The sequence below is a fragment of the Microcebus murinus genome, chromosome 11 (genome assembly GCF_040939455.1).
Source record: "Microcebus murinus isolate Inina chromosome 11, M.murinus_Inina_mat1.0, whole genome shotgun sequence".
Lineage (NCBI taxonomy): Eukaryota > Metazoa > Chordata > Mammalia > Primates > Cheirogaleidae > Microcebus > Microcebus murinus.
This window is the reverse complement of record NC_134114.1, coordinates 70,971,877-71,116,055: the sequence shown is the minus strand read 5'-3', so window position 1 is coordinate 71,116,055 and position 144,179 is coordinate 70,971,877. Positions and strand designations below refer to the sequence as shown.

The following is a 144,179-nucleotide window of genomic DNA, read 5'->3' as shown; positions in this document are numbered from 1 at the left end:
TGAGCCCTGAGGCTCTTCCAGGACATCCCAAAGAAGTGTTGCAAGCGGTGCAGTCTCTGCAATGTGTCCACAGTCAAGTATGGCCGGGCCTCCGTGCTATCTACCGGCCTGAGGAGGAGGGTGCCGGACACTCGTTTCACCCACACCAGCCGGGGGACTGGGTGTGGGTGAAACGGCATAGCAGCAGAACCCTCGAGCCGAGGTGGAAGGGCCCCTATCAAATTATTCTTGTTACCTTCACTGCTCTTAAGGTCGATAGAATAGTAACAACCTGGATACACCACTCCCACGTGAGACCTGCTAATAAAAAAGACCAGGAGCGGTGCCAGGACTGGTGGAAAGCAACTGCAGACCCGAAGAATCCTCTGAAGACCAGACTGACCCGCGTGGTGGCGACTGCCCAGGACTGCTGACACAGACTTGGACTGGGGTTGTGGCATCTAAGGATTGACTGGGTGACAAACATGGACGGGTCGTGGTGGGGGTTGGTTGTTGTGTTTTTGGGATGTTGTGTTTTTGGTCTAATGTTTTTGGGATGGAGACCTACAGCTATACTTACCGCCCCGAACCCCCACCAACCCCATAACCTTACATGGGTCTAAAGATTACTGCATAATGGTGTTAGTGTTCCCAAAAATAATATACCACACTGAGGAGACAATGTATGAGGGCATAGTAGGGCAAAGAGTCACCAACCTAATTTTTGAAAGAAAAAGAGAGCCCTTCACAGCCATAACCCTGGCTACTGTTTTTGGCTTAGGGGCAATAGGAGCAGGAACTAGTATCTCTTCTCTGGCAATGTAGCAAAGAGGGTTTAATACTCTGAGGGCAGCTGTTGATGAAGATATTGCAAGGATAGAAGATTCAATCTCACACCTAGAAAAGTCACTAACCTCCCTATCCGAGGTAGTGCTCCAGAACCGGAGGGGGTTAGATCTAGTATTCCTCCAGTAAGGAGGACTGTGTGCTGGCCTCAAAGAAGAATGTTGTTTCTATGCAGACCATACGGGAGTTGTTAGAGAATCTATAGCTAAGGTCAGGGAAGGGCTTGCCCGCCGCAAACGGGAATATGAACATCAAGCAGGTTGGTTTGAGTCTTGGTTTAACAGTTCCCCCTGGTTAACAACGCTACTATCCACCCTACTAGGCCCACTCATTATGCTAATCTTAGTCCTTACTTTCACGCCATGTATAATTAATAGACTAGTAGCTTTTGTGAAAGAACGGATAAACACTGTCCAGCTACTAGTATTGCAACAACAATATCAGCAGCTATGGTCAAGTGCTATAGAACTAGAGCACCTAAGAGACCTTGAGGACGAGCAGGAGTGCTCGTCTGCTACCTAGAGAAAGGGGGGAATGTAGGGCAGAGGAATTTGTAGGACAGAGGAATTTTTCCAATTGTCGGGAATTTACTTGGGTGGGGCAATGAGCTAACCGCAAACTTTTGCTTCTGGTCGTTGCTTGCTTGCTACACCGCTGTATGGGGAATTATGGGATGAGGTCATTGAAGCACGGGCGACTGGCCCATCAGGCAATAGAGGGCAACCAACCCGCCAATTATTTCAAAAGGCAATAGTGGGCAACCAATCATTTTAAAGGTCAATGCATGATCCATGTGTAGTCAGCTTGTACGCAGCTTGTGCACCATGGGGATAAAAGGCATGCCATTGTTCCAGTCGGGGTCCTTGCCTGCGAGAGTGGCCACTGCGTTGGTGCTCTGGGGCTTGGACCCTGGCTAGCCAGAAAATAAACCTCCTCTTGTGTGATTGCAAAAAAAAAAAAAAAAAAAAAAAAAAATCCTGGGCTCAAATGATCCTCTTGCCTCAGCCTCCCGAGTATCTGGGACTATAGGCACATGCCACCATGCCAGGCTAATTTTTTTTTCATTTTTTTTTTTTTTTTTTGAGGCAGAGTCTCACTCTGTTGCCCGAGCTAGAGTGTCATGGCATCAGCCTAGCTAACTGCAACCTCAAACTCCTGGGCTCAAGTGATCCTTCTGCCTCAGCCTCCCGAGTAGCTGGGACTACAGGCATGCACCACCTTGCCTGGATAATTTTTTCTATATATATTTTAGCTGGCCAATTAATTTCTTTCAATTTTTAGTAGAGACGGGGGTCTTGCTCTTGCTCAGGCTGGTTTTGAACTTCTGACTTCGAGCAATCCTCCCAACTCGGCAAGGATCCCAGAGTGCTAGGATTATTGATGTGAGCCACCGCGCCCGGCCAAAAATGCTTTAGAATTTTGATTGGAATTGCAATGATTCTATATGTCAGTTGGGAGGAGAATTGCCATCTTGATAACATGGAGTATTCCAACCCATAAACATAGTATTCCTATCTACTTATGCAGGTCTTCTTTAATTTCTCTCACCTTCTCTAAGCATAGATTTCTCCTTAGGACCTTCACGCTTCTGCTCACTTCTCTTGTACCTTCAAGTAGCTGCTGCTGATTATTGGGATCAGCTCCCAGAGTGTATGGTTATCATATGGAGGAAGTTCATTCAGCGAGATATAACTAAGCCATTACTGGAAGTAGACCCCAAAATTGCCTCAAACTTTTTTTTTGTAATTGATACACAGTATTTGTATACATTTATGGGGTGCATGTGATATTTTGTCATATGCATAGAATGTGTAAATGATCAAGTCAGGGTATTTGAGGTATCCATCACCTTGAGTATTTATCATTTCTATGTGTTTGGAACATTTCGAGTCCTGGATTGTAGCTATTTTGGAACATACGACATTGTTGTTAACTACAGTCACCCTACTCTGCCATCAAACATTAGAACTTATTCCTTCTATATAAGTGTATGTACCATTAACCAATGTTTCCTCATTCCCCTCCCCCCAGGGAAAAATCAACGGACAAATTTAGATTATTATCCTTAAAACACCCTTAGAGTATGGTCATAATTACAATCTGTACCAAACCAACTTGCAAACTTAAAGTTCACTAACATTTGGCTACATACAGTCTGTGGTCATAAAACAAAGCTTTTCTCTGAGCAAAATGAATTGACTATATGGAATTGATGATTTAATGCTTGGTTAAAATTTCAAATCTTAACAGAACAAATATAAGAGAATCATATATTTAATTCTTGATAAAATCATTTAATGTTGTCCAGGTTGTGGTATAATGGGCATCTTCCTTTGGAGTAATACATTTTTTTTTTTTTTTTTTTTTTTTGAGACAGAGTCTCACTTTGTTGCCCAGGCTAGAGTGAGTGCCATGGCGTCAGCCTAGCTCACAGCAACCTCAAACTCCCTGGGCTCAAGCGATCCTACTGCCTCAGCCTCCCGAGTAGCTGAGACTACAGGCATGTGCCACCATGCCCGGCTAATTTTTTGTATATATATTAGTTGGCCAATTAATTTCTTTCTATTTAGAGTAGAGACGGGGTCTCGCTCTTGCTCAGGCTGGTTTCAAACTCCTGACCTTGAGCAATCCACCCGCCTCGGCCTCCCAGAGTACTAGGATTACAGGCGTGAGCCACCACGCCCGGCCAGAGTAATACATTTTTGACAGTTAACACAGTTTGGCTAATTTTTTATGGAAAGCAAATGCACAAGAACTTTATTATTATTCATATCTTTGACCTAGTAATTCCAAATCTGGGACTCAATCCTATGGAAATAATGCTAAATAGAATGATGTGGAAGAGTGATCCTTAAAGCACAAATATTTTCACAAAATTATTGTTTACAAATTTTCCAAAAATGATACTACATAAATGTCCAATAGGAAAATAAATGCTTATATTCACAGTCATTTTAAAATATTTATAAAAAGCTTTTAACATTATAATATTCAGCATACATATATATGCTATATGAATTCAATTCTAATTTTATAGAAATGACAGGGTATAACGTGACCTTGTTAAATTAGGACTTTCTGTTATCAATGGGTCTGTCTTTACTGTTCACTTTTCATGAGTTAAGATGACTAGAAGACTATAAGATAATATACCATAATTTTAGTGGTGGCTGATGAGACTGTAGTTATTTTCTTTTTCTTCTTCCTACTTGCTATTTTTCAATAGTAAACCATGAAAACAATAAGATATTTTTAAACTTATGAAAACTTACTTTTTATTAAATTTTTGAGCCAGGAAAAGAAAAAACTTTAGAATAAACTACTTCACCCCTGCACTTTATTGATTAAGAAATTTCCTCATCAATAAGAGGCACAGGGAGTTTAAAATATTTGTCTGAGATTACAACGCAAGTTGGCAGTAATCTAAAACTAACGTTTCCTGACTCTGCACATGACCCCATATTCTAGCTGTTTTTGCTGTGTTCCAACCTCCATTTCTAGGGTTAAGAAATGGATGGGCATTGTTCACATCGTCAATATTTCATTAAAGTAATTTTTACATTATTAAATAAAATACCTCAAACTTAATTTTAACACAAATGCTCGAGAACCTGGAAAATGGAAGGAATCTTGGAATTGTGTTTGCAATGAATATTTGAAAGGTTGAATAAAAGCAGAGTTTTATTCTAGAAAGTTTCTAGTTTTGAGATTTAACAGCCTAATAAAGAACTCACATTACATTTTATTTATTAAAAGCTCATTGTTCCCATGTCAGAGTTATTACTGTTTCTTTGCAGTTGCCCAAACAGAAATGACAGGGTACAACATGATCTTGTTAAATCAGGACTTTCTGTTATAAATGGGTCCATCTTTACCATTTACTTTTCATGAGCTAATGGTATTCACCAGCATTGTTGATACTTACCTACTAAATCATACACTGGACATAATAACTTTTAACTTAGCTTCAAATATTCCAAACAATTTTTCCTAAAGTCTTTTTAGATAGAAAAAAAAAATTTTTTTTTACCTTAACATTTCATACCACTGGAAGATAATCCAATGGGAATGTTTAAGGTTAACAGAGCGTTTATCTTATCAAAAATGGTCTGGTCTGTTTGAGTTACTGCTTGGATTCCAGCTAATCAGGCCTATTGACTAGTTTAAAAACGTTCAGCAATTAACAGTGTTCAAACAGCACCAATCTGCTATGTTATTTCAGCTGGGAAAGCAGCTATCCGAACCAATACAGCTTCCCTACTAAAAATAAATAATAGCACTTTTCACTCACTGGGGAGTTAGTTTTCAGTACTTTAGGTATGTCACACTGTCACACTGCATAACAAAACAAAAAAGTGTGAAACATTTAAATAATTTAAAACCCAAAAGATATACCATGTTTTCAGATTTAAAAAATAAATAAAGTAACCTTGCCAACAGAAACATCATTGCAGGAAGACAAAACAAATATAGAGTGAATTTAAGAGGTGGGTTGTGGTCTCTTTTTCATCAAGAACTACTGCCTTCCTTGTTTTTAAGACTGCTTAGTTACATTAGCGATTTTTAACACAGGGTAGCTCAAATCAACAATCCACTTGCTCTTCAGACTTTGACACTTCCCCAGCTGCTAGGCCTGTGCTTAACTAAACAAGTACAGTAGCGCAAATGGAACATTTATGTAACATAGGAACTATAAATGTTCTGTGAGAAACAGAACTACTCATTTTAAAATATGACACAGGGATAAGAGGATTACAGTTTTAAACAGCTTTAAGACTCCTGTGAGGAATACACACACACACACACACACACACACACACACACACACACACACACCTTATACTTGTTGAAGTTGAAAGCATCACATCATTGTTTACTGACAATAAAATATCCTTTCTAGATAATTTTTAAAATTTATTGAGCATATTTATCTGGTGTTAGGTTCTACTCTAAGAGCTTTACATATATTCTGTCATTTAATCCTTGCAATAATCTTATTGCAGGTGTAGAGACCAATATTTATTGCCATTTTGCAGATGGAGAAACTGAGACTTGGATGGAGAAACCTGCCCGAGTTCACTCAGCAAGTAAATACTACAGTGTGGTTTCAACTCAGGCCACCTGACCTCAGAGCCTGTGCTCTTACCCACTATTTGCAATTCAAAATACTAAAGATTTTTTAGAATAGAAGAGCTATCAAAAATATCTTAAATAAACATTACAGATAATAAAATCATAAAACATATCCTATGCATGGCCTTTCTCTTCCCACTGACAGATACCTATTTAGATAGATACCTAACTGCTCTTATCAATGCTAGCTCCTTCTTCCACTTTCTGCCCTTTCCTCTTCCACTCTTCAACCTCACCCACCCACTCATCTTGGCAGCTTCACTGTATAGTGCTTATGGTAGTAACAAATAGGGCAGAAAGAAGTTAATGTTCTACTTTAACAAACAGACAGAATGGTTAAGTGTAGCCCCAGAACTGGTGGGGTGGGGAGGGGGAGGAGAGATCATTATTTGCACAATCGATTAGATGTTCCCAGTTGCTTGTTTACTTCTAAGTAAATTCATTTATAGGTATATAGGTACAAGGAAAAAAAAGTCTCCTCACAAGTGATGATTCCTGGATTTCCTTCACTCCTCTGCCCAGGCCAAAAGTCCTGCTATTTACCAGACAGAAGCTAATGTAGTAGATTTTCCAGAACAGAGCTCTGGAAAAGTAAAATTTTCTCTGAATAACCTGGGGCATCAGTGAAGATCCTATTGACTAACACTTTCAATCTATAGAACTTTCTGCAACGAAGAAAACATTGGATGTCTCTCTGCCCAATATGGTAGCCCCTAGCTACATGTGGCTGCTGAGCACTTGAAATGTGGCTGGTGCAACTTGGGAACCAAATTTTTAACTTTATCTAATTTTAATTTAAATAGTCACATGTGGCTGATGACTATCCTATTGGACAGACCAGCAATATACTTACCTCAGCCACTATTCATCAAGTATCTACTAGGTGCTACATAGCTACCTTTGAGGAAGGTACAACTTTGTCCCCATCTTACAGATAAGGAAACTGAGGCACAGAGAGATTAAGTGACTAGCCCATGGATTAATAAATAATAAGTGGTAAATTCTGGATGTTATACCTACATCTGTCCCACTCAAGGTCTGATGCTTTCACTATCAGTGGTTCTCAACACTGGCATGTATGCTTTTCAAAAATACACATCCCCAGATCCTACTCCCCAGGATTTTTCATTGGTTTGGAGCAGAGCCCAGGCTGGTGTGTATCTCTACAACTCCCACTGTGCAACACTATTGGGGTGACTGAGGCCACCTTCTCTAGTAGTGGAAAATCATTTCCCAAAGGGAGCTGTGATGAAGTTCTACCTCTACCTCCTCTCTTAAGGGTAGTTAACAGTCTGGTGCCTAACAAAAGAAAAAGAGGTCCCACTCCTTCATTTTGCAGATGAGAGTATGAAGCCAAGAGCTGCTACTCTCAGCTAAGGTGAGGTCACAGAGCTGGTGTTTGTGATAGAGCTAAGACCAGGGCCCAGGTATTGGGTTGCAGATAAATGCTCCACTTTCTGGAGCTGTGGGGTCAGCAAGGGACCAAAGGTTGGAAAAGCTCAGCTGAGGGATTTAAAGCCCCAGGCAGCAATCAGAAGGCCAAAAGCAGCCATGGACTGTCACTGTAGAGCACTTCACTATTCTAAGGTAAGCACATTCAGCTGTCCCAGGCTTGTCAGCTTCTCCATCCCCTCTTTCTGCCATTCCAAGGGACCTTAGGAGTGGTCCATGGGCCTCTCTGAAGCATTTTTCACTCTGCCAAGGATGCTTTCAATGGGATGTAACCCTACCCTGGCACATAATAGCTTCTTAAAATTATGACTGTGAAATGAACGAAAGCAGATTTTGGAATTCAGAAGACTTGGATTACTCAGCTTCCACATGGGTTCAGATATCTAACTGTGTATTTGAAAAGTAACCCTTTAAGAAATCAAATTTTAAAAGTCCCTTCCCAGCCTTTGCACTTGTCTCGCAGAAGTGGTTGCAGAAGATGACAGTAGTCTCTAGGACAGGCTTGTTTTTTGTTTCAGGGACTGAAATGGCTTAAAAGTGATGAAGTAAGAAGAAAAATAAGAATATTGACAAAAAGTTGAACAGAAGAATTTATACCATATCCATACAGATTCCAAGAGTTCTGTTAAGTACAGGCAATTTGCATTTGGCCCTGTTAGGAGACAGGGTTTGGGGGTTGAGAAAGTCAATGCAAGGGCTTGAAGGAAACTGCCACAAAAATAGAAAATGCAGCTGTAAACATTATCCCTCAGACTAGCTAAGTATTTTTTTTCTCCTGTACAATAAAAAAGTAAAAATAAAGATAATTTGTGTTTTAGATTACCCTCAGGAATGATGTGTGGCTATAAAATGTTCTGTGGAAATCATCCCTCCATTCAGGAACTCAGCACAGCTGCTACTATAAGGAGCCTGCGTAGTTCTGAAGCGAATGAACCTGAGTTCTAAGAAGCTGCCTTTCGAAGTAACCGCTCTGAAAGTCATGAGCAAAAAAAATCTCCAGGCTGCTTGCAGCAAATAGCTTCAGATAGTAACATCTAGTCTGTTGGCAAGTGCCCTTTGGAAGGCAGGACTTGAATTCTCTTAAAATCACCAATTATTCTTACAGGCCTGCTGCTTACAAAAGTAGGGAAAACATAGGTTTTTCAAGCTACAGCTGCAGATTCAAAAATTTGTTTGTGCCAGTTGTTTGCTTTAGTAACGTAAAAAGTAAAAAACCCAAAGAGAGTGGAAAAAATTAGCTGAGGGTGTTTAGAGCTGTCAAAGAAGATTATGGTAGAAAAATCCACTTCAACTATCTCCGGATTTGCATTTCAAGCCATGATTTCTTTTGAATATAATCTATCTCCACCCCTCAAGGCCTCTTTTTTTCTTTAATGGTGATACACACCCAAGGTTTATTTATTTATTTTATTTTTTTTGAGGCAGAGTCTCACTCTGTTGCCCAGGCTAGAATGCCATGGCATCAACCTAGTTCACAGCAACCTTAAACTCCCGGGCTCAAGCAATCCTTCTGCCTCAGCCTCCTGAGTAGCTGGGACTACAGGCATGTGCCACCATGCCCGGCTAATTTTTTCTATGTATTTTTAGTTGGCCAATTAATTTCTTTCTATTTTTAGTAGAGACGGGGGTCTCACTCCTGCTCAGGCTGGTTTCGAACTCCTGACCTTGAGCAATCTACCTGCCCTGGCCTCCCAGAGTGCTAGGATTACAGGTGTGAGCCACCAGCCACACACCCAAGGTTTAAAAATAACACAGAGGTGTGTAAAATAGAACATTAAAGTCCCCAAACCCATCTACTCACAATCTTATTAAAAATCCCTAGAATTTTTTTTTTTTTAATCATTGAAACATGATGCCCAATGTGTAAATGTCCCAAGGAAGTCTATTTCTCTGGCCTCAAATTTTCCATTAGGGGCCAGCTATATAAGCCAGAGAACATGAGACAGAAACAAAGCTCCACTCCTCACTTCTTAACCAGGTTTGTCCCTTGAGCAACACATTTCCCTTCCTAGAATTCTTTTCCCTCTTCTGGAAAGTAAGGGAGGTGAAAATGCTGCTTATTGGTTTGCTTCTAATCCAAACCTTCCCTACTGGTGCTAACAGAAACATAAGTGAGCCGTAGATACAAGCCACGTAGGTAATTTTCAGTTTTTTAGTAACTTTCTTGAAATTATGATGGTTCAAATTAAAAAGGGTTTTTTTAGTAACCACTTTAAACAAATAAAAAGTAACAGGTAAAATTAATTTTAAGAATGCTTTTTTTTGAGACAGAGTCTCACTCTGTTGCCTGGGCTAGTGTCATGGCATCAGCCTAGCTCACAGTAACCTCAAACTCCTGGGCTCAAGTGATCCTCATGTCTCAGCCTCCTGAATAGCTGGGACTAAGGTGGGTACAACCACACCCCACTAGAGATGGGGTCTTGCTCTTGCTCAGGCTGACCTCAAGTGATCCTCCCTCCTGGGCCTCCCAGGGTGCTACAATTACAGGCATGAGCCACAGCGTCCAGCCTTTTAATAATGCTCTTTATCCCAGTATATTCAAAATATCATTTCAACATGTAATCAATATAAAAGCATTATTAATATTTTGATAATATTAACAGTTTACATTCTATTTTCAAGCTAGGTCTTCAAAATCTGGTGTGTACTTGCCAAAAGACATATCAATTCAGGCCGGACATCGTGGCTCACGCCTGTAATCCTAGCACTCTGGGAGGCTGAGGCAGGTGGATTGCTCAAGGTCAGGAGTTGGAAACCAGCCTGAGCGAGACCCTGTCTCTACTAAAAATAGAAAGAAATCAATTGACCAACTAAAAATATATATACAAAAAATTAGCCGGGCATGGTGGTGTGTGCCTGTAGTCCCAGCTACTCGGGAGGCTGAGGCAGGAGGATCACTTGAGCCCAGGATATTGAGGTTGCTGTGAGCTAGGCTGATGCCACGGCACTCACTCTAGCCTGGGCAACAAAGTGAGACTCTGTCTCAAAAAAAAAAAAAAAAGACATATCAATTCAGACTAGCCACATTTCAAGTGCTTAGTAGCCACTACTGTTTTGAGGCAGTGCAATTTTATACCAGTGCTGGCCATTGTCCCAAAGAAGCTCTATTTTGGTAAGAGGCTCGCTTCTGTGTCTCTATACTTGATTGCCTCTGCTGCCAAAATAAAACAAAAACAAAAAAATTACTATTGATTATTATTTGTTGGCAATGTTTAATTATCAGCAACAAAGTGTAGAATCTATTCAGATTTCTCAGAGAGTTTCAATATCAGACCTTTGATTAATACCAGTGCTGTTTCCCTCTAATAGGTTGGGTTTTCGAGTGAATTTTTCTTGTCTAGCTGAGTCATTCTTATTGAATTTTAGGTCATTTATTCTGAGCTTCATAGAACAATTAGGATATAGTATCACTGTTAATTAACAATTTGAAAAGTTTCCTATACTTTTAGAAAATAGACAAAAATATTGACTGACCTAAAACGCTAACATTTTACTTTTTCCCAGAAACCACCCACTTGCATCCCACCAATCATGTTCTTCCCCTCTCAAACCTCTTACTGAAACAAACAAATAAACAAACAAACAAACCTAAAGTATCAATAAGCAGTGAAAGTTTAGTAGTAGATCAAATATCATTTAAACACTGCTCTGTGCTCTGTTTTCTAATAAATCTAACAAATCACTCTTGAATACCTTCTACCAGCCAGGAGCTGTACTTAGTATTAAAGACTCCTGCTTTGATGGTTTAATTTCAAAGATTCCATCAGATTAGCCCATTATCAGAGGCTCTGGCATATGTGTGTTGGGGCAGGGGCAAAGGTTTGTATTCTAGGGTATCTTTTCCTACTGAGCCTTCCCCCCAAATCTGACACGTTTTTAAGTGGCCTTTTTCTATCCCTCCATATCAAATCTGCCTACAAAACAAAATATGCTGAAATATGTTATATACCACTATTGGTGTATGCTATAAATTAAAAAGTAGCATGTATTCACTGTAAAAGAAAATATATTCAAACAAATCATAAGTCTATAAAATAAAAAGTTCTCCCCTTTCTTAATGCATTATGCCCAGTGCACACCTTAGAGGTGACCACTGTTGAAGTATTATGCCAGAATTCTCCAAGCATAAATATGTATACACATGAATACAGGCGAAAATGTTGAGAGAATATTTTTAAAGTAACATGATTATGAAGAAAATTCAAATAAAAAAGAAGCACATAAAGATGGAGAAATCCATATTCACATATAATATTTGAGGGGTATTTTTAAATAAAGTAACATATGATTATGGAGAAAATGCCAACCGTAAAATGCAAAGTGAAATTTTCCCTACCCCACATTCCCACAACCCAAAGGTAATAACAAATGCCCATAGTTCTTTCTTTCTTTCTTTTTTTAAACACTTACTAGTTAATTATAAAGGATACTACAAATGATATAGATGCTCAGATACATGGGGTGAGGTATGGGGGAAGGGACATGGAGCTTCCATGCTCTCTCAGAGTGTGCCCACCCTACGGGAACCTCCACTGCCTCAGTTATCCAGAAGCTTCTCTGTGTGTGTGTGTGTGTGTGTGTGTGTGTGTGTGTGTGTGTGTGTGTGTGTGGATCTTTTGTGAAATTTTCTATGAATATACATAGAATGTGCCTAACACAGTTATGAAATATGCTTTCAAATAATATTGTGAAATCTAATATACACGTAGGTAAGTATACAAAACAACAAAGTGAACCGTCTTGCAATCGCCACCCAGATTAAAAAGTAAAGCATTGCCAGCCCTCTAGAAGTTTTCCTCATAACTCCTCCAAATCACTACCACCTACCACCCTCCCCTACAAAGGGTTCCACTACCCTGACTTTTAGAGTCATCAATTCCTTATTTTACTTTTTTATTTATTGCCTACGTACGTATCACTAAGCACTATAACTTTGCCTATTTTTAGATTTTAAATAGTCATATCATGCGTATTTTCTTGTGTCTGGCTTCCTTTATTTGCAATATTTGCTTATTTTTAATTTAATAGATCTTGAGTATCTTAGCCAACATATATAGAATTGCCTCATCCTTTTATTTTCATGGTATAGAATTTAACAAGTTCCTGAATAAATAACCAAATTATTTTCTCTCTTTTTGGTCATTATAATGTTACAAAGAACATCTTGGGCATTTATCTTTGTAAATTAATTTTTTAAAACTTAAAAAGTAATCCTACTACTAATATAAAATGAGGCAGCATATCCATTATTTCAGAATTCCTGAATGAAAGAAACTCTATCTTTAAAAATCTGTAAATATTCAAAGTAAAATTTGTTGAGATCCATAGTTTAGATATAAAGAAGGAAAATTTGACACAATTGGTAGTAGAAGGCACCCAAGGCCAGTCAAATCCTAACGTTAATGATACTATTAATTGATTATGAACACTCACACTCTGCAAGGGACCATTCTATGCACTTTACTTGCACAACCCAATGAGTTAGGCCCTATAATCACCTTCAATTTACAGATAAGAAAACACAAAGAGATGTTAAGTCACTTGGCCAAGGTCACACAGTTTGTAAGAGTAACATGCTTAACCCCTAGGCTTGTATATATACATCCTTGGGGGCTGTGAATAAAGGGATAGCACAAGGGAATTTCTCTGTGGTGATAGAACAGTTCTGTATCTTGATTGGGTGGCAGTTAAAAAAAATCTATACATGGGTTAAAATTGCATTTAACCACACACACACAAATGAATGCAAATAAAAAATGGTTAAAATGGAATCAGGTCCATAGTCTAGTTAACTGTGTTGGGCTGATGTCAATTTTTTGGTTTTGATATTGTGTTACAGTTAGTTGTGTTATATATTGTATTGTATTACATATAAGATGTCAGCATTAGAAGTTGGGCGAAGGGTACATGGGAACCTATGTAGATTTCTGCAACTTCCTGTGAGTCTATAATTATTTCAAAACAATACGTTTTTTAAAGGGGTAGGGGACAACGGTTTCAGCTTTGGAACACTCCCAGCTTTGGCATCAGCTGGGAACTTGGAAATGCAAAACCTCAAGCCCCACCTCAGACCTACTAAATTAGAATCTGCATTTTAACAAGAATACCAGATGATTCATATGCACATTAAAGTTTAGAAGCACCACTCTACAAGAAAGAAAAGTGATATTCAAGTATTTCTCATTCTGTTAAAACAAAAAACCAGTTTCTTCATTTCAGTGGCAGAAGGTTTATTCCAGAGGCCCAGGGCATGCTCACTGGTGTGCAACCAGTTTAGTAGCACAGAAGACTGTACACAGAAGACTCATGTCCCCCATGAGGTTTAATACTCCATCTTAAGATTCTTAATAATTTTATTTTTGAGTTTGTGTTTTGTAAGTGAAATCCAATGAAGCAGCATAGTATGCAGAGGGAGCCTACAGCCTCAGCTCACCCACCTGCTTGCTCCCCTGCCTTGCTGGGATGGGTTCTCAGCTGTCTATTTCCCTGTACCCTTGCCCTTTGGGACCCCCCAGGCCTCTCCCTCTGTCCTCACCCAGCAATTATTGCTGACCTCTGGCCCTGGTAGGAGCTTGCGTTGCTCCCTGCAACGTCTCAGGGTGAGGCATGGTGGCAGTCATCCCTGTTCCGGACTAGCAGTGCCATGGCACATTCATGGCTATTAGTGGGTAAGGGTCTCTTATCCATCTCTCATCTAGGTACCTAGCACATTTGGCCTGGAGGTCCCCAGGCACCATAGGTGTCTACAGGTGGCAGGCACAAGAGGAAGGGAGATGCCTGACATGCCTTCTCCATCACCTGCCAGGGCATGTGTTGGTCCAGTGGATGGCAGGAGGGGAACCCAACAGTCAATGTGTTTTGTGAGTGCTTAGTCACAGAGTAAAGCCCTATGTGAATTTGCATTCATCCAGCAGGTAACCCCATGCCCAAGCAAGTACAACATCAAATAACAAATAAAAACACTATGACAAGTTGAGGAAAAGACAGTGGAAGAATGAAAAAATGTTTATATTTTAGTTTTTTTGCTTTTAAACAAGGAGCTCCATATTTTCATTTTGCACTAGGCCCCTCAAATTATGTAGCCAGTGCTTCAAAGGCCACTGGGAATCAAAATATGAACTTCCAGCACAAACTTGGCAGATTTGTGGGCCCAATGGTGAACCCTAATGAGCACCAAAAACAGCGTTCATTACAAGATGTCTCCAAGAATCCTTCAGCAACTTCAGGTTTCTTTGTCCCTCTCTTTAAAGGAGAATTTCAACCATGGAAAATACAAGCCAGCACCAAGAAGTGTAAGCACAGATCTCCCAATTCCTTCTGTTTATACCTGGTAGTACCCAGGTGCACTTCCATATTTTCTACATATATCCACAAAGGAAGTAATCGGCAGTAACACTTCTACTTTTAAAAATTAAAATTCCTATGCAATAGAAAATATAGAAAAAAGGGAGACTTTGGAATAAATCTTAGAAGAGAGAATGAAAAAGGATTTAAGGTTTTAAGGACTATGTTTATATTCTTAAATGTTTAGATCTTCTTAAATTCATACATATAATAAGTACTCATTGAGCCATTCCTAAAAAGATCACTAGTGAACTTAAACTAATTTTCTCTGAAGCATTTTTGAGATCCTGTACTTTTTCCACAACTAATTTTAAATCCCTGCCTTTTTCAGCTCTTCCCCATAAATAATTTTTTGATGACTGAAAAAAGTGTATTAAAAAATAGCACATTATTTGTCTTTCATAATCCTGTTTCACTCCCCTGGGCAGTGTCAATCTTCCTTTTGCTTACATCCTTTAACTTGAAGTTATAATATTATTATTGAGCATATGTCATGTGTAACCAAAGAGAAGGCAAAAGCTTAAAAGTTATTTTGTCTTGAAAGATGCTCTCAGAGAGTTTGTTTAATAGGATAAATACAAATATTTATCTGTAGTATGACCCTAATTTTAATCTCATGCATTTATATATATACTTGTAGCTAGGAGGAATTGTTATACAAAGCTCTTACCAATAGTTGTTTCAGGGTGTAGAGGTTGAAGGTGACTTTAGTTTTCTGTTTTCTATTTCTCTGTATTTTCCAAGTTTATCTACAATGAATATAATGGGGAACATTAGCAACATTACAAGATAGGGCCCTAATTCCACTGATACCCATCCTTATTTAATATGAACTACTTGTATTTTTTTCAGAAATTTACTTTGCTGTTTTAGATACTCCCACCAATTCACCGACAGGAGTGATGAAGTTGAGTGTGAATTTCCCACATTTAAGGAGTGTTAATTCATTCAATAGCACAATTAAGTCACCACCTGATAACCCAGTTCATCAGGCTCCAAATACCCAATTAATTTTCTCTTCTGTTCTACATGAGCATTCCTATCCTGACTTTGTTAACTGAATCATGCAGTTGTGTTTGTTTTTGCTTTTAACATACTATGTTGTAGGACAGTGATTTCCCTATTAAATTGTAGGGGTTGAAGCAGCCTAAAAACTTCTTGTTATATTTTCAATTTAAAAATCGCTTATCATAGAATCATGGAAGATCTATCATGATAAAGTATATATAGTACGTACTTACTAAATAATTGTAACCATTAATGTGTCATACTTTGACCAGCTTTCAAATAACTTATGTTTTCCCACAGTGTTTTCTAGATAGAATATACAATGAAAGGGCAGGAAGTATAAACATGTAAGCCTGTAGCTCTGCTAATTAGGCTAGACTTTGAGAACCATCTAGTCCAGTGACTCTCAAACCTAGCTGCACATTAAAGTCATCTACAGAGTTTTTAAAATATACAGGTGCCTGAGTCCCAGCCCAAATCAATTTGATCAGAATCTCCCAGATGGAGTTTGGGCATGGTTATCTATTTTATGTGCTATTCACCATTTCAAGTGCTTTTACATATGTTCAGTCACTTAATGCTTCAACCTGTGTCATAGGTACTGTTATCAGTTCTACTCTACCTGTGACAAATTGAGGCTAATCAATATAAATTGTCTTGGCCCAGTCAAATAATGTGCTACCGTTTAAATATGGTTTGTTGGGCCCCACCAAGTCTCATGTTGAAATTTGATCCCCAATGTGGGGCCTGGTAGAAGGTATTTGGAGAGTATCCCTCATGAATAGCTCAGTGCCAGTCTTGTGGGAGTGACTGAGTTCTCACTCTTAGTTCCTACCAAGAACTAAGAACTGGTTGTTGAAAAGAGCCTAGCGCTTCTCTTCTCTCTTGCCTCCCCTCTTGCCATGTACCCGCCAGCTCCTTTTCCCCTCCTGCCATGAGTGGAAGCACCTTGAAGCCCTCACCAGAAGCAGACCCTGGCACCATGCTTCTTATATAGCTTGTAGAACTGCAAGTCAGATAAGCCCCTCTTCTTTGTGAATTATCCAGCCTCAGGTATTTCTTTATAGCAATACAAACTAAGACACAATGAAATAAGTGGCAGGTCCAGGGTCACCCACAGGCTCCACTACAGGCTGGCTTATGCCATCCATTCCTGCAACCCTTCAAACCATCCCCAGAACCTACAGCACACCATATAATTCTTGGTACTGCAGAACTCTACTTGATGAAATACAGTCAGAGATGAACAAATACAGAAAATACAGACTAATTTCAGAGAGAGCAAAAAGCACCAGAGCAAATAGGATGGATGACAGAAATCGTGGAAAAGACATTCTGAAATGATTAAAATCAAGACAGCATAGTCTGTCTGGTGGTGAGCAGGAAGGCATGCTCAGCTGAAACATAACTTCCTTCAGAGCACAATCCAAAAGACTCTGTCAAATGATGCAAACAAGTCAAATCCAGCTATTCCTCAGAGTGTTCTCATTTGGCCCACCCAATACTTCAAAATGTTTTTAAGTAACTGTCAACATAAAATATACACATACATATATTTATATTTTACAAATATAAATATGCTATAAATATAAATTATATAAGCATACATATATGTGTATATCTACTTATACATATATAAAACATTAAAATCTAGGTTGCCACACTTTCTTGAAAAATGGGAAAACCTGGAAACCCATGTTCCTACATGGTGGCAGTTCCTATCAGATGGAGCATAACCTTTCCAGTTTCCCACAGTCCTTTACTGTGCTTTTTGCACTAAATAACAAATGATAAGAAAATCTTTGTGGAGGGAGCAATGAAAGTAGAATAGACAAATTTGGATTACAATCAATGCTCTATTATCATTCTGGGAAACTGGATAGTTAGACTGTAAACTTTGCTTTCCCTCTCTGCCAAATGGGGATAACAACTACCTCACAGAGTTTTTATGAGTTTAAAGGAGATAGTTACAGAGCATGTGTTGTAGTTTTGGGCATATAAGTCCTTACTATGGTCTGAATGTCTCCCAAAATTCATGTATTGAAACTTAATTGACAATGTGATGGTATTAAGAGGTAGGGCCTTAGGAGATGACTAAGCCAGGAGGGAACAGCCCTCCTGGATGGGATTAGTACTCTTATAAAAGGGCTTGCAAAAGCGAGTTCTTTTCCCTTCTGCCGTCTGCCCTTTCCACCATGTGAGGACACTGAGAGAAAATGCCATCTATTGGAAAAGGCCCTCACCAGACACCGAATGTGCTGGGGCCATGACCTTGGACTTCCCAGCCTCCAGAACTATGAGAAATAAATTTCTATTATTTATAAATTGCCCAGTCTGTGATATTTTGTTATAGCGGCATGAACACACTAAAGAAAGTCCTCGAAATATGTTAGCTATTATTAGTGGTATCTACTTAATCCAGATGCATAAATATTAATCATGTTCTATAATATCATCCTCAAAGATGATAGTTATCATCATCATCATGCTACCATTATACAGAAAAGAAAAACTAAGGCACAAAGAAAATAAATAACTTGCCCAGGGTCATACATTAGTAAGTGATTAGGCAGGAATCTGAAATTTGGAAATGTGGCAGCCAAATTCATGCAACTGGAAAATAGGGAATGAGAAAAGAATCTGCCAACTTAATGATCAAATTAAAAAATATTTATTTAGTTCAGTTGTGCAAAATGAAGCCTTCTTCCTCAAGAAGCTGAACTTGATTATTAATGAAATCTCATGGTGATTAAAAACACATATGAGTAAGATAGAATTGTTTCCCTTAAAAAGCTAACAATTTAGTGGGAGAGTTAAAGTAAAAGCAAGATGAGATTCAAAAATTAGGTAAGAGATGGGATTGGATATTCTTTAGAGTACTTTCCATATCTAGAAGAGTCTATAAATCTCTTTGCTTTGTTTAATTTTGCCATGAAAAGTTAGAAAAGTTTCAAAAGCCAGCTACATATATGAACCACAAGCACAGGGATTCAGTCCAACAAGGGAGGAAAAACCTCTGGCTTGAGATTTTAATTCTGCAAACTGCAGTACTTTGTCTGAATATGAACACCAGGTCAGCAAATCTGACTCCCTTTGCTACAGACAGAAAGAACCAATTTGCATCGTATTCATTTGTGCAGTTGCTTTGAGTCCAGTCACCAGAAATGCTCTATTTTACCTAAGTATCAACAAAGGCAGGGAAAAATCCTATCCAAAATATATTTAAGCTATTGATGTGGGCAGATGAAAACAATGAAAGGCTAGGACTACAGAATAGCTGGTGGAGAATCTGGATTTTGATTGCTTGTGTTTGATGGGATTTTCAAATTACTTTTAAAAGTAGGTTATAAGTGCCAGCCTGAATTAGAGGAAGAGGACTCTCTAGGGACTCCTGCTGTGTTTTGAGAAATGTCCTTTGGAGCACAGTGGGCCTTATCACCAGAAAGGAAAGTGCCCTTGAAGATTACAAGCAACAATTTCTATCTTGTCTCCAACATGACCAGAACTGGGTGGAGCCTCAGGATTTGACTCCCCCTGGCTATTGTCAGGGGACCAATTACTATATTCACAGATAACTTAATGGGATCCTGAGTAACATCATTAAGGGCACAGTAGGCAATAAATGATTATAAAAGAACCTTATGAAATTCCCTAGGTATCTATGCCTAGTCTGTTTCCCTTATCTAATACCATCTGTGGATGCACAGATGCCCTAGAAATGGAAATTGTGTAACTAATAAATTGTAATTGAAAGAAATTTAACTTAAGTCTATGTATACTGCTCATTGCATGTTACAGCTTCGTTCACAACTAGGGATTCTAAACTATTAATAGTTATTGCTAACATCTTTGGAACTCTGAAGCTCAATCATCATTACATTGCATAGTATTTACTTGTGCTAAGTAAAATAGTATTTTAAAAATTCAGTTGAAGGGCAATAGTTTTTAGTAGGAGAATTTTGCAACCTTTTGGAAAATGACTCAGGGTACCAAAAGGAGTATGTTGTTAAAATGCAGATTCTTGGCCACTCCCCTGACCTACTATATCCAAACCTCTGAGGGCTTGGGCCCAGGGACCTAAATTTTAACAAGATCCCCAGATGATTTTTATGTACACTAAAGTTTGAGAACTTCTGCCCTAGGGTATCACTAATCCAAAGCTAAAAATCACTTGCTACCACCAAATATTATAAAATACTAAACTTCTAGCACAACTTTAACTGGTTATAGGAAACCAGTACTTAGAAAATTTCCAGCCACAACTTAACTTTCTTATACTTGGGGGTGTGATTCCCTATATAGCAAAGATTTCTACAACGATGCTGAAGAAATCTGGTCCATCCTGTAAAGGCTGTTGCTAACAGGCTCTCCTTCCCATACCAGACCATGATTGGTATGTCCCTAACTACCATCATTCCCCTTCCTGACATGCTGTCTCATTGTCTCTGAAGTAAGAACAATGTTAACTGTGTGTAACTCATAAAAATGAGTACACCTTTCCCTTATCAATGTTTACAATATTTTTGTTCTTATATTGTTTTTCATTGTATTTGTAACAGTTTGTCCCTATGATTATAAACTGCTTCAACCAGGTAACAAATCTTCTAGGTTTTTTGTTTGTTTGTTTGTTTTTGAGACAGTCTCACTCTGTTGCCTGGGCTAGAGTGTCATGGCGTCAGCCTAGCTCACAGCAACCTCAAACTCCTGGGCTCAAGCAATCCTGCTGCCTCAGCCTCCTGAGTAGCTGGGACTACAGGCATGTGCCACAATGCTTGCCTAATTTTTCCTATATATTTTTAGTTGGCCAATTAATTTCTTTCTATTTTTAGCAGAGACGGAGGTCTCGCTCTTGCTCAGGCTGGTTTCAAACTCCTAACCTTGGGCGATCCGCCTGCCTCAGTCTCCCAGAGTGCTAGGATTACAAGTGTCAGCCACCGGGCCCAGCCAAATATTATAGTTTTAAATAATATTTATAACCTTATCAGAGCTTAGAAAATGATAAAAAACAAAACAGGATGAAATTGGCTTCAGTAGCCCAGGAGAAAGTCTATGCCCTCAAAGTATGTGAAGCTATCCCCTCAGGCACTCACGAATTCTTTCACCAAATCCAAATGTAACAAGTCATATCTTAGACAGAGAATTTTTTGCCTTTTGGAGAATATCAGAAGCCAGAAAGCTTGTAAAACCATTAAAGAATTGGTAATGCAAAAATCTTTTTTTTTTTTTTTTCCAGAGAAGTTGCCATGCTTGTTTGTTTTTCAGGAAGAAATAACAGCCGGTACAAACACTTGAAGAAAACATTTATCTCTCTACTGAGCTCAAACAGAAACTAGAAATTGGAGCATACCTGTTAAGAAATAAAAAGTTCAATTGCTGAGGCACTAGAAATCAAACCGTTTTCATGAAGAAAATTCTCCCAATCAGACATCATTCAGCCTGGCTCGATTAGCGTCACTTCTCAAAGGGCAGAAATATTAAAAGGGATGAATCATAGCAGCTGGTTCCCACCAACTGCCACTCCACCAGACAGGAAGCTGGTTATCAATGGGTGGTAAGGTGTCACTACTGTCCAGGCAGCTCAGGCAGAGTAGTAGGGCTGGTAAGAAGTGGCTCCCTGGAAAACCCCCGCAAGGGAGCTTCTACAGATAGTAGCTTACTAGATGGGTTTTTTGGGTAAATTTTTACATTTTGGCTTTGATGCAGAGGAAGCTCAAGTTAAATGTCACAGTGCACAGGGGTCTTTTTCTATCCAGGGAAGGGATATAAGAAGTATGGCTATTGCTTCTCGGCCTTTTGGCTAAGATCAAGTGTAGAAGTATAGCTACAACATAGTCTGAGTTTATAATCAACATATAAACTGAATGAAGATTAAAGACATTAAAATTCTTGAGACAGAATCCATTTTCTTGGATAAGAAGATTGAAAAGGAAATTGACTATGGAGTGCTTGAGAGAACGTGTTTCTTTCTAGCAGAGATTTCCAAAAGTTAATTCTACTATAAAGCTACAATAATCATGACAATGTGGTATTGGTGAAAGCAGAGACACATAGATCAATAAAAAATAGAGTCCAGAAATAGACCCACACAAATACTATAGTCAACTGACTTTTTTATATAGGTGCAAAAGCAATTCAATGGAGAAAGATTATCTTTTTAACAGATGATGAAAATCCAAATGCCACAGAATGAACCTAGACACATACCTCACACCTTTTATATAAAGAACTCAGCTCAGGATGCTCTTCACCAGACCCTGCTCTGCCCCTGCCCCTGCCACCGCTCAGCAGCTGGAAAAACAATGCCCCCAGTGGACAGCAAAGGCTTTGACGAATATATGAAGGAAACAGCAGTGGAAATAGTTATGTGAAAAATGCATGCAATGGCCAGACCAAATTGCATTATCTCTTATGATGGCAAAAACCTCACCATAAAAACTGAGAGCACTTTGGAACCAATACAGTTCTCTTATACCCTGGGAGAGAAGTCTGAAGAAACTACAGCTGATAGTGGAAAAATTCAGATCGTCTATGACTTCACAAATGAAATATTGGTTCAACATTAGGAAAGAAAAAGAAAGGAAAGAACAATAACAAAAAATTTTAAAAGATGGGAAATGAGCAGTGGACTGTATCCTGAACAATGTCACCTATACTTGGGTCTACGAAAAAGTAGGAAAAAAAATTCTATCTATCACTTTGGACAGGAGTTAGCTGACAGAATGAACAAGTTCAGTTCAATGGGTAAATCTCCACAAACATCTTATATGTAACTATTTCAAAGTGTGGGTTTAATTAGGATAATCCCTTTTGTTGTAAATAAATGTGTTTGCTAATAAAAAAATTAACTCAAAATGGGCCATAGACTTACTATAAACATAAAACTGTAAAACACTTAGAGGAAAACATATGGGAAAAATCTTTGTGACCTTAAACTAGGCAGAGTTCTTAAATATAGCCCCAAAAGTACTATCCATAACAGAAAAAATTGATAAATTGGGCATCATCAAAATTCAAAACTTTTTTTTTCTCTGCAAAAAGACATTTTAAGAGAATGAAAATACAAGCCATAGATTGGGGAAATGTTTGTGAATCACATATCTGACAAAGAACTTACATATAGATTATATGAAGAATTATCAAACCTTAACAGCTTGAAAACAACCCAATTTTTTTAAAGGACAAAAGATCTGAAAAGATACTTCAATAAAGAAGATATACTGATGGCAAACAAGCACAGGAAAATATACTCTATATTATTAGTGATTAAGGAAATGCAAATTAAAACCACAATAAGATACTACTCTAGAATGATTAAAATTTTTAAAAAAACAACCTGATAATACCAAGTGCTGGCAAGTACCCCAGAGAAACTTGAACTCTCAAATGAAAAATGGCACAGCCACTTTGGAAAATAGTTTGGCAGTTTATTGTAAAGTTAAATATATACGTATTAACTTACTATGTATAGTAATCCCACTCTTAGGTATTTGCCCAGGAGAAATAAGATTTATTTATATTTACAGAAAAACCATTTGTGCATGTTTATAGCAAGTTTCTTCATAATCATTAAAAATTGTATACAATTAAATATCCTTTAATTGATGACTAAACTATGGAGCACTCACAAAATGGAATACTGTCTAATAATAAAAAAGGAACAAACTACAGGTACATGCAATGACATGGATGAATATTCACACATTATTCTAAGTGAAAGAAGCCAGACTTAAAAGGCTATGTAAGGCCGGCGCGGTGGCTCACGCCTGTAATCCTAGCACTTTGGGAGGCCGAGGCGGGCGGATTGCTCAAGGTCAGGAGTTCAAAACCAGCCTGAGCGAGACCCCGTCTCTACAAAAAATAGAAAGAAATTAATTGACCAACTAAAAATATATATCCAAAAAGAAATTAGCCGGGCATGGTGGCACATGCCTGTAGTCCCAGCTACTCGGGAGGCTGAGGCAGTAGGATCGCTGAGCCCAGGAGATTGAGGTTGCTGTGAGCCAGGCTGACACCACGGCACTCACTCTAGCCTGGGGCAACAAAGTGAGACTCTGTCTCAAAAAAAAAAAAAAAAAAGGCTATGTAAAGTATGATTCAATTTATATGATATCCTAGAAAAGGCAAAACTATAGTGATGGAGAACAGATCAGTGGTTGCCAGGGATTAAGGGTGGGAGGGAGAAGGGTCTGACTACAAAGGGATGGTATATTTTAAAGGAGGTTTTTTTTTTTTTTTTTGAGGGGGGAGGGTGATAGAACTATTCTGTTTGTCAAATGTATAAAACTATATACCAAAAAGAGTAAATTTTTCTGTGTGTAAATTTAAAGTACATTTTTAAAAGTTTTTTCTGAGCTCACACTTTAATATTTTATAGTAAGCTTTCTGGGATAATTGTCATTGCAAACTCAAACATGCCTTCAAATTTTCTATTTTTAAAGTAAATTTCCAATGCTATGTTTCTATTTTGGCAAATATTCAAAAATTACATTCAACCAATCTGTTCAAATCTATATGCTTACAGGAGTGTGTAAAAAATAGGCTAATTTTAAAAAGACAAGATAGAAACTTTTTTAAATAAAAGATTCAGGAAAGTAAAATGAGGCAAATATGCTTACCAAGTCAAAATTTACTTAGGACAGACTCCTTCCTCTACGCAAAAACAAGATTTTTCAACATTTGACAAAGCTAAATCATGCTGCTTGGCTTTCTGCACTACTGAAGTTTAATACAATCTGCTGACTCCAGTCCCAGTGTGTTCACCAGGGGTCAAAGTCATAACAAATCATCTACATTATGGATTGTTGTTGTTTTTAAGAAATATGGATATCCCTGTTAGAGACTAATACTCTTTTTGCAGGTAAATCAAATCATACCATATACTTCTAATGTTTTTTATGTTGGTTCAGTCTAGAAATATTGAAAAGAAATGCCACGATTCAAATATTTAGAGCTTTAAATCACCCAGATTCATTTTATACATAAGAAAAGAGATTTTATTCAAGACAAGGATTAGAGGGACAGAATCAGAAACAGAGAGCAGTTCTTTTTATTCTCAGTTAATGGCCCTGCTTCCAAGATCAGATTACAGATAATCAAACACACTTCTGTTCATTTGTTACCATTAAAATGAATTTGCTATAACAATTTGAAGGTGGCCTTATCTCCATTAGCACTATGCAACAATACCAGCTCTTAGAGATAAATGTATTCCTTTTCTAGTTGTATATTTCCTAGAACTAAACTGAAATTTTTATCCATTTAGGACAGCCAGTATTCAGTAAGTATATGGCTACTACCAATAACAATGATCTTTTACTAAATGCTTTTTGCAAATTATCATTTAAGCTTCACATTGCCCACTATTTCCACCGATGATACTACAGTATTTCAAACTCACAAATGAAAAAGAGCCTCCTCTGATCACTGGTCTCCCTGCTTATTCTCTCCCCAAGAATCTCTTTTGTCCTCCATACTTTCCAGATCAAAGTACCTTCAGGCTCCCCAGCAACTGCCTACAACAATGAATGGCCACCTACTTTCTGCCTTTCCCAATGAGTGAGGTGTGTGTGCAAGGTCAACACATTTCCATGGGTGTGCATTGAATAAGTATAATACTTAAGGAGTAGATATTAATTCCACCCCTTTTACCTTTACTCCAAAACACATGTCTGAATGCAAGTGACTGAAAGTGATGTTACTACTGGGAAAATCTTGGAAACATACACAGGGACACACATACCCCTCAAGCATCCGATACCAGTGTCAGTAAGGGTGGCCCACCATAGTCATAATTGTAAAAAGGAAGGAGGTACCCAGCCCTTAGGGTGGGCATGGGATTTGGGAATATTCCCCAGTTCTTTCCATTCTCATGCTCTTTCCTCATAACCTCCCTCGGAAAATGTGTCCAATTCCACAACTCCTACTATTACTTAATGGGGTTGACTCTGAGGCTTAAGACCTACATTTTCAGATGCCTGCCAAACATTTAATCCATGAGTACCTCTCACCTAAACAAGGTCCTTCTCCTGATTTCCTTATTGCTTGTCATATATTATCTTCTAGTGAATCAAACTTGTAGCTAGTATTTAGCTACTTTTGATTCCTCATGTTCATTCACCTCTCATACCCAAATAAAAAAATCAGCTAACTCTACCTTTGTAGAGCCATTGATATCCCTCACCTTTTCTCCATTCCCATTATCAATACCCTAGCATGGGGCCTCATTACTTTCTGCCTCTTAACCCAGCTCCCTTTTGCCAGTATCCCCCCCATTCTAATCTATTACTCATATTGCTGTCACCTGGGCAGTCCTATGGATTATGGATTAGATCATGCCACATCTCGGTCAGAAGCCTCCAACAGTTCCCCATTTCTCACAGATAAAAGTCCACACTCCTTGGCAATCTGCCCCCAACCAAAAGGCAAAGACTAGAAAAGGCAAATCTATAGTGATGGAGAACAGATCAGTGGTTGCCAGGGATTAAGGGTGGGAGTGAGGAGGGTCTAACTACAAAAGGACAGTATATTTTCAAGGAGCTTTTTTTGTTTGAGGGGGGAGGGTGATAGAACAGTTTTGTTCGTCAAATGTATAAAACTATATGCCAGAAGAGAGTAAATTTTGCTTTGTGTAAATTTAAAGTAAATTTTTAGAAGTTTTTCTGAGCTCACATTTTAATATTTTATAGTAAGCTTTCTGGGATAATTATCATTGCAAACTCAAAAATGCCTTCAAATTTTCTATTTTTAAAGTAAATTTCCAATGCCATGTTTTCGGCTCCGTGTGTCACAACCACTTTCATGTGCCCCATATGCCAGTTAAAACAGACTACTGTCTTTCCCCCAAAACACCTTATGATAGCTTATAAGATCCTTAAACTTAGAATATTTTAATACTCCCATTATCATAACTTCAAACCTTTGACATTTCAATGCTAACTCTTCCATGAATCTTTTCCCAATACTCTGAGCTATGTTCTAGCCATCCTGAATTCCTACATCACTGAATTAGTGCCTGCACAGTGCTTCTTACCTAATTAATATGCTTCATCTTCATATCATATACTCTCTACCAGACTATACTGCCTTATTTCTAATTCTGTAAATATTCTAACATATAAGGATCATATTGGTTCTTAATTTTCTAAAATCCAAATCAATAGCAAAAGCTTGGGAAATGTAGGCCATAACAGATGCAAAGATCAAAGATGATAAATATGATAACTGAATAAATGACTGATTGAAAACAAAATGGGATCAGCCATGGCTACAATTCTAACTCTATAATTCTAAACAGAAAAGTCTTGTGTGTTCGTATGTGTAACATATTTATTCTCTAATATATGTTCATATTATGTTGTGTCCATATATATGTTCATAAATGTTGTGTCCAATATATGTCCATAATATGTTGTGGAAACCATGTCATAAAGTACATGGCATTTTCCTATGGGAACAAGTCATATTACTGGGGATTGTGCTTTTGACCAAAGACTCATTATCAAATAAATCAGATATGAACAACATGTAATAAAAGCAAAGATATGACAACTATAAATTTTTACAATAATTTAAAATTATAATCTGAGCTTTTCCAAATGGGCACTTATAACTGTGCATATTCGTTATGCCAAAGGTTTCAAAATATCACAAATTATACATATATGTCACATATAAAAATAGAATTAACTTTCAAAAACCTCACTAAAGTCAATGTGCTAGCTATAATAAACCAAGCTGAATGGATCATTTTATTTGCCGTCTTGCTATTTAGAAGGATATTTCATGTGTGGAGAGGGTGTGTCAAGTGACTTAAGTCTTTCTTTCAAAACCAATAACAAAACCAACCCCAACCTGTCCACGGAAATAGAAACAATGATTTTCTCTTTATTAATTTCACTGTGACATCCTGACAAGTTCAGTATAACTCCTCAGACCTTAGAGCCATGTCCAAAAGTAGATGTGCAAGATTTGGAAAAGGAGTTTCTCTGGTTCTGGCCCAGCTCTGTCACTTATTAAGTCAATGATATACAGCCTCTCTGAGTCTCAGTTACGCCAAAGGTTACATGGGTAAAAAACAATGGCTACCTCACAGAGTTATAGAGAAAATTCAGAGATAATGTAACTTAATTGATTTTAAACTTCAAAGCCCCATCAAGAATTAGTTTTTATTAATTATCAAAATCATTTTTTTTTTTTTGGAGACAAATTTTCACTCCGTTGTCCAGGCTAGATAGAGTGTCATGGCATCAGCCTAGCTCACAGCAACCTCAAACTCTAGGGCTCAGGTGATCCTTCTGCCTCAGCCTCCCAAGTAGCTAGGACTACAGGCATGCACCACCATGCCCAGCTAATTTTTTCAATATATTTTAGTTGGCCAATTAATTTCTTTCTATTTTTAGTAGAGATGGGGTCTCACTCTTGCTCAGGCTGGTTTCGAACTCCTGACCTTGAGTGATCCACCCGCCTTGGCCTCCCAGTGTGCTAGGATGACAGGTGTGAGCCACCGCACCCGGCCCATGTTGATGGCATTTGGTCCACTATTAGCACATTTAAAGTTAAAAAGCTTTCTTCCCAATTCCTCAGTTTATTAAGAAATACATGTGCTCTTTTTTCTGTACAAAACAAGATAAATGGTAAGAGTTGTTAGGTCACCCTTTACCACTCTCCTTCTCAAAGCTGATTTGGTATCTTTCAGGACACCATGCACTACACTTAACAGCCATAAAACAATTATCATGTGAGAGAAAGAAACACTTTGGTTATTATATTGTGCAATTTGGCAAACAAGACATTTTCCTCAATCAAGAAAGAAAGAGTTTTCTTGGTGTGCAGGAGAATCAAATCTGTGTCTTTTTGCCTCCAAAGGACATACAAGTTCCCAGAGACTGCTCTTAAAGTGGGGAAAGGCAAGGAACAGACAGAGAAAAAAGTTCAAAAAGGTGTTAGTAAAGTACCTCTATCTTAGGAAGCTAAAGTTGTTGCTGTGTTTTCAATATATCTGAATGAAAGAGAGAAAGCCCTGCCCACCTAGTCTTCTACTCAGCCCCACCAAGAGTGAAGAAGGGCTTTGAACTGGAGGGGGGCATGGCAGTGGGAAAGGCAGACTTTCCTCACTCCCAGATCACAATTTTCAAGAAGAACCAGACTTTCCTAGAAAGAGGAAGGAACTTAGGAGACCAAGAGATCGTAGAGGTAGATGTTTAGAGATGGGAGAATAGCATCTCCCAGGACTGGGAAGAAGCAGAAGCTGCCAATCCCAGAGAGGGCACAGCCCACGTCCAGTGTCTTTTCAGCACCTCAGTGAAGTACACACCTGGAGAGAGAGGCTGAATCTGGTACCCCAAGGCTGCCACCCTCAGCAAAGTTACCCAAGCTAACCCGTTCAGTAAATCAGGTGGACTTGGTCCATCATCATATTACATGATTAGTGAGAGGTTCAGCTTCCCTCCTCATAATCCCTACCAATGTCAACCTTAACCTTATTCCCAAATAAATACACAATCTAGGTAAAAACAGTATGTTTGCTATGTAAATCCAGCTTTAATTCATGTCTCTTGGTTCCTTCCATCTAGATTGCAGTCCATCCCAAACCCTTTCTAAAGAGAAATCCTGGAGCCTGTAATAGATTATACCAACAGTGATGGACATAGACCAGAGAGCTCTCCACATATATTCTGGGACCTTTGTATGATCTGTGAATCTCTTGTTATACCATCTAGTGAGATGGGGAGACTCAGAGCCAGATGTAGTGATGATGATGGTGATGATGATGATAAACAATGCAACATGACATTTCTTATACTTGAATGGAGTAAAACAATATTCACACATGATACAATACTTGTTCAACTTAAAACCTGTGTTTACATGACAAATATTTATGCCCTGCCTATAAGTATTTTACTTTTATTCTCTATAAATTTTTAGTGAAGTTCTTTTAAACCCATCAAGCTCCTACTTCACTTGTGTCCAAGGAAAGGGGGAGATTTTATACAAGGATGGGCAAAGCCTTGAAAGGACAGCAGGGTAATGATGTGGGTCAAACACAATGGGTAGTGGGGAGGCATCGGGGGAGAGAATTCCAAGGGGAAAGAATTTCCACCTGGAAATTCTCCGTCTAGAGAGCTTCCATGCTATAACTCTATTAGGTTCTGTGCTCCCTTCTCTTAAGAGAAGCCATTGCCTATTAAGACATTAGTAAGCATTATCTTTTTGTATAGATGGGTTTATGGAATAACTTATAAAACTGCTAATACAGGTATAAGACAGAATGGCCTTCTGCATTGGTAATCACTAAAGTAGACTTTGAAAACTAGAAACCTGTGGGCTCTGCCCAAAGACTTTTTTTTTTTTCCTATTTTTTAGAGACAGGGTCTCATGTGTTGTCCAGGCTGGACTTGTACTGGGCTTAAGCAATCCTCCCACCTCAGCCTTCAGAGTGGGAAGACAGTAATGCCACTACATCCAGCTCCAAAGACTTTTTTGATATCCACAAAATGTTTATTAAAAATTTTAATTAGGTGCTAACAAATATCAGGAGATTCACAAAAGAATCTTTGTTTTCCAGCTTTGCTTGAAAAATTAGAAGATCTGCCAACACTGGGCTCCTGCATGTTCACCTGGCAACAATCAGCTGGACCAAGAAATCACTGAGCCATTTAAACACGCCCAGATCACCACATTCCAGCACCTTCAGTCCCTATGACCTGTGTCTGCCCTGTTTCACTCATTTTTGGTACCCAGTGGTCCCTGAAGGCATCTGAATTGGTGACCTTAGCATGAAAGATATGAGAAATGGTCATTAAATATGCCGCAATCAGGAATGAGGGGTGGTCCAGGAGAAGAAGGCCAGAGAGAGCCTTGATGTTCACACATCCTCTGCCTGCATTGTATACTAGGCATCAGCAATAGAGCAGGCCCTGTGTCAGATTCCTCTCTGGCCTCTCCCTGTGCCGAACTATCTTATAAGACAGATTTATTCTCAGTTATTAAACCCAAACCACGGCCACTCAGTACATATAGGGACTAGAGGGACACTTAAGAAGCTGATTCAGACCCTCCTTGTCCTGGTTATAATAGGTTAGGTGGTTGCTTTTAAGTTAATAGGGTCTTAGTTCCTCATTCATAAAAGTAATGGGTTCAGCTAGAATGATCATTAAGATCATTTTTAGTTGGCCTCTCTCCATCTATACCACCTTCACTTATCTAGAATCTACTCAGCCCTTGAGAGGTGTTCAAGTTCCACTGCCTCCACAAAAAAAGTCCTCAGACTTCTCCTTTCTTTGAATTTTTGAGCTTATCACTGACACCATCCAAGTTAGCATTTACTAATTCTTTAATTGCTTTGCTTTGAGTATGTTGGTTCGTTTGCAACATTCAAACAGAAAATTCCTTTAGAGACTATACAGTTTAATTTTTAAATCCTCCATAGCATGTTACATTTAGTTGGCATTTAATGTTTATTTGATAATTAAACTGAATAAAGATACAGAAAATATCTTGCTGACATGTCTAAGCTAAGAAAAAAAAAGATACAAAAAATATGCATAAAATGGCAATCTTCCCCCAAAGCAACTTTCATCAGCCCTCTCAAAACTAATTACCCTTATAAGCATCATAACTGAACCATGCGATTCAGGCAGGCATAATGTGTACAGCGCCTGTGTGACATCAATGAAGGCATTGCTAGATTACCATATTACTTTGCACTTGATCATTGCCTTCTTCCTTAGTTGAAAAGCTCGAAAGGGGAAAACTATAAACATTAACCCATTATAATATTATGTTACCCTTCTGGTTTTATTTAAAAATACAAAAGAAAAATAAAATAAAGATATTACCTCCTGAAATATTTGTTACCCACTGAAATAGGACATAAGAATTAAGAAAAAAAAATCAATTATCAGTAAGAAGCTGCAGGTCACACATTTGAAAACTACACTGAAAACCACCTTTGCTCCTCCCCCACCCTGTTGGATGTCATCAAAGTTCTGAGTAAGAGGAGGCCAAGTTAGGATGTCATGTGGGTGGGGATTTACCCACCTTCACCGGAAAAGCAGAGGGATACAGGTTTTACTTGTTCTGGTCAAGCCTCCCCTCCCCCTCCCCCCACAATAATTAAGGCTTTAGATATGTAGTCAGTCCTTCCCTATCAAAGTAAAACAAACAAGAGAAAAGAATAATTCAAGTACGGAATTCTTTTTGGACTATAGTTCACTTAGATATGAACTATTTGAGTAAGGTTTCTACTTTTGAAAGACTGAGAAAATTAATTAATAAAGCCGCTATTTCCTTCTAATAGTAAAATTCCTAATCCAATTTCAATGGTGATTGCCTTCATTTCCCTATTCAATGAATTTAAGATCATTAACACTCTGCATTAACACTAAAGTAAACTTAAATTAACAAGTGTTAATCATGTCTTAACAAACGAGCCAATTCTAGTGGATTGAAATTAAGTCAATTTACAACCTGCTCGCCTGTGATGCAACAACGCTTAATACAGGTGTCTCCATTTAATACATAAACCATGCAAAGAGAATTCGCCCCGTAATTCACATTATATACCTACAATGTTTGAGGGTCTGAATCAAAAGGGAGTGCAGCTGTAGGGAATGGATTTATTCAGGGGTAGGGGGTGGAATCGTGGTAAATCCCAGCCCTAAACCTATTTAAAAGGATGGGCAATGTCCCTGGGGAACGGAACAAGGTTTTACAAGCTGAGTGTAAAACAAGCATCTCAAAATTTAAGGGGAAAAAGTAAACTTTTTAAAAACTGCCTTTCGACGGTCACAAACCTTTGAATGGTTTGTTTCTATCTGGTGTTTCTGAGCATCCAGTTAATCTGCCCTCCGAGGGGAAGCCTATCCTTCAATCTATTGACACGTGGCCTGCAAAGAACTCTAGATTAGGCTGCCTCCTCTCGCCACGGCCCCACGCCCACAGTCGCTAGGAAGGGAACGCCGCAGGCCCGCGCTCACCCCTCAGCTCCTGTCTCCCCACTTAGCCTCCATAGCTCCTCTCCTAGCCCTAAAAGCTGGCTAGGTTTCCACACAGCCCTATTAAATAAAATGGACAGAACTCAAACGGAATCAGAGAATGAGAGGTGTCGATGTTGTGTTTTGTTTTTGCCTGGGCTACAGTGCCCTTGGCGTCAACCTAAATAACTCACAGCTACCTCAAACTCCTAGGCTCAGCCTCCCGAGTAGCGGGGACTACAGGCATGCGCCGCCATGCCCGGCTAATTTTTTTTTTCCTAGATATTTTTAGTTGGCCAATTCCTTTCTATTTTTTGTAGAGCGGCGGGGGGGGGGGGTGTCTCACTCTTGCTCAAGGCTGGTTTCGAACTCCTGACCTTAAGCAATCCTCCCACCTCGGCGTCCCAGAGTGCGAGGATTATAGGCGTGAGCCACCGCGCCTGGCCTGAGGTTTCTTTTAATTCAGGTCAATGCCAGTTCTTCTTCTAGGGCCCTTGGAAAGGAGATACTCCTCAACCAGGGGACCAAACGGCACCAATACAGCAAACTCCAGAGGAAAGCGCTCCGAACGGAACTGGCCTTGGTGTGGGAGAGACCCTGAAGATCAATTCTCTATTACCCTGAGCCCACCGTACGAAAGGCATTTAAACTTTCGGCAGGGTTTTGTACTTAAGATGCTCCTCAAAGACTAACAACTCCTACAGCCTATGGTCGGCTGGCAAATTCCAAGTTTAGAGTGAAATGACGAAGAAGGGAGTCACCCAATCCCATTTGCTCAACATCAGAACTAAACGGAGTTTCGAGGCACTCTCCAGTGACTCCGCTTCCTGCATCTTCCCTCACACGCACACACCAAACTCCACAAGTTTCCTCAGCTGCCGGGGAACAAAGTCCTTACTTGGTCAGTCATACTCTCACACATTTGAGATGGGGACTTTCCCCTCCAAGAGCCCCCAGCACAGGAAGAGACTCCCGCGCTCTCCTAACTTTCCACTACTATCCCCTCCTAGGGGTCAGGCTGTGACACCAAGTTACCAGACCAAGTAAACTGGACACCAAACCCCAGGAGATCCCCAAGCCGGCCTGGCCAATCGGGGCCGGTGAGCCAAGACGACTAGACGTGACGTCAGAAACGATTAAGCTGGCGCGTCACCTGGACGTCAGCCTCTCACCTCTCGGACGTCCCGTCCCGGGAGCAAAACTCCTGCGAGTTTGGGCCCCGCCCAGTGAGAGGGGAGGGCGGCCAATGAGAGCGGTTCTGAAGGGAACGAGGCCAATGAGACGAGCCCGGGGCGGGGCGCGGGGCCGGAGGGTGGGGCGGGTGGCGGCGGCGGCAGTCCGAGGTCTGGCTGCGCGCAGTATATGACAGTACGTCAGCAGCGGGATGGCCGTAGCTGTGGCGGCGGCTGCAGAAGCCCGAGCAGCCGCGGCCGCAGTGGAGGCTAGAGCCCGAGCGGCGTCGGCGGCGGCACCCCGGGGAGTTTAAGATGGCGGCAGGGGGGGCAGCGGGCCTGCAGGAGGAGCAACGCTACGGACTGTCGTGCGGGCGGTTGGGGCAGGACAACATCACCGTACTGCATGTGAAGCTCACCGAGACGGCGATCCGGGCGCTCGAGACTTACCAGAGCCACAAGGTGAGCGGGCCAGCCGGCCGACTAGCCAGACTCGGGGAGGCAGAGGGCACTCCTCGTCGCCGGGCCGTGCCTCCCGGTGTCCGGGGACCCGGCGCGGGGCCAGCGGAGCCGTGGCTCGCCGCTGCTGCCGTCAGCGCCCGCGGCGGCTGGGCAGGGCCGGGCAGGGTCGCTGACGCCGCGGTCCCGGCCGGGCCGGGCGCCGGGCTGTGGAGAGGCGGGCGGGCGGGCGGCCCCTGGTGGCGGGGTCGAGGCAGCCGCAGCCCTGGCTTGGCTGCGCCGCCGCTGCGGGACTTTCCGACGGCGCCCGCGGATTTCCTGGCTGGTTCGGTCCCAAGGACTGAGAGAGGCCAGGGGAAGAGAAGTGAGAGGACCACTCTGCCCTCGGGCTGAGGCGAGGGCGAGCGCGCAGTGTACCGGTAAAGAACTAGGGAGGACCCGCGGGCACAATGTGTCCGCGTTTTCCGAGTGACACATAGGTACCGTGGCCCCGCAGAGACGGGACACAGGTGCTCCGCGTATGGCGTGGGGCACACTGCGTACTCCCAGGGACTTGGGGACTCAGGCGACCCGCGTACGAGGACACGCGATACTCGCAAGGATGGGGACTCACTCGCCTCGCGTATGGCGGGGCGGGGGGGACACAGGCACTCGGTGTATCGGGGGCGGCGCACACCGTGTACTGGCAAAGGCTGGAACACAGGCCCTTCGCGTTCAGGAGGAGGGGGACACTGCATTCCCTGGGACTCGAGGACACAGGCGCTTCGCTTTCCCAGAGACGCACAGCGTCCTGGGCAGACACAAACCAACACATCGTTCGGGAGAGAGACACCCGAGGACTCAACACTCTTAGCGCTCGCCCGGGAGCAAGACATCGGAAACTGGGGAACTCGGTTCGTGGACGCTCAGCATACCCGAAAGACGCACCGCGTCTCGCGCCCACTCGCACACACAGGGAAGGAGCCTGAAGGTGGGGGGAAGGACCCAGTGTATCCCGGACAGGGACCCCCCACCCCCACGCTGCGTTCCAGAGGGAAACCTATAGACATACACACATCCGAACTACAGAGAAGCTCAAATAGACACACAGACACCGCAACTGGAGTGCAATCCGGGAACGCTTTCCCGTTGAAAAACGTGGGGGTGGGGGGAGCTAAGAAGAGACACGGCAACCAGGGTGCTCCGGGAAACCGTTTATGGACTGTGTGTGGAAGAGCGAGACGGGAGTGGACACATTACATGAGGGAGGGATATACCATATGGGGGAGCGGGTAACGTTTTACTCCAAGAGGAGAGAGCAAGTTAGAGGGAGATGTAACCCACAGGGCATCCTGACAAATAGCCCAGTCCATACCAAAGAACACCCTCATAAAATAGAGGGGCTCCCAGACACAGACTCACAGTTATTCAGATAAAAGTGGAGAAAAGAATTAACATCTGTTGAGCTCCCACTAGTGACAGGCACTTTAAATGTATAGAGGGAAGACACGGACCCAGGCAGAGCAGCAGGAGAGGTGTGAATCCTTGGTTCACTAGGAGTGTGTTCAGAGAGGCCCCCCACATAAGTGTGCACACTTGGGGTAGTATATGAGTTCACATGATAAGGTACATGTAAACAGCAGTAGAAACTCAGAGAGGTGATTATTATTATCAGGAGTGCACTCACAGAATTGAGTGGACACATGGGTGTACACACCAGGATGCTTATGTTACCAACCAGGGAAACATATGGTGAAAAACACTCACAGACTTTGTGTGGTGGGGTAGGAGGGCATAAGGGAGGAGTGCGTGCACAGAGAGAAAAAGGTACCTTCCTACACAATGAAATCCCAGGGAGAAAGCCTCAAGTATGACTGGGAGGTCAGTATACACCCAGCAATAGGGATGTAGAGAGAGAGGAAAAATGCAAGACTGCATGTGCCAGCTACTCCCAGACAGGTGCACCTTCAGTGAAGAGACCAGCAGCAGCAAGGAGTGGGAGGCCCATATGGGGGAAGCCAGATATGCAGGCAGAGGGACAGGCAGATAGTGGAGAGAAACTCAGCCCTGCAAGATGAAGAGATAAGCTTGCCTGTTCCAAGGGAAGGACGTGGGAAGGAATGACAGTGGGGAGAAGGTAGGTCACGGGATGTGAAGAGAAAATACATAGAGGCCCAGAAGGAAAATTCAGCAAAAGGAAGCCAGCCCCCAGTCAGAAACAGACCCAGGGAGCAGAGAAAGACTGACACACAGTGGATGGGGAGAGGCATCTCTGGGGACAGCAGGTCAGCCAGCCACCTTGGGAAAACAACAGGCAAACTGTACAGATGATTACAGCGAGGTTGACAGGGTACAGGGTGGGCTGGGGTCAGGAGACCCACGTGGGGAAGGGAGACGGTAGTGTCCAGGGAAGGTTAAGTGACAGAGATGCCCCCAATGCCCACTGATCTACATGATCACTGGAGCTCAAAAAAGGGGTGCTGTTTGTTTGTTTTGTGTGGCCTTCATTTCTGCCTCCTACACTGTATCTAGTGTTTTCATGTTTGGGATTAAGGTTAGAGTGCTCTGACAGCCCCAACATTTATATACCCGTGTCTTCTAGGAGACAGAATATAAAAAATTCTTTCTCTCCCAACCCACCACTTAGTACTTTCTAAATTTTTTTTTAATTTGACTTTTTTAGTTAAAGGTACCAAAGTCAATGTCTTTGTTTTCTCCATATTGCTTCTATTGCCTGTTAAAACCATTACTGTCTTTTTCTATCACTGTGCATGCAAATTAATGGGTCTGGTCTATCTACACAGAGGCAGCAAAGGGAAGGGGGAAGACTTTTTTTAAATAGCTCTACCTTTCTAAGTGTAGAGCCAGGTACATTGTATTAGTCTTAGGATTTCTTGTCTCCTAAACTGGTGGTAGAGGGTTGGGAATAAGCTGACTTGGCCTTAACTAGCTCCTGTCCTCAGGTCTCACTGTCACTTCAGCCACAGAAACACTTTTTAAGGGGTTTAGAAAAGCAAGCAGGAATTGAGGTGAAACTGTCAACCTCAGTTGGATGAAAAGTAGAAAGGACTAAAAAAATAAGAGACTTTTCAGATATCTTTATGTATTGTTGGTACTTACTACAGGATCCTCCTGAGTGTTCAGCTAAGGCTCCCACAGATGTGGCCTCAGTGCCCCTCCTTCTGTCTCAGCCACCCCAGGCCTCCCCCATGGGCACAGCAACAGTTGCCAGCAGTAGGAATCTGGCTGAGCTTTTATCCTCCAGTAGAAGAATAATTTATTCGGTCTTTTTCACCTTTCATCACTATCAGAAGTAGGGCTCATGACTTTATATTGTATTTGTTGTTTAGGAATATGTTAGCATATGTTGGCTAATTGGGAAGAAGTTTCTAGTGGTCAAGCCTCTTCTCTCTGAGGAAAAAAGTGGCTTTAATTTCTCACATAAAACTGCCTCCACTAATCCTGTGCTCATATAGAAGGGGCTTGATGACTATTACTCCTCTTCTAATGACTTTCTATGACCCAGATGTTTCAACAGGCATTAATTGAGGCATCCTCTGATGCCTGAATTAAGCATCAGAGAATTCTTTTTTTGTCCAGATTATTTTGTCCATTGGATTTACTTTTCTAAATCCACTTTACCTAAGGCTTCAAAGAAGTGAATTTAGGAATTGTAGGAAGCTATGATTTAGGCAGAATAGAGAAGTTCTTTAGATACAATTGAGCAAATATATTGAGCTATTAGGGTTCAAAGAAACAGAACTTTAATGAAAATTCTGAGATCTTGGTTTTTCAAATCATAATTCCTCACTGTTTCAAAAGACAAATAAACCTAATTGGCCATCATTATTCAGCCTTATTTTTAGAGAAGAGATCTGGGAAGCTTTCTAAATAGGCAGGGGAACAAGGTAAGTCTAGGAATGGGAATTATAGTTGGATTAAATACCTCTTAAAAGGTGTTTTCCGCTAACTTTGAATGCATAAACAATTTCAAATTGTTTATATATAAAGCATTAACTAGAAAGTTATTTTCATGATTTGCAGAAAAATTTAGATATGCTAATACAGATATCTAGGATATTAAGCTTTTCTAATATAGATTATTTCAAATAAGGGGACAAGTTACTAAGTAACATCACAAATTACAACTTTATAGTCATTCTAAATTGTTTTCTATAATTATCTGGTCTACATATGTTCTACATATTTTAAATGAGCATATATTATTGCAATTACATATTTCTTCCAAATGTAAAACTATATTTTAAATTCCAATATTTAAAAATATATTTTGGCTAATTTCTTCAGTAATATAGCCGGGTTTATTTTGACATTTGAGTAATTCATTTGTATATCAAAATTCTTACTAGAATATTTTCAGATTTTGTCATTGCTGAACCTGCCAATTTAGTTTTTTTCTTTTTATGGTTTTTTCTCCTCAGTTTTTTGTGCCAATTTAGTTTTTAAAAAATGTTTATTCAAAGTGTCAAAGGTGGTGGCTCAAATAATATTACCATGTTTACCCGACTGTTACATAAAAAGTCTTACATAGTTATGTTTGGGGCAGGGACTCATTTTCTGTCCTAAAGATCAGAAAGCAGATGCCTTTAAGTAGGATTCTGTTAACCACATTCTCTTGTCAGCTCTATTGGCTTGAAATAAATTTTCCTGCCTTGATTAATGTCTTCTAGGAAAATCATAGTGTTTTTAAAATTTGTACAAATACACTTCCATTTAATTTTACATGAAGAACTCAGTCTCTCTGTGTTAACAGGTATTATTTCCAATCAAAGCATAAGGTCTTATTTAAGCCTCCAAAGTTACTGTCCTTCATAGTAGCACTCATAAATATGAGATCATTTTTTTAAGCACTGATTCTACAGTTCATGGGGTAGCTGATTTCCTCACTTTAGCATTTCTACCAGGTGAACTTTTCAGTGTTTGATTCATTATGGTTTAAGACACAGGAAAGACTCATACCCTGCTTTTTTCTTATCTCTTCCTTTTTCTGCCTGCCCCCAAACAATTTTGTGTGTGTGTTTTCAATAATCTGCTTATCAGTATAGAAGACCGTGTTCTTTTTAAGCCACCACTTGAGCATCCAGATCTGCCAGCACAGCACTGCCACCACGGTTGGACATATTTATTAAGTAAAACAATGAGGTTTGCTTTAGCACGTTCCATTTGTTCCACTTTAAAAATGTAGCTAGGTTTAATTTAAATAATTTAATCTTACTGACTTTTTTAACTTGGACCCATCTTCAGTTTGTACTTGATCTTAAAATGCTTTTTATCAAGTAAAGTCAAGTTTTTGCCTGTGCTGCAGTGTTTGAAAAGTTTATTCAAATGCTCAGTTGCTCAATGCAGAGGAGGGTGCTCCTCCCTGAGAAAAGTAGTAGCCAGATTGCCTAAAAAGATAGACAGGGAACCTTGGCACCGGAATTGGGAGGAGAAAGAAAGAACATATGTGAAGGATTGGAACTTGTTCAAGAAAAGAAAATTTAAAAGGAAAGGGGCGTAGAATTCTTGGAATGATTTACAGGAAAGCTTACCAAGGACAATCACCAGATTCAGCCTTTCCATTTGCACTTGTAAAAAATTACCGAAGCTGTGCTCATAGGGCTTATTAGGTAATGGATGATAAAGCCTGAAGAGAAAAGAAAATGAGAATTTCAGCCAAACTAAGGCTGGGTCATTTTTATCAACTTGTGGTGACCCTTTTCTCTGACACAGAGAAGCTTGGGAGCCTGGCCCTGGAGGCCAGCCAGATTGGGCCAAATATATTTTGAGTGTTTGAGAAGATATCTCTAAAATGTGATATGGGCATTGCTGCATTTGAGATGAGCTAAGTTTTACAATAAAGAAAACAGCATGTATATATTCCCACATTTGACTCTCTGCATACCTCAACTCCATACAACATTTCCTATGGCTTATGTAAAAAATCTTAAAAAGCTGATCTAGAGTAGAATACCATAAATTGATGACTATGTCTCCACAGCCAAGCTAAAGCTGAAAAACATGGTATAATTCAGGTCAGATGTACCAAGGAGGATTGCTGTCTTTTTCTTTTGTTTTTTTCTCCCCTCCCTTTGTTCCTGCCTTTTTTCCTTCCTTCCTATGTATCTACGTACAATTTCTGTGATGGCATTATGGCTTTTAAGAGCCATGTTAAATCTTCAGGAAGAACCAGTTTAAGGCTTTCCACTAATAACTTGCCAGCAAAGGCCAAACCTAGCATTTCCATGGCTGGCAGTTTAATATGGGATATAAGAAAAGACAATCTTATTAATTAAGCTGTAAGTCCCCCAAAGATTCATGAATTAAATTTGCATATTGAATTGACCTCTCCAGTTAGGGCATTTAGCTACTAGTTTCACAGTAAAGAGATTGTTAGACTAATGACATGAATTTCTTTTCTTTTGGGGATCATATATGTTATTGGTCTAAAAAAAGATCCTTGGGTATCAAAGGATTTTAGGAAGAATTTAGGAGACAAAGACTAGATGGAGACCATATCTCCAGGAGAGGGAATGGCATACGTAAGGAAAGAGCACTGGTACAAAAGTTAGTGCAGGTGTGGAGAATTGCTATAAAGACCCCGTTGTGCTTAACCTGGAGCGCAGGAGAAAAATATGGTTGGGTTTAAGAAAGGAAAAGCAAGTTGGAGCGGGATGATTACCTTACTAAGAAATTTGGCTTTTATTCTGTCAACACTGGCTAGAAATTTGAGGCGATTTGAGCTATGCTTTAGGATTATTCTGGCCTTGATGTGTAGGATGATTACAATGTGAATCTGTAAGGAAGACAAATTAGGAAGAAGTACATGGTCCAGGCCAGAAATGACTGGGATCTACACTAAGATATTTGTGAGAGATAGTAGAGATAAATAGAATCTATAGGATTTAACAGTAGATTTTGAAGGAGGAAGATTGAAGTTTCTAGCCATTGGCCCTAGGAGGAATACCCTTAGTAGAAAAAAAAAGGAAATTGGAAGCAGTTGGAAGAGTTGGCTGGGGCTGGCGGAGATAAAGATGATGAATACCATTTTGGTGAACATACACTCAGTCTTTTGATTGGTAATCAAGAGACTTAGGTTTGATTAGATATTTTACATTTGGGAAGTATATTTGGGAGTTTGAGGCAGACAGATGTATAGAACAATGCTATATTGCTTATGTGTCTTATATAAACTCTTCCATTTGAATGAAAATTTTGGAGATTGTTTTAGAAGAAGTTGAAACCAGAAGAAAATTTGGTTTTGAGCAGGGCTTTTTAAATTTTGTTTGTATTTTTATAGACTTCCTTTATTGAATAACCTCTGTAAATTGCACTTAAGGCCATCATAGAGCACTGATGATATGAAAATTTAACTTTAACAGGAAAATCAGACCTTCTGTGGTTCTGTCCCTAGTAAATACTGAATATTGAAACATAAGTAACTCTATATGTACAGTGTGCCTGGATTTACGTCTCAAGTTTTATTTTGAAATAGCATAATTCCTAAGAGTCTTGAAAGGATCAGTGTTTTTTCACTTCTTCCAGATTACCTCCATTTCTGCTTTGGTGTTTTGATTCTCTTATTTCTTTTTGGCTTGACAGTTCCTTATGAAAAACAAAACAAGAATCATGAATACATAAAGCTTTTGTTATACACACACATTGTAATGGATGATAGTGCTTGGTTCATGATCCTTGGAGGTAACCTTGGCTGGAAGACTTTCCCACTGAACAGTGAGATTATTCAAGAGTGGAACCAGGCTTGAACTTTCTTAGATTCATTGAGATACTTTAGGATCTAAATATGTTTATCTGGAACTTAAGTGTTAGCATAGTTTAAGATAACATTTACTTAGTATTGTTGCTTTTGGCTCCATTATTAGAAATCATGATGCTTCACAGGACCAGAAAAAAGTGTTCATGTAGTAAAAATTCAATTCAGTATCTTATGTTTTTTTCTTTAATAAAAGGTTAAAAGGTAGGAGTCAGAGTTAAAATTACCCAATATTCATTTGTTCACTCAGTAAACATTTAGCCATCTTCTGACATGTGCCACGCATAGAACTAGGCATTGGAGATACAAAGCTGAATAAGTCATGGATGGCCCCTGTCAAAAAAGCACTTGTCATTTAGTAGAAGCAGCCAAATATGAAAAAATAAATGCAGTAAAGTCTGTGTTCAAGGAGTACACCAAAAGAGAAAGGGCTGCATTTGAGGACCTGTCTGAGAAGTAGCACCTTCTTCACCCACCATCCTCCACTCAGCCCTCTGTTTCTACTACACCTCTGAGATTATACTGACAAGATCCCCTGTTGCCTAATCTGGTGGTCATCTCTCTGTTTCTCTCTTACCAGCCCTCAGCAGTTATTCTATTCTGTTGACCACTTCTTCCTATAAGAAACACTTTCCTGATTTTTTTTCCTACTTCCCAGCCAATTCTTTCTCAGCCTCCTTTGCTTACTATCCTCTGCTTGACTGGCCTCTGAATGTTGGAGATCCTGCCTCCCTTCTCTTTATCTGTTAACTCTCCCTAGGTGAGCTCATCTAGTCCCATGGATTTAAATGCCATCTCTGTGTTAATGATTCTCAAATATTTATCTCTAGATCTGTCTCTCCAACTCCAGACACTTATTTTTTTTAGCACATCATCTCCTCATCAAAGTTTAATACACATCTGAAACTTTATAAATCCAAATCTAACTCTTGATTTCACTTATTAAATCTACACCTACTTTAGTGTTCCCCATCTCTGTAAGTGGCAGCATTCTCCACCAGTTGCCTAGAAATTGACTAGTAACCCTTGATTTATCTCCTCTTTTCTTGACATATTTGATCCATCAGTAAGTTCTGTCAATCTTCAAACTATCTGGATTCTAACCCCAACCAATACCACTATTGCAGTCCAAGCTACCATCATCTCTCTTAAGGACCACTGCCATGGACTCCCAGATGGCCTCCAAGTTTCTCCTCTTCCCCAATAATCCATTTCACACAACAGCCAGACTGATCTTTTTAAAACATTAAGTATGATCATGCAGTGTCCTAGTTTCAAGCCCTCTAATGGGCCCTTTATAAAAAGTGTTTTAGATGTCACATTTAATCAATTTCTGGTTGTTGTTGTTTTTTAACAAAAATCTCCATCTTCCAATCAAAGCTTATTTTACCACTTGGCTTTATACTTCTGTTCTAGAGATCATGATCTCAGGGAACAAATCTTTATTTGCATTTACAGTCAGATTTGACATTAAGGTTATTTTAATTTTAAGGCTCGCATTAAGCTCTTCGGTAAAAATGGTGAGTTAACGCTTCAAGTGTTCTTGATTTTAAGGATATTTCATAGTAACTAACTTTTTGGTTGCTTCTTCAGTTTAGATTTTTGCCTTCCATGTTCCTTTAAGAGCTATTTGAAATTGTAAGATTTAAGACTCTAACCTATTTAACTCAGTATTTTTTTTTTAATTTGACCAGTATCAAATAGACAAAATTTTCAACAAGCTATCTTTCAAAACAAAGATTGTGTTAAATAGGTTAGAGTTTTGGTAATCCCTTTTATATTTCACTCTTTTCTGTGCTATAATGGCTAGAAAGAAATTATTCTTTACTCCATTTGCTCTTTAATCTGATGCTTTCAAATCTGCAGAAAAGGAGTTTCTCCTACATCTAAGGTTGGATTGACTCACAAAGCAAAATACTAGATTGGTTTTGGAAGGCTTAACAACTTTCTTTTTGGCATCTAATGAAAGGTTTGAGGCAAAGGAGATACCATTTATTAAAGTAGTTTTGGATTATCTTTAAATTTCACATCATGTATCATTCTGAGCATATTATCAGCTTTTGGCAAGAGTTGAGTATATTTGATTCTTTAGGATCAACTGTCTGATTTCCTATGCTATTTCCTGCCTTAGCTCCAGTTTTCTTCTTTCTCTCTCTGCCTAGAGTTTTATTACAGTGGTTAAAATATAAGTATTAAATAGCCTAGATTCTCTATCAGGTGATGTTATAAAGAACAAAGAATAAGATGACCCTTTAAATATAAAATCATAACCACAAGTTCTTTAATGGTATAGTGCCTCTTTTAGGAAAGAAAGATAATTTTATACAAGTTGCATCCCAGGAAAAATCATATCTACTTTTTACAATTTGCTTGCACAAGTGAAAACAAAGTCTTCAATTACCGGATATTTTCCTTAAGCCATAGTGCAAAACCAAGAGTGATTTGCTATCAGTTTTTAATGCTATGGTTTTCAAATGTTTCAAATTTTATAGAACTATTGTTGGAGAGGGGAGAAAAAGGCTAGCTATGTAAAATGGTGAATAATAGCACAGTTCTTAAGGCAAGACAGTGGTGGATAAGAGCACAGTTCTTAAAAGTATTTTTAGGTTTGAGTCTCTTATTAGCTATAGCCTTAGGTAATACATAGGACTTACCTGAGAAATGAGAATAATAGTATCTACCTTACTAGGGTATTTCTGAGAATTCTCAGAGGTATCGATAAAAATGGTTATTAGTATCTGACACCTTGTAAGCACTCAAATAGTAACTGGCTAGCTATAATTATTTCTTAAAACAATCCCACCGCATCACCTGAACCATCACCATTTATAGAAAATTTTTTGTTATGTGCAAAGTTACACAATTGTATTTGACTCTGGAATTTTTTTTTTTTTGCAATATCCTTATCATGGCTTATAATGCAGCTTTACATACCCAGATAAATACCTAGTATTTAATAAATGTTTTTTGGTTGATTTTAAATAATTAAAGAATAATTCAAAAGTTAACTTTGAGTTAACTCACAGTTCTCTGATGGGTTCAGAAGGGAAGCTAAAAATATTACAAATCTACCTCTAATCTTAGAAAATAAAGTGGGAAAGATCTCTATAATGTTTCTTAGAGAAGTTGCTCTTTTCTAGGCCCCGAATGTTATTTCTTATGTCTGCATATTCACAGAACTGATGATGTTTGATTAGATAAAAATAACCATTGATTTAATTTGTTTACATGGATAAGCAATATATAAATAATCAGGAAATGGTTGTAAACTACCTTTATAGGGTAATAGCTTTATTTTATTCAACTCCAAAGAAATGTGAACTGTGCTCCATCCACCCTAAAGGAATCATATCAGAAATTGTATTAGGAAAATTAATATTACTTAGTAAAATAACTTAGAAAATTATATATTACTTTTATATGTTGTGAGGAATAGTCCCTGGAAATAAGTAGACATAGATCTCTTTGATCTTAGAGCAATTTTTTTTTGCAGTAGCATTGGCTTATAATTGCAGACATCAAGAGTTACAACCACACAGTATTTTAGTATTGCCTATACTTCTATGCTTAGGAATACCCTGTATTTCATAAGAGATATAGGGGTTAAATTCAAGGAGCTCTAAAAACAGTGAAACTGCTAAGAGCTTAACAGAATCTTTTGACTGCAAACAATCAACCTTTATCAGGTTGTTGAAATATTTGTCAATAGGAACTAGCCAGTTCCAATCTGCTGTTGTGTTTTTTGGCTGGATGTAGATACCAGATCACTGTCTTACTTATATTATAGGTCAAATACTGTTCAATTAAACCCTAGAGTAACTTGATTTTCAAAAAAGTTACTTGGTGCAACTGTTTAATTAAAGCTAAAAGCAAAAGTTGAAGCCCTACCGAAACTCATTTCTAATGGGGATGTACTTAGTAAATTTTTAAAAATACAATGTGTTAAGATAATGTTTATGCAATTAAACTTAGGTTAAAAAACATTTCACCCAGAAGTGAATCCACAGATTGACAGCCAACTCATTTTCAACAAAGGCTCCAAGAACATACACTGGGGAAGGACAGTCTCTTCAATAAATGGTGCTGGGAAAACTGGATAGCCATATGCAGAAAAATGAAACTGGACCCCTATCTCTCTTTGTATACAAAAACTAAGTCAGAGACCCAAAACTATGAAACTACTAGAAGAAAACAGTGGGGAAACACTCCAGGACATTGATCTAGGCAAAGATTTCTTGAGTAAGACCTTAAAAGTACAGGTAACGGCCGGGTGGCTCACGCCTGTAAGCCTAGCACTCTGAGAGGCTGAGGTGGGTGGATCATTTGAGCTCAGGAGTTCAAGACCTGCCTGAGCAAGAGCAGGACCCTGTTTCTACTAAAAATAGAAAGAGATTAGCTAGACAACTAAAAATATATAGAAAAAATTAGCCAGGCTTGGTGGTACAGGCCTGTAGTCCCAGCTGCTTGGGAAGCTGAGGCAGAAGGATCGCTTGAGCCCAGGAATTTGAGGTTGCTGTGAGCTAGGCTAATGCCACGGCACTATAGCCTGGGGAAACAGAGAGAGACTGTCTAAAAAAAAAAAAAAAGTACAGTTAACCAATGCAAAAATGGACAGGTAGAATCACATCAAGCTAAAAAACTTCTGTATAGCAAAAGAAACAATCAACAAAATGAAGAGACATCTCACAGAATTGGAGAAATATTTGCAAACTACCCAAATTGACAAAAACAAACAATATATATATATATATAAATATATATATATAAACTCAATGAAAAAAAGCCAAATAATCTGATTTTAAAAAGGCACACAAGATCTGAATAGACATTTCTCAAAAGAAGACATACAAATGGCCAATATGTATATGAAAAAATGCTCAATAGCTCAATATCACTAATCATCCGAGAACTATAAACCAAAACTACAATGACTATCACCCCAGTTAAAAGGGCTTTTATCCAAAAGAAAGGCAATAACAACTGCTAGGGAGGATTCAGAGAAAGAGGAACCCTCATTAAATGTAAATTATTACAACCACTATGGAGAACATTATAGAAGTTCCTTAGAAAACTAAAAATAGAACTACCATGTGATCCAGCAATCCCACTGCTAGGTGTATATTTAAAAAAGATTAAATCAGTGTATCAAAGAGATACCTGCACTCCAGTGTTTTGCAGCACTATTCACAATAGCCAAGATATGGAATCAACCTAAGTGTCCAACAACAGATGAATGGATAAAGAAAATGTGATACATATACACAATGGAATATTATTCAGCCATAAAAAATAAAGAAATCAATCCTGTCATTTGCAATGACATGGATGGAACTGGTGGACATTATGTTAAGTGAGATAAGCCAAGCACAGAAAGACAAATATCTCATGTTCTCACTCTTATGTGGGAGCTAAAAAAATTGAACTCATGGAGATAGACAGTAGAATGATGGTTATTAAGAGGCTGGGAAGAGTAATGGGGAGTAAGGGATAGAGGGGGATATTTAATGGGTACAAAAATATAGTTAGATATAACGAATAAGATCTAGTATTCAGTAGCACAGTAGGGTGACTATAGTTAATAATTTATTGCATATTTTTAAATAAAAGAGTGGAATTGCAATGTTCCAAACACAAAGAAATGATAAATTCTTGATGTGATGGATAGCCCAATTACCATGATTTGATCATTACACATTACATGCCTGTATTAAAACCACCTGTGCTCTAAATATATGCAACTATTATGTACGCACAATAATTAACAAATTAATTTGAGAAACCAGAAAAAAAACATATTTATACAAAAAACTAAAATGTTTGAGACATTTTCTTGGATGGTGTTGACTTTTAAAACTTATTTTTCCTGGTAGCTACCCTATTAATACAGTGGTCAAATATATAATAAGTGGTATAAAGTACTACCTGTGGCATTTTTTTAAAACATTCAAGAGCTATAGCCTAGTAACATAATCTTGTCTAAAATTGAGATTAATATCAGTAAAGCATTTGAGATTCTTTTAAGTATTTTTCTAGATTGTCAGATATTGTAAAGGAGTTTTTTAGTAGCAGTGAGCTTAGTTTGCCCTGTTTGGATAAGAACTCATAGCTATTCCATAGATGAGAGTTTTATTAATATTATTTTTTAATAAAAATGATAACACAAGTGTTTATATATATTATTTTATTATACAGTGTCCTAAAAGCAAAAAAACCTAATTTTTAGTTTTTAGTTCATCAGAAACTGAACATTAGAAATGATAGTGATTTTATGAAATTCATTTTCCTTGGACAGAAACAAAATGACAGAACTGAATGAGCATTTATGGTCTTTTAAATGTTTAGCACTAGCAGGTAACCTATTTCAGAGGCAAGGGAAAGGAAGAATACTGTATTTGGAGTTCAGAGGACTGGATTTAAGTCAGTAGCTCTGTGACCCTGAGCAATGCGCTCTACTTCTTGATACTCATTATTCTACCCTGGAAAATAGGGATAATGATGCTTTCTTACCACCCAGTGCTGGTTTTAGGAGTCTCACTTGAGACAATGGATTTAAAATGTTCTGTACCATACATTAGAAAACTAAAAGTGTTCATTCTTATTGAGGAATCAAGCAATATAGGTAGAACTATAATATAAGCTTAACAAAGGGTTAAGTTCTAAATTCAGAGCATGAGGTAAAAAATTACATACAGTCAAAATAACTCTTACAAGTCTCTAAATTGATATAAAGAATAGTACGTATTATTTTGTCTATACAACCCTGAATAGTAATCTATATAAGTGCATAAGGTATATAGTAGTGTACTACATATATAAAGGGAACATATCCAAAATGATTTTACAATACTTATTTTTAGGTGAGAACAATACAGATACATACTTACAAGTTAAATATGCCTAAGACTCCTCTATATCATAACAATTAGGAGTAAGACAACCTATGAAAAAAATACACCCCAGTGTAGTGGGAACAGCAGACATTGGCATTGGAAAAAACAGCTAATAGGTGTTAACTCAAAGTGAGCATAGTTCAGAGTTAGCAAAATGTGGCAGCAGTGTTTGTTTGGTTAGAAAAGATTTAACATTTTAAAATTTGAATCCTTTCCTTTGGGCATTCATTCTCCAGATACTTACCACTCCTTGTTGCTTTATACCCATTTATTCCACATAAATCTGCTTGGGGTCCTTAAAGACACTTTAACCCTGCACCTTTGACTCCTTGTTTATCCAAAGAAAGGTGAAGCTGAGGAAATTAATCTCGAGATTGAATGTTAAATAAGTGATAAATATGGATTGGTAAATTAGTGTTTGGGAAGTTATGCCAGGTTGAAGGCACAGGAAGGAGATAGAAAGTGTTTGCAAAACAAACAAAAATGGTTAATAGCTGAGGCATTTTGAGGAGGTAGTAGAAGTTGAAATTGGTTGGTCCTATAATGGTGTGTTTTCTATTTAGGAGTTTGCTTTGTTTTGATAGATGGTGGGGAAGAACTCACCGAGAGTGGTGTAAAGAGAGGTTCTGCTAGCTATTTGAATGATTTGAAAGGATTTGATGGAAAGGAGGAAAGCCTTTATCTAGTTGCAAGGTGATAAGGGCCTGGCTTTCAAAGTAGAGATTAAGAGCTTAATTTGAGGAAGTCTGGGGCAGACAGGCCAGAGTGATGACTGGGAGCCCTGGAGCCACCCTGGCATCATTTTTCTTTGGCGCATGATATTCAAGCTTTCAGCACATCTTCTTATTCTTCCTAGGAATTGTTTGTTCTGTCCACCATCTTCAAGTGCAGCCATACTAACTTAGACCTTTGTCACCACTTCCAGAGTATTTCTAAAGCATCCTCTAGAGCTGTTCCCTAGTCCATTTCTTTAGCCCCAACATAACCAGATCCAAGTTCTCTTTATCTATCTTGCACATAACTGAAAGAGATGCCTTCCCCCAAAACACTTATTTCAGCAACTCACTTTCTCATTCAGGAAACTGGGAGAGCCTTTGTTTATCATACCAAAGGCAAGACTTAAAGGTCCATCAGTGAAGGGGTAAGGAGGGGATTAGGCCAAGATTATCTCACTGGGTGATAACTTTTTAAAATTATTTATTTGTTTTGAGACAGGGTATCTCTGTGTTGCCTAGGCTGATCTCTAACTCTTGGCCTCAAGCCATCCTCTCACCTCAGCATCTTGAGAGGCTAGGACTACAGGCATGAGCCCGCACCCAACTCAGATGATGAGCTTTTTGAATAGACATCCTTAGGTCTGAAATTTCAATTATTGTCCTATTTATTCCGTAGCAGATAGAAACTAAAAATGAAGACAAATTTTAAGGATAAGGAATCTCCAGGCCCAGTTCTTATCCTTTCCATTGTATTTCAAATATGAAAGAACTCTGTACACACCTGGACAGCCCTCTGCCCATTCTTTTCTTGCTTTTTCCCTCAGGGCACTTTCTTTCCCTGAAGTTTATCTTTTCTAAACTGCTACTTAAGGTCCACCTTTTTCATTAAACCCTTTCACTTTTCTAGTATCTATTCTAACCCATACTCTCCTCTCCTTTTTGAGAATTCTTACTCTACTTCCTAGTAGTACTTTGCCTAGCACTTACTCATTCTCAAATTTCCCCCTACCCAAATGTGAACTCCCTGGCATGAGGGATCAGACCCCCAAACTCTCAAATATCCTATAGCAGATGTGTGTGGAACATAAGGCAGTAGAAGACAAGCATTTGAACCTTTATCATCATGGCAAAATAGAAAGGTTGAGTCCTGGGTTCTGGTCCTAGCTTAGCTATTAATGGAATACAGGGCTTGTGGGAGTTGGGCATCAACTATATTATCTCTAACTATATTCCTCTTCTGGAATTAAAATTCTGTGATTCTAGTGACATATAATTGACAAATAGAATATGGTGGGGTGAGGAGAAAGAAGAGGCTATACATACATTAATTCTAAGGTGGTAAGCCTGGGGAACTAAAAAGATAGAAGTGCCATTACCAGAAAAGTAGGAAATAGGTACCAGTTTAGTTGAGTAGGCTGGGGGGGGGGGGGAGTTTAGTGTTTGCCAGTTATTGAGAGTTCCTTGTCATTTATGAGTTTCTAATGCAAAATGTCCTATAGGTAGTAGTAAGTAGCTGGCTGAGGAGAGATGCCAATTGAGGAATGGAGAAGAGATTCGTTCAGAGTTACTGTCCAACAGGTTCCATGAGCCTCCAGATGAAGTAGATCTAGAAGGAGGAAAGGAAGGGCACTAGCTTTTGAAATGAAATCAAAGAGCTGGGAGGACTTGTTTCTCTAAGTGCAGAGAAAAGGTTATATCCAGTAGAGAAGTCAGCAATTTGAAAACTGAGAAAAACTTTACATTTATTTGACCACAAAGAATTGATGAACTTGATGGAGAGAGAATTTCAACTTTAAGTGGTGAGCTGAAGACAGCCACCGGGTTGCAAGAAGTCAAGGAGGGAATTAGAACCAGTCTCCAAGGAGATGTTCAGTGTTTGTGATTTGAAAGGAGATTCAGGAGGCAGGGCTGATGGATGAAAATATTTTGAAAATTGGAGCCTGAACCTATATTACCTAAATTGTAAGGCCACTCTACTTTCACACAAAGAGGAGCTTGCCAGGTTTCTGTGGGCATGCTTTTATTACTTCAAGAAGAATAAGTTTAGTCATGGAAAGTAGTTTTAGGGTAGAGTTTTCCCCCTAGAGAAAGTTAATTTATATTTTATATTTTCATAAAAGGTCATGAGTTAGAATGAAATATCACTAAAAATTGGTTATTAAAATGTCAAGCACAACCTTTTTATTTTTCCTTTTTTTAAAAATCCACTTCTCCTACACCAACAAATTGAATTTGTTACCCAGTAGTATTTGATTCTGCTAGTAATCCTGAGGTTAAATGATCTTCTTATGGTGGTAGGACAATAATAACAGTGTCCATAATGTCTTCTCCAAGAAGATGTCTGTTTATTCATTTTTGTAAATAATAAGATGATTAATGTTACCACTTGATTTTATATTCAGGTAGTCTATCTTTTAAAGAATTATTTATCATCTCCTTGTTTCTCTTTAGTTTATTATAATCCTGATTAGTGAATTTTTACATCTGCAGAGAAGTTTTGGGAAGTAAGTGGAAGTAATAGGTGATACACCCTGACTGATAGAAGGGACATGAGAGTGCCTTTTTAATATTTGGGGTAGAGGTGACACCAGAAAGCACTGTTTTTATTTATATACATTGGATTTGGATATGAAAGTGTGAAGAATAGTTTATAGGCTGATGTTTTACTATTAAACATTATCCAAATCGGATTTCCTCCTGGATTTCTGTTAGCAATTTGTAAAAGCGTTCACATACACAAACATACTGGTGACTTTGATACTGAAAATCATGTCAGAGACTATGGCTGATATTTACAATTACAGCTTTTCTTCCAAATGTACAACTCTATGATAGAATATGGAAATTATGAAGAAAACAAAGCTCATAATAAAACAGAAATATTTCCTGGAAATTTTGTTCTCCTAGTAAGATTCTTATGAGAAAATTGTCAACTTGTTTGAACCTCAACAAAAAAACAGTCTCTGGTAAAATGTGAGAAAATGGAAAGCCACAGTTCATTCTCAAATATTTTAATTTTATATTTCTAGCATCCTGTTAGGGTTGTACAAAGTTCCTCCAATTATCTCTTCCCTCTCCCCACCCCTAGTACAAATATACCAGGAAACTAAGCACCAATATGCTTTTTTAAATGTAAAATTGAATTAGTATACTAATAAATTTTTTGCCAAATCATGTCGGTTTCAAATACATGATTAACTACACTGCCAAAAAATACCTTTTAGTTGTGTAGTTCAGAGAAATGTAAACAGTGTGATATTGTTCATCTCAGGCATCTTAATATAACGACATGTAAAAGCATATAATGAAAAGGGAGTTTCACACATTATGGTGCTGCAAATACAAAGATTTAAAGTTTAAATATTTAGTTCTGTATCATCGTAACCAACGTTTACCTGTTTCTCTCTCTCATTTCTTTTCATAGAATTTAATTCCTTTTCGACCTTCGATTCAGTTCCAAGGACTCCAAGGGGTGAGTACTCTTATTAATTTAGCAAGAAAATCTAATATTCCTAGATGCTATTAAACTTTAAAATTTGTTTTCACCTAAGCCTCTTAATATAGTCAGCCACTCATATTTTGTGAACTTTGTGACTAAAAATTTCTGACATCTTTAAGATGCTTGAATTATCTTCATTTAAAAATTAATTCAGATTTAGTTATTGATATTGAGAGTGTTTTTTTTTTCCAACACATGGATAATTGCCTGTTTAAACTTTTTTTATTGAATTATATCATACATCATGGTATTACGTGAATATGTTTTGTTTACAACTAAACATTCCTAAGGAATTACTGATTTCAGGCAAGTTATGATTGTGATTGTTTTTACACCAAAACAAAACAAAAATTTGCTGTCTGTACACTTAGTTTTTTAAATTGTATGTACTAGGAAATGAAATGTATAAATAGAAATAGTTTTTCTAGGGCTCAGAAAATACAAAGTATTCCTCTTGTTGCTTCTTACAAAAAAAAAAAAAAAAAAAAAAAAGAAAATACAAAGTATTCTGTCTATTTTTTTGCTGCATTTAAAAGCATAATAAATGATAACTCTTAATAAAATAGACCTATGAATTTTGTGTTTATAATAGATGATAAACTTTACAGGAATAGAATCAGTATTTTTTAAATTATTACTATTAATATTTAATATTCATTACATAGACACAATCATTCTTTTTTGTATTCTCACTTAAATTAATATGCATTTCTATATTTGTCTTTATATACTGGCTATAGTATAAAAATTTAGAATATCTGTATATGTATTTTAGGGCTATAAATAAAAGGCAGGCTGAGAGAGAAGGATTATATTCTTTTTTTTAAAATGAAGTAAATTTACCAAATATTCTTTTTTTTTTTTAATTTCAAAATATTATGGGGATATAGATGTTTTTGGTTACATGGCTCGCTTTTGTAATGCTCAAGTCAAAGTTAAAACTGTGCCCATCACGCAGATAGTGTTTATTTTAGGTAGGTTTTCATATATCCCATCCTCCCCCTTCTCCACTACTTGATTTCCTTTGAGAGTTACTTCCCTCTGTGCATATGCGTGCTTATCAGTTAGTTCCAGTTGAATAGCGAGTACATGTGGTATTGTTTTTCCATTCTTTAGATACTTCACTTAGGATAATGGTCTCCAGTTCCATCCAAATTGTTACAAAAGGCGTTAAGTCATTCTTCATGGCTGAATAGTACTCCATGATATACATATACCACATTTTGTCAATCCACTCATGAATTGATGGGCGTTTGGGTTGATTCTACATCTTTGCAATTGTGAATTGTGCTGTAGTAAACATTGGAGTGCAGGTGTCTTCTTGATAAAATGACTTCTTTTCTTTTGGGTAAATATGCAGTAGTGGGATTGCTGGATCAAATGGTACATCGATTTTTAGTTCTTTGAGGAATCTCCATACTGTTTTCCATAGAGCTTGTACTGATTTGCAGTCCCACCAACAGCATGCAAGCATTCCTTTCTCTGTATATTCACACCAGGATCTATTGTTTTTGGACTTTTTAATAAAAGCCATTCTTACTGGGGTAAGGTAATATCTCATCGTGGTTTTATTTATTTATTTTTTATTTTTTTATTTTATTTTTTTATTATTTTTTCATTTTTTTTTTCTTCTTCTTTCACTTCCAAAGACTTCTTCCATCACACTCATTGTAGTTTTGATTTGCATTTCCCCGATGATTAGTGACATTGAGCATTTTTTCCATATGTCTATCGGCCATTTGTCTATCTTCTTCTTTTTTTTTTTTTTTTTTTTTGAGACAGAATTTCACTCTTTTGCCCTGGCCCAGAGTGCCATGGCGCCAGCCTAGATCACAGCAACTTTAAACTCCTGGGCTCAAGCAATCCTTCTGCCTCAGCCTTCCAAGTAGCTGGGACTACAGGCCTGTGCCACCATGCCCGGCTAATTTTTTCTATTTTTGGTAGAGATGGGGTCTAGCTCTTGCTCAGGCTGGTCTCAAACTCCTGAGCTCAATAAATCCTCCTGCCTCAGCCTCCTAGAGTGCTAGGGTTATAGAGGTGAGCCACCATACCCAGCCTGTCTATCTTCTTTGAGAATCTTTTGTTCAGAGTCTTTTGCATACTTTTGAATGGGGTCATTTGATTTTTTTTCCTTGGTGATTTGCTTGAGTTCTTTGTAGATTCTAGTTATTTGTCCTTTATTGGATGTATAGCTTGTGAATATTTTCTCCCATCCTGTATGTCGTCTGTTTGTTCTGTTGATTATTTCCTTGGCTGTGCAGAAGCTTTTTAATTTAATCAAGTCCCATTTATTTTTGTTGTTGCTGTGATTATCATAGGGGTCTTCTTCATAAATTCTTTGCCTAGGCTGATATCTAGAAGAGTTTTTCTAACATTTTTTTCTAGAATTCTTATGGTTTTATGCCTTATATTTAAGTTCTTTATCCATCTTGAATTAATTGTTATGAGTGGTGAAAGAGAGGGATCCTGTTTCGTTTTTCTGAATGTGGCATCCAATTTTCCCAGCACCATTTATTGAATAGGGATTCTTTCCCCCAGTGTATATTGTTGTCTGCTTTGTCAAATATCAGTTGGTTGTATGTGGATGGTTTTCTCTTCTATTCCATTGGTCTATGTCTGTTTTTGTTCCAGTAACATGCCGTTCTGGTAACTACTGGCCTTGTGGCATAGTTTGAAGTCTGGTAATGTAATGCCTCCCAGTTTGTTCCTTTTGCCTAAGATTGCTTTGGCTTTTGGGGCTTTTTTCTACACAAAGTGTATAATTATTTTTTCTGTTAATAGATCTGTGAAATACGATGTTGGAATTTTAAAGGAGATTGCATTGAATCTGTAAATCACTTTGGGTAGTATGGACATTTTAACAGTGTTGATTCTACCAATCCATAATAAGCATGATGTTTTTCTACTTGTTTGTATCATTGGCAGTTTCTTTCCTCAGTGTTTCATAGTTCTCTTTGTAGAGATCTTTCACTTCCTTCATTGAGTGTATTCCTAGGTATTTTGTTTTCTTTGTAGCAATTGTGAATGGTATTAAGTCTTTGATTTGACTCTCAGTTTGACTGTTTTTGGTGTACAGAAATGCTACTGATTTGTGTACATTGATTTTGTAACCTGAGACCTTGCTGAATTTATTTATCAATTCCAGGAGTCTCTTGGTGGAATCTGTGTATAAGATCATATTATCTGCAAAAAGCCAGTTTGACATCCTCTTTCTGGATTTGGATACCCTTAATTTCTTTGTCGTGCCTGATTGCTCTAACTAGGATTTCCAGCACTATGTTGAATAGAAGTGGTGACAGTGGACATCCTTGTTTCAGTTCTTAGTGAGAATGCTTTCAACTTTTCCACCAAATAGTCTTAAAGCACCAAATTACATATTTATACCATAATCAACATGTTATGCTTATTTTAAATATATTTTTAATATTATACTTGTTTTAAATTTTAAAATACTTTAATTCTTTAGCATTTATTCTTATATAAAAGTTTTTATTTTTAATTAATATTGGTACATAATAGTTGCATGTATTTCTGTAATACGTGTGATATTTTGATACAAGCATACAATGTCTAATAATTGCACATTTAGAATTATATTCTTAACTTGTAAATCTGCATACTTGTGAATTTTTATTTAGTTATGTCACTATGCAAAAATGTCAATATAAATAAATACAATCTTTCTAAACTTTATAACATTGAAAACTTGAAAACATTTCAAGAGTCAGATTAATTACATCATTCAGCATGCACTAAGAGCACTTCTAAATCTGTTGTGTAATGCTAACTTGAAGGAGATGCTTGTGTGGATGTCAGAGCTTTGCTTCTACATGACAACTTTACAATGAAGTCTTTTTATCCCTCCTCAGTAACTGAGTGTTCTTGAATGGTATCCTAATTGGACTAAGTGTTCTTCTGAATGTTGTTGTATAGCTTTTTAGGTAGATATTAGCACATGCTGATTCTCTATTCAAGGAGTTAGTTCAGTTGTTTATTTAAAGTTTCTTGAGTTTTCCTGCCAATTTTAATGGCTTCAGTAATATCCAAAGGGATGTTCCAGAGGCAAAGCTGCCTTTCCAGAGGCAAAGCTGAGTCCATGAGCCTTGGAAAGCTCCATGGATTTTCACCACTGTGTTATCTGAGGGGAGAACACTGGGGAGGATGATAAAGTGTGAGCTGTTTCTCTCTCTCTAGGAGATAGAGGGTTATCTCCTTGTTCTGTATGTAGCTCTTGCTTTTCTCCTAATTCTATCTCCCATTTGGGACATCAAGGCCAGGGAAGTGCAAGTAAAGGGCATTTTCTTAGGAGGCACCAAGTTAGACTGAAAGACTAAATGATGGGGAACTAATCTGTGCAGGCTTCCCAGCTCTCCATTCTGACCCCTGTGGCTTTTAGCAAGTATGGTTTTCCCAAGTATACCAGTTGCCACCGAGTCCTAGGCATCTTTGCAAAGCAGGCAGTCTGTATTTGAGCCCTTGGGCTGCCTTTTTTGAATTCTACCTACCTCCCCTACAGGTTTCCTGTCCCCATGTGTCCAAGCTCCCCCGCTCATCTTTGCCTAGTCTAGTTTCTCTTCTTACTCTATTCCTTGCCATAATAGAGTTAACTGATGGAAGTAATTTAGATATAAATGGCTGATAGGTTTAAATCTTACTGAGTGTTTGAATTTTAACAGAGAAACTTTTTAACCCAAATGAATGGTGATTGAATTTGGTAGAGTAGCTGAGAGGTAGCAGTGCTGCAGACTGAGAACTATGGGATGCTTGGCCCTACCTTGCTTATTCCAGTCTGTCTCCTTAACCCCCTACGCTTTTTATTATTCTAACTGAGAACAAAATGTATGGACTCAGCATTGTTTTAGAGCCTGCAGCTGCATTCCAACCACCCCTCCCCCCTTGTCTTTGCCAGCTTTCCCCAGCCCTTTGGGACTTAGTAAAAACAAAGAGTCATTACAGGGGAGAGAGTGGGTTGGCACAGCCCACAGGGAATACTCAGAGCCACAAATGTGAGGGTCTTCTCTACAGTGCTCCTCTGTTTTTCTCATGATAATTTAACATTGCCTGTGCTGATTGCTTTAAAAACTCTCTGAAGGAGTGTGCTTGCAGAATTTTCCTACATGGAATATATTTAGGGCTTAAAATTGAAAGGTTTAAATTTAGATTTCCCACAAAAAAGTTACTTTTCCTTAATGAGAAATTTTGTCTTTTTACGTCAAATGTGATTGAAAATGTACCTTAACTATCATGATAGTGTTATACATAGGCATATTTGAAGTGTAACTGAAGTATTGTTAAAATATCATTTTAAAAATGAACATATACTGTTAAAATTTTTTCCTGCTTCCCTGACGAGTCTCATGCTAAGTACTGCCTGCTTATGCTATTCCTTATTACTAATTATAAGATTTTTTTTTCCTTCAGTACTGTCTTTAAGAAGCTAGAATTTGGGTCTTGGCAGGTTAGCTTTTAAGCATATTTACTTTTATGCCTGAACATGTTCTCTTAGGTTGAAATTTTCTTCTAACTGAGTACAGACTGAAACATTAAAGTATAGCAGTATGCTATTAAAGAGCAAAAATTCTGAGAATCATTGATTACCTGGATTTTTTTCCATCACATTGGATAGCAGCTTTTATAGCATAAAAAATATAAACTATGTCTTTCATAGTTCATTCCACCCTTTTCCCTTAGTGGTAAAAGGTGCTCAGGAAATTAGGTGGTCATTGAAGGCATTTTTCTGGGTTCAGAAAGATGAGGAAATATCTACGGGAGCAGTTGATTTGGATTTCTAAACTCATGAGTATCAGGAGCTGAATAAATCATCCCAAATTCTTTGTTGATTCTGAAGACTGTGAATCTCACAATTCTAATCTGTACTTACTATACTCATAACTAAAGTTTTACTAGTATTATAAATATCTGTAGACCAGCATATTTGAATGAAAAATGTAGTTGGCAAGATCTATATGGGCTGTGGTATTGTTTTAACATTCATAGGGTGGGTATGTTGGCACAATACACCCAATTTCCAAAAGCTACATCTTTATTGTCAAGTAAATTTTCTGAAAACCAGGATAGATAGTTCTGTCTCTTTATTTTAACCAGATACTGAAAATGTGGCAGGTGAAAAATTTCCAAAGATGTGTGTTCTAGTGGATTTTAAAAAACTAACCTGTATTTTTTTATCCTTGTTGAAAGTTTCTCATCTAAAGGCACACAGTTGATAGAGGCGGAGCTGTAACAACAGTCTTGCTTGGTCTTTACACCACTAGGGAAAAGTTCTTCTCACCGTACTGTATAGCTTTAAAAGAAGAGGTGCTGGAAGCAAGTTAACTCATTATTTTCATGTAATGGCAGTTGTTACTGATGCAGTTATCAACTAACATAATTATTCTAAATAATAAACTATGAACAGGTGCCACCAGTGAATGTGCTAATAGGTTAGTTTATTGTTCTGCTTGTTAGTTATTCATTGCACAAACATTCTTTCAGTCCTTACTGGTGCCAAGTACTTTGTTGAGTACTTAGTATGAAAAGATGCAGGGGTGGGTAAGACATGGGCTTCATCCTCAGAGAAGTCAGAGTCTGACAGACACATACAGGCTAGTACTCAGGAAAGAATTAATAATGTAGGATTTGTCCAGAAACCTCCATTTAGAACTTCTGTGAAACAAGAGACTATCAGGCATAAGGCTTATATGTGTATTTCTGATTGGTATGAATCAACCTTTTAAACAAAGGTTTTAGTAGATATAAAATGTTGGCAATAGGTATGCAAAGTTCCAGAAGGCCTGTTAAGAACACAGAACTGTGTGTGTATGCGTGCACATGTACACGCACACACAGAGGTATGTATCTGGTATATTATAATTGAGATAAAATCTGAAATAGCAAGGTTTCAACAGTAAACAAGGCCCACATCTGCTAGCATATGGTAGCCTTACAGAGTGGACTTGCCTGTGGCCTCAGGGACTCATGTCCAGGGAATGATTACCCCAGAGCATTGAGAAATAATGTTACCTTTGTCTCCGTATATGAAATTCTAGACCTCGGCATTAACTCAGTGTTTGTTATGAAAATGTGTGTTCCGAAATGCGTTCTAGTTTAATTGCAATTCTAGAGGCTTGTGAAAATAGAAGTTAGTTTTACATATATAATTTTTAGAAATTATTTTTAAGAAGATGACTAAAAATAGAAAATGTTTTCTATAAGTACTATGCAGTGTCTCCTGTGAAACACTGAATCACACATACTTTTCCAAGAATGAACAAGGAATAGCCAGCCAAACAAGTTCTAAAGGTATGCCTTCCAAAAAGGCACAGTGACCTTCTGAAGATTAAATCGGCATTTAACTGGTAACTTTAAAGGCTTGAATAGTGCAATAAAACTCTTGCAGTAGAGTCATTAACTCTAAAAAACAGAGGGTTGGATTTTTCTTTTTTTTTTTTTTTAAAGTCTTCATACTTAGCAAAGAATTCAGAGATACTTTGTTAATTATTTATTTTACTTTGTAGGGGCTGGGAAGAAAGAGGATTGGGTTTAAGAAACAAAATTATACAGTATTTGAAATTAGTAGGCAATTTCAACCCTCCTATACATTTCCCGCAGACTGCCCTTCCCCACCCTACTTGGTACCTGGGAAGCAAAGATAACTATCGGCTTGAAACAAGCAGCAAAGATAAAAATAAATCCCCAACACTGCCATTCCTTCTTAGATGATATATGCCTTCCCCCTGCCTTCTTTCCCCTGCCGTTTTTGGTTTGGCTAGCCCACTGGTTTTGCCAAGGGTTGTGTTTAGTCAGTCTGCTCAGAAGGTTGCTGACTAACAGCTACCTTTATACTCCAGCTCTGAATGTAAGTCATACTAGAAGAATGTTAAAATTATATCCTTTTGTAATGGCAGCTCTGTTTTAATTTTTAAAATAGTGCAGTAGTTGACAAAATGTAGATAGCATTTATTTTAATATTTACCTTGAAATGTTAATACAGCTCTTAGCCCACATGTTACTTTACTAAGGCATTAATAAAATAATAAATTATCTATTTTTTTAAAAAATTCAACATATATATACACACACATACACATTTTTTTAAATCTTATTTTAGCTGAGGAATGAGCTACCCCTAGAAACTCATATTGTCTCAAATAATAATTAAATCATAGTTAAAGGCTATTGTAAATTGACCAAAGAGGACCTGGCCTGGCTCCTGCCCTTGAAGAGTTTAGAATGGTGAAGGGTGGGAGGGAAGTTTTGACTGATGGGTTACCTGAGGAAACTGCCTCAAAGTACTTGCTGACCACAGCCTTACAAAGGTCTCAGTATGGGCGATATCAAAGCAAGCCTTCTAAAACATGAGCACAAAAGGGGTGCTCATCCTGCTTCTCCAAACTGCTGTGTCCTTCACCAAACTGCTCTGTCCTTCAAGCTGCATCACTTTGGAATTCCGCGACTGGAACTATAATTGAAATCTGAAGCTGCCACAAATACCATAAATTATATTCTTAGAAGTGAGTTAAGCTTAATGTCCTTCATTTAGCAAGCATTTATGTATACATGTTATGTACCCACCATGGTAGACTCTGTAGACAAAGGTAAATATGACCTTGAAATAGCTTTAATTCCAAACTGGCATTATCTGTTTGTCAATAAAATCTGCCACTGATGGCTTTGCTATTTTGTTTCCCACCAAAAACCAAAACTTGTGAAATTGAGTATAATCTATATTGCAGAAAATATCCCTTTAATAGCACTGAATTTTTAAGTTTAGAAAATAGCAATCTTTTACCATTCCATGAAACTTTGTGGTCCTTATAATTAAACCATCCTTTAAATTTTAACCATGAACACATTGTTTAAATATCTGCTGACCTCTTCTCTCTTACTGTGTGCAAGGCTCTGTCCTACCTCATAAGATGAGCTTATTCAAGCTTTGTTAAAAGAAAAGTCACAGTTTAAAGCAGGAAAAAATAAAAACCTTAGCAGAATATGTCCAAGCCCCAGATCTTGTTTCAAACAATATTTAATACAACGAAAAAACCTTTGTTATTGATTCTGAGCTGTGTGTGTGTGTTTTCTTTTTAACATTTAAGGTCTTGGAACTTAGAATGCATCTCTATCAGTGGCATCTTGGTATTGTGTGACAGTTTCTCAGTATTTTAGGTAGTGGTACATAAAATCATGAGTTGTCTCACAATTGCTGGCATCTTAGATTGCCATGGACTGTAGCCATACAGTGGAAATATTTAGAGAATTCCTGTTTGCTTTAATAAGATCTTACCTAAATAGAATCTTTTCAGAAGTTTTTTTTCCTGACCCACCGTCCATTTTTAGAGTTAATGACTCAATATTATTATTAGCTCAATATATTAGATAATCTGGAGAATTTACAGGGAAGGTATATTTTATATCTTTGGTTATTAATACCTTTGGTTTTATACCTTTGGTTATAATGGTTATTATAACCATTCTTGAATTGTAATTTAAACTGGAAGGGACAAGATTATGAAAAAAAAACTGTTTTCAACTTTGTTTTTGGTCCAAAAATGTTCACTTAAACTTTGCAAACAAGTTTAAAAGAAAAGAGTTTTACTGACTTGAGGACTTAAAAAGCCCACAGACATGCTTTGAGACCAATGAATTTGCCTTTATCAAGCCAAGAATTTTCAAATCCCTCTAATTAAAGTTTTATAATTTATGCTATATTTAGCATAAAATACACAATTATCCTGTTATTGTTTACAGATTACAATTATTTTTCAATAACTACAGCTAAAATTTACTATTACATGCTAAGAACCCTATATTAAATACTTTATACATATGTTTTTCTCATTTAATCCCCACAGCAATACTATGAAGCAGATAGTCCCATTTTGCTGATATATAAGCTGTGGCTCCAAGATTAAATTATTATTGAAGCTTATGCAAATAGTGAGTGAAGGAGCCTGCACTCAAATCTAGGCATATGATTCAAGAGCCTATTTTCATCACTACACAGAATCCATTTCCCTGTAATAAATGTTCAATATCATTTTTATTCATTCTCACAGAAACATTTATTGAGTACCTCCCTAACTAGCAAAGGGAGGAAAGAGAGTTAGGAATTCCTCAGAAGAAGTAATGTTTGAGCTTAAGGTTTGAAGGATTACCAGGAATTGGGTGATCAGAGAAGGGTGAAACTGCTTTTCAGGGCTGTAGTGCAGCATAAGCAAAGTGGTAAGCAAGTTTGGCAGTATTCGCATCTTCCTAAGGAGTTAGGGTTTCACCTTGGAAAGCAGTGCTTCTTATCTATAAAATCTCCCTGAAGGTCAATGAGGAGATCTGGAAACCTGGCCTCTTAAGAATTTCCCTCCAGGTTTTTTTATAATAACTCAATTCACTATCATAAGAAAGTGGTAAGAAAAAATATATGTATGTATATATTACACATAGGCATGTATACAGTCTCTTCCCAGAAGGTTAGCAACTTTCATCAATATCTGAGTGAAACCTCTGACCCCTCTAATGGCAGAAAACTACTTTGGTAGATGCGTGGCTTTCATTTATGGCCACTTGACAATAAGACAAAGCCATTTACATTTGGAGGCTTTTCACATGTAAGTGTGGACATTCACATAGCTGAAACAAAAGTTCCATCATACAGTATTTACCCTTCATCAATTTACTGTGATATTTTCTATTCTCTTTCATTTAAAAAGAATCCTGGTCACAATCCATTAAATAAATGTTGTGAGTTAATATGGGTCATAATCTATGGTTTTAAAAATACTGTAGGAGATTATCATATATTTAAAAAATTTTAGCCAGGAAGTCAAATGATCAGATTTGCATTTTAACATGCTTCTCCATTGGCTGTCTTGACTTAGTCCTTCCCTATAAACGGGAAGAATGGAGAAGGAAGAGTCAAAGATGGCTCTGTGTTTACTACTTGATCATTTGGTTGGATAGTGAGGCCATTATTCAAATCTGAGACAGGTAAGAGAGCAGGTTGAGGCAGGAGTCATGGGGCGTGTTTGGTTTAGAACATGCTGTACGTGAGGTGTTCAGGTAACACTCCAAGCCTCATTCTATCAAGATGGAGCTGCCCAGGAGACATTAGAATGGGATATTTGAAACAAAAAGATTTTCAAAAAGCAACTCCAAAGGACATTTCATTGGGTTTAATTATACCTGGAAGTCCAGTAGTGAGAAGAAAGAAAAGTTAGATGTACAGATGGAATTCTGGTATGAAGTTATATTTAAAGGGTTATTTTTTTCAGCTATAAAGAATACTAGTTTATGGCCTTGCGAGGTGGCTCATGCCTGTAATCCCAGCACTCTGGGAGGCCAAGGCCAGGAGGATTGCTTAAGCTCAGAAGTTGGAGAACAGCCTGAGTGAGACGACATCTCTACTAAAAATAGAAAAATTAGGCAAGGGTCATGGTATGTGCCTGTAGTCCCAACTACTCTGGAGACAGAGGTAGGAGGATTGCTTGAGCCCAAGAGTTTGAGGTTTCTGTGAGCTAAGCTGACGCCACTGCACTCTACCCAGGGCAACAGAGTGAGACTCTGTCTCAAAAAAAAAAAAAAAAAAAAGGGAAATAAAAGAATACCACTTTACATATGAATGCTTAAATTATGGGTGTTGTTACTTTTAATTACTAACATTTATGAAATTTGAAGCTCCTTTTGCAAATTTTGCTCATTCTATTAAGAACAATGGCAGACTAATAGAGATGAACTCTGGTATATTCATTCAGTGTAAAGCAGTGACTTATAACTATACAACATGGCAGTGAAAAATTCTAAGCTGGCAGAGGCTACATATGCTTTGACACTGTTTTTATAAAGTTTAATAACAGGCAAAATCAAACAATATATTGTGTACATTTAAATATGTGATATAATTATTAAAAACCAAAAAGGAATGATAATCATCAAAGTTAGCATAGTGGTTACCTCTGGTAGGGAAAGGTAGGCAGAGGGAAAAAGAGGAAAAGGAGAGGAGCAGATGGGTTGGATATGTTTTTGCTCACATTTTAGTTCTTGACTGGTGAGTTTACAGGTGCTTATTATCAAGCTTCATAACTATCAAGCTATATTTTGTAGCAACAAATATTACATAAGTTAAAGTTGGAGAAAAACCAGAACATGTTTCAATAGTTGCTAAAAAGGCATTTTTTATCTTTATTTCCTAATTGTTTTATAAACAAAAGAAATTTTTGAAGGTACAAGTTTAAATATGACAAGAATCATGGAAAAAAGCTGAATAATAAAGGTTTTAAAAACAGGTTGACAAGGAGAAAAGAGAAGTTATCTATAGCTAGACACCAGCTAAATATCTTGCTAGTCAACTACTTGATAGAGTTGCTTTGTCATCTATCGGTGGAGAAAGAAAGTTTTCTCCCTGTCTGTAATCTCTCTCCCCCGTGGAAAGAAGGTACAGGCAGAGTTGCTGGTGTTATCAAGGGTGTGGGGGAGAGGCCATTTTCCTTTCTGAGTTAACACTTGACATTTTGGAGCAATGGTATTATGAAGTGTCCTGGGAAAAAGTCAAATCTAGAAGGGACAGATTAGGGGAATGAAAAGTAGCAGTTCATTGAATTTTAAAAGATGAGGTTCTAATCACTCAGTAAATTACATTAGGGATATTTTATTTTAGAGTGAGAATAGAAGGCATAGCCATATTCATGAATGTACCGATACTCTACTAATCAACACTATTTTTTTCTTATAACTAATCTGAGTGCTTTTTAGTTTTCTCTTAATCTAGTCATATTGGTAATCCACTGGATTTATTTTTCAGTTAGGAATGAAGGTATTCGAGGGTGTTCCATTTCTACTAAACCAGTAAGGTGATGCTGTCTTATATTCCAACGGCTGTTTCAAACTTCTATGTTTGATTATAAAGGAAAACCTCCTGTTAGGGATGCTTAGTGTTTTGGTTTTGGGGTTTTAAGGAAGATAATATTATGTTCCCTTCTTCAAGAAGGTGAAGAATAGGATAATTATGAATTCAGGATTAATTTTGGATAAAGTCTTTCATTTCACAATTTTTTTTTTTTTTTTTTTGATACAGAGTCTCGCTTTGTTGCCCAGGCTAGAATGAGTACCCTGGCGTCAGCCTAGCTCACAGCAACCTTAAACTCCTGGGCTCAAGCAATCCTGCTATCTCAGCCTCTCGAGTAGCTGGGACTACAGGCATGCGCCACCATGCCCGGCTAATTTCTTCTATATATATTAGATGGCCAATTAATTTCTTTCTATTTATAGTAGAGATGGGGTCTCACTCTTGCTCAGGCTGGTTTCGAACTCCTGACCTCGAGCAATCTACCTGCCTCGGCCTCTCAGAGGATTTCACAATTTCTGATTTGGCAAAAAAAAATCTCTAACCTCTTTCAAAAATAGTTAGGTAATTGAGTCATGAAGGGCAAGTGTCATAATGATAATCTAATTATTATTTTTTATACAGTCTTTTATTATTTCTCTGAATGAAAAGCAAAGTGAATGAACACTTTAGAATTGTATAAAATATACACAAGAGTGGAGATGAATAAAAGTGTCCCTAATTGTGAAAAATAGTTAGCTTTGTTGGATTTCTTCTAGTCCTTTTTTCTTGTTTACATAATACATTTTAAAAATTGTAGTCTCAGTGTACTTAATCTTTTTTTATATTCTGCTTTTTTTATTTAGCATATATTCTGAGCATTTTCCTGTTATTAAATAGTAAAAGTTACTTTTAGCTGCCTGACATTTCATTTTATGAATATACTATCATTTATCCATTTTTAAAATATATAAGATTTATATATACATATACTTTTTTATATATTATATATAATTATATTTTATATATTACATATATATTTATATATGTAATATATATTACATATATATTACATATATATTTTATATATTACATATATAAATTATATATGTAATATATATTATTATATATATTATTTATATATACATATACACACACACACACACACATATATATACACACTTTTATATATATGGTTTCTTTTTTTTCCTCTCTTACCAAGTTGTGATTTGAATGTATAGTTTCCATGTAACAGTAATGGTATGAAGAACATCCTTGTATATAAATCATTATATCTATCTTTAATTATTTCCTCAGGATAGATTCCTAGATATGGAGTTTACTAGCTCAGAACACTTTTAAAGTTTCAGTAACTGTTGCCAAATCACTCACCCTACCTCCACCCTCACCCCAAGAAAGTTACTGCTTCATATTTCCACAGCCGTTTGAAAGTGCCTGTCAGGAGGTATTGCCCCTGGCCAATGTTGAATATGTGGGCTTTTTAAATTTCAAAATTATTTGATAATGTTTAAAAACTGTGTGGCAGTGTGATTTGTTTGATAATATCTGGAATGGGTAAAATATGGCAATGTTGTAAGATATCACGGAGTATTATCTGGTGTTATTTACTCTCACCATCTGGTATTACTAGAAGGAAAGGTTTTGAGTTTTTCATTTCTTTATATTCATGTTTCTCCCAATATAGTGAGTAGAATTTTTACTTTAGTAATTCATGGACTCCGTTTGACATAATTAATCTATTTCTCCAACTATTTAAAATAATAATACTATGTGTAACTTTATGTACTGCAATTTGCTATTTTGACATTACTCTTTACCACTGTTTGGAGTCCTGCTAATTTAGTGCTTTTGAATTTCCACCCTCATCTTTAGATGCCTGTCTTCTTTAAAAGAACATTACAAACTTCTCATGAAGCCTAGTGATATGGATCTGGTTTTTATGGGGCAATACTGTGAGTTACTGGAAAGGGGATAAAATGTTTTACTACTTCATATAGTTTCATTGTTTTAGAGGAACCCTGTGGTGTGTGATTATATCTCCCAGCAGAATTAAATAACTATTTAGAAGATAAGCAAAAGTTTTATGATACGAATTATTCAAATATAGGAATTGCCTTCACTGTCCATATGTAAACCATTGCCCTTTTTTTGCCAAAGTGTTCTTTTCTCTATGTGAAGGCATAGGTTTTGTGGCTTTGCCAATAGCTGAACCATACCATCCTTAGAAATCTTTTCAGTCTATATATTTTTTATACTTAAGAGACTTGACAGGCTCTCTTTATGTATATCAGACATGCCAGGCCTCTTAGAAATCAGAACTGTAGTCACAAATTTAGCTCTTGATACACTGTACGTATCAATAGTTTTGTATATGTGAAACCAGCAATACTTTTACTTCCTTTATAACCATGGTCTCCAACCCCAGGGCCACAGACCAGTACTGGTCAGTGGTCTGTTAGGAACCAGGCAGCACAGCAGGAGGTGAGCAGCGGCTAGCAAGCAAAGCTTCATCTATATTTACAGCTGCCCCCCATCACTGGCATCACCACCTGAGCTCTGCCTCCTGTCAGATCAGCAGTAGCATTAGATTCTCATAGGAGCATGATCCCTACTGTAAACTGTGCGTGCGAGGGATCTAGGTTCCGCGCTCCTTATGAAATTCTAATGCCTGGTGATCTGAGGTGGAGCTGAGTTGGTGATGCTAGAGCTGGGGAGCAACTCCAAATACAGATTATCATTAGCAGAGAGGTTTCACTGCACAGTGCACTTGAATCATCCTGAAACCATCTCCCCAACCCCCAGTCCATGCATAAAATTATCTTCCGTGAAACTGGTCCCTGGTGCCAAAAAGGTTGGGGACGACTGCTTTATAGGCTTAAATGAAATTAATAAGTGAATTTGATTAATGAAAACTGAATAGAAATAAATTTTATGGAACCCTACATTAGGAATGTATTTTCAGAGTAGAATGTATTTTCAGATGTTTGGAAAGAGATCGATAAAAATTAAAATTATTCATTTTTAGGGCTACCAATAGCGTTGATACAAATATTTTAAAGTGTTTTTCTTTGTATTTATGAAGATTGAATGTTTAAAAGTCACAAAGTTGTGGTTCTCATGAGAACCCTTAATTCTATTTTCTTTGTTTCTTTGTTGTGCTGTAGCTAGTATCTGGGGCTCTCTGGAGATCTAAAGGCAGCATTTTTTTTTTTATGGATAGGGCACTTGGGAAGCAGTGTTTGCTACCCTTCTAGAAGAGCACCAGGCCTCTCTAATTTTTTAGCCTTCCATGGACACCTGTTGTGGCTGATTTGTAGTTGGACCTTATCTCTCTGTACTTCGAGTTTGGGATAGTTAAAAATATTGCTAGTCATTTTCATTGTTTGTTTGTTTATTTTCACAGATAGCTTTTTTGGCTTCCATTTACACTAACACTTAAGCTTTGACCTAGAAGGCTTGTAGCCACTTACTTTTGTAAATACCAAGGATTCAGAGTGAGTATAGTCAACTTTTGATTACCCACAGGATGCTTGTTACCAGACCTTGACCACTTGAAAATTGCCTTAAAAATTAAACACATCACTATGCTAAGGACGCCATATGTGTGCTTAATCAAACAGGTCAAATCAGAGTGGGCGCTCCCTAATATTGTCTTTGTATCACCAGAGCAAACTTTTTTTTGGCACATACTATGTGCCAGACATTGTGCCAAGCAACTTAGGTGGGTTATCTCTAAACTTCACAATAGTCATATGAAGTAGGTGATTTTATTATCTACATTTTACAGATGAGGAAACCAGGGGTTACTGAGATTAAATTACTTGCCCAAGGTAATACAGATAGTCAATTCCAGAGCCAAAGTTGGAAACTAGGAAGTTTGCTCCAACGCTGGTGATCTAGCACACTAGAGAGGGTCTGTTGGGCTGCTTCCTTTTCATCTATATATAAAGATAAGTTCTCACTTTCTTCTCAAACACAAAGGGATCCAGTACTAAAGAAAGCATTTTATAAAGGGGAAAGAATCAGACAGGACACTATTTCCTACCTTTGATATCTTTCAAATAGTTGGCACTAATTCCCATCCAAAAGGGGCACATAAAGGTACATATTTTTGTACACATACTTTTGTAATTTTCAATTAAGATATGACTACAATTAATAAAATCATATTCCTTGAGTATTGTGTGTCTTTTTGCTATTTCTCCTTCCTTAGCATAGACTATGGTTTGGTCCTTTGGTCCCTGGGCGGTTATGTGATGTCACTGCAGCGGCTGCCTGAGCAGCCCCAAGCTCTCATCGTCCCTTTCCTAAACCAAAGAAGTTCTGACATTTATTTATTTTGGAAAAAAAACATTCTATAGCTTCACTAAAAATGAGCAGTCAAAAGATTTGGAAGCAATTGATGTTAAAAAACAGAGCATTAAGAGCTTAATAGACATCCAAATCTATATGGAAATATTCTTCAGATTTAACTATTGTTTATTTTGTTGAATTTACAAGTTTCATAGTGACATTGATTGGATTGGGGTAAAACAATGTATTTTGTAACATCTAGGGCCTGGGCCACTTTTCAAAACTTCTGCTATCTTGAGGACTCTGTCAAGTACCCAACTTTCCACTAGATTTAGTCCACTGCTGCTGACTGCTGCCAGGTACAAATTCTGGGCCCACCCACATTTGCCAGCAGCTCCTCCTAGCATCATGCAAAAAGGACTCTCCTCAAGATTCCAGGGGAGCAGAAGGAGAGAAGACTGGCAATGAATTGGAAGTTGTCATTCATAGTTAAGATTTTTTTTTTTCTTGTAGTATTCAGGTTTGGGCTTTGTTTCTGATAAATCATTTCTTAAAACAAAATTCTACTTCCTACTTGACCAAGAGAATTACTACATTTAGAATTATTTAGTGTGGTCTCCCTGAGTTCTTTAAAATGCAAATTGTTTTTATAGAGGTTGGATCATATTTTCAAATGGAATTTGATGAGGCCAGAGTATTTGGCAAATATTTTAATGAAGATGAAGATACTGTTTAAAATGAAAAATGTATAATATAAACCTAAGTCCCACAAACCCAGGAAGCCACTTGGCCTAGGTTTGAGGGCTAAACATAGCACTAGAGAGGTCAGAGACTTTCTCATGCGAATGTTTGTACCACACAGCAGGCAGCTGTTTGGGCTTTTTCCCCCCTCCTTCCTTTCATTTTGTTATTTAGTTTTGCCTGCTCTGGGGAGCCCTGGCTCTCCAAAGACTCTTGGGTGATCTATTTCAAATGCATTATAATTTTTTAGTATCCCCAGCATAAGGCACCTTCTCAGTGAATTTAATTTCAAGTTTTTCCAGATAAATCCAATAAATATTTTATTTGATATCCACTCACTGTGGTTCCAGATAAATATAAAGTGAGTAAGACCACAGTCCTTGCCTCCAAAGAACTCAGTTTGGTAGGAGAGAAAGACATAAACAAGTACTTATGGTACAGTGTAGTGAAGGCAGCAATAGAGGTGAGCCCCTAGTGGTGAGGGGACTGTGGAGGCTAGGAAAAGGGGCTTCTAACCCATCCTACTGGGAAGCAAAGTCTCCCTGAGGGAAGGGCTCCTGAACTGAGTCTTAAAGATAAATTAGCATGTACTAAGACAAGAAGTGGGGACAAGAGCAGTGTGTTCTGGAACCCAGTGACACAGTATTGCTACTGGAACTTAAAATCTAAGGTGGAGGGTGAGGCCCAGTTAAACTTGTTTAGCAACAACAGTGCTGGTCTATTAGGAAGGAACCTTATGTATCCTATTAAGGAGCTTAGACCTACTACTGATAAGTAGTAGGAAGTCATGAAAAATAAATGACTCTTGGCACTGACATGGTCAGATTGGCATTTTATAAGAATAGTTTTGATAAAAACCTGAATGATTAGAAGATGGGATCGAGAAGGGACCAAAAGTGGAGGCTGAACGTCAAGTTGTCCATGCAAGAGGTGATATTGAGCCAAAGTATATCATAGAGATGAGGTTATACATTTAAGGAATAATTTAGGATGGAAAAGCAGTAGGGCTTCATGGATGTTGAGAGGTGTGGGGTAGTGTGAGAGAGAAAAGTAAAGGTTGACTCCCCAGTAACTTCAGCAACTAACTGAATGGTGGCTTATTAACTAGAAGATAGTCAATGTGAGAGAGTAGGAGGTTTAGGATATGATGATAATTTAGTTTATATCAACATTGATTCTATGGAGTATATTTAGATTTTGGGAGGGACTGGGTAATAAAATAAAATAAATGCAGTTTTATAAGAATTGCTGAACTCAGTGGGAGTGGAGGTTTTAGTTTTCACCACCAAAGAGCTTATGGCTTAGTCCACTTGTGACTACGTTTTGAACAAATAATTCTCTTAATAGCTCTCTCACTTTTCTTCCAAAAGCCACTTTTGCATTTGGCCCAAATTTGCATTCATTTTTAAACACAAGTTTTCTGTACGCTCATGCTCCATAGTCTATATACCTTTTTCCTGATGCAATAACTCTGCTATCTGCTATTTCCATCTTTCCCTTTCTGTAACTGCCATCCCTTTTTGTTCCCTGGAAATACCCAGCAGCCACCAACCAACTCATACTCAGCCACCTGGTTTCTTCTAAATAATTTTTAGCCATAAAGCTACAAAATGAGTCATAACAAAACTCACTTTGAAACCCCTTTTTTGCTGGTGAAACTAACATTGGTCAGTTGTACAGTATTTAAAAATAAGAAGTACAATCATAGCTGGTTAATGAACTCAGTTACATTATGGTGCTCATCATCACATCCAAGATAGTATATAATATGTGTGTGTATTGGATGCCCACACATATTCAGATAATTCCACTCTTCCAGGCAACACACCTTGGAGTCATTCTCAATTTCTCTTGTTTCATTCGTCATACTCAATGTGTCTAGGAATCCTGCTGCCTGTACCTGCAAAATGTAACCCCACTCCATTTCTTATCTCCTAATCCTAGGCACCATCATCTCCCTCCTGCAGTTCTATACATATGTGCCACAATGGCAGGCATCATTGTCAGTTTTATTCACTAATATGCCACAGAAGCCTAAACAGTGCCTGGCACAGTGGCACCCAGTTAATATTTGTGAAATAAATGAATTAAATGAATGAATCAATTAACCAATGTCACATCAACATTTAGAAGGCACATTTCATATTAATAGAGAAACCATATTAAGAGAGCCAAAAACTACCCAAGGTACTTTTTTCAGTTTCAATTATATAGCAACTGAGTGTATAGGTGTATCTGATTTTTTAAAATTAATACTTCTCTAGATGTTATTCCTTGTAATTTCAATTAAAATTAGTCTTGAAATGTTGCTATCAATGATGTTCCCTCTAAAATGGTTATAAATGTAAAAGAATACATTAGAGATGAGGATGCAGTTCTCAGGAATGATTTTTCTAATAAAACTGTATCTTACAGAAGTAACGGTGAATAGGAAATCTCAGTATTGGGCTGCTCATCTCTTCAATTGAGAACTATTTGAGACATTCTAATATTGGATTTAGAGGAGCTACATAATAATAAGGAAAGCTATTCTGGCCGGGCATGGTGGCTCACACCTGTAATCCTAGCTCTTTGGGAGGCCGAGGCGGGCGGATCATTTGAGCTCAGGAGTTAGAAACCAACCTGAACAAGAGCGAGACCCTGTCTCTACTCTAAACAGAAAGAAATTAATTGGCCAACTAATATATATAGAAAAAATTAGCCGGGCATGGTGGCACAGGCCTGTAGTCCCAGCTACTCGGGAGGCTGAGGCAGGAGGATTGCTTGAGCCCAGGAGTTTGAGGTTGACATAAGCTAAGGCTGATGCCACGGTACTCTAGCCTGGGCAACAGAGTGAGACACTGTCTCAAAAAAAAAAAGAAAAGAAAAGCTATTCTACTTCACTTTTTTCCTTCCATCTTGCAAAGAGGATGTATGCAAAGGAAATAAATGGACTTACTTTGTCCTGAATTATTTATATTAATTGCTATATGACCTGAATTTTCTTGATAACTGTCAATATTTCTCTTTGTGCTAGAAAAATTTGGCACTTTGTGCTACTCATACTCGTCAGTAAAACATCTATCATATGGAAAACTCAAATGTTTCTAGTATGTGTTGGACCCTCTCTACCCCCTAGCCTTCTCTGTCAGTAGGAATAGTTAACTCTTACTGATCTCTCTAATACTTAAATTTTTCTGTTGCCAGTTAAGTAGTTAAGTGCCCGTTCCTATTCCTCCACCTGCCTGCATTGGTTTGCACATCTGGGCTGATCTGAGAGGCTTTTTTTTTTTCTTTCCCATCCCTAAACCCATAATGTTGGACCTAAAGTCATAACTGCAGCTCTAGTTTGAAAAACAGCATTTGTGGTTTTCAGGTTCTGGTTCCTATTTTCTGTTCTGATTCTAGATTATTCTGCCCTTAAACTGTAGAACCTGAATAGTATATGCAAATATATTTCTAGAGAATATATTTGCATGTATTTTCTATATTGTTAGGAAATCACAGAATCATCAAAAGCCTGGAAAGAATTTGAGAACGACAGAGAATTCTAATGTTTAAATGCCATTAGCAAGTTTTATCCATATCTAAGCTAAGATACACTGCCTATGTATAGTCAAATAATTGATATGTTAGTCAAATAATATTAAGAGACAGGCTGGCCTCCTAGGATATTGGAGAGATGGAGGAGGTGGGTTCTAATATCATACAAATTGGAAAACTACTACTCACTATGAAAGGACCTATGCAAAGAAAGTCATTTTGTTTAGCCTGGCATTTTCTAAATGTCTTTGAGGATAGAATCCCCTTTCCCCATAAGGAAACTTTTTGGCATGCTTTGGAAATGCTGGTGGAAAGAAAGCAAACATTTCAGTTCTAAGCGTGGCTCTGGCATTAATCAACATTTTCATTCATTCAACAAAAATATGTATTGAGTGACTACTTTGTGCCATGTACCATTCAAGGTACTGGTGATATATTCAGGGAACACAACAGACAAAAACCTCTGTCCTTGCAAAGTCTATATTATAGTGGAGGGAAAAAGACCATAAACATAGTATATAAAATATTACAAGATAACTGGTGTTTTAGACAACCAGGGAATAAGGCATGGGAGTTGGGAGTACAGGGATTGCAATTTTAAATATGGCGATAACCTTGAGCAAGTAACTGAGTCTCTTTGTCCCTAATCTATAAAAAGAAATTAAACTATATGATCTTGGTCCTCTGAGCACAGTACTTTAAGACCAGGAAATGTCATATCAGACTGTTGGTTCATGACTATCTTATTGAACATTTACAAATCACCTTAGCAAAAAAGGTTGGATATTAATGCCCATAGAATTACTATCAAAGAAGAGCTCTGTTAAGTTGAAATCATTTATAATACCCACAAAAGAACAAAGCATTTTAAAAAAGTAGAACTTACTGGTTCTATTTTTAATCTAGTATATACCTCAATCCAACATTGAGTAGAAAGTATTTGACTTAAGGGTAGGAAACCTCTGCGGTAAAGGTATCGACAGCTTTTAAGCAGATGTCAGTGTACTTTTATGAGAATGTTGCAGCAGTGTGCACATTGTGCTTCTGGCCTAGATCCTTATGTAAATAGGAGGGCCGTGACTTGATGTTGAAATGACCTTTCAGACAGTATTCTATTGCCACATGCCTGAGCTTGTATCTCAGAATAATTAGAAACTTTGACTTACACATCTTGGTGTACAGTATTTATGTTAATTATAAAGGTCTGAAAGTTTCCTGAAACTTTTTCTTTGTAGCTTTTTATCGAAGACAGACTGGAGTTTGGGAGGAGGGTTGTGGATTGTGGTCCTAAACCTTTGATTTTCAGTCTCTCATTTTTGGAATGAAAATTAAAATCTGCTTTTCCAGTTGCTGAGACGCGGTGGTATATTTTTATATCCTTCATCTTGAATAAGAAACTGTTTGGAATTACAGTCTTTTAATACTTTTAAAATAACATTTTATTCTTAAAGCATTTAGTTAAAAATTCATGATCATGAGTCCCTAAATAAAAAGTTATCTCCACTGACCTGTAGAACAAGCTTAAAATGCTATAATTAAAAAATTGAGAAGTGTCCATCTTACAAGGGGATGTTCTTCCAAGATTGTTTCTAAATCAAGCCTCAGCATTTCTTTCCCTAGGTGATTAGCCCAGTCCTCAAAAGCTGGCCCTGCCTGGCACACCAATAGCAGTCAGTACATTTTTACTTCCCCCTCCTTATATTCCATAAATTTGAAGGCTAGTTTTTAAGAAAATATTTCATAACCCTTTTGAAAGAAAGGATTAACTATCTAGATAAGATTGGAATAGGCTTCTATATATCGGAGAGAGAGAGAGATGTATATCCACAAGTTCTTCTGAAAATCTAGCTGTCTGAAATGGTTCTAGATTAGACCAGGTCTCGGACCCACCCTAGGTGTGGCATTCAACAGTCCCATAGGCTCTGGTCCACTCTGAGGTCCTTATAGTTTAGTTCTGAAGGTCCCTCTCTCCTGCCTACCCCAGTTGTCATACATCACCTGCTCTTTCCATTAAGTCTCCTGCTTTCCAGCACATGGGCTAAACTGTTACACAGCCTTACCAGCTATGAACCTAAATGCTACTTAGTATTCCTATTTCATTTTTAAGAGTATGCATGGATATTGACACAAATAAACTTTGTATCTAACTTGTACCATCTTTAGGAAATTAGATATACAAATCTATAGACCATGTAATTTAAGCTTTTGAAATTTTAAAGATATAAAAATTGTCAGGCAGCATCTTACTCTCACAAAGCCTGAGATTCTATCCTTATTACCGCTACTCCGAAAACCACTGTGAAAAGGCAATATAGAAACTCAGATTGACCTGGGCTCCATGTCTCCTCATTCCCTACCCTCCATCTTCCACCTTAGTTCCACAACTGGAAAAAAACACCATAATATGCATCAAGATTCACCCTTTGGTCCCAAAGTGAACACTATTTGCCCCAATGCTTGCCCCAACGAGTTGGCATGATGCTTATGTACACACACCCACGGTGTTACAAGTGGGAAGGAGAGATTGTTGTGAAGTATATTGCTATCTCATACTATCTTCCACAGAATTAAGGCCAGAGATGGTTTGTCACTGATAGTCAACAGCCTGGGAATCTTACTGTTTACATGTAAGAATAAGGAGGAATGGTAGGGATTAGAAGCACTCTCCAGATAAGAGTTACTCTGTATTTTTTTAAGCTGAAAACAATACTAGTTTTTTCTATAATTATTATTACCAATGAGGTTTTTAGAACTTAATAGGGGAGCAGAATTTTCAGAGACTGTCGCTGCACAAAGATTCACTTTCTTTATCCTCAAATGATCTTTTCTTATTTTGAGTTTGTTCATAGTAAGTTATAGTCTTTTCAAGACCTCTTTTTAAAAAAAAATTGATATCAAGAGTAAGTGTTCCAAAAAAGTATTTTTTATAACTCCCATTAAGCCATTTGTTTATTTATTGGCTTTATGATACTTAGGAGAATTTGCAAAAGTTAATCTGTAATAGGAACTTAATCTTCATATTCTCTCTATCACTAAATACTCTTTAAATACAGCCAATGTGTACTTATCTTATTTGCTTTATAATTTCTTCTGATTGGAAGTTATAAAACTAGAATATGTGTTTCAAATAAGTTAAAATGGCTCCTTTCATTTGAAATAAAATGGATACTCATATTTCTTTAAAGACACCACTTCTTCATTGACTTTTAGAAATCAATGAGGTTAGAGTTCCGACTTCTCTTGTTAGAGATTGACATACCTCTGTTTCAAATCCAAAATTTCTCAGCATTGACCTACTGACATTTCAGACTGGGTAATTCTTTGTTGTAGGAGCTGTTCTGTGCACTTGTGGGGTGTTTGGCAATATCTCTAGCCTCCCACTAGATGCCAATAGCACCCTCCCAGACCAAATATGTCCTTGGGGGGCAAAATTGCTGTTTGTTGAGAACCACTATTCCAATCTATGTGTAACATGACCTTTAGAATGCATCAGTGGGTACATAACATGGGTTATATATGATTTTTTAAACTTTATTTTTATTCAATCTGATTCTTTCCTGTTCTAGTCATGATCATATTTTTTAAATCTATGCCTTTTTTTCTATTCAAGAGTCTTTTAAAGAACAAGAATATAGGTTGGGAACAGTGCCTCATGCCTCTAATCCTAGCACTTTGGGAGACCACAGCAAGAGGATCGCCTGAGGCCAGGAGTGCAAGACTGGCCTGAACAGTATAGCGAGACCCCATCTCTATAAGAAATAGAAAAATTAGCTGGCCATGGTGGCTCATACCTATAGTCCCAGCTGCTTTGGAGGCTGAGATAGAAGGATTGCTTGAGCCTAGGAGTTTGAGGTTGCTGTGAGCTAAACTGACGCCACAGTACTGTAGCCCAAGCAATAGAACAAGACTGTGTCTCAGGAAAAAAAAAAAGTTATGAAAGTCTTCTGTGTCTACCATCAGGCCAGACCGTAATGCTTTGAGGGGTGTATGTAGTAATTAATTTACACAAGTATTTTTTTTAGTGAGCTATTCAAATTTAGACTAGACTCTAATTATATGTGTGCATGTTTTTTTAAAATAAAGTGGAAAAATGTATAGAAAGATAATTCTTTCACCTTAAAAAGCATAAATGTTACTTAAGTTTGGAGGATTGGACAATTTGGCAGTTTGGAGGATGAGAAGGAAAAACCTACATTTAAGTAATATAGAGGTTTGTTAAGAGCTTTCCTATAATACTCTGTTTAGTAGACATCTGAGCTAAATGACTCCAGTAATTAAGTTAACAATTTCCAATGAATAATGAACGTTTGCAGGATTTCAGTATAGACTTTAGTTACTCTTGAAAAATAGGAAAGAACTATATGGTTCTAGTTTTTAAAAATGCAATTTAGAATCTCCCAAATGGGATGATCTTTCACACTCTGATGATAAAGTGCTGCTGTATTCCCAAACTGAGCTGCACAGGAAGGAAAACTTTAGACCTAAACTGAAGCCAGAGCCCGAAATGGAGCCTCAACCACTATAAAAATCTCCCCAACCAGGTTCTGCAGATCTAGATGCAGGGTTAGGGGAAGATGGATGGAAGTTAAGTGAGTCATGGTTGGGGAGGGGATTTTATTCAGGTGTCCACACCTGTCTTACCTATCCACCTCCTCTGCTAGGCCTTAGGGAGGCTTTAGGCTGTATTGCACATCCCTTCTCTGTCAGCAGAATCCTACTGTTCTCCAAAAACCAAGAGTAGACGTTAGTGAGTGCTGTTATACCAGCATACAGCTGGACCTACGTTCTTTCGTTCTTTCGTGTCTGATGCAAGCATTCCTTTGGCTCCTGCTCTGTCTCCACTGCTGTAGGATTAAGAAGTCACCAGGATGTGTGTGCCAACTAGGCATTCAGTTTCCACCACCAGTAAGACAGCCTGATGAGTGCCTATCTCAAGAGTAAATTAAGACTTGTTCACAAAATTACAGCATTTTAGAACTGAGGAAAATTTGGGGAATTAAAGAATAACTTTAGAGCCCCCACAGATATTATTTATGGGATAGATTATAAAGGCAGAAACTTGTTATTCAAGGGATGGAGACTAATTTAAAATGGGATCAAAGATAGCTTAAATTCATGGATGATGGAGGCTCAATAGAATATTATCTAATACTCAGCATCTTTGGTGGAACTCAACATTTCAAGTTCTCCTTTATTCTGAATCTCCTTCGAAAAGATATTTTTCTTTGACTTCTTATTTCTTCTTGTTGTTCGTTCATCTCTTCAACAAATTATTACATGTTTACTATATGCCAGATACTGTACCAAATTGTCTTCTTGCTTAACTTTTTTTTTTTACTTTTTTCTGGGGGTGGGAGAAAAGGAGGAGTTGGAAATTGATAACTCCAGTTCTTTTCACTAACACATTCATGAATGTGTGTATGTGCATACACGTGAGCACAAACATACACTTAGAAGCCAGTTAGCTCTGAGTCATCATCTTCTAATAATGGAAAGCACAGATTTGGGGGAATATAAATGAGAATTATAAAAATGAGGAGGGGGCTCCTTACTTGTCTACTAAATTTCTAAGACTGTGTGTTTGGGGGGCTGGAGGGTGGGGAGTTGTATTTTATATTCTTACTAACAAATCCTTTTTAAATTATCACCTAACACTATGGCAGACCCAAGAAAAGAAAGGTTTCAGGTACTAGAAATGGTGAAGCAGTTGCAAGGCAGTGAGAAGATTCCAATTGTTCACATGCCTTTATCGAGCTCTTACCATGTGCCAGGAAATGTGGCTGATGCACGCCTCAGTCATCTCCAGCAACCCTGTCCCTTTGCTCTTGAAGCTTCCCATCTAGTAAGGACACCAGTCCTTGAGCAAGGCCTAGAAAACACAATTGCCTGTTCCATAGTGTTGCCTGGGACTCAGCCTGGGCGTGGCCTGCAGAATCATCTCTGTAGGCTGCTGACCTTGTTCCATAAACACGAGGATGGATAATGGACTCATCAGGCAGGGAGAAACACCCCAGCCACATTTTTCTCTCTGAATGTAATTATGGAATTAATCTTATGCTGCTAGTTATTCTTCTTCAGAAATGCTACTCAAAAAAGCAAGAATTAAAATGAAATGTGTTTAAGAGAGCAAAAGATTGGGATATGGAATGTATCTCAGAAACCACCTAAATAAATATCCAGAAGCTATTCAGCAGGGAGTCATGTCAGCCAAAAACAAAACATACATAGCTCAAAGGAAGAAGAGCTTTTTAGCAAATTCATTAATAACTCTTCCATATAAACAGTAGACACTTGCTAGCTTGAAACGAAGAGGGTTCCTCTTATAAATGAATAGAAACTACCGAGCAGAAGTGATTACTGACACTTATGGGTAGAAAATAGAAATAAGAATGTGGTGGGTTACAGGCATGCTCACCAGATTGCTTGAATTATTTTGGTCGATTAAGTGTTGTAAAGATGTATATCACGAGGGTTTGGGTATGAAATGATTGTCACTTGAAAAATCAGTCAGTCATAAGATCTTTGATTTATAACTTGAGGTGTTTCTCTCCCCTCCCCTTCAGCTTGTCAAAATTCCCAAAAATGATCCCCTCAATGAAGTCCATAACTTTAACTTCTATTTGTCAAATGTGGGCAAAGACAACCCACAGGGCAGCTTTGACTGCATCCAGCAAACGTTCTCCAGGTAAGTACTTTTCAAGGTATGCTGAAGGGAAAATAATTTTTAAAGAGGGTGTTTTTTAAAAAGTAAACAATAAAATATTAACATATAGTAACCATTCCATACATATTTCCTAAATTTAATTGTAGAGCTCATTTATTTATTTAAAAAATATCAAGCACCTAATATGTATTAGAAACTATATTTGTCACTGGGATACAACCACTAAAATTCTAAGATTTGTTTTGCTCTTGTGGGGCTTTAAGGTACAGAAGATATTTTACTTATGACATATGGAGTTTTTTAAATTAAAGACAATTTTGAAAATTTTAAAAAAGGTTTTATTAATTTCATTTAAATAAGAGTGTGTATGACATATTCAGGGCTCACACTCAAGGGTAAAGGAGGAAAAAATATGTGTCTCGCATATCCTCTTCCTTCTTCCCTGTTCAAGTCTTATTTTAAGATATATTGTTAAAAATTTTTTATTCCACAGCAGCATGGAAACTAGAATTAACCTCAATATAGCAGTCACTTCTCCTGATTTAAAGAAAAAAAAAGGGAGGAAGACAAGAATGCACACTCACACCCCAGTGTACCATGGATCCCTTATCTACTTAGATCCTCTATAAACAATAAGCTACTTGTTTTACTCTGCTTTGCTTTGGTTGTTTCTGATTAAAGAATGGGCCCTTGAGTAGGGGAGGAGTTGTTCTGCCCCTGCATAGAGACAAGGGAGGTTGGGGTCTCTCATTTCCTCAGTGTGTAGTAAGGCTTTGACATTAGCCCAAAGCACCCCAGCCCGATCCATCTCCATTGCCCATCTGTGCAGTACTTGAAACTTGCAAGCACTCGCTGGCCGTGGAAGAAAGAGGAAGGAAAGCTATGTTTCAAATAGACACAGGAGACAGAGATGCAAAATAAGACACTTCACTGAAAGAATGAGCTCTAAATTTATCTTCCCAGTTAAGGTGACTAAATAACTGTTCTGTTTGTTTTATCTTAATCTACCATTTTCCTTGAGTATATACTAATTTCGCTTTCTGAACATTACCCTCAAACTTATTTTTTGTCATGAATTACATATATTATAGATTACATACATAGACTTCTGTCCACTAGTAACCACTGGCCACATGTGGCTATTTACATTTCAATTGACAAAAAAATAAAATTTAAAATTTTATTACTCTTTCACACTAACTACATTTTATGTGGTCTCAGTAGCTACATGTTGCCATCATAGAAGACAGCACAGATACAGAACATTTCCTCTATTGCAGAAAGTTCTGTTGAACAGAACTGTGATAGATTACAGAATCACCAAGTAAAGGGTCCTTAGTGACTGTGTGAGTCAACTCCTTCATTTTACAGGTTACTTATCCACAGCTGCGCAGCTGGTTAGTTAGTGGCTGGGCTAAATGAGAAATGAGTTCTCCTAACTCCCAGCCCAGTATTCTTTACGTACCACAGGGCATGCTAATTTCTAAATGTGGTACTTGTCTTTAGCTAGTTATTTTATTATAGTGAGCACATTTTGACATCAAATGGAACTGTGTCCCCTTAGGAATTTTATTAAGGAACTTAATCCCCTCTTCAAAACTAGTCATATAATCATAAGTATTAATAATAAGGCTTCACTCTTACATCATAAATACACGGTATGTTTATTTCTATCCTACTGGCTTGGAGAAAGATTTAAGTCAATTACAAAACTATACATAATGTAACAAGAGAACAGAAACAATTATTGTGAGAAAATTGGTACAAATGTATTAGTATCCCATCAGTATGATACAAGGCGCTTTATAAAATGGTGTGGTAGGGGTGTGAATTGAAATTTGCTACTGTGAAAACAAAAGCACTCAAACTTCTAGTTCTCAGCCTGGCAAGCAAATGTGTCCTTAATCTGGCTCCACCTTTTCTATTCAATTTAATTTTTATGTTTCCCATGGATCTTGTCTCTCCAACAATAGTGCAAGCTCCTCAAGAGTAGGGGCTTTCTTATATGCTTTTTCTAGTGTCACAGTGCTGGCTGAGCTCAAAATGGGTGCTCAGTAAATAAATGTTCAACAAGTATGGATTAACTAGTCTCCTTAACTACATGTTAAAACCTTATAGAACCTTACTTTTCTCATATATAAAATGGAGGGAATCTCATAGTCAATATTACCTTTTAAAAATTCCTTAAATGTACCCATTCCCAGGCTTAGTGAAAATACAGTTCAGGGCATATAACCTATAGCAATGCACACTCAAATGTGGGAAACAGTGAGCTAGGCTAGAGAAAGACTAAGAGAACATTTATACATATATGTCCTAAATTTGGGAGTACCTTGTTGCCCTCAGGGTTTAGCTCCATTTTATTTTTGTATAAAGACCTGTTTCTAAACCTCCAGCAGTAGCTTCATCATAATTGGCAATAGGTTTAGCTTATTCTCACCATTTAAATTACTTAGTAAATGATAGGAACAGATGTTAAAATACAAACTGCCTGCCACCAGACCTTCTCTCTACTTCAGTCATTTCCTCCCACCCATCTCCCTCCATCCTGCTTCCCTAGGAATTAAACCCTTTTCTCCCTTTCCCTCTTTCACTGGTTTTTCAGCAAATATGCTTAATGCCTATCTCATTTAAAAAGAAAATAAAAAACAGAAACAACCACTCACGCTCACTTCCCAACCCAGAGTCTGGCTTCAGCTCCCACCACCACCCATATCACCACATTCCACTGAAACTGCTCCCCCACGGGGAACATGACCTCCTTGCCCCTAAATCAGTGGATGCTTATGGGTTCCCTGTTATTCTGGACTTGTTGCCAGTGTTCCATGCTGTTGCCCACTCTCTGCTGCTTGAAGCATTCTATTCCAGTGGCTTCCCTGAACAATACTCTTCCAGTTTCCCTGCTACCTCTTAGGCTGTGGCTTTTCAGTCTCATGTGGTCTCATTTTCTTCCTGTTGGTTAAATGTTAGTGTTCTTCACAGTTCGTTCCCTCCTGAGACCGCTTCTCTTCTCATTCCTTCAAGGTCACCATCTCTCACACTGAACTTAATTTCTTTCTCCCAACCCTATCCCTGACCTGCCCTGCATTTTGTATTCAGTGTTTCAATAAATGGCAGCCCATTTACCTAGCAACTTGGGCATAATCTTTAATATCCCTCCTCTTCTCTCCCCCATGGCTCACCACTGACTGAATCCTGTCAGCCTGCCTCCTCACTATCTCTGGAATCTGTCTCCTTGTCTGCATTCTCATTGTACTACTCTGGCTCATGTGGTCACTTCCCTCCTGTAATCCTCAGTAGCCTCCTAACCAGTCTCTTTGCTTTTCCTCTTGTGTCCCACTTCCTCCCAATCTATTCTCCATGCAGACTGAGTTTTCTACAATACAAATGAGATATTTTCTCTTCACTGTTTTCAACCACTGTTACTGTAGGGATAAAGTTCAAAATCTATAACATGACTCTCAGAGCCCTGTGTGACCTACTTCTTATTCCATCTTCAGCCTTATCTCTAATTGTCCTTTCCTGCTCTCTTTGGCCAATCTGAAAACCTTCTCCTTGCTCGTCCTGGGCCTGCACAGGTTAGTTATCATCCTAGAACCCTTTAGTCCTTACTCCCTCTTGTTCAGTCATCTTTTTATGTCAGCTCACACATCAGTTCCTCTAGGAAGTCCAGGTGAGCTACCCTTCCTGGGAGTTCCCTGCTCCCTGGCATTTGTCACACTATGTTGTAATTTCCAGTTTGCCCATCCTTGTCACCCATTAGACAGAGAGCTCTTTGAAGGAGGGACCATGTCTGTCTTAGTCCCTGTCACAGCCTCTATGCCACTCACATTGCCAAGCATGCAGTCCCTGCCCAATAAGTATTTGTGAAATAAGTGAACTGATTTTTAAATACTAGCATTTGTAAAGACGGTTATTAGAAATTTACAGAAGTTTCATCAACCTTTATTTCTTAGTATCATAACAAAGTTATTTCCAATTAAGTTTGGAAATAGAGGACGGGAGCTCTAGTGTCATTTTTATTACTTCTATATTCTACTTTATTTTAAGGCCATCATAATTTCTTTTTAAAACACCAATTATGACTATTACCATGATTGCCCTAATACTAACATATTACTTTGACTCATCTTCTGGGTCCATGTTATATTCATGACTGTTTCCATAAAAGTTTTTTATAAAAATATTTCTGCAAAAATCACTTGTATTTTCATCGAATGCTATATAAATAGGTCATCTTACAGACATTTAAGTGGTAAATGCAAATTCTACAAACTTTTAGGAACTTTGGAGCAATAATACTAAATTATGCTTGCATGTTTGTCAGTATTTTAGCCTTAAAATTAATACCTCATTAAAAGTAAAAAGAATTATGGCAGGCCCATTTCATCTAGTCAATTCTCAAGCATGCATATTGTGCTTCCACTAAAAGTAAACTTTTTAACATTTCTCATGTCAGTGGTAGGAAATTTTTTAAAATAGTTGACTTTTAAATGAAGGTAGAGCTACAATGTCTATTGGGCTTTGCCTTCAAGTACTGATTTTTGTTCCCTCAAAATTGTATAAATTTGGTCTCTGAAAGCTAATTTCATCCATTATATTCAGAATAGGAAAAAAATGTGATATGAAGAAGAGAAACTTAAATATATTAAATAATCTTTACATTTAAAAGTTAATATCGGTTTGCAAACTTATATCTGAGCTCCTGATTTTAGGATTTTGTACAATTTTTGCTTGCCTTTATTGTGCAAAATGAGGGTCATCTCTAACAAAGCCACTGTCTTACTTGACAGCTCCGGAGCCTCTCAGCTCAATTGCCTGGGATTTATACAAGATAAAATTACAGTGTGTGCAACAAATGACTCGTATCAGATGACACGAGAAAGAATGACCCAGGCAGAGGAGGAATCCCGCAACCGAAGCACAAAAGTTATCAAACCCGGGGGACCATATGTAGGTTTGTATAGATATCTTTCTCCCTCTTGATGATTGATTGGAGTAATTCAAGATCACTGTAGGTAAATACCGGTAATATTAACTGAATGAAAACATAGAAATTAGTTTTCAGAACATTTTGTATAACATGGTCCAAAAAAAGGTCATTTGTTCTCTTCAGACTGCTGGTAAGGAACAGACTGCTGCTTGAGGATCAGATTTTAAAGTATTACAACTTTCCTAAATCCTGAATCTTTTGTTGACTACTTATTATTTTATAATGCTGGGATCTGGTCATGTTACTGCACGAAGTTGTAATAGTGGCACCATTTTCTTCTTCACTGGATGATGTAATTGCAGTGATGGACAGTATGTTTCTTGTTTTGCCTTTTTGTAGGGCTATTTTTACAATAAAATCTAGTAAAATTAATGGATTGATAACTTCGTTGTTATAGGTTTTGCTTACATTTTCAGAGGATCTTTGTACAATATGTATTTTATATTGCAGAAGTACAAATGTGCTTATAGCAAAGCTTTAGCAGAGCATTAGAGTGATGCCTCTTTGGGACCTTGTTTGTGTTCCTCAACCTCTTCTGCCCATTAACTAAGAGCTTACCTCACACCCATCATTTTTATCATCAGCTCACTCAGATATCCATCAGATTGAAGGGAAGTAAGGCCAGACTGGCAAGATGAGTCTCTCTTTTAAGAATAGTGACCCCAACAACTTTAAGGAGTCAATTCACAGTGTTAACATTAAGAGAGAGGAATTATCAGGCATGAGGATGAGATCTTTGAGTCTTTAGTCAGTTTAATAACACAAGTCATTCTATAGTAAATGATGAAAGGATATTAATTTGGAAACTTAAAAGCTCACAAAAACAGTCTCTTGAAGAACCAGATCCCTTAAGCAACATCTTTCCAAGGTTTGATATAATTCTACTTCTGTATTTTCCCATTGCTGAACCAGCTATAATACATTTAGGTTTGAGAAACTCCACTAGTGTCTTTAATAATAGTGTCTTTCTTTGGAACAAAGCCAATGCTCCTGGGACTTCGTGCTTAGCTTAGATACATTTAGTTTGGTTTAACAACAATTCATGGCTTCCCCAGGTGTCTGTACCCACGGGGTTCCCTGCTCAGTAAGTTGTCAGCAGTGAGATTTTTCACCTTACCTTTCCTGCTGAGTGAGGTAACAACTTCTAACTTGCTTTCTTTCTCTGGGCCACTTGGCTCAATCTCAAATTGTTTTTAAAACACACAAGATCTGCTGCACTTACATTTTAATACAAACTGAATTATCTGTCCCTGTAGTTTTGAAAGTATTGCTTTACTCTGTCCAATACCACCATTTTATAAATTAGTGTGTTTGACAAAGGAATAGAAGACCCAAACCACCAATGATGGTGGTTTTTCCTATCCAGTATAGCTAGCTGAAAATCCTCACCTTAATTTACTGCAAAGCTTGAAAATCGGTGATGACGACTGCACTTTTCCATTGAATAATCTTTGGGTGTCCTGTGTTCATGTGTGTTTGCTTGTTTTGGTAGGGTCAGGTACAGTTCATTTGTAGCTTACACAACAGCCTTTTCAACACCCCAAATCCCACAGACCATAACTTCCTAATGGTACTGGGAATTTTAGAAATTGCAAGGTTCCTTATAGGCACTACAAATAATTTGTATACATTTTGGGGGTAACCACAGGAAATTTGAGGTTATCAAAGTTTACATGTGAACCAGATTACATCTTCACTGTTCTAAGAAGAGCTGGCCACCCTCTCTCCATGCACACCCTCCCTTCGGAGCCTTGCAGTGATCTCTGTTGGCCTGGACACTCTGTTTAGTCTTTTCCTCTCTGCTTTGTCTTCAGGGCTCCGCCACTCACTCACAACACAGCGTTCTTCTCTGCTCTTAAATCTTGTCATTAACTTCCTCAGCGTTTTATTCTCTAGGTCAAATAACCCCAGTTCCTTTTGACTTTTCTTAATATAGCCTGTATTCCAACCCTTTAATTATTTTATTACTCTCCTCTGGACTGCTTTCAGTTCTTCGCATCAGAGTTCAAAACGTAGCACGCTACTGTTAATAAAAGTCCAATCAATTCTGAATACAAGGGAGCAGAAGACTCTTGTATTCTGATGGGCTGTTGGCTGTTTTGATTTTTTACTATACTTTGTTGTATCCTATTTTGATCTTTTTTTTTAACCTTATCTGCTGCCAGCCCTTTCCCATATATTTCTTTTCTTCTAGGCACCTTCATTTGTATCTTCTTGATTCTTTTAGTATCTCAAAACTATCTATTTTTTTTTTTTGAGACAGAGTCTCGCTTTCTTGCCTAGGCTAGAGTGAGTGCCGTGGCGTCAGCCTAGCTCACAGCAACCTCAAACTCCTGGGCTCAAGCAATCCTACTGCCTCAGCCTCCCGAGTTGCTGGGACTACAGGCACGAGCCACCATGCCCGGCTAATTTTTTCTATATATATATTAGTTGGCCAATTGATTTCTTTCTATTTTTATAGTAGAGACGGGGTCTCGCTCAGGCTGGTTTTGAACTCCTGACCTTGAGCAATCCGCCCGCCTCGGCCTCCCAGAGTGCTAGGATTACAAGCGTGAGCCACCGCGCCCGGCCGTCAAAACTATCTATTTTATTCAGTTCTTTAAAATGGTAGTCAGTTACTCTTTAATACTATTATCACCCAGCACTTACTGAGTGCTTGCTTATACGCAAGGTACTGGTTAGCACTTTTGTAGTTACTCACCTTAATCTCATAATCACCCTATGAAGAGGGTTATGATTCTCTCTCCCTTTTACTTATCAAGTTGTTGATATCAGCAAATAGCAAATGATATAAGTATGGCCTCATTAACAAGTTGTGTGCTTTCCTCAAAACAGTAGGGGATAACTTTTTAGTTTATAATTGACCGTATCATATAAAATGACACCAAAAACTCACCTGTGTGTGGCAGTATGATCCCAGGCCTCTGCCAGCAGAATGAGGGCACAAGCCCATTTTAAGGGGAGGAAGACTGAGTCCCTATGGGTTACCTGGCCTAGTTACCCAGGAATATGAGCTTCTGCAACCCTCCTGTAGGCTGAAAAAAACAAAACCTCTTTGCCTGCACTGAAAAAGGAAAGGCTTTAACCTAGAAAACATTATTATTTCTGCAGTAATAGTTCCACTTCTAGTCACGACATTTTATATCAGTCGTGAACATTGTTGTATTGTTATAATCCTTCCCTTTTGTTTAGAAAAAAATCACTAATCACCACTACTTACAGTTTACCGGTATTTTAAATTTGCTCACTGACCTACCTAAATTCCAGATTTTATTGAATTGCAAATTTTTATATGTACTAACATACATACTTACATACATAGGTATATAAAATAATGCAACTAATCCAATTTCTATGATTCTGTTTCCAATTTCCTAAACTTCTACCCCCACCCTCCCTATTTTTTGATGAGTTAGCACGTTTGGATCATTTAACATCTTAATTTTCTCAAATGTTAAAGAAGGGTATTTGAACTGGATTAACATCTAAGGTGCCTTATAGTTCTAACATTTTGTGACTGTTGGGTGTATATATATTTTTGCAGTAAACCTTTTGAAAAAGTAATCACAAATGCCAAATGGTAGAGATGGATTTCATTGCAATGAATTACGTATTTAACCAAGACAGAGTCACCTCATTGTCACGGGCCTGCTGATGTTTTTAAATCCCTAGGTCTGTGTTGCCAGGGCTTCTGGTCAGGTTCCACAGAACAGAAAAACAACTGCAGAAGATGGCTGCAGTCCCTATGCTTTTTGAAGGGCTGTTTTAACACTTTGCCTTCAGATTGTTTACTCAGTGCCATTAGATTGAGGGATAAATAATTTTACCATCTCTTATTAAATGGAGAAACTAGAATTGGACTCCTTGTTATGAAACAATGATTCAGTTATAGTTCCAGATTACTCAACCCTGTTGGACCCACTGCTTCTGTTTATATAAAGAGCCCAGGGAATTGATTAGCAGTTGGGTCTGGGAAGAGAATTAGGTTCTCCCATAGGCTTTATTAAAAGGGCTTTTCTGAGGCAAATATAAAAAATAAAAATAAGCTTTTCTTTTGCCCTCTTTGAACCTGACATTTTCCTACTTTACTTTTTTTTCTTTCCTTACTATCTCAATTCTATAAATATTTATATCACTGATGTTTTCTTCCTCTGTACCCTCTCTTTCCTTAAGCCAAAAGACTCCTTCCTTGTTGAATAGGAACAAAAGGGATGGGGAGGTAGTGAGCAAGTAATCTTTGAGTATAATTCAGTGGCCCATGTGACTGTTCTTTCAAGCATTTGAATGAAATGGGTTCCCCTGTGACTGGCTTTCTAAAAGAAAGTGAGGTAAAGGGTGAACAGAGTATATTGGGGGTGAGGGATTCGTGGGGAGGTGATAGCCTAGCACTAGGCCTCAGGTAAGACTCCAACTCTGTCCTCTGCCTGCTCAGACTCTTAATTTCTTGTCAAACATAATACTTATACCCTTATGCTGAAGGTCAAAGTTAGCCTCCCTCATTTGTCTGCCCTATGCTTGCTCCTAGGAGGGATGGGGATAAGCCCAGTAGACTTGGAGACCTCCAGAGACAAGGATCAGAGGTGGATCAGAAGTACAGAGGAGCTAGAGCACTTGGAACATGGTGGCAATACTGTCACTTCTATTTTTATTTATTTATTTATTTTGCCTTTCTGGCTTGAATTCATTCTAAATAATAGTCCTAGTGTGTGACAGCTTAGCTAAAAGACATTCTCTATCCATGCCTCTTGCGGGAGTTGGAGAAGGTGGAGAGATTAAGACAGAGAGAGACAGCATCCACAGTCAGCTTGGTTTGGAAAAGAGTGAGTTATATCCATAGTCAGCTTGGTTTGGAAAAGAGTGAGTTATATCCACAGTTAGCTTGGTTTGGAAAAGAGTGAGTTTAAATGGGTTTCTTTTTTGCAAGACTTGGCAAAAAAGAAGGGAGTGTGAAATTTATACCATTATCTGAACATTTGTGACCTTGACCCTTATTTATTTATTTTTTTTACAAATTCCTATTAAAATTTCAAGGAATGGTAATATTTGTTAGCACCACTGCAACTGAGAAATGGAGGACTGGAAAGTTTGTGTTTGCCACATTAGAAATTTCAATGTATGTTCACACTCCTGCAACCTAGAAATGTGGGAAAATGTGGACATTGTTGATTCCTGCTTCTCTGCTTACTTTCTCTCTTGCTGTCACTTAGTCATCAAATAATGACTCAGAGTCTGCTGGTGAACAAAGCAGCCACAACCCTGCCCTCATCCAGCTTATAACCTAACATGAAGCAATGGCAAACATTAGATATTTGTTTATAAAACCTTTCTTGCAAAGAAGTACAAGCAAGAAAATTTGGGTATTAATCAAATCACAGAACCTCCCAAATGCTAAGTGAACATTTTTAGCATTTGAGTATATCCCATTAAAACCCTCAGTTTTCTTATCTATGAAATGGGGACATTTCAGGTTACTGTGAGACTTAATGAGATAATATATATGAAACTCTTAGCATAGTGCCCCCCACATAATTGGTGCATGATAAATATTAGTTTCTTTCCCATCTGACATCCAGCTATCTCTAAGAAAAATACAGAAACCAAATTTAAATCTATCTCTAAAACTCATAATTTAATAGTTTTCTTATCATTAGGCAGTATCCCCTTAATGTTGAGTTCCTTTGTTGTACAGTAGTTTGATTTGATATTTGTAATTGATTGTGCATATATTTATTTAAGGTTAAAGATTTAGGTTCTGTATAACATCTAAGTTCTGTAAATAGCATAAGTGAGCATGGAAATTATTTTATTTCCATTTAACATGAAATAACCTACAATTTAAAAATATCCAGTCTGTTGTTAACAGTTTGTGTCACTAATTATTACCCATATGTAGCTAAGTGACCAAATTACATCTATAATCCATATTTATTCCAAGAATGATTTTATCAAAAAAAGTCCTAATTCATATTTTAGGTCATTTATTTAAAATGATTTCTGTTTACATGTCTCTTTAAAGTAAAAATGAAATAAAGTGGCTATTATTCCCTCCAGGAATGAAGTGGTACCTAAATCCGAGTTGTGGAAACTGAGATGCTTGTTATATTCTAACTTGCAAGTGTGTAACAATGTCTTTTCCACCGGACTTTAGGGAAAAGAGTGCAGATTCGGAAAGCACCGCAAGCCGTTTCAGATGCAGTGCCTGAGAGGAAAAGGTCAACCCCTATGAACCCTGCAAATACAATTCGAAAGACACATGGCAGCAGCAGTGTCTCTCAGCGGCCATATAGGGACAGAGTGATTCACTTACTGGCCCTGAAGGCCTACAAGAAACCTGAACTGCTTGCTAGACTCCAAAAAGATGGCGTCAATCAAAAAGACAAGAACTCCCTGGGAGCAATTCTGCAACAGGTGAGGACAGCCGGAGAGAGGTCCTTCTGCTTACCTTCTTGTTGAAAAATTCATTTAAAAAGGCTGTGGTCATTATCATCATTGTTGAGATAGGGAAATTTCAGGATCATTTTGATTAGTAGCATGTGAAATATGCTAATAACTCCTGAAGATTAAGTTAAATTGTCTTGCTTTAAGCATTTAATTAAAAACTAGTTGAAATGTGGGCATTATCTTTATTCTAGACAAACCAAATTTTGCCCTGAAATTCCATTAAAAAATAGGCAAGAAATTTTGGTTGTTTATTTTTAGTCTTGAATCACCTAAACTGGTGCCTTAATTTTCATTGGTTTAATGGGTGAAGTTGTACAGTGTATTCTATTGATCTTTGGTTTGTATAAGCCAGAATATTTTTGCCTACTAAATAGTTTAGAATTTCCTTGCACTGTATACTTTTTGCTGCCCTTATTACTCTACCTTTTTCTGTCACTGGGTGTACCAAGATCAGTCACTTGTCTGCATTAAAAGATACGAAAGTGTAAAGTACTCACTGTGGTCAGTTACCTTATATTCACAAGCTTAAGTATAAAACTAGGCCATTATTTTTGTTACAGTCAGTGGTCTATCAGACTCCTATGTATTTTTTATTTTCTTTTTTTTTTAACTTCTTATAATTTTCATACTGACTTCAGGTCATAAATGTTGGTTCGCATTCAGATCCACCATAAATAGTGATCCATCTCTTTTCTTTATTTTTTCTAAAGCAATAACATTTTCAAAGTTATTCTTTAAATTTTTTCATTTGAAAAAATCTACAGGTTTTCATCTATCATTCAAGAAATAATACTTTCAAGTCCATTTTTTCATCCATTATCTCTTACATTCAAGGCATGATACTAAATGTTATAAAAGGATAAACACATCATCTCTAGTTTGGGGTTAGCCAGTCCTCTAGGTATGTTAGTCAGTCTTAAGGATTTTTATTAAATCTTTTGAGCACTTTTTGAAAACACTTAATTTAAATCCGTATGTCACATAGCAGTTTTAAAAACAAGTTCAAAAGACAAGATGAAAGAGTGAATGAGGATGTGAGTGTGTGTGTTAAGTTTTATATTTAGAAAAGTGGAATCATGTTATAAATCACAAAACATTTGATAACTGCATTTCCAGATAGGCTATGAATTACCTTCTGGGTTAGAGGATGGAGAGGGCAAAATGACTACAGAGGCAGTTCACACAGAGACTACTATTGATGTATGGCAGTAGTTACATGATTATTTATATGTGTATAGATATGCACATCTAAGAATGTAGGACATGAGAATTATTAGTGCTGGTCATTTGGTATTATAGAACCTAGAGCATAATCTCATCCTGGCTGCAGGCTAGAATCCCCTGAGGAGCTTTTAAAAAAATGCCAGTGCCCGAAACCCCATACCAACTAAAGCCAAGCATCTAAAGGTGGGGCCAAGGCACCAATATTATATAAGGCCCTAATGATTCTAATGTGTGATATGGGTGAAACTACTGGCCTAGTGAAAACATAGATAGAAGGGCTAATGACATCTACCAGTTTTTGTTTTGTTTTTTTGAGCGTGTACCAGGTGCCAGACACAGTCTCATTTAATCCTCATAGAGAAGATAACAGAGGCATATTCAGAACTTTGACTTAAACCAGTTGTAAGTTCCCTTTCCTGAACATTCCTAGTAGCTTGCAAGAAAAATAAAATGGCTATACTCCAATGAAACTGAAAAAGTAGATATGAAAGTAAAAGAAAAAGAGCAGCAAGATACACAAATCATCCAAAAATTGGTTATTCTGTCCCAGACAGACTAATTGACAAACAAGTTACCTAAAATAATCAATCCTGCTTTGCCTATGTCAATAGAGATATTTGCTAATTTGTTACTTATACAGTAGTTTTTGACACTCTGTGAACATTATTAATTCATCAAAATAGTATATTTTTAAAATAAACTAAGATGTTGGCTCCCACTGAAATTTGAAAGATTGTTTTAAATTTAAAAATGCTTACCATCCACCAGGAAATTTAGTTTAATACTATTTATTACCAAATTGATATATATTAATAAAACTTCTTTTTCTTAGAATGACTATTTTCCTGAAAAAAATAAATTTTCAAAATCAGGGAAACAACTAGATAAAGCTGAATAATGTTCTTCTCAAGCTTAACATTTGGATATTTGGCTCAAGCTCAGCATTCATTCATTCAATTCAGTGTATTAAGTTAGAATGTACCAGACACTGTTCTAAATGCTAGAATCCCAAAATGACCCCAGTAGACAATCCCTGCCCTTATGGAGCTTATTCATGAGACAATTTCAGGTGGAGTGGGGAGTCAAGAAGAGCTGGGAGAGGGATCAACTACTTTGAATGGGGAGCTTGGGAAATGTGTTTCTCAGATGGTTATATTTTAGCCCAAGTGATGAGGAAGAGACAAGATCAGTTAGCACTTCTGGAGGCCTGGAGGAAGAGAAGGTTGTGTGTTCAAGATAGAAAGGGCAGAACACAGAAGAGAGAAGCAGAGGTTGAATACTAGAGAATTGCTGCCATGGGTAAGAAGCTTAGATTTTATTTTGAGTGAGATGGGAAATCATTACAGAGTTTTAAGATATGCTGTAATTTGATTTATACTTTTTAATAAGATCACTCAGACTTCTGTGGCAAGAATGGCTTAGGAGGCAGAAGTAGAGGAGAGAGACTACTGAAAAGAGCCTACAACGGAAATCCAGGCATGAAGTGTTGGTGGTTTGACCTAGTGTGAACAGTGGAGATAGTTTATTTTGTGGTAAGACTTGCCAGTGGATTGGGTATAGGGAGTGGGTGAGGGAAAGAATGAAATCTGTGATTATTGACTATGTGTGTGTCCTGAGCAACTGAATGGATATTGGGCCATTGACTGAGAAGGAGAGAGATAGAACAGGAATAGGTAAAAGGGGCAAAGGAGGGTCAGGAATTCTGTTTGAAATGGATGTTGTTAGACATATCCAATTGGAGATGGATGTCAATGGGTAATTACATATAAGGGTCTGGTGTTCAGAGACTAGTTGGGGCTGGAGTTATAAATATAGGAATTAGTAGCTTATAGATTGGGTATTAAAAGTTGCAGAGATGAATGAATTCATCTTAGGAGGGAATGAGGAGATTGAAGAAAACAGGACAGAAGAGCACTCGAGCATATAGAGCAGTGAGCAAAGGAGACTTAAACAAAGGTCCTGAAAAAGGAGGAGGAAACCAGAAGAATGTCCTATTACCCAAACCTAGAGAAGGGATTGCTGTGGAGGCAAGGCATTAGTATGTGTAGTGCTGAGGGTAATAGAAAATTGAAGGATTGTTGCATTTATTCCACTTAAAGAAATCAGGTTGTATCCTATATTATTCACAAATTTGAATTTTAAGATAAGCCTACTATTTTCTACTTTATAACAATAATATTAGAGTTCAGCTAAACTTAGAGAAGCATAAACTATCATATTTAATACTACTTTAAAAAGACACAGAAAGAAAGACTATCCCAGTAGAACAGGTAGGAATACCTTTCTCCTAACCTTAAAAATTACTTTTGGTTTGGCACATGAACCCATGTATTTGAGAAGTTAATGTCTTCTAAGCCTAGACACTCTAGGAATTGTAGTTAAGGGATAAGAAAAGATTACACGTGAGAATAAACTGTCTGACTAATAATAGTAATTTGAGGCTTCTTTTGGTTTATGTTTCCATTTATTGGTTTTGGGAATTTCAAAGACTTTGAATAAGTAAGTGGTTGTTTGGGAGAATTGACATATATAAGGAGCAAGCTGGGTTGTCCAAAAAAAGGACAAACTTATCAGAATTGACACTGTTCATGATAACAATTTCTGTTGATGACTAAAGGAAAGTTTTAACCCAACATTCAGACATTGTTTGGTTTCTACTTGATACAAGCGATAAAGGATTTTTATTGTGACTGGAAAGTAATGAAGTTAATGACCAGAAGTAAATAATGATGTTGGTAATACAGTAATTCCCCCTTATCCATGGTTTCACTTTCTGGGGTTCTGGTTACATGAGGTCAATCATTGTCTAAAAGTATTAATAGGAAAATTTCAAAAATCAATAATTAATGAGTTTTAAATTGCATGCTGTTCTGAGTAGCATGATGAAATCTCATGCTGTCCTACTCTGTCCCGCCCTGGGCATGAATCATCCGTTTGTCCAGCATATCCACACTGTATATGTGCTACCCACTCATTAGTCACTTACTAGCCATCTCAATTATCAGATCAACTGTTGTGGTATTACAGTGCTTATGTTGAAATAACTTTTATTTTACTTAATAATGGCCCCAAAGTACAAGAGTAGTGATGCTGGTACATTGTTATAATTCTTATATTTTATTATTATCTATTGCTGTTTATCTCTTTGCCCAATTTATAAATTAAACTATCATAAGTATGTATATATAGGAAAAAATAGAGGGCTGGGTACTAGCCACAGTTACAGGCATCAACTGGGGGTCTTGGAATGTATCCCCTCTACCCCTTGAGGATAAAGAGGTACTACTGTATATGTATTTTGGATTCCTTTGACTAGAAAATATTGATTTAAAAAATATCTTCCTAGGCCGGGCGCTGTGGCTCACGCCTGTAATCCTAGCTCTTGGGAGGCCGAGGCGGGCGGATTGCTCAAGGTCAGGAGTTCAAAACCAGCCTGAGCAAGAGCGAGACCCCGTCTCTACTATAAATAGAAAGAAATTAATTGGCCAACTGATATATATATAAAAAAAAAAAAAATTAGCCGGGCATGGTGGCGCATGCCTGTAGTCCCAGCTACCCGGGAGGCTGAGGCAGAAGGATCACTGGAGCCCAGGAGTTTGAGGTTGCTGTGAGCTAGGCTGACGCCACGGCACTCACTCTAGCCTGGGCAACAAAGCGAGACTCTGTCTCAAAAAAAATTAAAAAATAAAAAAATAAAAATAAAAAAAAATATCTTCCTCTATTTTTTTCCTAATGTAGGCTCCTTATTAGATTAAAAATATGACAAATGCAATGGCCATTCAGGGAAAAAACATTTGGCATATATATAAAACTTTAATTCCCAAAATGAAGTTAAATGGCTTTTATTGAGATCTGGCATGTACAAAACCAGCAATCCCTTTGGGGCCAATTGGTGTAATTATTTTCAGTATAAATCCTTAAGGTCACCTGTTAGGTTAGGGGATAGCAAAAATATCTAATGCTCTGTTTTTATACCATGTACCAGGTAGCCAATCTAAATCCCAAGGACCTCTCGTATACCTTAAAGGATTATGTTTTTAAAGAGCTTCAAAGAGATTGGCCTGGATACAATGAAATAGACAGACGGTCATTGGAGTCGGTGCTTTCTAGGTAAGTTCTTTTTTTCCTTTTTCTTTTTTTTCTTTAAAAATGATGTAAATAAATAATTATTTCAATCATTGTTTTCTTAGTGTTAAGGTGGAAAAGACAATCAAGGGTGAACATTTTTAAATTCTCTCCATAACACATAATATATGTGTCCTTTACAGAAAACTAAATCCATCTCAGAATGCTGCCAGCACCAGCCGTTCAGAATCTCCAGTATGTTCTAATAGAGACGCTATATCTTCTCCTCAGGTATTTCATGAGGTTATAGAATCATAGACCTCAGGGGCCAGCTAGTTGGTTCCTCTGATGTATAAAGTGAAGCTTGCCTGCCCAAAGCTACACAGCTAGTTCACGGCCAAGCTCAGCCTAGGACTTAAGTCTCGACTTCCAGCCCCATACGCTTTCCACTACACAGCAGTGTTTGTCAGAGTACTCAATGTGTGCCTTGCTTTCCATTTTTAAAGTTCATGTTTTGTTTTAGATTTTCTACTTTTCACTGTGGTCACTAACTGGAAGACTTATCCAGCCCCATATAATTCTCACATTATATGGAAAACTGAAAATGTTTAATGTTGTCTAAAACATGTTCTAGAAAAATATTCTTAGGGGAAAAATGGATTTGCAGGAAGCAAATAAATGAACAGCGATAGCATTTTCATGTATTTTCTTAAAACGTTTTTCGATTGGATCCTTATCAGAATACTTCCAATCAGGTTCTTCTCCAGTTTAGAGTTTTCCATAAGAGATTCAGTCCATCCTGGAAAAAGGTGGGTGGTCCTAAGCAGTACTACAGTTCAAGTCTGCCTGGCTCTCAGCTGACTGGCCAGCCTCAAAACTCTCTCAGTGTCTCTCCCAGGTTCTTTGGATGGACTGTGGGACAGACCTTCCCACCATAGTACTGCTGCCATAATGTTATGTCCCTCTCTGGACCCTGCTCCCAAGAATTAGGGAAACGTAGACGATGTATGGGAAACAGTAAGTGTGCCCTGAGCAAAAGGCTGGTCACATATCAAAAAAGGTTAAAACTTATAGTGAGGAACAGAGGAGGAGCAAAAAAACAAAGCAAAGTTCTGTCCTTGCATGTACAATGTCTGTGGAAGCATCACTTTTGATGCCAATGACTATAAAACTACTTCTACTCTGATCAAATTATATACTGGGTGCCAAGTAAATGGTGTTAAATTCAAAACAGAATAAATTAATCCATTAATTATTTTCTTTCAAGCTAAAATGCAAGGCACAGTATTACATTTAAGCATAAATATGAATTTATGTTTTATACTAATTGGCTGTCTAAATTTCCCTTTTAACTTAATAAACAACTATTTGTTCTTGCTGGATTGGGCTAATATTAACATAATTTTCTTTGAAGTACTAACACATTATTTAAATAGACCAGTTATTAACACTTATCTTCCAATCTGGTGAAGAGATATGTAAGGGTAAAAATGTTAAATTGCATTTCAACAGTAATAGAGATACTTACAGAAACTACTCTGAAAATGTTGGCTATTCCACTCTAAGAAAGATGAAATGATAAATGACAGCCATAACTGTCATAAATGACAGTATTCATAACTGGAGCATTTTAGCACATTAGAGATTAAAATAAGTAGAGGCTTACTGCCCTTTACCTAGCTGTGTTAGTTCTCACAGAGTCAAATGGTACAAATTGCTTTCTCCTCTCATTTAATATAACCAGGTCAATCATGGCCAGCAGTGGAGGGCAGCTGCCTCTGTTTAATACTCTCCTGAGTGCTATAATCCACAGAAATCAGCATAGTCTCTCTAGGAACTTAGAGTGAGGCTGTATGATCAGAAAGAATTTAGTAAACACTACAGGAGACATATATTTGCCAGATTCTGCTTTTTGACATTAGACATGAAAATTTATTTCACTTTTGGGTGATTTTTTGTTGTTTTGTTTTGGTTTGGTTTTTGCATCAGAACAGAGAAAGGTTAACACAACCCTAGTAATAGACTTAAGTATGAGTAAGGTTACTCAGTTGTTTAACTAGTCATGTATGTATTGAATTTATTGAATTTCAGTGCAAACGGCTCACTTTTTTCCTTTTCCTTCCCCCAGAAACGGCCTTTGGATTCAGATTTTATTGATCCTTTAATGAATAAAAAAGCCCGAATATCTCATTTGACGAACAGAGTACCGCCAACACTAAATGGTCATTTGAATCCCACCAGTGAAAAATCTGCTGCAGGCCTCCCGCCGCCCCCTGCAGCTGCCGCCATCCCCACCCCTCCGCCGCTGCCTTCAACCCATCTGCCCGTCTCACATCCTCCCCAGATTGTAAATTCTAACTCCAATTCCCCTAGCACTCCAGAAGGCCGGGGGACTCAAGACCTACCTGTTGACAGTTTTAGTCAAAATGGTAGCATCTATGAGGACCAGCAAGACAAATATACCTCTAGGACTTCTCCGGAAACCTTACCCCCTGGTTCAGTTCTACTAAAGTGTCCAAAACCTATGGAAGAAAACCATTCAGTGTCTCACAAAAAGTCCAAAAAGAAGTCTAAAAAACACAAGGAAAAGGACCAAATAAAAAAGCACGACATTGAGACTGTTGAAGAAAAGGAAGAAGACCTTAAAAGAGAAGAGGAAATTGCCAACCCAAGTAACTCCAGTCCGAATCCCAGTGGAGGTATTATACCTTTGTAAAACAACTAACTACATGTGCTAGATGAACTGGAAGAGCCTGATAGAGGATATTACCATGAGTTTGAGATTATATGGTTTATAATTAGTAACGCTTTTTTATTTTTTATTGGTTTTTTTTTTTAGTAATGGTTTTTTGTCAAATGACCATTTAATTACTAAGTTTGTTACCATAGATTACTAAGATTATTTATCTTTTAGGATTGTGCTTTTGAGCAGATTTTTTTTCATTTTACAGCAGTCATTTTCAGTCTCCTTTTGGCCAACTATTAAACATAGTTTCTATATCTCTTAATAAATGGCATTTGAAATTGACCCTAGTATCCTCCAGAGACTCCCTTTTACAAAGTGGACTTTGATGCTTTTTTTCTGTATCTTTTATGATATCGTACAACCTTAACACGACCTATTGCCAGTTTTGAACTGATTTAACCAGACACACAATTAGCAATAAAAACATTCATTTCCTTCTCAAAGAAACAGGGTCTCCCCGGCTTTAATTTATATTAGCACAGGGGAAATGTCAAATTTTTTATAAAACAGGCAAGGTACAATTACATTTGCAGATCCATAACATCATCTTCATTTGGAGTGAAAGCAATTTGTCTTTTACAAGGCCATTAGCTATTATTAGCTTAATAGATCTTAAGTTTTTTGTGTTTGTTGTTTTTAAGAGTCCTGTTTTGGTGAACTAACATCAATTATTATTTGTAAAATTTACCATTTCAGGATTTAGAGTGCTTAAAATCCAACTAGAGACCTAAAGAAGCTTAAAATAATGCTTTATCTTTAAAGAAAAGCTAATCAGTAGAAAAACTGCTTAATTGCTTCATCATTAAAAGCTATGACAAATTAGATTTTCTTTCTTTCTTTCTTTTTTTTTTTTTCAAAGTTGTCCTCTAAAACTTAAGGTCTTACATGCCAGCACATAGAAGATCCAAGTTCATCATTTGGGATTGCTGCCAATTTTTAACACAGAATAACAAAGGCAAAATTCCCCAGAAAAATACAACTTTAGAAAAGTCACTTTGATGAACAGAGTTGTAAGGAGTGTTATCTTTCTGTATTTTAGTCATAACACTGAAAGTTTATAATCCTTAGATTTAACTGACTGTTTTTGCCATGCAAGAGAAACCCTGATTATTTTCTTTTAGTGGTACTTCCAAAGGAGTTGTAGAATATGATACAGTACATATTGACCTAGATTGGGTATATTGCATGTCAAAGTATATCTGTTGAAATATTTCAATCAGTGTAATACTACAATGGTCCAAGGATTAGGTGTAAGCTTTTTTCCTTCAACACTCTTATACTTGAGTTCGTCAGGTCTGAAAAAGACATGAAGGAAGAAGTAAAACTCTGTGTTCAGAGTTAATAAGCCAATGGGTATACCCCACTGTCTAAACTTCCCACCTTCAAATGGTGATGCTGAGTCAGAGGCTAGTGTTAGGAGGACTGGATTCCAGTGTGTTGAGACCTACAGCAGAGATTTCAGTGTTCTGAGAGTTGGAGACCTGGAGAAGCAGATCTACTACTGTCTTTGAGTCCTTTACTGAGGATAGTATCTTTTAGAGCCAATTGGGACTATTACAAACTGAGAACAGATCCAGACCCACATCTCCTGCATCTTTTGGCACTTATCTGGTGTCTGTGGCAGAGGGAAAGCCAGATGACTTGTACTTGATACCTTTTCTTTCAAGACTCAGGCTGTTATAAAAGGCATGCTTTTGCCTAAGCCTGAATCAAACATATATAGGTGAACAATGTGCCCACAGAGTCTATATAATTTGTTTAGTGTACTTTGTCCTTTAAAGTATTTAATAGTAAACTGACAAATAATGTTCACTTTTGTATTATATGTTTGTCAGCAGACATGGTTAGGGTTTGAGTTATCAGTTTAACTCTGCTTTGAGTGATAAAAAATTACCCTAATAAAAAGTCTAAACGTAGCCCCTGGGAATGGTATATGTAAGCAAATGGAATACTGAGGAATTTATACACTTTCATAACATAACCCTAAGTGACTGGCACTTTTTTGTCCCAAGGGGGAAAAAGTTCTACTTAGTATTATGAGAGCTAGAGATTAGAGGAATGTAAATCAATATTAAACAATACCTTATTTTAAATTACCTTAAACCAATGGGAAAACTTCCTACCCACTTCCACTGTCTGCATACAAAAAAGAAAAGCAATAAAAATACAGTGACTAAAGCAGTCTGCTACCTGACTTTATTGTCTCATCTGCCTTGTTTGAATCTCATGAAAAGTAGATGTTGATGTAAAATTTGTATCTCCCATTGTCTGGCTGCATCTGCCACCACAATCTTTGAATTGCTGGGCAGATGCCACAACTGTTGTTGAAAGAATAGAAGATTGACCTTGGGTTAAGATGGAATTCCTTTATTGTGCAGACACTGCAGTAGCCAGGGTGCTTTAAATGCCTGGCGTCGGTTCTGCTGGCGCTGGTCATAGGGCCTCTATTGTTCGTGTTCAATTGTATTCCTTGCTCACTGTTGCTTATTGAGATGGGAGAATAGAATTTGAGGAAAAGTGTTCCAGATGTTTCTAATCTATTTTAGAATTATAGGCATTTGATAACCTTACTGGTTGATGAACGCTTTGAATTATTATTTTTTTTTTCCATAGGAGTTAAAGAGGGTTGCATTGCCTCCACGGAACGTTCAACAATTGAACTCCCAGATTATTTGATGTAAGTTCATATGTCTGCCAATGGAGACAGCTGTTTAATTTTAGAAAGTTTACAAATTCTTTTCCCATAATTTGCAAATCAGAAAAGTAAGAAGTTCCAGATATAGAGTCCCAGAGCCACCCCTGCAATTGAAAGGCTGCCATTAAGTGGCCTTTCCCAAGACTTCTCAAGTCCACCCTTGTCAGCATGCACAGGTTTTGCCTCCCCCTGCTCTGAGCTGCATTCGTTGGCCTTTAAGTATAGAGAAGCCTGTCCTTTGTTCCAGGGCCAGGCAAGCATTTGATTATGGAAGATTTCAGGGATCCGACTGTTCAAAGCTGACAGTCTATCAACGCACAGTCATTCACTTGGGCCCCCCAAAGGGACAGTTTATTACTGACAAAGTGCTTGAACCACTGCACTTAATAGTACAAAGTAGAGATAGATTGATTTGTATTTAAATAAAGTTCTGCCTTGAAATTAATTTTCAAAGGAGCGACTAGTAGAAATCTCATTTTACTTTAGTACTGGTATAATGTTTTTCTTGTTATGACAACAAGTTGCTAAATGCTGAGCTGGGGACATTTTTGTAACTGGTTATCACAGAAATTATAACTTGGACACATAATTCTAGCTTTTTTTACAGGATAAAAGGCTTCTGTAAGAAGAAAATAATTAAGTTGCAAGAGCCTGAAAAAATTGAAAGTGATGGGGCAAACAGCTCTGACTGCACATAGCTTTGAAAATGAACAAATGTGCAAAATAACTTGAATGTAGAATGAAAATGGAATCTGGGCTGTATGAATTTTTTTTTCTGTTAGTAGTAGCTCACAGTGGGCAAAGTTAAGCTATGCTATTTAGCCGTGCTCATGTCCAGAGTAGAAAACATTTTAGATTTAAAACATGTCACTTCTTAATAGTAGTGGGAAAGCTATACTTTTTGGGGAATGATACAGCCTGAAACCATAATGCTGGTTATCATCTCTTAACTAATAGGAACCCAAGAAACCATGCTGTGTACTCTCTCATCTGAGGGTAGTATATGATTTTAGAGACCTGAGGGGGAGGCTTGAAAGGTAGCTACCATCAGGTTGGTAGGTTGTCAGCAGCCCGGCACCTAGGACCACCACTGGCTCTGCTGCTGAGCGAGTTCACTTCTCCAACTACAAATCACTTCTCCTGAAAAGTCTTCTGAAAGTCAGCCTCCTCAAATACCAACTGCCAGTACAGTGCTCTCATTCTCCTGTGGTGGATTTTGAATTCCTCTTTTTTATAATAGTGACGTATACTTGTTACATATGACAAAATCAGGTGGGGAGACTAAAATATAATGCCAAACTTTTCCCCATGGATCCTAGGCTGGTACTGCCAACTTAGTTAATTCTGTTATTTAAAAGGTTTTTTTAAGGTTACTGATTTAAGGGTGGTTGCTGGATTTGCCTTAATGCCTTTCTGTATATTTGTCTTATTTCTAGTGCTTTGTGATGGTTTGCTTAATTTATTTAAGTAAAAGCAATTTTTAAACAAAAATTAAGTCTTATATAAGTATAGCAAATATTTTAAAAATGGTGAGACAGCATGAATTTTCAGAAAAATTACCAATAATACAGAACTTAAATTGCCTCGTAAGAAAACTGAAAGGACATACTACAAAACCTAAATGATTGCATTTGAATAATTCTTACTTAACTATAATATTTCCAATTTTTATATAATGAGAACACTTTTGTGGCTTGTGGTTGTGAGTTGCCCTGTTTAAATTTGTTTGCATCACTGCATTAAGAGCCAACCATAGAACCATAACAATCTTTGTTAAAAATAGTGAAATGCTGTCTATTAAAATGCCAGTATAGTCTCTTTAATAGCAATACAATTATTGGCCAATTTGGTATTTTTCCCTAAGGAAATTATTAATATTAAATAAAATACTGGGGGGGGGTGATTTTGAGAAAGTGGGATAAATATATAATAAATTAAATCTGAGTTGCAGGATTGGTTTAGCTAGCCATTTTGTTGATACATGCTTATCCCCAGGGACCTCTTTTTACCCTGAGGCTCCCTCTGGTGTAGAGTCAGGACAACCGGTGTCTGGGAAGCACAGCTTCACTGCTTGGCTAGCCGTGTTCCTTTTATAGCTAAGACACCAGGAGGGCAGCTGCACATCAGCATACTATCGCTGTCTCAGTTACACTCAGAAAATTAAACCTCCACACTAACTCAGCATGAATAAAAATATTAATGAGGACACTAAGTTTGCTCACTGCATCACTTTTCTCACATTTCCTACTAGGCATCTGTGATATAGCAATTTAAATAAAACGGGCAAGATTATATAAAACCATTTGGAGAGGACTTAACCCCAAGATTTTAGCCCAGTTAAGAATATATGTGTCCCCCCAGGGGACATCCTGAAGCTCCTGTCACCTGCCCAAAATTGCTTTGAAATGTCAATTTTTAATGCAAAAAGTCAAGGGAATTTTGCATACTGTGGCAGGAGCACATAGTGCCAAGAACCAGACAATTCCCAGATCCACAAACAAATATTGCTATGTCTTTTAATGTTAAAATACTATTTTAATTCGCTTAGCACTGAATAAATTGACACTCTAGAAAAATGGCCTTAACTTACCATGACCCTTGGGGTATTCACACTCCAAAGTAAAATACAGATTTGTGACGTTTTATTAAGAATGTAAATTATTAGACTAACAGTACAACACTGGCTTTCTGTTCAACATAGTATGATGTTTAAGTGTTTGAAAAGAACTAGGGAAATGTACCATTTGGGTCTCTCATTTTAAAAAATGGTCAGTAATTTCCCTTATGTGTTTTATGTATTTGCCTAGTCATAAATATGAGGAAAGGGATAGAGGAAGCAAGCCTGAGGCACCTTGTTGAAGATTTCTGCTGGTAACATGTCTGAAAGACCAAAAGACAGACTGCCTCTCGTAAAGTAATGAGTCCAGAGAGAGCTTTGACTTCAGCACTTAGTGACTGCGTGACATTCTCCTGGTTTCACATTACCCACCGAGTCCTTCTGTCTCGATATAACTCATAACACATGGGTTGGCCTCTACTGTTAGTGTGGTAGTGAATTATTTTGGACAAAGGTTCAGGAAGCTAGATCTATGTCTATATTGTTTCTTCTTGCATAGTTGCACTTTAATTCTGTAACTAACATGTCTTTTACATTTACTCTCCTTCACTGAAGCTCTTAAGTTCTCCTGTGTGATAATTTCACCTGGAAAGTGTTTGAAGGAGGGATCTGGTAGCAAACCCATGGCAAAGCATTATTAAATACTAGTGATACATGCATGGATATAGTTTCTAAATATTAGGGTTTTTTTAAAGTAGGGCATTAAATATATACAACTATTATGTATTTATAATAATGAAAAATAAAAAATTTAAAACTAAGTAATAAAAACATCTAAATATTTGGTTTAAATCTCAGACTTGTGCAATCATGTTTATTATATAGTTTCTCTCCATTTGTCTTTTTCCTTTTTCTCTTATTAGAAAATATATCGCTATCGTCTCCTATGAACAACGCCAGAATTACAAGGATGACTTCAATGCTGAGTATGATGAGTACAGAGCTTTGCATGCCAGGATGGAGACTGTAGCTAGAAGATTTATAAAACTAGATGCGCAAAGAAAGCGCCTTTCTCCGGGCTCAAAAGAGTATCAGGTAAATGGATTTGCTCGTAGGTGGACTGACTTGTTTTTGCCTTCATATTTTGCCTTCTTTCTTTCCCTGCCCCTACCCAATCCCATCCATCCCACTGGCCTTTACAGCAAGTCCTCTGGTAGTTCAAACTAAATATTTGAAATAGCTCTTGAAAATAGGTTAGCACAGTAAACCTGTATTTCTACCAGTGGAAAAAATGTTGCGCACCTATAACATAGTATATGGTGTATTATGAAAAACACCAAACACAACTAAATAGGAAAAAAGTTGAATCTTGAAGTTCATTTAAATATTTGATTAAGACTATAGTGCCTAGGGCTAGTGCTGTCCCCCAGAACTGTGCTGTTTCCAAGTAAATTTTTTACAATTATTTTTTAAAGAAACCCCAGTCTGACACAGAATAGGGAAGATATAGACATAGGATATAAAGGGTACTTAATACCACAGCGGTGTGGGATTTAATTGAAAAAAAGTTTGGTACTTCTAGCTATTCCAGAGTCTGACCTTTGTTAGCTAGTGTTAGTCTGTTTCCACTTCCCTACTTTAAGTGTTAATATTACTGCAGGTGACAAAGAGCAATAGATGCCTGACCTGCCTCCTGGGTTTTTTTTTAATAGTTCTTAGCAAAAGGATTAACAGAAGTGAGTATTTCCTTCCTCGTGTAGGCCAGATAACTATGTGGTACTTCACAACTATGAATGGTATGGTGCCTCTAACCCTGCCTTCTACCACTAGTTCTGACTGGAACCCACAGATGACAATGGATGAGTTTTCCCATAATAGGAAAAAAACAGCCCAAGAACATTTGTGTCCTAGAGATTCACTAATGGGCATTAGTCTTTTCAGCAAGCTAGTGAAAGTTATAGAAGACTTTGCCAGAGTAATCAGTGTTTGGGTTGTAAGAGGTTGGTGATATGGTGTTTTGGGGTTTATTTTTTCTACATAATTATTTATGAGTGTACATGATTATATTCAACTAAAATGTAATTCCAAGGATTACTTAGTGCTAAGAGTGGGCTCTGGAGCCTCACTGCCTGGTTCAGATCCCCAGCTCTGCCATTTAATATTCGTATGGCGTTGGGCAAGTTACTTAATACCACTTTGCCTCAAATTCCCCACCCATAGAATGGGATAATCATAGAGTTGTTGTGAGGAATAAATGTAAGTAAACATTTTTAAATGGCTTATGTCCATGCCTGGTACTTGGTAAATGGTGCTAGCCAGGTAGTTTCCCCAGCCACCTGGTCCCTCCAGCAGCCCCAAGGCAATCATTATTACTAGTGCCCATTGTACCCTTTCAGAAGTGTGTTTATGTGTGGTGTGTGTGTATGTCATATATATATAAAAAATATGTATGTGTACATGCAAGTATATTCACATATGCACCATATTTAATCAAATCTGAGGTTTCTTCAATTGTAAGATGCACCCCGTGACTTACAGTATGATACGTTATTGTTTATCCTGGTTTCATCAAAATGGGAAGAAATTAGCATCTTATAAGTAATGAAATCCTTAGAATATAATACTATTCTCTTGCTCCCTTTTAACACATGGTATCAAACTGCCCATATTGTTTTGCACTTTGCTTTTTTCACTAAACAATATAATGCATCCTAGAGAATTTTTTATATCAGTACATAAAGCACTTCCCCATTTTTTAATGGTCTCTTAGTATCCTTTGTGTAGATTGATGGACATTCTGATTTTGTTTGCTGTCTTTTGCTGTACAAATAGTGCTGCAGTGAATAACCTTGTATATGCGTCATTTCACTCAGGGTCAAGTATATCTGTAGAATAAGTAAGGATTGCTGAGTCAATTTTGCATTTGCTATTATAGCTGTTGCCAAATTGCCTTCCATAAAGATTGTACCAAGTTACATTCCCACCATCAATATTTCCTACACCCTTGCTAAATGCATGTTACCTATTTGTATTGCCCTCCCACAAAAAACATTGTTCTCTTCATCTTCTACAGTTGTCTTAAAAAAAAAAAAAAAAAAACATTGTTCTCTTCTGATTTCTAATTTTTAATTTTGTAGAGTGTTCATGAAGAAGTTTTACAAGAATATCAGAAGATCAAGCAGGTAAATATTATCACTGTTGATTTTCTGACCGGTAGTTGAGAAATGTTATAAATTGTGCAATCTAATTCCTCACTGTTTTTTTCCTCTGCAGTCTAGTCCCAATTACCATGAAGAAAAATACAGATGCGAATATCTTCATAACAAGCTGGCTCACATCAAGAGACTAATAGGTGAATTTGACCAACAACAAGCAGAGTCATGGCACTAGACCTCTGCTTGGACCAGAAGATGTGAATAAACTTAATTAAGCTTATTTATTTAAAATTCCAAATGAGTTGCTCTAGATTCTAAAAAGATGAAACTTTGTCTGTTGAAAAGTTTCAGTATTAGTAAACATGAGTTTTTTTTTTTTGTTTTTTTTTTTTTCCATTTTACTTTGCTTCCCTGCATTTCAAAGCTGCTTTTTTCTGGTCCTCTTTCTCCCCCTCAAGACTTGTGTTTGTTAATAGAAATAATTTTATAGGTATTGGGGATCCAGTGTCTATACTTCAAATCAGTTTTTTTTCCTCAAAAACTTGTGTTTGTCATTAGAAATGATTTTTTAGATATTGGGGATCCAATGTTCACACTTAAAAGTTGTGTGTGTTTGAAAAAAAGAGTAACGTGCAAGGTGAAATGCTTTTGGATAAACATAAGCCTATTTTCTGACCTTTCTTAATGCGAACTCTTTGCCTTAAGTGGTAGAATATTTAGAAATTTGCACAAAATACAAAAAAAATTAAAACATTGTCTTGGAGGGTTAAAAAATAGAAAGGTATATGAGATATGTATATGTGTCTAGATTTACATACGCATATGTATTTACAGACTGACTCGATCTAGAACATTAAATCCACCCTGCAAGTTAACCCCCCATTGCAATGGTTGCCTTAAGGTGTTTGCTAGTTATGTACATAGTGTGGTTAATCATTAGCTACACTGCTTCCCACTTGATTAGAGCAACGGGAAGCATACTGTGGCCTACCAGCGTCTGGAAGTGTGTGCTCAACCTGTATGTGTGCAGAGGTGGTGTGGATGTGAGCGTGCATGAAGGAAAAAAAGCTGCTACTTTCAGTAGGCCAAACGCTCAGGTTAAACAACTGACGAGTGTTACTGTAGGGTTTGTTTTGTTTTTGTTTTTGTTTTCTGTCAAATTGCTACTTCTTTTGTGGAAGACAAAAGCATTTCCATTTCAACAGTTTGTCAGCTTTATTAATGTCGGGCAAAAATTGATATGTTATGAAAATGAAACAGATCTATAGTTTTGGGGCAAAATTATAAAATTAAATGTGTAGGTAACCTATTTATATACTGCTATAAAGTATTTTTTGAAGAGAGATATGCAAAGAAACTATTACCTACATGAGATGTATATTTAAAGATTTTTTTTTTCATCCTGGGTGCCAGGAATATAAAGAAGAGTGGATATATTTAACCATAACATACTGTGATTCATCAAACAGCACAAGCTTTCATTTCATGGAGTTTATCTGTTGACGTTGATTTAAACTATCACTTGTTTTATCATGTGGGAACATAAGTTATGTGGTCAAAAATATAAGGATTTTGAACTAATGTTGATTCAAGTTGTGTTGTCTTATTGTATTGTCTTTTCAAAGTGCTGCCAGTTGAAAAGGGAAGCATTATGTTTACAAATCTGTTTTGAAATGTTTGCCAAAATTTTGGTAGTGTCTTTAATAAAGATATTTGTCTCCAGCATCCAGAAAAATAAATAAGTAATGTTGTTGTGTATCACTGTAAACCAGAAAATGTTGGTATCTAAAAAACATGAGAGAGTGTGTGGATTAACTTTTCTCTTTAGAGTTTTTCTAAAACATTAAGTGGAAAGATGAGATACTATATTAAAAGTATACACAAGTGTACAGACTATACAAAGACTGAAACAAGATCCTTTTGCACTACAAGTCTATAACATTACTGCAGAAATTTTATTTCTATGTCGCATGGACCTCTAGGGAATTTCTATTTCTTTTAGCATTGAGATCCCTGGTGCTCTTCCTTTTACCTCAAAATTGGTACAATCATTATTAAATGTTAATTTATTTCAAACTTTCAATTGAAAAAAGAAAAGGGATAAATTTGGTCCTCATATTATTATGGTAGAGTCTCCTGAGGGGTGTGTCTATAGGTAATGACCTATTTCTTAGATATCTTAGCCTTTTAATCAAAGATTGTGTGCTATTTGCTATGAGCAATGTTTCTCAAAAGCAAGGTGCTCAGACCATTTGCATCACCCAAATTAGAATCTCCGGGAATAGGGCCCCCAAATATCTACATTTTCACAGATTTCCTGTAGGTGACTTTTACAAGCTAAAGTATGAGAACCACTGGCTTGGATGTAGCTCTTAGTTCTTGAAATCTTGAACTGAAGGTCAGCTGTTGACTTTTATTTTTAAGCCTATCACTATCAGCAGGTACAAATCACTTTTCCCCTGTGCATGATCTGAGGTGCCCCCTCAGTTGTTTCACTGCCAACTCTTATGTCAGAACTTGTTTACAAACAAGCCCTCCAGTTGGTTAATTGTTATGCAATTAACCTATCCTCTACATCAGCACGTCTTCTGGTTCACATGTTGGGTAACAGTGGAAGCTGGAGATGCTTAATGGAAATCCAGCATTAGACTTGACCACGTACCAGTGAAAGCCTTAATTTAGATTTTTGTTGTATACATTGGACAGATCTTACATAATGTTTATCTGTCTATTGCAAATTTGAGAGTTACAAATCTCTGGATCTGCTATCACCCAAGGTTGCATGTCTTTTGACAATGGGCATGAGCCTATTAAAATATTTATAATCATTTTTCATCACCTACTGCAAGATTTTGACACTCTTGCAAATGATTGCTGTAGGAATGGGTGGCCACTTGGTATCAGTCACTCTGATGGAAGATTTTATTTTGTTTTTTGGAAGAACAGTACGTGTGTGTAAAAATTGTGATTAGAGAATGAGTTGTGTTGTCTTTTCCATCACATTTCATCTAAAATAATTTGAAGGATTCTTTTTACCAACACCCTTAAATCAACTCCAGACTGAATGAGCAGCTAATTTAAAATAAACTGAAAGAATATATTAACTAGACGTGGAGTTTTTTAAAACATGGGTATTTCAACTCCTACCTTATTAGTTATTTTCCTCGGAATACTTTAGAGGGATTAACTTTCAACTCTCCAAGTAGTAAAGGATGTTTAATACTTGCTCTCACAAAAGTAATTGGTGTGGTGAGTTTGTATTCTATGCATTGCTTATAAAAATTCAGTATTAATTTTCTTTCTCTCTGATTGATCTTATCGCCTTTGTAGGAGTTTTTTTTAACAAATGCATACTCGCATGTTGGAAGCAAGATGTTGAAATGAGGTTTAGGCAAAAATGGTCCATCAGTTCAGACACTCTGCTTGGGTGCCTTACCCTTTCCATTACTGCGTGCTTTGCTTCTGGAACTTGGCTAAAACTCTCTAGCCAATTCGTCTTATTTCTAGCAACATGAGTGTCGAGTCACATATGCTTGGTATATGCCTTTACTACTTTTGAAGTTCTACAGTTTATTACTTGCCCAAGTGTTACTAAATCCTTATGTGTACTGGATGAGGAAAAAATTCTAGCCAGCACTTTGAAAGGAACATTTTGGGGAAGACTTTTGACTGGCACTACTAAATGAAGGCCGCAGAGGATGTTATCAATGTAATGTTATTTGTAACCTGAAAATTGAACAAGGGTGTGAGGCTCATTTCAAATGATTTTGAAGTGTTAAAATATATATATATATATCTATGCTGTTTCTCAGCTGTTCCACCCAAACCATGTTAGGACTCTCAAAGGTAAAATGTCACAGGGGCTTTTCAGTTGTTGCTGAGCTCAGTTATGGCGGTCCCTGTTGTTCTACACCAATTTCAGTTCAATAAAAATGTTAACTTTGCAATTCTGGTACTTGTTTTTCCTTTGTCTCATTTCAAGGCTCTTCTTTTGTTTTAAAAAACAAAAAACAACCCTATGACAAAGTGTTCTCTGATGCCCTAATGTAAATGTTCTACCCGGGACAGAGACATTGCTTGTCAATGACTCTAGGAAGTGGGTCAGGGTATTTGCCCTAGGACCTTGCCTGTTTTATTAGTGTAAGGCATGCCTTCTGGAGACATCTTCTGCTAGGGGAGCAATAATCTTACTTACCATTTATTGAGGGTTTTCCATTCCCTTTTTTTTTTTTTTTTTTTTTTTGCATGCACTGCAAAGTCTGTTTTTCCTCAGCACATGTTATCTCTGTTTTACAGGGGAGTAAACTGAGGCATGGAGAAGTTAAGAAACTTCTCTATCACACAGCTATCTTATGGCAGAGCCTGGGAAGCCTGACCCTAGCATCTGTGCTCTTTAACCACTTCTCCCTGCTGCCCCCCATCTGTTTATATGGGGTAAGACTACTATTCCCAAAGTGACAATTCAGTGACACCACACTTGATTCCAAAGAGCCTTGAATGTGGGGGTCACAGTGGTGCCTAGATTATTCTCAGTTGATTTGTCAGAAATGATAGAATATGTTTGAAGGGAGTTCAAAATATTTTTTGAGGAAAGGTCATTTCCCCTGTGTTCCCCTGACTTGTGAATGGATATAGTCTTAACAGTAGGCTATTTGAAAGTTGGCCAGTGCAGGTAGAGGTTAGAGGGAGGAGTCCAGCCTTGTAATCATATCATTTCCTCTTTATAGTAAAAGGCTATCAGGAACAGACTCCATCTGAATGAGACATAAGGACATCCTCCTTGCTAAATCCTTAACCTCCAATTTCTGAAAGTTTTCTGAAGAGATAATGGAGGAAAAGAAGAAAGCCTCAATTGAGCATTGATATTAAAAACCTAGAACAACTCATGCCAGTGGTGCCTCTGGCCAGGTTTCCAAGAAGCCTGAGAGTGAGTGAGGTCCTGGATGTTGTCATTGTGTGGGAAGCCCTCCCCTGCTAGACCTTGGACAGTGAACGTGCCTTTTAGCATGACTCCCTGCCCTTAGCTGGAAAGTGAAAATATGTCTCCTTACTGGGGTTGGAAGGAGGGTCATTATTGTTTGTAAAGCATTTGGGATTTCTGTGAAAAAGTAGCTAAATTACAGATTATCTGCCAAAGGCAATAAGAAATGTTTGTTGAAGCATTATTTTCCAAGTGAGAATGAATTGATTTTGACTGATTGCAAAGGGGGCCAAATTAGAGGCAGGAGGTTCCAAGGTGGGGTGATTGGGGTATGTTTTATTGAATCTAGATGTCCACATACTGTTGTTTTTACCTTTCTGAGATTTGGACAAGATACTGGCAGTGGCAGAAGGAGGCTCTGATGTTTTATAATTGCTTAAGTCTCAAGCTGGGGGTCGGATGATTCTGCCCGGGTGTTAGGGTAGAGATGTGTCATTTGCAACTCCTGCCTGCCTGATTCAGCTGACCAGCCAGGCTGGTTTCTCTCACTGTAATTAGATAGTTGGTACAATGTGGGCATTTGTAGATGAACAATAAGAACTCCATATCTAGGTCTATGAAATGTAGGAGAGTGTTTCCTACAGATGAGTTCACATAATTAGCAGGCATGGTTGAGTTCTAAAGCTGGGTTTCTAGAGGCATGGCTGACTGCCCTCCTACCCTTCATAAATTCCCAGCAGGGCTTACAGAATTCCACTGGGCAGCATGATCCGCCTCCAAGTCTGCTTGCCTGCGCCTCCCACTGTGCAACCAGTCTCACAGGCCAGCCTGCCGGTTCTCCTCTCCCAAGGCCTCACATGCGAAGTCACTTCTGCTCCACCAGCCCACCCTCCACCCCATCCTCACTTAGTTACATCTTCTGCATCCTTAAGATCTCCACTTAGACATCACCGCCTCCAGGAAGCCTTCCCTAACCTCCCAGACTAGCTGGGTTCACCCTGGTATATGCTCTTTCACTTTATACTACTCCTCCTTTGTGGCCTTTATCATAATTATAACTGGGCGCTAACTGCATTATTAAGTTCTGTGAGAATGGAGACGGTCTTATTCACTAGGATGTCCTCAATACCTAGCCTAGTGCCTGGCATTTAAAAGGTGCTCCATAATAATTTATTGAAAGCATGAGGCAGACTGTTCATATAGGTCATATTTAAAATTCATGCAGCCAGAGGATTTGGATTACTGCAAGAATCTGCTATATCATTCAGGTTTGTGTGCCTTGCCAAAGTCATGATTTATGAATTAATGATGGTAGACTGGTGCCCATGGCAGACTGACTTTGGGAGTCCTTTCGCCACACTCAACAAACTGGACATCTTCAAAAACAACATTTCTTTCTGATATTAACATTCACACTTCTAGTTACCTGTGGGATTTGAGCATCTAAACAGTCTATAATTATTCAGAATATGAAATGGAATGGTTCTCAAAGTTACGTTTATTATTTGCCATAACATACAGATAGGCAAGTTCTGATTTCATTTCCTAATACTATCTAGTTTTCCATGGCTTTCTCTCTCACTTCTCAAGGATATGGTAGAAGACAGCAGTCTAAAATTGGTGTTGCGTGTGCATTTTTCCATCTTCATTAAATCATCTCTAGCCTGATATTTCTTTAAATTTGGCATGTGTTTTTATTGACATTGATTTTATGCCTAGCACTTGTGTAATCTTTCAAGTGGTAGACATGCTGAGGATAATCAAAGGGCTTTGGGATTCCTGTAACGGTAGAGCTAACGGAGCCCATCAACAGTTTCCAGAACAACTGCCTTCATTTAATAGATGGTGAAATGAAGATGTCTAAGTAACAGCACGTGGCAGAGCAGGATGAGACCCCAGGAGCTTACACACCTCTAGGTAGGGCTGAGAACAGCCTAGCCGCCACTGCTGGAAAATGATACAAAGACAGCAAGTGGTAAAATGCCAGATGGGCGTAGCAGTTCAGAGCAGGGAGTCAAGCCAGACGGCCTGGCTTAGAGTCCTGCTCTGCCTTTCACAAGCTACAGACCCTAGGCAGATTTATAGAGCCCTCCCTCTACCCTCAGTTTCCCCCCGATGAATGAGATAGTACCTATCTCAGAAGTTGTTGTGATAACACGTGTTGAGAGGTGCCTTGCACCTAGTAAGCTTTTTTTTTCTGCCTCCCACTTTACCAAGTGGCATTTTTTTTTCTTTGAAACAGATTCTCACTCTGTTGTCCAGGCTAGAGTGCAGTGGCATCATCATTGCTCACTGCAACCTCAAGCTCCTGGGCTCAAGAGATCCTCCTGCCTCAGCCTCCTGAGTAGCCGGGACTAGAGGTGTGTGCCACCACGTCCAGCTAATTTTGCTATTTTTCTGTAGAGACAAGATCTTGCTATGTTGCCCAGGCTGGTCTCAAACTCCTGGCTTCACGCCATCCACCTGTCTCGGTCTCCCAAACTTCTATGATTACAGGTGTGAGCCACCACACTCGGCCAGTAAGTTTTCTATATATATTTTTGTTTTATATTTTTAAATTATTTCTTTCCATCTTTTACTTGGACGTGAAAAATTTCATAGCAATATACCTAACAAACAAAGCATCCAGCTGTACTGGGTTAATTTAGATTTTTGCATAGCAGTGTTTGAATTCCCGTGGTAAATAGATTCAACCCAACTCAACCCAATAGACTCAACATTTCAAAGGCTCTGCTCCTGATTTCTCTTTGAAATAAGTTTTTTCTGTGAATCTTTTCAAGTACCACATTATCTTCTCTTAGCATCACAGATACCACTAACTTAGACGTAGTGCTGATGCCTTTGTTCCAAACGTAAGCTTAACTTTGAATATTCTCTCAGTTCTCTTTTCCAGTTGTCTTTATAGAGAACAATTTTAATAGCATTTTTGTCCAGAAGCCTAAGTATTTCTTGCCACCTAGTTACTAGAGGGGGTTGTTCATTACACTATGATGCTTTAGATAAAAGGCTGCTGTGAAAATGATTTCCTCTTACACCTGGAAGCTTTTTCTTCTCCTCCCAAGGATAGAGTTCATTTAAATCAGCCTTGTCAAAGGAGTGCCAGGAGGATCTCCAGGGGTCTCGTGGCCACCTGAGCTATTACAGAACTCTGCAGCTGACAACAGCTGTAAGGGGACACCAGGGACTGTTGGCAAAGCCACCTTTCTCTTCACCCTCACCCTTCCTTCCTCTCTCTCTGCCCCTGTTGGCAAATCTTTGTTGCTAGGGCAGCCAATTATCACCACCCCACCTGCTCCTTCCTTCTCTCCCTATTTTTGCCCAGATGAACTAGCCTAGCTCCTCCCTTCTGTTAACATGTGCATCTTAACCATTTTTGCCTTATCTTGGGTTAAAGATGGCGTGGCCTATTGATGGCGATAAGACAAGTTCAGAAAGAGAGACCTGAAAGCAAAACACGAAAAGTTTGGAAAGTCAGATTGAAAATGCTTTGTGGTGTTGACAGGAATGAATGGAACCTACATGACCTCCTCCCTGGGTCTGAGTCCTAGATCTTGGATTTACCAACCTGTGACCCAGGGCAATTTGCCTAAACCCCTGGATCTTCCTCCCATCATCTGTGATAAATCAGGATACTTGCATACCATGGTTATTAAATAAAGACTGTTGCATTGAACAAGAGGGACTGGGTAGAGAAATCATATAAGCAACACTATTTCTTATCATATGTGCCCTTACAAATTTGGGGGGCTGTTTGCCTTCAGAGATAAAATTTCTGGCAGCTCCCATAATTTCTCTAGGACAGCTACTCGTAGTCCTGTGATCACATTTAACATGGGTCCCATTTGAGTACAGTCCAGTAGTATAATAGCCGAAATTCTGAAATGCATTTAAAGTTTCTCTCTCTTCCTGCTTAGGCCTGCTTTAGGCTGGAAGCCAAGTGTTTCTTGACATCCTTCCCAGGGTGGAAGAAGAGCGTAGGGAGGCGAGAGAAAGAGCAAGAGAGGGCTTATTGAAGGGCACCTTTGAAAATCCTTGGCCTTGAGGGCCTTGGTTTCCTTTGAGTATCGTCAGAACCTGTCCTGGATGGGACACCTTGGAGGCCTCTCTGGCCTCTTTGGATGCTGGCAGGCCCTCCAGTAGCTGCCTCTAGTAGCATACCCTTGGCTTCTTCAGGCAAGAAGCTAAGTGGCTTGGGCGGTTCTTTTTTTTTTATTGATACAAATATTTGTACATATGTATGGGTGCATATGATATTTTGTTACATGCACAGACTGTAACGATCAAGTTAGGGTATCTGGGAGGTTCATCACCTGGCGTATTTATCATTTCTATGTGTTCGGAACATTTCAAGTTCTCTTCTTTTGAAATATACAATACACTGTTGTTTAGTCACCCTGCTCTGCTAGAAACATTAGAACTTGTTCCTTCTATCTAAAAGTATGTTTGTGCCTATTAACCAGCCATTTAGTCTGCTCCCCCGTCCACTTCGCACACATACTCTTCCCAGACTTTGGTATCTAGCATTATTTTCTCTACCTTCATGAGATCCACTTTTTTTAGCTCCCATAGATGAGTGAGAACAAGTGGTATCTTTCTGTGCCTGGCTTATTTCACTTAATATAATGATTTCCAGTTCCCTCTATGTTACTGTCAATGACATGGCTTCACTCTTTTTATGGCTGAATAGTATTCCATAGTGTATGCATACCACATTGTCTTTATCCTTTCATCTGTTGATGGACACTTAGGTTGATTCCATTTGTTTGTCCTTTCATGCATTCTCATGATGGTAGATATCATTCTTTCACTTCCAGGTGTAAGATTCCCTTAAGCATTTCTTGTACAGCTGATCTAGGGGTGATAAATCCCCTCAGCTTTTGCTTGTCTGGAAAAGACTATTTCTCCTTCATTTATGAAGGATAACTTTGCTGGCCATAGTATAGTTTGATGGCATGTTTTTTTTTTTTTTTCTTTCAGCACTTTGAATATATCATCCCATTCTCCTAGTTCGTAAGGTTACTGCTGAGAAATTCACTGCTAGTGTCCGTGGGATTGTAGAGTCCTATAATTGACTCCATGCTTTTCTCCTGCTGTTTTTGGAATTCTCACTTTGTCTTTTACTCTTGACACTTTGACTGCTGTAATGTGCTATGGAGAAGACCTTTCTGCATTGTATTTCTTTGGGAATCTCTGAAATTTCTGTATCTGGATGTCTAAATCTCTTGCTAGCTTTGGGAAGGTTTCAGCTATGACTTTGTTAAACTGGTTTTCTATCCCTTTTATTTTCTCTTCACTGAAAGATTTTTTATTTTATTTTCTGGGACACTGAAAATCAAATATTTGGCAGCTTTATGGTGTCCTAGTCATGTAGGCTTTGTTAATTCTTTTTAATTCTTTTATCTTTATTTTGGTCTGACTAGGCTATTTCAAAAGACCTGTCTTTGAGTTTTGAAATTCTGTCTTCTGCTTGGTCTAGTCTTGTTGACCAAAATACAAATGTATTTTGTATTTTGTATTTCATTAGTAAATTCTTCAGTTCCAAGATTTATGTTTGGTTCTTTTTTATGATATCATTCTCTTTGGTAAATTTCACATTCATATCCTGAATTATTTTTCTGATTTCTTTTTACTGTTTTCCAGTATGCCCTTATATCTCACTGAGCTTCTTTATTATCATGATTTTGAATTCTTTTTCCATAATTTCATAAATTTCTTTTTGATTGGAGTCGGTCACTGGAGAATTACATTCCTTTGGAAGTGTCATATGTCCTCATTTTTTTTCATGTATCTTGTGTCCTTATGTTGATATCTGCACATCTGGTCTAACAGTCACTTCTTTCAACTTTCTGAGTTTGCTTTCATAGGTGAGGACATTTTTTCTGAAGGCGTATCTATGGTTTTGGTTGGGTAGGGCACTTTGGCATTGATTCTGGGTGGCTGCGTGCTGGAGTATAGTCTCCATATGGTATCTTCAGCTGTAAGCAGTACTTGTGATTTCCTCAGTGGCTTAGTGTGTAGTTATTAGTGGAGGCTGTGGTGAAGTTCTTCTGGGAATAAGGATGCCAGGTGGGCCTACCCTCAGACCCCAGTGGTCACAGGGGTGGGCCGAGAATACTTGTCCTTGGGCTCAAGGGTAGCATACACTGGCACCAGTGTTGGCATGTCCACATGGTCCAATTCTTGGGGCTCCAGGCAGCTTGCTCGGGTGCTGGCATGGCAGCAGCAGGCCAGGCAGGTGGGCAGGTTCTTGGGGCCCCAGGCAGTGAGTTTGGTGCAAGCCCTGGCAGTAGCAATGGTGGGATGACCCTCTGGGTCCTGACTGGTCCCTGCTGATGTTGGTGGTGGCTGTGATAAGCTGGGTGGGCCAGTCCTTGGGCCTGCAGATGACACTTGTTGATGGGTGCCAGCTGTGGTGGCAGCAGCAGGGTGGGTGGACCCAACCTCAGGCCCCCGGGAAGAGTGCTTAGGTGGCAACAGTGGTGGACTGGGCTTACGCAGTCCTAAGGCCCCTGGACTTCATGCTCACACGTTGAGGGAACAGAGATGGGCCAGGAAGACTTGTCCTCAAACCCAAGTGCTGGCTGTGGCAGGCAGAGGCAAGGTGATCCCAGGCCCAGGGTACATAATTCAAACTGTAATTATCTACTCACTGTTTTGGTTCTTCTTTGTGGAGGAAGTGAGTATCAGATGCCTCCAGCTAGCCATGTTGAAGCCCCTCCATTCAGGTCCCCTTTGGAACACCAACATGCCCACTAGAGGTGTCATGTCTGGTCTTCCACCTACCTGCGCCACACACAAACAGTGCTTTTGGCCTGGTATCTGGGAGAGAGTAGTGACTTCCCAAATGCATCCTCGACTCTGCCATAGACCTTTATTTTCAGGCATGAATCACATACCCGCCCTCTGTGTCCCCCACGCTTGAGGACTCACAAATCTGGTTTCCTAAGTGGTCTTCATGAAGCTGCTCTCCTTAGCCCTGCGGTAAGAGCAAGTACACCATCAACTATCTATACAACTTCTCTGATTTCTGACATCAGCTGACTTTTCAACTTCTACCCTTTATACCAGTGAGAGGAGCCAGAAGGCAAGAGAAGCAACATTGATTTCTTTGATTACTCTCTCTGCAAGTCCTGCACACGTGATTCAGAATCTGACTTTCTATTGTCAGGGTAAACGGCATTGATTGTCTTGTGACTTCAACCAAAGCTGTCAAAGAGTCCTGTGTGAAGTCCTGTTAGGTATGTTTGAGAGTTCCCCCATCACAGCATCCATGCATTCATCCAACAAATAGTTATGTGCCCCTAGGTTTTGTCCTAGGTGCTGGGAATACGGCATGGAACCAGACCAGTGTGAATTACACTAGTTGATTCCAATCGTGGTAAATGCTGCAAAATGTAAGGTTAGCTGCAAGAACGAGTAGAGAATGAATAACAAGGGGACTTAGCTCAGCGAGAGGATGGGGTAAGGCCTCCCTGGGGAAGTGGCTGAAGCTAATTCTGGTTGGATGAGAGGAGGGTGACAGGTGGAGGAGGAAAGGCCCTGAGGTGAGAGGGCCTGGAGCACTCTCCCTGCATGTATATTTATCCAAATTACTTCTCATCAACAAAAGCCATTTAGGGTCTTGCTTTTTCCTTGTTGAGCTTGTTCCCTCAATTGCTGGGTGGCCCTTATGGAGCATTCCTGGGCAGATGCAGCCCAGACATGCTTCCCTCCTGAGGACCAGGCATTCCAGGTTGGTGCCTTATCAGAGGCGTTTTGGAACTGGAGGTTATCTGGCGGCCTTCTCATGTTGCTAATTAGTTCTGGGGAAAGTTTCTAAAGCAGAGAGATATCATTTTAGTGGGCAGTGGACCTCAAACTGGTTTGTGAGATTTCACACGGGAAAGTATCAGCTGGGGACGAAAGGTGACTGACTGCCTTTCCCAGGAACAGCTGAGCCACCACCACCACCACCACCACTCCTTTTTCTGGAGGTCAGAGGTTGGAGTGTAACGAGTGCACAAAGGATCAAGATTGGCCTCCTTTGGTGGAGGTTTCTGGAGTTATAGCAAGAAGTCTAGGCTGCATTTAGAGAGCTCTATCACCCAGGGGAAGTTTCTCTGAGAAAAAGAGAAATAACATCTATACACTTAAAATGGCCAGTGAGCGCTCTCTGTCCCCAGCACCAGGCAAACCATCTGTGTGTGGTGTGACTCCAGCAAGCAAGAAACTGACTAAGAGGGATGGGAGACAGACACCAAAGGGTCAGAGAAGGCAAAAGGAACCCTTCTGGGAATGAAAATGAGCAGCGAGTACTTTCTTACAAGGCCACTTGACAACCTACAATGCTTTGTGCCTTTTCCAAACATTCTCACTAGTCTTCTCAATTGATCCTTCCTTTAAACCATTTTTTGTGTTAGGTGGGACAAGCCACCAAGAAGAAAAAGGCCCAGAAGGGTCACGTGGTATCAGCACTTGAGGCAAGAATGCAAGTCACGTCCCCACTGCACCCGACTTGCTGCCGGCCTGCCTTCGGGGCTAGTCCTCTCAAACTTGCTACTGATCCCTGAGGGCTCCCTGGTGACTTGGGAGAAAACCCAGCAAGATCTCACAGCCCACACAAGTCCTTCCCCCTTGAAATTTAGTTTTTCTCCTAAGAGGATTGCTGTAAACATAAAGCCCTGTATACAGGAGGTAAAAATGTTCATGGCCCTACCTGTGCTCCCTGGACCAGGTATTCCTCATTGCCCTGGCTTCTTCAACTAGGTGAACACCTCAATCTGCTGTCACGCCCTAGCTGAGGCCACTGCACAGATCACCGATAGCCCTGGAGACTCCTGTCCACCGCTGTGACCACTCTCTCCCCTGTATTCTGCCTGGAGGGGGATGCAATCCACCATGGCCAGACTGTTTCACTTCTCGGTGCAAAGTCTGGTCATTGCTGTTTGCATGCCTGACACCTGCAGCAGGTGGAGCTCCCTTTGAGTAATCTGCATCTTTGTCCCTTTACTCCGCATTATCAGCTAGAGCAGTGATTCTCAGAGTGTGTCCCCGACCACCGCCTGCAGCCCCGCACCTGGGAACCTGTTATTAATAGAAATGCAAATTCTCAGGCCCTGCTCCAACCCTCCTCCATCTGAAACTCACGGGGTGGGGCCCAGCAATCGGTGCTTTAAAAAGCAACCCCCCCCCAGGTGATTCTGATTGGAGGCTAAATTTGCATTTACAACTCTCTGGTCATTAGAATCTCCTGGGGAGTTTTAAAACCCTATTATCCCTGAGGCCCCCCACCAAGACCAAGTGATCAGAATCTCTTAGGGTGGGGCCTAGGCAGAGAATATTTGGAAAAGTTTCCCAGGTGATTCAATGAAGGATCACCGTCCTTGGTAAGACTTTGGCATCTCCCAAGTAAATGCTGGGGAATGTTTGTAGGCAGCACCTAAAAAGATTTCTGTTGCCTAACAAATTTAGAAAATTCTAGATTTAACCGAATTGACAGTTTTCTTTTTATAAAGGACGTTTCACAACTTTTTATATGCTGATATGTTCTCTCAGAGGGAGCAGAGGCCACAGTGTGCCCATTGTATCAGAGTCTATTCGAATCAGTATTCCAAGGAACACACACTTTGAAAGTGCTAATTTGGATTTTATGCTAAAAATTATCCCTGCAGCAAGTCGGGTCACCAGAATGCCATGTGCTTATGCTATAGTTCCCCACCTCGTAAGCCGTCTCTGTCAGAGCAAGGGTTCCAGTTCCTGTAAGAAATGGCCAGATAAGAACATTTTTTTTTGTACAGTCACTCTCAGCAACTCTTTTTTGTCTGCATCTTTTATAAAATCATGTAATAAAGTTTTCTTAAGAGTTTTATGCAGGGGAGGGGGGAAGTATATCTCTCCTGATGAACCAGTGTACTTCCTTAAATTAGATAATGAGAATGTTAGAGCCCACTATGTGTCTTTTTATTTTTATTTTTATTCTTTTTTTTGAGACAGAGTATCACTCTGTCACTCTGGCTAGAGTGCAGTGGAGTCATCATAGCTCACTGCAACTTCAAACTCCTGGACTCAAGTGATCCTTATGCCTCAGCCTCCCAAGTAGCTAGAACGACAGGCACATGCCACCATGCCTGGCTAATTTTTCTATTTTTTTTTTGTCACTCTTGCCCAGGCTGGTCTCGAACTCCTGACCTCAAGCGATCCTCCCACATTGGCCTCCCAGAGGGTTAGGATTACAGTCATGTTGTCTTGTTTGAGAAACTGAACACTAAGTCTTGTGCTTAATTGTGATTGATTGCATTAGTTTGGATACATTCTTACCTCCCCACAACTATAGCCAGTGGTGTCATTTCATCTTTGTTTTAGTAATTGTATTACTTGGTAGTATTCATTTTCACCTATTTCTTTTTTTTTTTTTTTTTTTTTTTTTTTTTGAGACAGAGTCTCGCTTGTTGACCAGGCTAGAGTGAATGCTGTGGCGTCAGCCTAGCTCACAGCAACCTCAAACTCCTGGGCTCAGGCGATCCTCCTGCCTCAGCCTCCCAAGTAGCTGGGACTACAGGCATGTGCCACCATGCCCGGCTAATTTTTTGTATATATATTAGTTGGGCAATTGATTTCTTTCTATTTATAGTAGAGACGGGGTCTCACTCTTGCTCAGGCTGGTTTTGAACTCCTGACCTCGAGCAATCCTCCCGCCTCGGCCTCCCAGAGTGCTAGGATTACAGGCGTGAGCCACCACGCCCGGCCCCACCTATTTCTAATACCTTTTAAGATATTAAAGATATATAGCTTTGGTATAATTTTTAAAAGAAAAAAAGAAACAATAAAGAGCTTTGGTACTTCTGCGAGTTTCTCTCTCTCTCAAAACCCCTTACACTATCTGTACTCAGGATAGTCGAGTTACAGAACTGTGAAGAAACACTCCCAAACTGCCCATTGTCTCAGTTCCTACCTCCTATAAAATCTAAGACAAGAAGCTCAATTTTGCAATGGCCATATATTTTAAAGATTAATATTGTATTTCTGAAAATATAACTATTATTTTTCCTGTTTGGTTTCCTTATGAGTAGTCTCTATAAATACCTAGTCACTGAAAAAATTCTGAAAAAGTAGACTAAATGTCCTAAACAACACTTTTCAAATGTATGTATATTACTGTGTAACAAAACACCCCATAATTTAGCAACTTAAAACAACAAACATTTATTATGAGGATTCAAGGAGCAGCTTGGCTGGGTGGCTTGCGTTTGGAGGAGTATTAACACCTCACAAGGTTGTAAGCAAGCTATCGACCGGGGCTGGAGAACCCACTTCCCAGCTTACTCACATGGATGTTGGCTGGATCTCTCTGTTTTTCACCATGTGGAACTTTCCATCCTCTGCCCAAATGTCCTCACACGTGGCACACACAGCCGGCTTCTCCCGAAGTGAGAGATGAAAGAGAGAGAGAGGACACAAGTGATCACACCTAAGTCACTATCTTTTATAACCTAATTTCAGCAGTACAGACTGTGATAGTTTTTTCTTTTTTTTCTTTTCTTTTTTTTTTTTTTTTTTGAGACAGAGTCTTGCTTTGGTGCCCAGGCTAGAGTGAGTGCCATGGCGTCAGCCTAGCTCACAGCAACCTCAAACTCCTGGGCTCAAGCGATCCTCCTGCCTCAGCCTCCCGAGTAGCTGGGATTACAGGCATGAGCCACCATGCCCGGCTAATTTTTTTTCTATATATATTAGTTGGCCAATAAATTTCTTTCTATTTATAGTAGAGACGGGGTGTTGCTCTTGCTCAGGCTGGTTTTGAACTGATCAAGCGATCCTCCCGCCTCGGCCTCGCAGAGTGCTAGGATTACAAGTGTGAGCCACTGCGCCCAGCCCAGACTGTGATGTTAAATAACATTTCTATTTTGAGTCCACAGCTTCCCTTTAGGACCCTAAACCTGTGTGTTTTTGTAAAAACATGGAACTGACATTCTTATCGCTGAAATGCTTTCTATTTATCAACCCTTGAGTATTAACTTAGCTGATTTCCAGCTGAGCGAGATACCACAGTCTATGACGCTACTAGTCAGGGTTTTGCCTCTGCTAGTCTGTCCCAGGCAGAGGCATACGATCTGAAAACATAAAGGAGGGAAAAATGTGAGTGAAGACAGTACTAATAAGTGATCAACCTGTCTGAGTGGTATGCCTTGCCTCCAGAACCCTTGTCTTATTGGGAAAAGTCATTCATTCTTTAAAACCAATAGTTATGGCACATCTCCAAGTGGTAATACAATTCTAGTCACTGAGGACAACTCAGTGAATGAAACAAAGTTCCTGTTCTCAAGGGGCTAACAGTCTGTGAAAGCCAGAGCCAAGCATTCCCAGGGGGCAAAAATGCAAAGGAAACAAATATTTTATATAACAAACACTTATATAGCTCTCACTCTACGTCTGGCACTGCTCTAAGCACTTTGAAAATAATTACATCATCTACTCCTCATAATATCTCATGGATATTATTGCCATTGTACAGATGGGCCACAGAAAGGTTGAGTAACTTTCTCAGGGAGACACAGCTAGCTAGTAAGTGGCAGAGCTGGACTTTGAATCCAGCAGTCTGGCTGGAGAGTCCACACTCTTTACCACCCTAAGCTAAAAAATGTTGATCTCTTTGACTTTGAGTAATTACTGATGCCAATTAGACACAAATCCACAAATAGTACATTTTGATTACTAAGTGCTTGTGTAGAAATTGACCAGTGACCTAAGGTTGTTAAGTTCCTCTTCTCAGGAATATTTGCTTTAGCCTTGTGCTTTTTGGGTGAGAGGTGAATCAGGGTCCACAGAAGAACATTCCAGAAGCAACCTGGCCACTAGGAGCGGAGAATCCGAAAGCTCTGCCAGGCACCGAGTCCAAACGATGAAGTAACCACTGGAACCAGAAACCAAAAGGTGAGGTCAGAGGCCCACATAGTTCAGGGCATGACAGCATGAGGCAGTAGGAACAGGCCAAGGCAGGAGAGTTGGGTTTGAGGCTGGACAATAGGTCCCGTGTGGTCCCCAGGAAGCGCTGCCAGGACAGGAATAGATTCTAAAGTTCCCCTAAGAAAAGCAGTTTCTCCAGGTTCTCTTCCTAACTCACGGACCATGACTGTTATGGCAACCCAATAAAAAACAAAAATGTGTCCTTTGTCTTTGTCCTAATCTGTTGTAAAAAGTTATTTCTATTCTTTGCAAAAATTTCAAATAATATATAGTGACTACAGTAAAAAGTAGAATCCCCCAGTCCTGACGCACCAATCCCAGGCTCCAGAAAAAACTACTAAGAGTATATATCCATGCACAGGTTTTTCTTTTGTTAGTCCCTGTTGATCCATTTGATTCTTTTTAATAGCTGCATGGTACTCCATCAGCTGTTCAAAGTAAAAATATCACTAGGGCCCCTTATATCACTTACTTTTGGAAAAATCTGTATCCTAATTGGAATCCAGAATGTGTGCCCAGCATTCTAGAGCCTCCCTTGACTTGGTCCAGATTCACCATATTTGGCAGATAATGTGATTTGATGTTGTAGCTATTTCCTGATTTCATTCTAGATGTACTTTTTGTACCAAAATTTCATATTTAAAAAAATCTTTTTGGTAGGTTTCCTGAAAGAGGGTAAGGAAAACATACTTTACATCAGCATCTTTTAACTAGAACATACATTTTAAAAATAACTCTAGTTTGTGAGCTCCTTGGGTTATGAGCATTTTGCTTCACTTAGTTTCATTCTAAAACACTTATTGAGGAGATAATAGATGCAGAACAGTATGTAAGATGCCGCTTAAAATATAAAAATGAGTAAGACTCGAGACCTACTTTCAAGGAACATATGGTGTAACATGAATAAGAAGAGAAATCTATAAGTAACCATAATAAGATGCATTAAATGAGGTCAATGAACGATCACCGTTATTATGACAGTGACAATGATGAAAAGAGCTACGAAGAGTGTGACAAGAACGTGATCCCATTCAGTTGAAGGGATGGCAAAAGTCAAAAGGAAAGAGAAGAAATGATAGGCAACGTTCACACTAAGGAATGGGCAATGGCAAGACATGGGCTCACCTCTCAGATTGTACAATAACTATGGTGAAACCTGTCCTGTCTGAACTTTAGGGCTTTTGTTCTTTTTCTTTGGTAAAATAGCTAATGCTACCAACCTGTTGCATGGATCGAGTGGAATAACACATGTCAAGATCCCTGCACATTGCCTGGCTCATAGTAGGTGTTTTATAAAAATTTATTTTCTTTCCAAATTAAGTCTATTCTCCTAACACCATTCATTTCTCAATTGCCATGTCTGTTGTATTAACTATCCAATACATATGGCGATTTTTTAAAAATGAAAGTTCTTTACCTATTGTTAATTATATCTGTTATGTAATTGTATAACTCATAACTATACCATTGTTCTATGAAACTTGTATCTAAAAAATCCAATGAGGTAATCACTGTGAAACTACTCTTCACACTGTGAAGTGATAACTGTGTAAGGAAATTTCATTATCATAATGTGCACCTTATCTTAGTTTCTCTCCTTTAAAAAGAAATCCTGGCTGGGCTCGGTGGCTCACGCCTGTAATCCTAGCACTCTGTGAAAGCCGAGGCAGGCGGATGGCTCAAGGTCAGGAGTTCGAAACCAGCCTGAGCAAGAGTGAGACCCCTGTCTCTACCAAAAATAGAAAGAAATTAATTAGCCAACTAAAAATATATAGAAAAAATTAGCCTGGCATGGTGGCACATGCCTGTAGTCCCAGCTACTTGAGAGGCTGAGGCAGAAGGATTGCTTGAGCCCAGGAGTTGGAGGTTGCTGTGAGCTAGGCTGACGACGCCATGGCACTCTAGCCGGGGCAACAGAGTGAGACTCTGTCTCAAAAAAAAAAAAAAAAAGAAAAGAAATCCCAGCCCCTTTTTGGATGGCAGACACCTTTAGCAGATTTGAACTGAGTTTTACCCTGGTGTATATTTAGACAAGTTTTCTGCTGATTGAAGGCCATTTCTCTGAGAATAGTTAGGGTCTGCTTGAGGCCAGCTTGGGACTTGGCCAGGGTTTTCCATAGAGGTGCAATACTATACACGTAAAAAGAAAACAGGTCAGAAGCTGCTGTGGTTGTGCTGCCTCATTCCCCAGCTAAAGGTCATTCTTAATCCTCCTACAGCTCCCAGAATGCCATGTGCAGTGGCTTTTTAAAAATGTTCCAGGAAAGAAATGGCTTCTATCAAGCACAGAAAGGGACAAGTCCTTCATGGGACCAAGAGAACCCAAATGTTTCACGAGTCCATTTAAAACCCTGCAAAGATGAGTTCTGGGGAAACTTCATGGTAACATTTTTTTCATGGTCAAATTTTGAAGCTATGTCGCTGGACAGAACTATGACTGGGACTTTAGTCACCAACCTTCTGTGAAAGGGAATGGAGAAAGAGACGATTCCACAGGCCAGTGTCACCACTGAGGACAGTAGTAAGCATGGCTGGGAAGTTTCCACTAAACCCAGTGGCCACGAGGCTGAGATCGAAATGAGATTACGCTGCTTCTCAGAAACATAGAAATCAAAAGACATTCTGAGAAAGTCATGAGACACACTCAGATTTCTAGGAAGCACGTAGCTTTGAACACAGTGCCCTGGATGACACCGGGCCTGACCTGAAACGCTGACTGCTTGCTACCTTGGCACCCTGTTGGAAGCAGCACCAGCCGCCCCCAAACTTCCACCTGCCGCAGAAGACAACCAAGCCCATGTCCCAGAGACACTGGCAGTCCCTTCATCTACCGGCCGGACTCCGTGTAACTTCCCCTTTCAGAGAAGAGGTTGATTTCAAAAGTAAATTTGTTCTCTGAGTATGATCTCATCATTTCCAAATTTCCTTTGAGTTTCCTTTTTGTCTATTCATAGCACTTCCCTCATCTAGCTTTGACTCACCCCTTTTCAAAGCATGTGTAGCCCCCTCAGACATTTATCTGGAAATATGTATGTGACTCAGGAACAAACAAGTAAGGAAGCATGAGCAGTCTAGTATCATCCCTTTGCTTTACTATCCTTTAATTTATTTTCTAAAAGTGATGCTTTTTTATCTGTCTTCCTTGTAACATATGCAAAGAAAAAAATCATGTACATAGATAACATATTTTACATGAATATTAATATGTATATACACATATATAAAATTTGGCCAATGCCAATACAATTTACCTAAAACTCTTTCTTTTTTTTTTTTTGAGACAGAGTTTCACTCTGTTGCCCAGGCTAGAGTGAGTGCCGTGGCACCAGCCTAGCTCACAGCAACCTCAAACTCCTGGGCTGAAGTGATCCAAGCCTCAAGCTCACGCCTCAGCCTACCAAGTAGCTGGGACTACAGGCATTCGCCACCATGCCTGGCTAACTTTTTCTGTATATTTTTAGTTGGCCAATTAATTTCTGTCTATTTTTAGTAGAGACGGGATTTCATTCTTGCTCAGGCTGGTTTTGAACTCCTGACCTTGAGTGATCCTCCTGCCTCGGCCTCCCAGACTGCTAGGATTACAGGCATGAGCCACTGCACCTGGCCATTTGTTTCTTTTTTTAAAAAATAATTTTAAAAAAATTTCAGTAGATTTAAGGTGTACAAGTGTTTTTTATCTTTATATATATATATATATATATATATTTTTTTTTTTTTTGAGACAGAGTCTTGCCTTTTCACCTGAACTAGAGTGCCTTGGCATCAGGCTAGCTCATAGCAACCTCAAACTCCTGGACTCAAGCAATCCTCTTGCCTCAGCCTCCCGGGTAGCTGGGACTACAGGCCTGTGCCACCATGCCCAGCTAATTTTTTGTATATATTTTTAGTTGTCTGGCTAATTTCTTTCTATTTTTAGTAGAGACGGGGTCTCACTCTTGCTCAGGCTAGTCTCGAACTCCAGAGCTCAAGCAATCCTCCTGCCTCGGGCCTCCCAGAGTGCTAGGATTACAGGCGTGAGCCACCGCGCCCGGCCACCGCAACACTCTTATACATTGAAAGAAAAACATTGATAGCAACATCTCACAAAAAATTATACCAAAATTTAAAACTATGCCACTGAAAGGTTAAAGCATATTATGTCTGAGGTCTACTTAAACCCTTTTGCTTTCTTGAACACATTCTGTACAGATATTGCCTAATTGTGGAAATCAATACACTCTTTGCCTATTTTTAGCCCCTAAAATAAAAACAATTCCCTCAAGCAAAAAAAAAAAAGGAGAGAGGGGTTCTGTTCTGCTTTCAACTCATGTGATATCTCAGTTCATGCTGGGAAATGGTTGCAAACATGTTCCCTGTGTCCATACTCTGGCTGCTGCAGTGCGAAGCTCTCTCGTTTCCATGCCTTAGGCCAAACATTTCTTGCCTCTTCCTGCCCCTACTCTGATAGCACATCTCCATGTGGGCCTTACTTACCTTTATCTGGCTGTCAGCCCTCATTTAGACTGGCCTTCTCAGCTTCCTTCAAGGGGCCTAGGAGCCCTCAAAATGAAGATGACTCTAAAAGTTTATTTTGGTCCGGGTGCGGTGGCTCACGCCTGTAATCCTCGCACTCTGGGAGGCCGAGGCGGGAGGATGGCTCAAGGTCAGGAGTTCGAAACCAGCCTGAGCAAGAATGAGAACCCATCTCTACTAAAAATAGAAAGAAATTAATTGGCCAACTAAAATATATAGAAAAAATTAGCCGGGCATGGTGACACACGCCTGTAGTCCCAGCTACTCGGGAGACTGAGGCAGGAGGATCTCTTGAGCCCAGGAGTTTGAGGTTGCTGTGAATTAGGCTGATGCCACCACACTCTAGCCTGGGCCACAGAGTGAGACTCTGTCTCAAAATAAATAAATAAATAAATAAATAAATAAATAAATAAATAAATAAATAAATAAAAAGTTTATTTTGATAAGTAGTCTAAAAGCTTGGCTCTCTGTGGTAGAAATATCCTGTCACCTTAGCAAAAACACAAAGCACATATATATTGACTATAGCTCCCAAATGAATTTTACCCTTTCTTACCATGAAACTTACACTGCAGAAGCCTGTCAGCTGATGAGCTGTGAAAGTTGGGTATTATAAGCAGATATACCAAGAAGATACAGAGATATATACCAAGATATACCAAGAAGATAATGCTGTTCCTTTTAGTCATTGTGACTGTCCTTTGGACTAGTAGTACAGAAGCCACTCAGACAGGGGTGCTTGTCTTAGGGTCTGCAGATACCCAAAGGACTCATGGATAGAATTCCAAGGGTCTATAAATGTAGATGGGGAAAAGACCCAGTTATTTATTTTCACTAACCTGTAACCAAAATTTAGCATTTCTTTCAATTATGAAGGCAGGTAACAAACCAAAATAGTTACCTGTGACTTTGTCACCAACAGTTGTTGCCAATGCCTTGAAATGTCATTTACATTCATCACTATTTTGAAGCTATAATATGTATTAAACCCATCAGTAGATCGTATTTATTGTACTAATCAAGAGGCATCTATATAACTATATCATAAGGTTGGGCTCGGTGGCTCACGCCTGTAATCCTAGCACTCTGGGAGGCCGAGGTGGAGGATCATTCAAGGTCAGGAGTTCGAGACCAGCCTGAGCAAGAGCGAGACCCCCGTCTCTACTATAAATAGAAAGAAATTAGCCAAACAACTAAAAATAGCAAAAAATTATCCGGGAATGGTAGCGCATGCCTGTAGTCCCAGCTACTCTGGAGGCTGAGGCAGGAGGATCACTTGAGCCCAGGAGTTTGAGGTTGCTATGAGCTAGGCTGATGCCATGGCACTCTAGCCCAGGCAACAGAGTGAGACTCTGTCTCAAAAAAAACCTATATCATATATTTTTTTTAAGTTTTGATAACTATTCTTCAATATAATTGGTTTCCTTGGCATCCTATGTATTTTGTTTTATGCTTTTAAAAACATCCTTCTTAGAAGGGGTGAAAGGCTCTACCAGACTTCTAATAGGGCCCATGTTTCAAAATCAAAGATTGAGATTCCCTGTGCTAGGTTTCACAGATGAACTTGAATTGTGGGTTATAAATTCTTCAATCATAATAGAAACATGGCAGATGACAATGACCCATGCTTAAGGAATTTAATTTAGGCATAGGCTTCTAATACGAGTTCAACCCTCCTGGGCCAAGACACTTCAATGAAAGGGTGGAGAGAAAGAGAACCTATTGTCAGCAAAGCTTTCAGACCTGCAAGGCAAACCATTGCTTAACCATGGGCTGGATTCACTGGTTGGCCTCTTTTATTCAGCTTGTGAGATTATGATATTCTTGTCTTCAAGGATGATTATAGGTTACTAAGCCTGCAGGTTCAAAATTGCCCTCCGGAGCTTTGGTAACTTCTTCTGACTCTTTATTTATTGTCCATTGAGTTCCCTGGTTCTTTGCCCTAGACGTTATAGCTTTTAACTTTGACTTAGGGTTTCATTTAGAACTTTACAATGAAAGAAGATTCTTTACCTCCAACAGAAATTGACTCCACAGTGTCAGATCCTCTTGGACTTGGGATTATTTTTCAACAAGTTTCAGCTGATTCATGGTCTCAATGGCTGACTCAGTCATGACTCAATAATGATGACATCCTTTTAAAGTTATAAAATTTAAAGAGATCCATGGACGGAAATAGAAGGGGAAAATATGTGAAATAAATGAATGCTAGGAATAAGAAGAAAACATACCAAACGAATGACCACCAATGTTCCTTTGTCTTGGTATAAAATAGAAATTTTACTAAAAATAACACGTGATTAACATTTGAGTAGTGCTTTTATTTCATTTGATGTCCATAACAACTCTGTGAGGTAAGCAGTTGCAAAAGCTGAATTACAGAGACCTAAAAGACCAGCTGGAGGCCACAGACTAGAAAGTGGGACATGAGTCAGGGGTGGCGGGGTCAGGCCTTCTGTTCTCTGGGCATGGTCTTCTCCTCACAACACAAAATCTGAAGAGCCTGGAGCCCTCGGGGTTGCTGCTCTAGTAAAACTAAGTCAACAAGACAAACAAAGAAGAACTGTGTGCTGTTTGAAAACTAAATGAGCCTCAGGAGCAAAGTAGTAAACATGGGCACGATTCCCAGGTTTTCTGAGAGAGACAGTTCTTCGTGTTTGTAACACTCACAAAGACAGCAAAGGGCACAGAAGGATCACTGGCCATTCTAAGAAAGAAGTGATCATATATGTGGAAGACAGGAACCGGCAAAAGAAACTGGAGGTCAGAAACCATTGAGAATCTGCTTTAAGTTATATTTTAATTTTCAACAAGTTTAGTGCTGATCAATCATAGGTTTGATTTGATTTGATATATATATATATTATATATATATAAAATACAGACTTATATAATACAGATATTTAATGAATTCCCTATGCTGCCACTAGGCAGTATGATCTATGATACCAACAATAATATGTATTAAATATGTATATTTACATATGTTATATTTACATTTACATATGTATTAAATATGTAAATATATAATAAAATGTATTTTATTTTTTTTAGGAGTTTATTTCTTTTTTTTTAGATTTTTTTTTATTTCGGCATATTATGGGGGTACAGATTTTAAGGTTTCAATAAATGCCCATTTCCCCCCCTCCCCCCACAAGTCTGAGTCTCCAGCATGACCATCCCCCAGATGGTGCACATCTCACTCATTATATATGTATATATCTGCCCCCCTCCCCCCTCCCACCTGCCCAATACCCTATTACTGTAGTACCTATGTGTCCACTTAGGTGCTGTACAGTTAATACCAATTTGCTGGTGAGTATATGTGGTGCTTGTTTTTCCATTCTTGGGATACTTCACTTAATAGTATGGGTTCCAGCTCTAACCAGGAAAATATAAGATGTGCTATATCACCATTGTTTCTTAGAGCTGAATAGTACTCCATGGTATACATATACCACATTTTATTAATCCATTCTTAGATTGATGGGCACTTGGGCTGTTTCCACAGCCTTGCAATTATGAATTGTGCTGCTATAAACATTCGAGTGCAGGTGTCTTTTTTGTAGAGTGTCATTGGATCTTTTGGGTAGATGCCCAGCAATGCTGGATTGCTGGATCAAATGGTAGATTCGCTTGTATCGCTTTAAGGTATCTCCATATTGCTTTCCACAGAGGCTTAACTAGTTTGCAGTCCCACCAGCAGTGTAGGAGTGTTCCTCTCTCTCCGCATCCATGCCAGCATTTATTGTTTGGAGACTTTTTGATAAAGGCCATTCTAACTGGAGTTAAGTGATATCTCATTATGGTTTTGATTTGCATTTCCCTGATGATTAGAGATGTTGAGCATTTTTTCCTATGTTTGTTGGCCATTCTTCTGTCTTCTTTAGAAAAGTTTCTGTTCAAGTCCTTTGCCCACTTTTTAATAGGGTTCTTTGATTTTTTCTTCCTGATTTTCGTGAGTTCTAAGTATATTCTAGTTATCAGTCCCTTATCGGATGCATAGGATGCAAAAATTTTCTCCCATTCTGTAGGTTGTCTGTTTACTTTCATGACTATTTCTTTGGCTGTGCAGAAGCTTTTTAGTTTGATCATGTCCCATTTATTTGTTTTTGTTGCTGCTGTGATTGCCTTTGGGGATTTCTTCATAAACTCTTGGCCTAGGCCGATGTCTAGGAGAGTGTTTCCAACTTTTTCCTCTAGAATTCTAATAGTTTCATACCTTAGGTTTAAGTCTGTTATCCAGCATGAGTTGATTTTTGTGAGAGGTGAAAGATGTGAGTCCTGTTTTAGCCTTCTACAGGTGGCTATCCAGTTTTCCCAGCACCATTTATTGAAAAGGGATTCTTTTCCCCAGCGTATGTTTTTGTCTGCTTTGTCAAAGATTAGATGGCTATATGAGGATGGTTTTATATCAGGATTCTCACATCTGTTCCACTGGTCAATATTCCTGTGCCAATACCATATTGATTTAATTACTACAGCTTTGTAGTATAGTTTGATATCTTGCTTCTATGATACCAACAATAATATGTATTAAATATGTAATATTTACATATGTAATATTTACATATGTATTAAATATGTAAATATGTGATAAAATGTATTTTAAAATACATTTTCTATATAGTGTGTTGGATAACATCCAACAAAAACTATTATCTAACTTGTTTAGTTCTATGTACAAATAAGTCAATAGCTTCACTTTTGGTTGTTTTATATTGCAGTTGGGACAGATTTTTGTTTAGTTTAGTTTTGCTTTTTAATGATCTCTTTCCTAACTATAGGGAAACCTGAGCTCTCATAAAAAGAAAAAGAGAAGGAAAAAGAAAAAGAAAAAAAGAGGCAGGAGGGCCCTGGCTGGTCTCTAAGCAATGTGCATGCAGGCGGTTGCTACACAAGTTTCCAGATCCTGATTTGAATCTCAGGGGCCAGAGCTGTGTGTGTTCCACAAAAGGCCCTTTGAAACTCCCTTCCCTTCCTGGTCTGACAAAGCCCTCAATGACTGACCTTTGAGGGACAGGCGCATTGGTTTGGCTTGGCCTCTGATCTCTCATGAAGGACTGTGAGCCACGTTCGTCTGTCCGGGATCTGCTGCCTACTTCCTCCATTATATTTAGCTCTCTGGTTATTTTCCTAATGAGCTGTCTGTTTGCCTCCAGCCTTCCAGCCAGAAGATGAATGTGTGCAAATCATAAACTAAGTTCCCCGGCACTCAGGACCTCAAAGGAGCCAGCCACTCCATACACGTTGAAATCGACCCACATGGAGCGTTTGCTGGGGCTGTCCCTTTTACTCTGTTTGGCCCTTGGCCAGGCAGGCCTGCCACCTCTATCAAGAGCTGTCCCCAGCCTTGCACTTACATTCTCTCAACTGACCACCCCATAGCTGCCCTCCCCACCTCCCCCTGCTTTGCCAGATGTGCCAAGGTAGCTACCAGGCAGACCGAGCACACGCTTAGGACAGTAGCAATTCACAGAGGGAAAGGGAAAATTAAAAATATTTTAACTAACCAGGTGGTTACCATGGGAGAATTTTTTATATTTACGTTGTGGCTTTGAATAGTCTTTAATTTGAGGGTGGGGCAGCAGAAAATGAATCTTAATATTTTGATTCATGGGGACTTTAAATGTACTGCTTTCTAGAGTCCTACAGATTGGTTTTTGTTCCTCCCTGTGCCCCAGTGAATCTTCCACTCAACGTTGATGTGACTCAGAGAGTTAAATCTTGCTGGAAATCTGGAACCTGTCAGGCCTCCATCTGCCTTAACACGAACTATTTAGCTCCTACCATTCCATCCTTGCATGGCCCCAATTAATTAAGGCAGTTGTAGAACCCAGTACTTTCAGGGTCTTTAAAGTCAAATTATAAAGCTTTATACCTTAGTCTGTTGCTAGCTTGGAATCTTCATCTTCACAGAGTTGATGGACACTAAATACATATGGTGACTCTTTACATACATAAAAAAAATTTCATGAGCCCAAACTTCTCATGTCTTCTAAAAAAACTTACATGCATATTTTAATTAGGTCCCATGTAGACCCACTATATAAAATGGGCGGGCATCGATATTATTATTTTATCACTTAGGAAGTGCTATATAACCAAATTCTCCCTAAATGGTCAGGAGTTTGCATAGCAAGGTGGAAGCACCTGTGGATCACATGCCCATGGGAGAGGTATACAGTTGCTGTGCAATGTGGTTGGACCATTTCTGCTCTAGGCCATACCAGATTGGAGAAGAAACCTTGGGAAGATGTGGGGTTGATTTAGCAGCCCTTAGGTATCACCAAATACTGTATGGGCACTTGATTTTAAAGAACTTTGATATTAAAAAATTATACATATATATATAAATCTGCACAAAAATAAACCAGGTGGAAAGTATATTATCTCTTAAAAGAATCACAACAGCACTTAAAAAACTTCATTGCCAAGAACATTTTATAATACAGTATAGGTTTTTTTTTTAGAGGTACAGGTATTTTTATGTATAGCTTTATGAATAGTTTTGAAAAGAATAAAACTATGTGCAGAAGACCAATTCATTTGGCTCACAGTAAGAAGTTTAAAATTATATTTTCAGAGTTCAAGGGGACAGAAGTTGCAAGATCAACTTGACATTCTGCACCTCCTCCTTTTCCTTCTGCCCTGGCAGGAAGAAATCACGGGGCCTGGAACTTCTGTAAACATGAGGTTCTTGCTCAATGCTCTGGGGAAGGCAAACCCCAAGCCCTGGCACAGAGGCAATCTCCTCCCAGTTTCTAAAACTGGACAGTCAGACCTAGTGTGAACCGTGGAAGCCGGCGGCACCAGGGCAAGCCTGGGTGGTCGCACTGTGGCCACATCAAATCAAAACACACACGAAATTTGGGTACATTCCCCCTGCAAGTTTTGGATGGAAATGAGAGTGGGTAGAAAGCCTGTGAGAGCCCCAACCTCTCACCCTTCAGGTCCCCTGTCACGGCCTTAGGACCTCCAGGATAAACTGCCCCACACAAGACAAAGAGCTTGTTTGGCCTCACGCATGAATGAAGCGCATATGGAGAAGCAAACCTCGCTGACCACCGCTTCCCCAAGCGACTGCTCTCCCACGCCCCCCATGGAAAGCCCGACAAAGGGAAAAATCAATCTTCTGGGCTTTAAACCTGCCTTCTGTCCCCGTCAGATGTTGCCAAGCACAAAGCTTTTCGGGGGCTCCTGTCACAAAGCAAACAGAGCCAGAGCGGCCGGAAGGAGGGAACTGCTCTTTAAAAGCTTTTAAATGCTGTTATATTTTTAAAACCACTTACAGAAGAGGGGAGTTATTTTCTACTCCTCCTTCCCCAGAAGCAGAGACATTAAGGTTACCTAGAAACCTGTCCAGGAAGCATCTGGCAAATAGCAACCATGCAATAGAAACATCCGGATTTGTCATCTAATAGGAGATGGTATCAGCAAGGTCATATTTGGGTAGAGGTGGAATACGAAACTTAATTAGTTTGCATGTGCTGGCTATTTTGGGGGCCATTCGTATGTGCTTTGGGGGAAGGAGGCTTTGTTCTTCTGCTTGGCTGGGAGGGCATTTGGTTGGTATAAGCTGGACTTAAGATCTGAGTTGGGAGCTGCTCACACGGAAGACCACCTGTGGGAAGGAACGAGCAGAAGGGGAAATTAAAAGACATTAGAGGGGATGGCCTCTACCCTGGGAGAGATTCCAATCTGTTTGAGACATGAAGTACACAGAGAATGACCTGAGAACAGCACTTTTTTTTTTTTGTAAGTTTCAGATGCAAAATAATATAGCATGAAGGACAAGAAGGGGACAAGAAGACTTCCCAGTAAAGGAGATTTTGAATAAGATCTTGAGAGACAGCAAGAGCTGCAAAGACTATGGCAGGGGTCCTCAAACTTTTTAAACAGGGGGCCAGTTCGCTGTCTCTCAGACCCTTGGAGAGTGCGCACTGTGGGCCCAGGACGAGTCAGCTGCTAAGCAGGACAGGTAGCGGCAGCAGAAACACCCGGAGGGCCGGATAAATGTGCTAGGCGGCCCGCATGTGGCCTGCGGGCTGTAGTTTGAGGACGCCTGGACTTTGGGATGGAGGTGCCTGGGGAGCATGCTAGCAAGTCACGTGTGCTGAGGACACAGAACAAAATAACTGGAAGACGCATTGATAGAACAAGAAATCTGTAATCTTGTTTACTTGATATTTTCATTTTCATTTTTGTAGGAGGGGGAAGGAGAGGGGACTCCTCTGTGTCTTTAGATTCCCAGTGCTAGACTCTTGAAAAACGCCTTCCTTTTATGAAAGCAGTTTTGCTGTTTCCAAAGAGCTTCTTCCTAATGCATATTTCATTTCCAACCACCACCCTTTCTATGTCAGATGAGGCGATAACATTTGTAATTGTAGAGCAGCAGCAAAGTTGTGACTCAGCTGTTTCCCCGTGAAGCCTTTGCTACAGATGTGGGGCTTTGGGAAATCCAGCTGGGCGTGAAAAAAAGTAGCAGGGAGCAACCGGCCACTGGAAAAAAATGACCTATGAAAGTTTGCTTCACCCAGTTTCCTTTGTCTCTACCCCAGAAGATATCCTTTTCCCAATTCAGCATGAAGGGGGTGACTAGTGAAACTAGAATTCTGTAAGTTAAGCTGTTACAAACTTATTGTGAAGAATCAGCACAAACCAACGGGGCAAGCTATGGGGCAATTCCTGGGCTTTCCACTGCTGACTTCTCTCCATTCAACAGTCATCAGTTCTGTCAGGGCACCAGGGCATCCGTGTGAGTCACTAAAACATGGCTGCAGGGACTTGAGCAACCAGGAAGAGTTAGAGTGTCCATCTGACTTTCTGGGTCCTTGAGGGTAGACTTTGGGCTAAATCTAAATTTCACAGAACAAATCATTTGATAAAGGGAAGTTTGGATTTGATCGAGGGGCCACACTTGGAGATCTGGAGGGCCACATGTGCCCCTAAGACTGCAGGTTCCCCACCCCCGAATTAGACACTAGAAATACAGACAGGAAGTTTCCATGTGTCAACCATCCTCAGGAAGGGAAGAGGGGTGCGTGATAAAAGTCTGGCTGAAATTCTACCCTCGCCTCAAATTACACATAACCAGTGCTGTCAGTCTGAGAATGCTGAGCAATATTCCAGCCATTCCTGTTGTGCAAGCTTCACGAATCCTGGATTTATCAGGCAGCAGCGCCCAGGCGTAGAACACTCGTCTGAGAGCTGGGCAACGCCGTCATGGCCTTTTGAACAAGACTTGGACTCGTAGGAGGCACCTGACCTCCTCGGATCCTGTGAAAATGGAATGAGGCACTTTTCAGACCTGTCCTGGTTTTCCCCAGGCACTCCTCAAAGGGTAAGAGGGAGGAGTTTAAAGGCATGAATTGGAAGCTGAAAGACTTGATAGCACTTTGGACATACTGTGGTCTCAGGAAATTCACTGAAGCCTTCTGTGAGTCACAGTTCTCCCATCTTTATTTTATTTTATTTTATTTTAATTTTATTTTATTTTATTTTTTGAGACAGAGTCTCACTCTGTTGCCTGGGCTAGAGTGCTGGGGCGTCAGCCTAGCTCACAGCAACCTCAAACTCCTAGGCTCAAGTGATCCTACTGCCTCAGCCTCCCAAGTAGCTGGGACTACAGGCATGTGCCACCATGCCCAGCTAATTTTTTTCTATACATATTTGTAGTTGTCCAGCTAATTTCTTTCTATTTTTAGTAGAGACAGGGTCTTGCTCTTGCTTGGGCTGGTCTCGAACTCCTGAGCTCAAGCAATCCTCCCGCCTCGGCCTCCCAGAGTGCTACGTTTACAGGCCTGAGCCACCACGCCTGCCATGTCCCATGTCTAAAATGATGTGAATCTGCCTTACCTGCTCTGCAAAGATCTGATATTAAAAAGTGGCCAACCAGAGCATGGCTCTCTGTGCCGGAGAGTGTGTGTGTGTGTGTGCACGCATGCGCTGATAACAGCGGCTTTCTTTTCTGGCCTTCCTGTTCTCTACCACCCCGACGTATCTAGATCAGGCATAATCTATTACTTAACAAAGTTTTAGGTTGCACTTGTCTCCTCTCTCTCACATAAAACACACAAAGGACCAGAAATCTTTCATTGTCTTCAACCCCAAAGTTGCACTGAGTGAGGAAGAAAGCGGTAAAATTTACATCACAATGCAAAAATTACTCATATTGCATGCATCCATGAGGACATTTTACACGTATGAGCATCATTTTCTCTGTGTGCTGGGGGCAGAGGGAGTGGTGGGGAGATTTAGTTGGACAAAGCTAAGTTTTGCTGGACTTGGTTTGAAAACTGGATATTCTGTTTCTGTGTGTGCTTGCTTACTCACCTGGGACGGGCGGATCCTCATGTCTGAAAGGTGCCCGGTGCGTACCTTTGCCTGCCTCCCCTCGGCCCTCACCCAATGCCACTACAGCCAGAGGTCAGCAAGGCGGCCGGAGAGCACACACCAGTGAGGCCGGGAAAGTAAAGAAAGCTCACAAGAGGCCACAAGAAGGTTTCCTACCTTATCCAGTCCCCAAAGATTTTTTTTTTTTCTGAGTAAAAACCTAAAAGAACCAAACAATAAACAAGCACAAAAAATTCAACCTGGCATAGAGACTTCTGTAGTAAAAACGGGGGGGGGGGGGGGGGGGGGGGGCGCGAGACAGTTTGATTTGAGATTTCACCAGGTAAGAAACAGGATTGAAAAACAGTAGGAAAATTCCTGGGGGACCAGTTAGCCAGAACTAGGAATGGGGTGCAGGGAACTTCTTGGGGATGTATTTGCCCCTGCGTATGAGCAGCAGAAGCAAGGTGTTGGAGAGAGGCACGTAAGAGAGTCTCCCTCCCACCCCCCGGGCAAGCTACCTGGTGCACCTTGGGAGTTCAGGCCAGCTCCTGTTCCTGTCCCCATCCCAGAGATGAAAAGGTTCCCCTGCCCCCTCTTCCTCCCAAGTTAATTCTCTCCAGGTGCCTCTCCTGATGTGAATCCAGGGTGTTATTACCCAGCCAGGCTCCTTCTTGTTCTCTTGGCCAAATCCTCTCCAGCCCTCCCAGCTCTGCTGTTTCTAATTTCTAACCCCCATCTTTTCTCTTTCCCCCCGATAATCTGCCGTAATCCTCAAATCAACTGCTGTCGTCTCCACTTTTTTTCTAGATGTCAGAAGCTTCTGGACTTTAGCTCCCTCCCCCTCACCAGCCACCTGCCCTCCTTGTCCTGCTAGCGCCCAGAACAATCCCCTCCAGGGCTCCCTGCCAGAGAGAGATTTTGCGAGTTTCACTTGAATTTCTACACAGCATACTTTTGAACGTGTAAATAATATATAAGGAGCTAAGAGTGACAACAATCACACACTATGGATCTGTCCCAAGTTGGTGTTGCCCTAAAAAAAAAAAAGAAAAAGAAAAAGAAAAAAGTTCTTATGAAATACTCACATCTCTTTGGTTAGCACAAAAACAAACGGTGACCTAAAAATGCGAGTCATAGCCCAAAGTGAGGGGAAGTGCAATGTTGACTCCGGTTTACAGAAAGTGAGTGTGAGTCACGGCCAGGTCCCCGAAGTTTCACATGAACTCATTCTGCCTGTAAATGCCCTGGCATCGGCGGTGAGCAAACGTGCGCTCTGGCCAGCCATGCAGAAGCACTTTGTTTTCCATTGTGCGGTGACGCCAGATCCCCATTGCGTCTGACAAAAGGCCCTCGTCAAGCCCCTGTGTCATCGTTTGCGTGCGCCGCAGCTGCGGCCGGGTGCGCAGACCGGCTCCCCGGCGGCGCGGCAGCTCCCGGGCCCGCGCGGGGCGAGGTGGCCGGTGCGCGCGGGGGACAGCGCCACCTGCTGGGCTCGGCGCGGAGGAGCCGCAGCCTTGAGCGCAAACGCGCTGGCAGAAACGTGCACCCTTTATCCAAACCGGTCCTGAAGGCCGCGGGCCACCCTTTGCACACCATATAGAATGTGCTGTGGCGTGTGTGTGTGTGCACAAGTATGTATGTGTGTGGAGTGTGTGTGTGTGTGTGTGTGTGTGTGTGTGTGTGTGTGTGTGTGTGTGTGTGTGCACGCACGTGTCAGGGGTATTGCATGGTGTATGCATGTGTGTGTGTCTGTACATGACCTCTCAAAGGTAAGGACGTGACGACATCATGGTCATCCTTGCCGGATTGGGGAGAAATTCTACAGTATGTTTGACAGAGACTTTTTTCCCACTTAATTCCTCACTACTCCGCACCAGTAGATAAAACAGTCTGAAGCGAATGAGTTGCCAGTTCCCTGGCTCTCCCAGTAGAATTACTCATGACCCAACCACGTTTGAGCATGACAGCTAACTAATGATCTTTCCCTCTTTTCAAAAGACTCCATCCACATGGGAACAAAGCCCGTCACGATCCCCCGGCCAGGCAGAGCTGGCCATTGGCGCCGGGGAGAAGAAGTAAGATCCAGCCAGCTCTGGGGAGAAGCCTGAGACCAGACCCCGACGGCTTCCACGAGGCTGGCATGGGTGTCTCAGGAAACGCAGACATGTCTCCTATTCAGGCTTTTGCCAGACACTCTGGCCCTTTGGAGATGTGCTCACGTGTCACGATCGTGGGGACACTTTCCCTGCCTAAACCCAGGGATGTGTCTTGAAGTAGGAGGTCTGAAAGGGTGTTCAGGGGCCCTGCTGTTTTGGCA

At 38.8% G+C, this 144,179-nt stretch overlaps 1 protein-coding gene across 1 annotated transcript; it reads left to right on the top strand.

Moving 5' to 3' along the window:
• The first annotated feature begins 34,033 nt into the window (after positions 1-34,033).
• ELL2 (elongation factor for RNA polymerase II 2) lies at positions 34,034-113,099 on the top strand. Its single transcript, XM_012773857.3, has 12 exons — positions 34,034-34,372; positions 53,153-53,200; positions 81,176-81,297; positions 86,070-86,233; positions 92,418-92,677; positions 97,920-98,044; positions 98,203-98,290; positions 100,128-100,698; positions 103,359-103,422; positions 106,921-107,092; positions 109,135-109,179; positions 109,271-113,099. Exons 1-12 carry the CDS (start codon positions 34,226-34,228, stop codon positions 109,385-109,387), a joined length of 1,923 nt encoding a protein of 640 aa, XP_012629311.2. The 5' UTR covers positions 34,034-34,225; the 3' UTR covers positions 109,388-113,099.
• Positions 113,100-144,179: the final 31,080 nt, after the last annotated feature.

Bases quoted from the DNA above. Each gene is read 5' to 3' on its own strand.
- ELL2 (XM_012773857.3), top strand. From the start codon at position 34,226: ATGGCGGCAGGGGGGGCAGCGGGCCTGCAGGAGGAGCAACGCTACGGA. The intron at 53,201-81,175 runs GTGAGTACTCTT...CCTCCCCTTCAG, and splicing joins AGTTCCAAGGACTCCAAGGG to CTTGTCAAAATTCCCAAAAA. The intron at 109,180-109,270 runs GTAAATATTATC...TTTCCTCTGCAG, and splicing joins AATATCAGAAGATCAAGCAG to TCTAGTCCCAATTACCATGA.